Source organism: Gymnoscopelus braueri (genome assembly GCF_963280865.1).
Source record: "Gymnoscopelus braueri genome assembly, chromosome: 21".
In the NCBI taxonomy this organism is placed as follows: Eukaryota; Metazoa; Chordata; class Actinopteri; order Myctophiformes; family Myctophidae; genus Gymnoscopelus; species Gymnoscopelus braueri.
The window spans coordinates 8218173-8362351 of record NC_137623.1 but is presented as its reverse complement, the minus strand read 5'-3'; the positions used below and the strand labels follow the sequence as shown (position 1 = coordinate 8362351).

The following is a 144179-nucleotide window of genomic DNA, read 5'->3' as shown; positions in this document are numbered from 1 at the left end:
ATTATTATTATTATTATTATTATTATTATTAGGTTCGACGGACAGAAAAAATAATAATGTGGGTGGGACACCTTTGGTTGTCGGTTCTGGGGGTCCTCCCCAGAATATTTGAAACATAGATGTAATTTCCTGTATTCTGGTGCATTTTAACAGGGGGGTGTGATAGGTATATTTTGTAATTCTTCAAAAGTAAAATGACAGAAATTGATATGATGACTGAATCAAAAGAGACATAATGTAATAATAACCACTCATGAGGAGGCACGGTGGCGCAGTCGGTAGCGCTGTCGCCTCACAGCTAGAAGGTCCTGGGTTCGATTCCCGCCGGGGACGCTGTGGGCGTGTCTTCTCCTCCGCGTCATCAGCGCCCATACCCTAGGTGGGGTTGGCGAAAGGGCCTACTCTGTGTGGAGTTTGCATGTTCTCCCCGTGTCTCCTAGGGTAGTTAATACCCTCACAAAAACATGTAGTAATCCTGGTCGCTATACTGCCTCCCCCATGACAGCCGGGGCGCCTGATGGAGGGGAAGGGAACTGGTTGGAATAACGTGTTCCTTCCACGCGCTACGTCCAACCAGGGAAACTCCCCCCTGTCAGGTGACAAGAAGGTCAGTTGGCTCGCATGCCTGAAGGAAGCATGAGCTCGGCCCTGGCCTCCCTACTGTGGGGGACTGGTACAGTGCTGGTGTAGGGCTGGTGTAGCGCCCAGGATCACTTAGGAAATTGGCACCGGGTGAAAAAAATGGGTTACAAAAATCGCGGGATAAAAAATAATAATAATAATAATAACCACTCATGATTTAAAAGTGAATATCTCTTTATGATTGAATGTAATTAGAATCAATCACTTAGAGATCATATTGATTGCGTGTATACTGTATGTGGGAACGGAGAGGGAGAGTATTCACATTATTGATATTTTTCATAAATTGACAGTAGCAGTGTAACAGCCTGTACACATGATGGCTCTACTGTTTAGATTGGCTATATATGTTGCACCTTGGCTGAAATGTTTCCCTATTCAATATCCACACTGATCTGAATACCATAAGTCTATAACAGCAGTTCCAAAACTTTTTTGCCCATGCACCCCCTTCTACACCCCAAACTAGATGATGCACCCCCAATGCCGACAACTTAAACTTAAACCCAGGTGGAAAAATAATAATAATAAAATAAATATATATGTATTAATGAATTGTTATGAAGCAATCAAAAAGTGGATACAGACAAAAGGGCTAATCCAAGCTTTCCATCGCACCGTAATTTTGGTGAGTTAATGGACGTTTAAGTCAGGTAGGGATTTAAGGTTTGAAATATAGAGTTGCAATTTGCGGCTAGGCCAAAGTGGTTATGATCTCCCGATGTTTGCTATTAGATGTCCTCTAATTGCCGTTTTGAACAAGGATAGCTTTTCAATTGGTTTAATATCCATAGGAAGAGCATTCCACTTTTGTATTAATCCTCACAATAGCCTTGTATGTTTACATTTTCGCAAGCAAGCTAATTAACCATATATTTTCCCACCCTGTTTGTTTTTAGTATGAATGCAGACACTTGGGCGATCCTTGATGAGGTGGACCAGCTTGTTGCAGAGCAAGCACCTCCACCAGCAACAAGACGGCTCGACCGCGCCCTGCTCGACCACCCACAGTGAGGTCGGTAGAGAGAGACGAGAATGGACATTATAGCCAAGAGGCCAGCAAGCTAATTAACCCTATATTTTCCACCCTGTTTGTTTTTAGTTTGAATGCCGATGATTGGGCCATCCTCGAAGAGCTGGACGAGCTTGTGCCAGAGCAAGAACTTCCACCAGCAACAAAAAAGAAAACCCGGCCCCGACCACCGAAAGTGAGGTGGATAGAGAGAGATGAGGATGGACATGTTATAGCCAAGAGGCCAGCAGTTAGCCGGAGACAATCTGGACAGGGTTAGTATTAAGTTGCCCGCCAATATGTGCATCACTTTGAATCTACTAAATCCAAATCTTTTCAAACTTGCAGCCCATCTTTTTCTTAAAGACCTGTAGAGACAGGGTTATTGGAGACAATCATTACTAGTATAGAATAGAACTACCAAAAAAGAAAGACAAAATATCACACAATATCCCTAGCTTTAACAGTTGCACCCCTATTTCAGACTGTATATAAATATAAGGGTAAAATAGCGGTGGCAACACAAAACAATTAGCGTCACCAGGGCTGTCACTTCAGGCATTTCTACGAATGCTTGACAAAAGGACTGTTCGCTTTGGCCGTGTAAGTACTAATTTCTTCGGTCTGCACTTCAAGCATTGTAAAATGTATTAGTGTTTGGATATGAACATTGCTGTTAAACCGTTGTTTTTTGCTGTTGTTTTTGCTGTTTTTCTAGACTGGGAAAATTTCATCCGACAGCTTTCAAAAAACTTTTTTGAATGGGCTGCTGTTCGGTCTGAAATTGATTCCCTCTGCAAGGAGGAGCCACTTTGCTGTACTGCGTGCACACCATCTATGCTTGCGGTCTCTGTTGATGGGAACCGCAAACATGACCGTTTTAAAAGTACAGCAAGGTATTGTACACAATCCACACTGTTAATATCAAGGAATGGCAAAATAATCAATTGTGTATTTTACACGGTGTAACCCAGTTGTACTGTAGCTTGGCATTCCCAGACTGATTACGTTCCCCGCCATATTGCCATGAATGTTTGAGAGATCCTAAGTGATCAGTATGGCAATGCCTTGAACTTGGAGTGTTCAACATCTTAAATTTAACTTATTTTTTTAGATCCAAGGAGCAAGCCATCTTTGATGGTGTATTCATCGCCAATGATGAAGATGTGGCCAGATTTGTGGGTCATATACACAGCAAAATCAAACATGTAATTGCAGACTTTCTCTTCTATCTGATTATTAAGTAAAACATTGTCATAGAATTTAACCACTTAAATCCCATTCGCTATTGAGTGGAGTCCCTCAGGGCTCTATACTAGTGTTTTCACTCTACATTCAATATCTTCACTGAAAATAGGCGATCGACAAGCTCTGCTATTTTCACTGAAAAGTTGTCCAATATCTTCACATAGCCGATCGACAACGCGTCGCAGCGCGACACGTTGTGAGCTTGACAATCTACTATCTTCTGCAAAACCTTTACCAGAATACAGATCCTGGGGTTTAAGTGGTTAATTATTGCCATGTTTTTCTACCTGCTTTAAAAATATTTTGCACTAATCCTCAAAATATCTGATAGAATTGTTCCCTGTTTGTTCCCTGTTGACAAGATCTTTTGTCTATTATTATTCTATACCATGTAGGTCCCTGGAAGGGGTGTTTGTGGTGGGGAGTGGTCGGCAGCTAGAGAAACGTCCGAACGATCCAGGAGTAAGGTGGATGAGGAGGGGCTAGAACTGGCTGTCTGCAGACACGGTGTCTTGCTGGCTGCCCTGAACATGTTTAGGGGTGAAATATTTGCGTACCCCATGTTCTTACAGCACCAAATGTCATCCAAATATGACATCACATTATTTTGTATGGACGTTGCCTGTAAGTACTGGCCGTAAGTACTTTCTCTCCAGGATAGCCGTAACAACGAAGCACATGTCAAAAGAAGGTGCTGTGTAATTGTACATTTGTATATAGTATAATGTGTGAATAACATAATTATAATAGTAATAATTCACTGAACTCCTCTATGTGTACTTGCAGGCCGCAGTGACATGCTGACACTTTTGTCCATAAGATGGAACCAACATAAATGTGACAACATGGCCAATTCACTCTCCCAAAGATACCACAAGGTAGAAACTGTTATTTCATTTATACGCTATGCACTTTGCATGATGTAAAATAAAGAAATCATGACTTCAGTTTCTGTCATAAACTACACATTGGAAGGACTTCTGGATTGTGTATTGGTTTTCCTTTTAATTTCAGACTTCTAAAGTTTTAAAAAACAAGTTGGCAGACCTGGAAAGCCTGAAAGCACGACTTCAACTGGAAGAACACAATGTTGAAGAGTACATTCAAGATGTCAAAGACTGGGCAGATGGTAAGAACATGATAAACATGATCTGATATAAAAATGTGAATATTTTATTCCTTTTTTAATTTAAATTAACAATTCATTGTTTTTCAGGAGAAACTGAACATCAAGGCACACTGCAGACTTTGTGTCAGAAGATCGAGGCCCTCACGAGCAGCATTAAAACCAGGAATGAACGCATCTACCGAGAAAATGGTAAGTTGACATTTTCGGCCTATTCTGACAACAGTCCCAAACATTTCCATTACTATTACAATGACCATACAGTAGCATAAAGTAGTGCTTGCGTGTTTGTGTTGATTCACAAACTTTACCAACCTGGAAGTGCTGAAAATGCACAGGAAATTAATACACACACTAGGGCAATAACAACTTGAGTTTTGCAAGTTGACTGTCAACAACCAGAGTTTAGTCGCCTTGTCGTCTAGGCACGGGTGGGGTCTCTCTGACTGTGTACAATTTCTGTGTGGCAGAGTTACAGCCTCTCTGTAGCATTTGAGAGAGTTGCACCAGGGTCATAGACATCTTGTAATAGGCTGGGTTCACACCGACATTTGTTTATGTCTGTGTCCGACGTTTTTGAAATGGTTTTCAATGGGAATGGAGTGGTTGTCTGGCTAAATGCTCCATTCCCTTTTGAAAACCATTACAAAAAGACGCCCATGTAGGCATAACCAAGTGTCTGTGTGAACCCAACCATAAAATGTTTTTCTTCTCAGACAGCAACAAAGGACGGCACAGAATCCGTCGGAAATTAAGGCAGGAGAAAATTGCTTTGAAGGTCATGGTAGAGGAGTACAACAGCCTGGTTCCTGAGCAAACGTTGCACTTCGACACGATCCTCGACACAGAGCATCCCTGGCCGTGGCAAATTACACAAAGTGGTAAGCATTTAGCCACTTAAACCCCAGCGTCTGTATACTGGTAAAACCTTCGTGGAAAACACCAGATTGACGAGTGCGACGTGTTGTGAGCTTGTCGATCGGCTATTTTCAGCATTTTTTTTTATGTAGAGCGGAAACCGCTGATGGTTACTAGTATAGAGTTCTCCCATTGGGTCCGGGAGTACTGTTCAGAGCACATTTTCCCATAGAGATGCAAAACCTGAGCTCTAAAGTGGTTAACGTCCTGTATGTATTCTTCCATGTTGTTAAAGTGTACCGTATATGATTTAATACTGATAGATGATGACAAATGATATACTGTATGCATCTACAATCTTTGCGCAGTGGTCTCAACCTTCCATATCTATGTATTTCAGGGTCTGTTGATTACAGCACCAAGAAAGACGTGTTCAATAAGTGCATGGCAGTTCGTAGGCTTCAGGAAGAGAAGTCCATCCTCGTGAGAGAGATGAGGCAGCACTGGGATGTTCTCAAGGCCCGCGCCAGTGTTTTGTCACAGGTTTCTCTCCATCTGAGTGAAAGTAAATGTGCACTTCTACTAATTGAAGTGTTTATGTTATGTTTCAACAGGTTATGACTATGGTGTGAATAATGTGTTGCTTCCCTATATAGTGAGTGACACATTGTTAATTTTTTTAGGACATCTACCGGAGGACGCAAGGAGGGGTCTCACGTGCCTCATCCGCAGAAAGGAGATGGAGCTGAGAGATCTCAAGAGGCGCGTGAGGAAACTCTACATAGATGTCATGTCATCAACCGATGACACTCTTGTGGACCCAGTGGACAATTCGGATGAACTCTTCTTCTTTAGTTCAGAGTCAGAAAGTTCAGACTCTGAAGTTGATGCTCTGTAAAAGGCATCAGCCTTGTTCAGCAGCCTGACGGACCTTTGCTCTTCCTTGAGCCTACCTGTGGATTATACCAGGGACAAGTGACTTGCCTTTTTGTCTCCGCCAGGCCGAAGGCATGGCGAGAGAGTGTTTTACCCCCCGTCCGTCCGTCCGTGTGTCCGTCTGTCACCAGCTAATCTCTGGCACCATTGGCCCGGTCGCTGCGAAACTGGATGCCAGGGAGTGTGTATATATTCAGAACCTCTGCCCCAAATCTTTCACATGGGCCTGTTATAGCGCCACCAGGAGGCCGATTTGTGCAAAACTAATTTCTTTATATTACTCCTACAGATTTTATCCAAACGTCATGCAAATCGGTACACATTATCTCTATAGCCATGTGATGAACACGGATCTGTCCGATTTCCCATATTCCATCCTCATTGGCTAAGGCTGGCTTCCAAAGTTTGCAGGATTGGTCAGTTTTGAACCAAATGCCTCAAATTATGCACTCAGCTTGCGATTTCCGTGACATTTTACACGCACATTCCCACTAGGCTGAGGAAGAAATGCCACCCTTTTAACATTGGCCTATTATAGCGCCACCAGCAGGTCTAATCTAGCAAAACACATTTTTGGAACAAAATGCCTCAAATCATGAATGCAGTGTCCGATTGTCGTGAAAGGCCTAAGAAGAAACGGTCACCCTTTTCACAATGGCCTAATATAGCGCCACCAGGAGGCCTTGCGAGTGTTCATTTGAAATAAAATAAATGTAAATGTCTTTGACTTTTCTCTTGACCTGCTTCTTTTCTATGTTGAATACATTTTACTTGCAAACAGTGTTTTGTCAAAAATGTAACACTTACATTCCAAGGGGTCACTACATTAATCTTCATTCTCTAGATGTAAATGGTGTTTTTTTTGGAAAGGGTAAGATCAAGATGATAAGAACACAAATAGACTTAATGGCTTCTGGTAGGCTACTAATGGACGTCATCCCTTGGTTTCTGAATTAATGGTGAGGTGAATAAAGTACAGTCTCAAATACAATAGATAATCAATCTATCACCTATGAATATGCAGTACAACAATGTCTATGAATGTATAAGTGCAGACTACCATCAGCGAATATGAGAATGCATGTACACTACAGTGTCAGCAGGCCTTCAACTATCAGGGTAAGCATATGTACAGTGTATCAACATGAACTATATGAATGAATATATGTACAGTATAAACAGGGATTATATATTCAGGATTATAGTTGATCATTATATTACAGTAGATTTTCCTAAATCTAAGACTCAAAGAAGTGTAATTACAATTATATTATATTTTCTGTATGACTATTAGCCAGATATAAACTTTACGTACATTAGTTAGTTATATACATTTACATAAGTACAATAACACTGGTTCTCAACCTGTGAGTAAGGCCCCCCCAGGTCAGGGGTACCCAAATGATTCTGGGGAGGTGCCAGATTATGTGCAACATTGTTTTCTCACTAAACAAACCAACATACAGTCAGTGTTGGTCAGTAATATATCAATGTAATAATAACTTTTTCCAGTAACGAGTAGTGTAAGTTATTACAATTGCCAAAACAGTATTATAATTAAATATTACTTACATATTACCAAGTAACGCTGTATTACTGCACTAAAATGAACATGATTAGTTTTTGACCGAGGTAAGAGTTCTCTGTTCTCTGCATGGTTTGTCTATGAGCCGTCCGTCAGTCCAGTTGTGTAGAGGAGCCCAGTGTGAAGCACCATGGTACAGTAGGTTGTCACATGTGCATAAAGAACAGATCTACAAGCTATCAACATGTTGCAATGCAATGTGTTGATAGCTTGTAGATCTGTTATATTTGAGCATGACACATGTCCTAAAGTAATATGTAATATCATATGTAATAACTTCTTACTCTTGATACTAAGTATGCGCTGTAGGTCAGTGTGTGTGTGTGTGTGTGTGTGTGTGTGTGTGTGTGTGTGTGTGTGTGTGTGTGTGTGTGTGTGTGTGTGTGTGTGTGTGTGTGTGTGTGTGTGTGTGTGTGTGTGTGTGTGTGTGCCAATAGAAAGGCCAATATGTAATAATAATAATAATAATCATCACTCATAAACCATAAAGGGATATTAACAATATTATGACTGTAAGATTTGGTCAATTGTTTCACACACACACACACACACACGCACGCACACACACACACACACACACACACACACACACACACACACACACACACACACACACACACACACACACACACACACACACACACACACACACACACACACACACACACACACACACACACGCACACACACTAAAGGGCCAATTGACTTTTCAGCCAATTGCGAAGTGCGTACAGGAGGTCACATGAGGGTTAGACACACGTGCATTGATTGCGCAGAGAGTACTGTTTGCCTCACTTGCCTGGTGCGTGCTGGAGAACCCCACATTTTCCTCTATTTGCCTTCTTTTTTGCCTGAACCCCCAATTTTGCTGTCTTGCAACGTGGAGAGAGGTAAGATGACATTTTGTGCATTTACTTGAACTAAAATCAAGTACAAGACGACCAATTTTGAACATGTATTTTCTTTTACATTTGAAGTGCAGTGCTGTTAATGTGCTGTTGGGCCCAGTCCACAACAACACAACACGTTGAAACTAGTTTGCGTTGGTTCGAACGACTTAAGGGATACATTGCGTCTATATTTGAGACATACACGTATAGTTTGTGCTTGCTTTGGGCTTTATTTAGTATATGTTAGCCAATTGGGGTTACAGTATATCAAACAGTGAGATCTCAGCAAGATTGTCCTCTCTAGATCAGTGGTTCTCAACCTTTACAGGCCACAACCCCCAAAATAATCACCTTTGAACTGGGGACCCCCAACCAAAATAATCACCTTTGAACTGGGGAACCTCAACCAAAATAATCACATTTGAACTGGGGACCCCCAACCCAAATAATGACATTTGAACTGGGGACCCCCAACCAAAATAATGACATTTGAACTGGGGACACCCAACCAAAATAATGACATTTGAACTGGGGACCCCAACCAAAATAATGACATTTGAACTGGGGACCCCCAACCAAAATAATGACATTTGAACTGGGGACACCCAACCAAAATAATGACATTTGAACCGGGGACCCCCAACCAAAATAATGACATTTGAACTGGGGACCCCACCCTGACAAGCACTTGGTATTGTAGGATCTGAAAGCATTCCATTTTGTTTCGGGTTCCACAGATAAATAGTGAAAATGGCAGATCTACAAGCTTGTGAGGCGTTGTCATTTGGGGGTCCTGACCCCCAGGTTGAGAACCACTGCTCTAGATCACACTTTATCACACTCTGGGTCACACTTGGAGCAAGATGGTGGTAATTTTCATCTCCTAACATTGTGAACATTTCATGTTAGTGTCTTAACGGTTTGAAAGCTCTTCCAAACTTGGTGAAAACCTTTGAATATATGCACTTCTTTACTAAGCAAGACCGTCACTCGATGAGCATGAATTAAGCAGAACTGAGCTCATGATGTTTTTATGTGTCAAACTCTTTTCTTTGTCCATCTATTTTTCTCTCTAAGTCATGACGAAGCTCAAAACAAAGGCCTGCCCTGCATGCGGTGCAGAGAATACTGCCAGCAGCAAGACCTGCCAGTCATGTTTTGCGATGAAGAAAAAGAAGACTTCATTAGCAAGTGGCTACGGCGAAACAACTCTGAAGCACAGGAATGCTAGCCGTGTTCTAAAGTCATGTGCTGTACAGGTAGGCCTATTTTATTTATGTATTCATTTTTAAAGAATCATTCATGTTTAATTTAGAGTTGATAGTCTGTATTGATGAACTTGTTGAAAATACCAATATAAGGTTACAAAGTGTTTATCGTTAAAACATTTTTGTGTACAGAAGTTTAGACATTAAAATAACATTCATACAGGGGTCTTCAATGTTTTTCAGGCCAAGGACCCCTTAGCTGGGGGACATATGAAGTAGGGACCCCTACTACAGTCTGCATTATGTTGCAGAATGCAGATTAAACTTGTTCATTGATTTCATAGAAAGCTTCATAGAGTTGTTTGACAGCACTATAATCAGTGTTGTGTAACTATTATGAGTTGGACTCATTTTACTCATAGGTTGTCATTTGTCAGTGTCCAGTTATAAGCAAACACAGGAGTAGGAGAGCATACCAGCATTGATGAGGTGCTGGCCACGGCACAATACATATGAAAAGGAGAGAGGAGGTCGCACCTCGTAACCCTGATGCAAACTTATTTTTTACTTTTATGGAGTGATGACTAACATTTGTGATAGAGTGTCCGTCCTGAAATTGGGAGGTCAGGGTTTGATTCCCGAACAGGTCCTACCATTACTGTAAAAATGGGGCCCAATGCCTCCCTGCTTGGCACTCTGCATCAAGTGTTGGATGGGGGGGGGGGTTAGATCAACAAATGATTCCCAATCGCAGCACGGCTGTGGCTCACCACTCCAAGAGATGGGTCAAATGTGGAGAACAAATTTAGCATACAGCAATGTATGTGACAAATGTTGGGACTTTAACTTTTAACTTATTTGGGATAGCTGTAAAGTGCAATGACAAGTTTCATTTGTATTGTTCATCACACTGTCACTGCCTGTCAATGTGTAAGTGTTAACATTCTGTTTATTTTGTGTATTTGTAGATTGAGAAGCTTCAACTCCTGGGCTACAAACCCATCCTGTTCATTGCTAAGGAGAAGAAGGGGGGCAGTATTTCTGCCGACATCATCACACACATGTGTTGTGGTGGAGCAGATGACCCAATTAAAATCTTCATAGACAAAATGAAGAAGGTCTATGTGCACATTGTTGCAAGTAAGGCAAATACTCTTACATTGGAGTATGCTGTCATTGGGTGATCTGTTTTAGCTAAATCTATCATGCAAGCTAATGGGCAACAATTGTGAGTGTATGCTTTATACATTGTTGACTTGAAATTGTCTCTTTTTGGGCAGAAATTTATTGTCAAATGTGTGTCCCAGTCAGGCAAAAATAGCAGATTTACATGTTATCAATGTCTTAATCTGTGTGGGGATCTTGTAGAGGCTATTTTCGCTGCACGGCATGCTCACTAAGCCTTAATAATGCTGAAAATTTCAGTCACCCCAAATGTTCAGGTCCCTCCCTTTTCTGTGCAAAACATTTATTGGCCTATAAGGAAACCAAAAGCATCGCACCTCCATACTTTCAGGACATGAACCATCCCTACTCCCTGTCCTGGTCACTTACATCAGTTAACACAATAATGCTGATCAAGCATCCCTAAAACACCCTGCACAACATTCCACACACTCTCCCAAATTGTGGAGTAAACTCACACGTTCAAACTTCACCTCACCCCCTAGTCATTCCTTGTATTATGTTCTCATGTATGTTACATTTGTTTTCTTGACCACATTAATGAATGTTGTTTAGACCAATGCTCAGTTAATTGTTGATCTTATGTCTTAGTTTCTTTCGGGCACTATATTTACCTTGTCTTTTGACTGAGTTCATGCTTAATCTGCTTATTCCAGTCTTGCACTAGGCATAAAATATCTGCTAAATACTGTAATCGTACATTGATACTCTTGTGTTTCAGATTTGAACAGGATACTGGCACAAGGATCCACCCCTCTCTCCCCTCCAAATCCAGAGCCTACCGTGCCAGCGGGCATGGGGACCATTGCCCCGCTCCCTGGACCCTCAGCTCCAAGTGGGCATCCCCCCGTCCAAGGAGGCCAATCAAAGAAGCAGAAAGGTACTTCAATTTTTTAGTAGAATGTATTTAGATGTCATATGAACACATTGTTAAAAGTGAAGAGAAGTTGGTTCTTGTAAATTGAATATTTTTAAAAGGTGCTGTCATGAGTGATAATGCTAAATGGAACCTTGTGGTAGTTCAGGCAGGCAGGGCAATAAAGCTGATCCAATGCTGTACAACCTCCTATCACATATGGTCTATTTAAGCAGACCGATATCTGGCTGCTGCCACAATGTCAGCCTCGACAGTACTTCCCTGTAACCATCTCTTGTAGCATTTCACTATGTCAGCATGCCATTCAATGAAGAAATAAATGCAATATCATAATTCCAGTAAACTGACAAATGCATACAAAACATTTCAGGTTTTAACAGGAAGGAAGCATGTCCCTATACAGCCCTCCTCCTCTTCTCCTACTCTACACTCGCCCCTCAACCTCCAAAGATTCCTCCAGAACCCCAATGATGTCCTGGAGGATGCTGAGGCGGATGTGCCCGAGGAGAGTGCGCCCGAGGAGAGTGTGCCCGAGGAGAGTGCGCCCGAGGAGAGTGCGCCCGAGGAGAGTGTGCCCGAGGAGAGTGCGCCCGAGGAGGCTGCTTCCGAGAAGAGTGCGCCCTAGGAGAGTGCGCCCGAGGAGGCTGCGCCCGAGGAGGATCCTCAGCATCCTCACACCTCACCGCAGCAGGAAATGAACAAGAGTAAGTATTATTAATAATTTCCCACTTTTTAAGGCCTTAAAATCAGGGTTATGTTTTCAAATGGCATGGTTATTGTGTTCTGCAAAATGTACATAATATAGGCCTCTGGTAATTTTCAGTTTGTGCAACTTATGTCACAGGCATGTCTCCAGAACACCTGCCATCCCTCAGACCCACTGAAACTGCGGTTGGAGGACGAAAGAGGAAGAAGGGTATGTTGATTTTAGGAGATTTTAAGTGGTTATCGAGCTTGACAAACTGAGGTCTTCTAACACAGTGGTTCTCAACTTTTTCAAGCTGCTCAAAATAATGATATTTGAACTGGGGACACAACCAAAATCATATTTGAGGACTGGCCCACCCCACCCTGACAAGTAATTGTAAGCGTTGAGGCATTACACTTTGTTTGACTAATTTCCACAGATAAAATTGTGAAAATAGTTTGTGAGGTGTTGTGGGCCTCTTTCTTAGGTAATTGACAATTTGGCCAATGATTAACCATTGTTTAATCCATACTGGTTAATTAGTTTTGATGCAGTAATGGTCTTATTTTTAGGTTATTATAAAGGAAATCTAATTCCTTAAATTGTCACTGTCATCTGGGACCCCCCAAAATCATTTCGGGACCCCCAGGTTGAGAACCACCGTTCTAGCAGAGACTGTTCAAGATAGTTCTCCTTGCTTTGATGGAAAAGGGCTTGTAATCTGAACCTCGGGTTGTTATTCTAAATTTGACTGGCAAAATGAATTAAAGTATGTTTTGAAAAATGGTTGGAAAGAAAATAGGTTTTCATGCAATGTGTATCAATTGTTTAAATGTTAGGGCTGAAACATCAAATGTTCAAGCATTTGAAATCATGCATACGATACCTCACAGCATACCATTTTACAGAGCATGCATGTATTATTTTACATTTTGAAAAAACAATAGCCATTTTAACATTAAGGTGCCCAGACTTCTCCGGTGCCCACTCTTCCTGTTTCCAAACAGAATACATCAGGTGATGTGTTCATCCATGCTTCTACACATCCATGCTTCTGAAAATGCTTGCCCACTTCACCATCACGCTGACCTTGAAGAGGGGTGACAGTGTACATAATTCTGATTGTCACTTGTTTATTTTTATTGAATACTTTATTTGCAAGTTTGACTTGTTTGATAACGGTGTAATGGTACAGTGAAAAAAAAAGGTTAAAAGGATAACGCAAAAAAGACCGTTTTCAGTGGGACCATCATCTTTCCTCTGTGAATACAGACACACTGTAAGGCAACTAATGTTTATTTTGTGTCTGTTGGGATGTTGCTGTTGGGGCAGAAACGTCCATATTTTGACGTTTTATGATTATTTAAATTATTTTGGCGTAGATTAATGCACTACTTAATCATACAAGAGTGTGACACAAAAGTAGTGAAGAATAGCAGATCTACAAGCCCAGTGCATTGTGATGCAACATGTTGAGCTTGTAGTTGGACTATCTTCAGTACAGTTGTATTAAAGATATGAGGGGCATATAGGGGCCTGATCTGCTTGGATAGGGCACAAAGGTTTTGAACTCTTTGGCCCTAGTTATTAATTTGATGATCTATGTAATTAACACAACAAACATAGACCACTGGAATTTAAGTTGTAAATTGTCTGTCACAGGTGTGTGTCCAAAACATGAACCGTCCAAAATCAAGAGGACTGGACAGAAGGGAAAAAGGGTGAAGAAAGAAGGTATGTTGTTTTTTTAATAGATTTAAGTGATTTTAATAGATTTAAGTGGTTGTGACAATCTGAGGTTTTCTAGCTCTCCGGTTAAGAACTGGCACACCATATAGAGCTTTAAAAGTAAAAAATAAAACCTTCACATTGATTATAAATTTGACTGGCAGCTGGCACCATTTATCCTGTTATTGGCTGTGAACACATTTGTTTTTTAACACTAAACTTATTCATGCTTTATAGTAATTTCCAGGATTTAAATCTCAGGAGTCAGCTTAACATTCACTACACCATTACTGTATGTGTGGTCTATGTTCATTGCACAGTCACAAACTAGACTTGAATTTGCAACGCTACATAGTAAAGACAACATTACTTAAGTTAACAAATATTTAGACTACATCCTTTACATTACCAGAATAGAAACAGAATATGGAATCGAATACAGCAGCTAGTGTTTGATAGTAATAACACACACATCCCCCCAAAAAAATCTGTGTGTGTGTGTTTATTTATTTTTAAAAAAATGAATGTGGCTCACTGACCTCTAAGACAGGGTTCCTACTCAAGTATGGCATTTGAGTAATTTCCAGGTCTGGATAAGTATGAAATAAATATTATGTTGCCAGACTATTTCTAAAGGATAAAATCCAGAATTCCATAATGATTAATTATATAAGCAGCATGTTTTTCATGGAGTTTGGAGCAGGCAGCCAACTGTTTGTTTACCACTCTGTGTGAGAGTGCAGGCCAGAGTGAGCGTTATGTAGTTGAAAGCAAGGTTCAATTTTGCATATGAACATCCCTATGTTGCCTGGGTTTGGTGCCACTTTCAACCCGATGTCCCAATATTGGGCATGTAAAGTGAATCTTTGTTTTCCGGTGGCTCTCAACAGCATGTGGACAGTGGATGGAACTGTGTAGTGAATGTATCATGCTGTTACTAAGATCAATAAACAATATCACACATCTAAAAGCTAGTTAGAAACTCAAAGTGGGCAAGTTGAGGAACAGCTGTGTCTCTCACATAACAGACATTGCAGGTCTAAACCCTAGTTGTGTTCGGCCACTAGAGAATGACATGATTGCTGAAGCTAGCATACATAGTTCACCTCAAACTATATCGGATTTGAAATGTAAAAATGTAAACCAAATTGAGAACCATATGAAATATATAGGCCAATCAAGTACATCAAATTGCCAGAAACACAGTAAACCAACACATTGTAAGCTGCATCTTGACTTTAAATGTGTATTACAAACAAGTCAAAAGACCATGCCTACATACATAGTCCATTGTGAGTGCATATCGGGTCCACTGTTATAGTTTTGAAGTAGTCACAGTATAGTAATAGTAGTAGTAATCAATTGTAATTGTTCAATTTTATCATTTACTATTGTGTGTATGCTAACTACAGTATTACTCTATATAGTAAACTGTTAATAGTGGCCAGGTTCTTGGCCACAGCAATTAAGGCACACTGTGTATTTGACAAATTATTCAGAATGTATTATTTAAAGTAATTAGACTAACTTTATTTACTTCTAAAATGTGTGGACTACATTAATCAACATCAGTTTTTGGACTTGTAACTCTTTAGGAGCAACGAGGGACCACTGCATCTTGGTTTACTCACAACCAACAGACATAAACACACTGTTGTTAGGGTTAAGTTAAGAACATGTATTTGACAGAAACACAAACACTAAATCATAATGTAGAAGTAGTTGTAGTCTATTCTCAAGAGTTTTTGTCATAATCTATTTATTAAGCTACTATGCAACTAAATGTACCAGTGTTTCTCTGATGGAATTCTATAACTCCAACTCCTCCATAATTCAATGTTATTCATTTTCACCTAATATATATATTTTACTTAGTTGTTATTCTGGTTGTCTGGGAAATGATAGCCTTTGAAACATAATTTATAGTTATTAATAGACCCCTTAACAGACGACGTCACACTGATGAGAACCAGTATGCATGCAACCAGTATGCACGCAATGAAACCCATTATATCAGGTCTCGCTAGGACGTGGCTCACTAGCCAACACACAAGAGGGGGTTGGGGTGTGCTGAAACCAGCGCACCCCAACAGGTTGGAAATTGATTGCGTGAAACAATCACCTGTGCGTCCAGTCTCAATGTTAGTAAACAAATAATTGGTCTCTATATGAAAGGCCCCAAGGTTCATTAAAGGCCATGTGCCCATCATTATTGCATGTATTGTAATCAATGGAAAAGGGTAGAACCAGCTCTGGTGAAGAAACAACTTTGTTTGTTATAATTTGTTTAAATGATTGGTTAAAAATGCAGCTTTTCTATGACTGGTCATAAACCACTAATAAAGACATCAAATGTTGCAGGCTTATCTTTCAGTAGGATCCATGGGTCAAACTGTCTTTAAGTTAAGGATGTTTCTCCATTTTACCCAGTACTGTACAGCAAAGCCATTCAAGATGCAATAAGGCAATTAGGCTTCAATGAGATGAACACAAAGTGCACAGTAGAAATACTGTATAAGGGAACAGCAAAGGACAATTTCTTGTCACAGGGAACATCGACTCTGTGGAATTTGGTGAACTAATGTTTATTTTGATAAAACATGATATTGTTCATTTTCTGTTGTCAATGTACAAAGCCAAATTCCTTCCTCAGTACCATCTATACTCAGTTAGGAAAGACAGTGAAATGATGCAATGTCTTAACAGCAGTGACTTGATTGATTTCTATCCATTACAATCCTACATGAAGGATGGATACCAAATTGTTCCTCTGAAACACAGTGTGTTGTCATCACACTAATGCAGATTGGTGTCCTTGAAGGTGATACAGGGGGTCCACAGCAACATTTTATCATATCATCACAATCAATTTAAGCACTTAAACCCTATTTTAGTTTTGGTTGTTTGAAAATAGCAGATCTACAAGTGCACAACGCATTGCAGTTTAGAGAGGAAAAAGTTGGGAATAATTTAGAATTTTGCAAACACAAATCTTATGGGGGTCCCTGGCACAACATGTTTTCAAGTGGGGGTCCGTGGCATGTGCACTAATGAATGTCTTTGTTTAGCTGTCATTCTGTTTTTAATGAAACATAATTCACACTTTCATGCTCAGAAATGGATGATGCAGAGCAAAGCTTCATACGCAGTGCCGTTACCGAGGTGTTGCCAGATCTCCCAGACACAATTGTGTACCTTTTAGAGGAGGAACTGCAAACACTGGGAGTGGAGACCGACGAGGATTTGACCTTCATCAAGGAAAGTGATCTGCTGTCACTCCAAGCAAGGAGATTGGTTTCTGCCTGGAAACAAAGCAGTAAGTATGCTTTGAGCAAATTTGTTTAAAATGTTTTTACCTATTCAATACAATATGTTAATTGCATTATTTTTTCACAGCACCGAGTGATGAAATCCACAGCCAATCGCCTGCTTCCTCCACGACCTCATTCTCCCCCTCCCCCTGGCATTCCATTTCCTCACCTGGCCCTGCATCTTCCTCGCCATGCCCATCTCCCTCGCCCTGCCGCCCATCAATTCATGTTCCAGATTGGGTTGACGGCTTTGAAATTAAGCAAGTTTTCAGAAGATATCATTTAGTCTTTGGAGAGGGGGAAAAGACTAACTGGAAAGCAACGCAGACAGTTGGTCCGTCACGTTGCTGACGAGATGATGAATGCCTGTGCTTGTCCAACTAAAGGCCACTCCACAGAAGTTGCCAAAAAAATGATAGCCAAGTATCCACAGCCAAATGTGCAGACGAGAACAGAAGAGTTTTCCAAGTTGCCACAAGGCTGGCACTTCAAAGAGGAGAGTTGGAGGGATGCTCGGAGGAGGTGAAGGACATGGTGCTCCTCCTTCTGTCCTATTTCGATGAAAAAGAGGAGAACCTCTTCCACTATGTAGAAGAAACTTGTCTTGCAAATGAGATACAAGTGCAGTGTTTGCCTGTGACATCATGCATAATTGTATGTGGTAAGTTCATGTTCACTTTTACCATAAGAAAATAATACATGAAATACAATTTACAATGTTAGTTGTGGTTCTTTCCTGTCCCAGGTCTGGTGTTCTTGTTTTACCTGTATCTTCTTTGCAGGAGCCAGCTGCTATGCCTCAAAGCAGTTCATGCTGAGTGTAGACCGCACCATTGTGAATGACGAAATTCCCAACTTCATCTCTGCCGTTTGCTTGATGTTTGGAAGCTATTACTGCCTCAACATCCACTACCCAGTGCCTCTGGCCTCCACTCTTGAGTTCCTGCAGTGGTAATTACTTAATTATGTTTCCTACTCAAGAACTAATTACTGTATAAGGTGGTTAATTCAAACGTATCTGTGTCCACAAAGGTGTTTCTTCAGCATCAACCCAGAGAGGGGCACAAAGGTTGAAAAAAATAAAAACAGAAAGCAGCTGTCCGTCAACGTAAAAGTCATCCGCCTGATTCAAGATCCGGCTGATCATGACTGGAGAGAGTAAAGGATTAAGGTAGCCACCTGAATGGTTCATTAACAGAATACGCATGGCTACTGTTAAACATTGACATTCAGAACCCTATTCTTTTACGTTTTCATTTAGCTTTGGTATTAGAAGAAACAAAAATGGGCAACAGTGATTTTATTTTTAGTTGGAGGCTTTTTATTTGGTATTGTTTGAGGCTGTTGGTTTATTGTTAGAGGCTGTTTGTATGAAACAAATGTTACAACAGGACTTTTAGAAGTAACACAGAAAAAAGGAAAGGCAATTTAATTTTAATTTGTTTTTGCTAGATGCTTTTCGAAACAGTATACACTTTACCTTGAAGTGCAAGACCACATTGGTTTAGCTTTGTTATTAGAAGAAAAAGAACAGCGATTACACTTTTTGTTGGAGGCTTTTTATGTGGCATTGTTAGAAACTGTTTGTTTGTTAGAGGCTGTTTGTTTGTTAACTTTATATACAGCACAAACTGTGATGAACAGTATTCACTTTATATGCTTTAAAGTGCAAGACCACTTTGGTAGAGGTTTGGGTGTTTAGCTACCATGCCATGATATCTCTCCAAAGGTGGGCAATAATTTCTCCATTGACTTAAGATTGATGCTTCAAAATATGCTCCTCATTGATTTGCATTGTACAGCAAGGTCACTCTGATGCTGGCTCTTTTAGCCTGTAAATAATCTCTCAAGAACAGATTCTGCACTGCGTTGGAATCTGTCGGGGAGGTTCGTCATAACGTGTGCGCATTGGCTACAAGTGGGCGTGCCTTCAGATCAGGAAGCAGGCCGCGCTTTACCCAATCAAATGTAGTGGGCGGGATTTGAAAGGCTGTATGTTACTTGTTAGATTGTTTGTTGTTGAATACATAATTTTGTTTAATAAAATGTTTAAATAAATAACCTTTTGAGCATAATTTCTCTCTAAACTGCCAATTTTGCAGGAAGTATATCCATTGTTGCATACATTCCTCTTAATCTACAAAGGAATGGGGTACTTGAAATCAAAGCTGTCAGAACAGGCCTGATGTATGTACATAGTGAAGTATTAACAATTGCAAATATACATTAGTAATGTAAGCGTCGGTTAACATGATTTCAATTTCTTTTTTCCTAAAAGACTAATGCTAACCCTGACAACTGTTAACCTCCCTATGTGTTAGATGGCCACACTTCATGTTTAAGTTACAAATTTGACCCCCATAACTTGCCCCTAAACACTCTTTATTTTAGTGATTTGTTAGTAGGCTACACTTTGGGTGTTCTTATACACTGTAAAAATGGCACTTAAAATAAATGTATCCTGCAATTATTGTGCTTTGGTAAACTGTTAGGCTACATCTGAGATGAAGATGAACACAGCCTAAAAGGGAAGTTGAGGTGAAAACTGCTATAATGTGGTATTTCCGCTCCCTTCACAGAGTATGGAAGCAAACATATGTATTAACTACTGTTATTGCTACTTACACCCTGCACTACTTTGTTGTACATCAAATGGGGATCAAATGCGGAAAATAGCCAATCTACAAGCTGAAAACGTTTCCCTATTTTACACCAAATATTCACCAATTCTGAGTGACCTGCCCAGAATAGGGACGCTGTGTGGTTAAAGAATACATGCTTATCTGTATAAAGTGCAAGGTTATGAGTGCACACAAACAGAAAAATATAAAATCTTTAACATTTCAAAATGTTGTTAAAAGCTAGAAGACTTATCTAGGTCCTGTTGAACATTGCAGACTGGTGCTCTTTTATGGTGGTGCGATAGTGGCAAAATGATCTGGTCTATTTATCGTCGCTGTTGGCAGGAACCAGCTATGTCATTCCAGTCAATGATGGACAAAAATGGACAGTCAGGCGGAAAATCTCCACAAAATGGTCAAAAACCTCCTAACTCCACTTGAGCTGTATTTGGGCAAAGTGATAAAATGGTAAATGGTGCATTTATATAGCGCTTTTATCCAAAGTGCTTTACATAGATTGTGCATTACATGATTGTGCATTACATTCACACACCAATGGCGGAGGAAATCATGGAAGGCACCAACCTGCACATCGGGAGCAATTAGGGGTTCAACGTCTTGCTCATGGACACTTTGACATTAACTCTGGGGGAGCCCGGGATCGAACTGGGAACCTTGAGGTTCCCATCCGGCCGCTCTACCAGCCACTCTACCCCTGAGCCACTGATGACACGTTCAAGTATCTGACAATGTATAAAGTCATAATACCAACTTTGATGAGGCAGTATTGTGGTGTTCTAAAAACTTTTTTTTTTTTCATTTCCTGAAGTGTTAATATTTCTGCCCGACAACAGATATTATATATTGGACCACAGACTCTGCCCCCTGTTAAATAATAAATAACTAAGAAACACAAACAATTGCAACCAAGAAAGTCTTACCGTACCAACTAAAGTCGGCTGTTAATGTTAGCAAAACACAAACAACATGCTGCACATGAGACTTGCCTCACATTTACCTATCATATATTTAAACGTATACTTTCTACGTGGTTATTTTGCCATTTTCTTTCTTCTGCTATTCAATAACAAGCTATATCTGATCTGGTCTTCTCAAGCTGTATTCCAGCATCCAGGCAGCATACAGTGATAAACAGCTGGTCTATTGTAAATGTAAAGGAGAGTCTTCATGCTTTCTGTCTTTCTTCACACGTTGGTTGCCTCCTCCACAACCCTGCTGTCCTGATGAGCAGAGGAGATGAAGGAGATGAAGCCTTGTCTACGAATATTAATTATTATATAGCTCTTTTTGATTGGCTCAGCAGCAGATTTGAATGAGGTATAAATGACAGCTTCCTTATCAAATCTTCTGCTAAGCCATCAAACAAAGATGTGAGGAAGTGAACAGGAAATGGGTATGCCACCTTCGGGAATCTCAGGGCACTACTAACTCTGTGTCTTCAGCATGGCAGGGTAATGAAATTGGGGACCTGCTGAAATATGTGACCATCTTGCACACAGTTAAATCACTGTTTTTACATCAAGAGATGGTCAAATATTTTGGCAGGTCACCAATTTCAAAGTTAAGACCACCATGTTGGAGCACTGAGGAGCTAGACTTTTGAGTTTGGCTCAGGACTAGCCAGGACTAGTATATATTAGGTAACGTCAGGGAATGGTTTTCTGTTTGAGTTTGTCTCAGGACTAGCCAGGACTAGTATATAGTAGGTAACGTCAGGGAATGGTTTTATGTTTGGCCATAACATGCCCCACCATATAGTGTGTGTTGAAGGTGGTGAACTTGTTTTATATATTTTATTGTTTGTCAGAGAATTGTTTTAATTGTGACGGTTTGTAAGTGTCCTTTAAAAAAAAAAGTTTCCTAAGTGCTTGTGGCAAAATGGCTTTTGCAGTGAAAATAAAAAAATTAAGCTGCAGCAATTGTTTCAACTTATTAAGCTTTCAGAATTGACGGTATGATCTATACTGCCACTAGGGGGTGTTTGGGCTGTTTGTCTTCACCTAGCCAAATGTACTGAGAAAGTAGCCTAAGTTATGTGCCATTTTCGGGTTTGGGACTGGCACGCCCACGCCGCTGTAATCTTTTCATGGACATGAGGTCTCCAAACTTACAGTAGCGTGTCTTATATGGAGTTATACAAGCTGGGCTTGGTTGAGGTTTTTACACTCCATTGATAAATGAGGGCCAATGTATCTTATTTTTTTCACTGACTGAGCGAAGGATGGAACAACATCACTGGTGGGGGGGAAACATGTTGACTGTGAGCTTGCATAGCTCATTACATCTTCTCTGTCTGCAGACTATGTCTTACGGTGTGCCACCCTGGAAGGATGGACAGGGATCTCCATTGAAGCCCTCAAGAAGGCCATGGCCAATAAATGCCGTAAGAGGGGGAAAGAGGCCTGCTGGTGACTTCAAACAAGAGACGTGTGACTTTCCTGTGGATGCCTACATTTTTTGTTTGTTTGTTATAGTGCTTATGTTTGTTCATCTTCAGTGTGTGTTATTTATATTGAAACTAATGGCACTTTAAAAAAAAAAAAGTTTTATTGAAGGAAATTATTTGCATTTTATTGAAGGAAATGATGTGCACGTTTACTGTATCTCCTTTACAGCTCAAGTGAGAAACGGGTAATTAAATCTCAATTATTGCTTATTTATGGCTCCAAATGGGAATCATGGGAGACACTAAAGAAACTTAAACTAGCCAATAGAGAGATCTCACCTACGGCTCATTTATCACTCAGTACTATCTCAAAGCTCCCCTTATTGCTCATTTATCACTCCTAACATTCATTTTAGGAGCTGTAAACGAGGCATCTGGTTATGGCTCATTTATATCTCAAAGTGAGATGGGTAATTACATCTCAATTGCTTATTTATGGCTCCAAATGAGACTCATGGGAGACACTAACGAGACTTAAACTAGCCAACAGAGGAATCTCACCTACGTCTTATTTATCTCTCACCTATAAGCTCATATAAAGCTCACCTTAAAACTCACTTATCGCTCCTAACATTCATTTTAGGAGCTATCAATGAGAAACGAGAAACCAATGAGAAACAAAATGTTAAGCTCCTTTCTGTCTCGAAGAGCTATAGATCAGCTTAAAATGAGAAGCCACCCCCCCCCCCCCCTTATTTTTTACAGGGCTGGAATAACAACCACACTGCAGGGCTGTTCCAGAGTATTTTCCGCCGTCTAATGGTCCAGTGTGGTGTCAACCCTAGTTCTGCAGGCAACGTCACAGCACAGGATGAGACCCAATCCCTAGCAGCTGTGGAAATGTCAGATCGTTATAGTTAGTTATAGTTATAGATACCATGGTTATCTTCCAACCCGCTTTGGTGGTCTCCTGGACAATGCTCTGGTTTATATCTAAGGGTTTGTTGTTTGTGGATCCTTAGAAAGCTGTCCTGTGATGTTTGCCGTGCTAGCCTGGTGACAGATGCTGTACACACATCTTTTGAGCAAAACTACCAAAGTAACTACCAAATACTAGAGCTCTACACCTAGTACAGAGCCCTGAGGGACACCGGTCAATTAAGTATGTTATGCTATGTTTATTTATTTAACATGATAGAAACAATAAAGCTGGCGCATCCGCTGGGCGGCAGGTGCAGGACCAGAACAGTGGAAATATATAAGAAACTAGAAAAAGTGCTCCTCGGAGCCATGGTCAGATATTGTAGGCCAGCAATGTTCAGAATTTGCCAATCTGGATGGAATATGAAAAATCGGACGCATCCGTCTTGATCACTTGACTATAGAGATAATGTGTACATATTTGTGTGATGTTTGGAATTAATTTGCAGGAGTAATATATATTTTTCAGTTTTTGAAAAAATCGGCCTCCTGGTGGCGCTATAATAGGGCAATGTTAAAAGGGTGGCATTTGTTCCTCAACGTAGTGCGAATGTGGGTGTGAAGTTTCACGGCAATAGGAGGCTGGGTTCATGATTCGCGGCATTTTGTTCAAAACGGGCCACTCCTGCAAACTTTAGATGTGAATCTTAGCCAATCAGGATGGAATATGAAAAATCTGAAAGACCCGTTTTGTTTAATTACTATAGAGATACTTTGTACCGATTTGCGTGATGTTTGGACAAAATCTTCAGGAGTACTGTAAAAAAAAAAAATCTGCATAAAGCGCTATAACAGGCCCATGTGAAAAATGTGGGGCAGAGGTTCTGCTCTGGCATCCAGAAAGTGTGTGTGCACAGTTTTGCTGTCATCAAGCCAACGGAGCCGGAGATTAGCTGATCACAGACAGAAAGCGCGACGGACCCACGGACACACACACACGGACAGACGGACGGACGGACGGACGGACAGAGGGTAAAATATACTCTCAATAATAAAGTCTGCACACTGTAAACTAGAAAAAGTGCTCCTCGGAGCACAGGTCTCCGCCAGGTTAGGTAGGTTATTGTGGCCTCCTGGTGGCGCTATAGTAGGCCAATGTGAAAAGGGTGCCATTTATTCTTAGGCCTTTCACGGCAATCGGATCTTGCATTCATGATTTTGAATTGTTCCAAAAATGTGTTTTGCTAAATTAGACCTGCTGGTGGCGCTATAACAGGCCAATGTGAAAAGGCTGGCATTTCTTCCTCGGCCTAATGGGAATTTGCGTGTGAAATTGCACGGAAAGCGCAAGCTGCGTTCATGATTTGAGGCATTTTGTTCAAAACGGACCAATCCTGCAAATTTTGGAAGCCAACCTTAGCCAATGAGGATGGACAATCGGACAGATCCGTGTTGATCACATGACTATAGAGATACTGTGTACCGATTTGCATGACGTTTGGATAAAATCTGTAGGAGTAAAAGGGTTTTGCACAAATCGGCCTCCTGGTGGCGCTATAACAGGCCCATGTGAAACATTTGGGGTAGAGGTTCTGAATTGGCATCCAGGGAGTGTGCGTGCACAGTTTCACAGCGACCGGGCCAACGGTGCCTGAGATTAGCTGTTCACAGACAGATGGACGGACGGACACACGGACACACAAACGGACGGACAGGGGGTAAAACATACTCTCTCGCCATGCCTTTCGGCCTGGCGGAGACAATTAAAAGAAGCTCCCAGTAAAGGCTTTATTAACGTTTCGACACAAGGTCTTCTTCAGAATGAGGAACAGGACAAACACAACATTCCTTATAAGTGACAACACCCCAATCAGTGCTGGGCTGAGATGATCACACAGGTGCAATCAATGTACTGTATCAAAAATAGCCCATAGTAGGGCCTAACTACCACAGGATTTCAATACTGAGGTTGTCTGTGGGAGTTTGAGAGAACACAGAACAGCAAAAGGAGGGCTGTGATTGTCATTGGTTGTGACTCCAGCGCATGGGAGAAGTTCATTGTCTGATCAGCAGCAGCTGTGACTGAGGTTCACTGTGGGAGTTCAAGCAAGTCAAAGGGCTGTGATTGTCATTGGTTGTGACTCCAGCGCATGGGAGAAGTTCATTGTCTGATCAGCAGCAGCTGTGACTGAGGTTCACTGTGGGAGTTCAAGCAAGTCAAAGGGCTGTGATTGTCATTGGTTGTATGACTCCAGCGCATGGGAGAAGTTAATTGTCTGATCAGCAGCAGCTGTGACTGAGGTTGTCTGTGGGAATTCGAGAGAACACAGAACAGCAAAAGGAGGGCTGTGATTGGCTATTAAGGCAGAATTGTGTTGTTAGTGAAAAACTGCACCTGGCTCAGTGGTTGTCGCGTTCTGCTGCCCTGTCAGCTGTCAAAACCTGACAACTCTATGCTGTTTTTTAACTCTCTTTTAAACTACACTCAGTTAGAATATGGTTGCTGAGCCTCAAACACATCCTATAATTTTAACCTTCAGTCGACTGGAATGACCAATATTGCATGACAGAACCGTACAGAACTTACAGTAGCCTGGTATGCTACAAACTGATGACTACTTCTCTACAAGGAAAGCCAACTCGGCCTCTTTGAACTTACCAGAGTCGATACAACCGCAGCGGGCCCTTCTGGGGCCCTCCATGGTAAGATTCTCTCCTTCTCTCCTACTTTCCGGGCTGGAAACTGAACGTCGCTGTCTCAACGCAACGGGCTCCGAAAGGGGCCCGGGCCAGTAAGTTTCGCTCCCTGCTATCCAGCTGTTCTGTAGCCGTTGGTTCGCTGCTGCTCTGTGCCAGTTTCGTCCGTCCGCTGGTTGTGGTTTTCTTGTTTTTAACAGCAAATGACACCACTAATGGAGGTCGCTGAGTTGGAGGGGGAACTGCGTTTAATCGAGCACCAGATCGAAGGACTCCTGCAGCGGAAGACAGCCCTGTGCTGCCGCTTGGCCAGCATCGAACCGGGGGGTAGCCTGCAGTCATCATCCGCCGCTGCGACTACCACCCAGACTGCCCCAGTTGACGGATCCTCGCCTGCCCCCCTATCCTGGGCAACAGTTGTCAAGAACGGCCGCCGAAAAATCGCCAAAAAAGCTTCGCTTCCCCTCTTTGATGCGAGTTTGGATACCACTTTTCCAATCTCTAATGTCTTCTCCCCTCTAGCCAAACTTCCCCAGGGGTCTGTCCTCTCACCGATTCCATCTCTGATTCACCGGGTGGATTCAACCCGAGGAACGGGTCACAGGAAAAGTTCCACACCCGCGTCTCAGCGGTCAGTCGGTAAAAAGCGCCCCGCGAGTCCCACACTGTCCACGGGTTCTCTGCAGTCACCACCGGCTGAGCCTGGGGACAAGCGTCCACGTATGTCTCCCCAACAGCCTGTGCCTGACATTTTACCGATTATCCCCAACTCTACCACTGATCCTGTTACTACCACTGCTGCTGATGTTGCATTATCAGATCCCCCGATCTCCTCCATTGCCAATACTATTGAGATTAGCGTGTCCAGTGCTAATGCTAGCCAGGCTAGCATATTTGCTCCGTTCTCTAGGAGGCTGGCATGTTATGGCACCAACAAACTTAACAACAACCCAGGCATTCTAATAATTGGCGACTCCTTGGTTAGGCACTTAACTTTCCCTGGTGCTATCACCTACTGTCTTTCTGGAGGAAAGATAGCAGATCTAACAGAGCTTGTTCCAATTCTCGTTGCGCTGCATCCTACAATCAACACTGTAATCTCACACGTGTGTACCAATGACGTTATGAGTAAACAATCCATGCAGATGCGGGCTGACATGGAATCTCTTTGCACCACAATAGAACGCCTAGGAAAACGCTGCATTGTGTCGGACCCTTTTCCAACTCTCTCCAACAAACCCGAACATTTTAGTAGGCTTTATAGTTTCCACCTGTGGCTCAAGCACTTTTGTAATGCTGTGGGATACGACTTTGTCTCTAATTTTGACTATTTCTGGCGCATGTCTAACCTGTATAAGATCGATGGGGTACACTTAAATAACAAGGGAACGAAAGTACTGCGAGACAATTTTATTAATTTCATAGATTTTAATCCCTGATATGAGCCGCGGCATGATCCGAAGCAGATCTCACCTACCACAGTTTTTAACTCTAATTTGGTGGGTCCTGCCGCCACTGTGTGTTATACACCTGACTCCCCTAATGTGAGCCTTTCAGCCAGGCATGTTGATGATGTTTGGCCCATCAAATCAATAATATCCATCAGACCATCTATCTCATATAACTCAGGCAAGAGTATCAACACTAAGAATCTTCTACCCTTAACAACATCCAGCCTCCCTAACCCCTACAGCTGTCCTTTACCTTTCCCTAATCTAATCCTGGAGTCTCAAGCTGACTTCAACAAACAAAAAGGGCTTGGGTTTATTCATATGAATGTCTGCAGTATTTTATCAAAATTAGATTATATAAAAGTATGGGCCCAAAATACAAATGCAGATGTATTTGTTTTCTCTGAAACCTGGTTATCCAGCAAAGTACATGATAAATATATTGCCCTAGACGGATATAATGTGTTTAGGACAGATAGAGTTGGACCTACTACTGGTGGTGGTATTGCCATATTTGTAAAAAAGCACATTTCTGTCTCTGTTGTTCTTTCTCTGTCAAGCCCCAAGTGCTTTGAATACCTAGCTCTAAGAATCAGCATAGGGAATACTGCCAACTGTGAAAAACTACTTCTGATTGGTTTGTACCGGCAACCTTCTGCACAATCCCATGCTATTGAAAAAATATTTAATCTAATATCCTCTCATGGAATATCGGAAATTCTGTTAATGGGCGACGCCAACCAGGATTGGCTTACAGACGCCTCAAGTTCCCTAAAAAATCTTTGTAATAATTTAAACCTTTCTCAGCTAATCACAGTCCCAACTAGGCCCAATAAAAATAATCCAATAAAATCCTCCCTATTGGATATAATTCTAACCAACAAACCGCACAAATACAAATCCAGTGGTGTCCTACCACTTGCTTTCAGTGACCACTGTCCTATAGCCTGTATCAGAGATACAAGACAACAAAAATCTCAGCATCGGGTTATAATAAAAAGAAATTTTAAACGTTTTAATGATGAAGCCTTTATACACGACTTGTACCTCAGTGATATACTCAACACTCTTTCTTTTACTTTCTCTCTTTTAATATTTAGAATGCCTTTCTGTTGCCTATGCTACAAAGTATACACGGTGGGCTCCCTGCCGGGCCACCTGACCAAAGTGCACTTTGTGCAGAATATTCGAGAGCGTAAGCTATTGCTTGACCTCTCCAATAAGCGCACAAACGTGAGACGTTGCCCCTGTCCTTTCCCGGGGTGTGGCGTGACGGGCAAGTTTCTGGACAGGCACTTGCTGGTCCATAAACTCACAGACGAGGAGATGGAGACCTATAAGAACATCGCCATGAGGAAGGAGACGGATCTCCTCCTCCTGGAGCTCAGGGGGACCAACCCTAAGATCCCCTTAATGTCCACCTGGGATGATGTATGTACAATATATCTTGTATTATATTGGTCTTACCCCTCTCTCTCCTTATGCATCTCCTCTTCATCCTGTCTTCCACCCTGAGCCAGCCTAGGCTGGCAAAATGGGTGGGAGAAAGGTGGGTCATGGGCCCCAATCCGAGGAGTAGCCGAATCAGTTTGTTTTGGGAGGTTTGAAGCTTAGTCTTCAGTGACACTGAGGTGTTGGAGTACCAGGAGGTGCAAGCATAGTCAAAAAGTGGTTGAATCAGGGCCCCAGAGAGGGTCCTGAGGGCCTGAGGGTTGACAAAAGAGGAAACTCTCTAAATTTGGTTCTCTGGTTTACTCTTTTGACCACCTTTGTAGCCATGCTTTCACCTGTCAGGTATTTGTCAAGAACACAACCCAAATAGGTAATCTCTTCTTTGCTAGAGATAATTGTGTCATCGACTTTGACCTTGAAATCATTTACATCCATCTGTCTGAGGGAATGTTTGGTCCCAAAGAGAATGGATTCAGTTTTCCCAAGGTGTAGTGACAGTTTGTTATCGGTAAGCCAAGTACGGATTTTTGAGAGTTCGGAGCTGAGCGCCTCCTCAACTTGCAACTTGTCCTCTCCCGAGATCAGGAGTGCCGAGTCATCGGCGAACGGGAACAATTTGCAGTTACAGACAGCACTCATGTCGTTAATGTATAGAAGAAACAGTAACGGCCCTAGAATGCTGCCCTGAGGAACCCCACAGCTCACCGGGAGGGATGAGGACATGGTTCCGTTGATGTCAACCACTTGTTCTCTTCCCTCCAGGTAAGATCTCATCCAGTTTAGTGATGTGCAGTCAAAACCAATCGCCCTCAGCTTATCAAGTAAAATTGAGTGGTTTACAGTGTCGAACGCTTTTTGGAGGTCCAACATGACCATGCCGCAGTATTTGCCCGCGTCTACCTCACGTTTGATGTAGTCGGTCAGATACAGTAGGCATGTGTCAGTGGAATGGGAGGTTCTGAAGCCCGATTGGAATTCAAACAACAGTTTATGCTCGCTGAGGTAGCTGTTGATTTGTTCTTGAATTAATCGCTCTACAACCTTTGAGATGGAACAAAGGATGGAAACAGGCCTATAGTTGCCAGGTTCTAATTTGCTTCCTTTTTTATGCAGAGGGATTACTCTTGCCAACTTGAAATCCTGTGGGACGTGACACTGGCAGTGGTTCTCAACCTGTGGGTCGGGACCCCCCGGGCGGCTTAAATTACTTTATTTTTGTCTTTAATTCGATTGCCGATAAGCATGCTCCCTTTAAAAAACTTAGAGGAATCCCTGGTTCTCTTCTGATATTTCAATGGAACTGAGAGCCAGGGATATAGCATTTTTTTTTTTTTAAGATCTGACTGGCAAAAATGTCACCTTATCCGAAATAAATGCCTTGCCAAGATTCGGAAGGCCAAATCATCATACTACATCTCCACCCTGTCTGAATGTAGCGGAAACCCTGGCAAATTCTGGAGTACTGTTAAATCACTTTCCCAATGTCAACCCTCATCTCTACCCAATCAGATTACTACTGACTCATCCACAGTCTCGAATAAAAGTGAACTGTGCAATGTTTTTAATGAGCACTTTGTTGCCGTAGGCCATCTCTTTGGGAATTCTGGCATATCACCCAGCAATCCTGCCCACGACAGTCCTAACACCCAAACATTCTCGCTCAGGCCCTTCTCTGGCTTAGAGGTAAGGGAGGCTCTATCTGCCATTGACCCCAAAAAATCGACCGGAGCTGATGAACTAGACCCACAACTCTTATTATTAGCTACACCTGTTATCGCTGACATTATAACGCATATTTTTAATCAAAGCTTATTAACTGATAGTATTCCCGCTCTATGGAAAATAGCTTATGTATCTCCTCTACACAAAGGTGGTCCCACAGATGATCTCAATAATTATCGACCCATTTCCAAACTTCCGTGCCTTGCTAAAATTTTGGAACACCTGGTCAATACTCAACTTAAATATTTTGTATCACTAAATAACATTTTGAACTGCCACCAATCAGGTTTTAGACCTGGACACAGCACTACGTCGGCTGCCACTAAGGTGGTAAATGACATTGTCTATGCCCTGGACAAAAAACAGAACTGTGTTGCCGTATTTATTGATTTATCAAAGGCCTTTGATTCTGTAGACCATGTTCTACTCCTAGAACGTCTTAAAACAATTGGTTTTGATGTCCTGTAATTGGTTTAAAAACTACCTCTTTGGTAGATCACAAGCTGTTGTAGCTGATGGTCACAAATCCACATTTTTAAATATTAGCAAGGGGGTTCCTCAAGGCTCCATTTCAGCCCCCATTCTATTTACACTTTTTATTAATGATTTTAACAGTAGAGTTGTAAATAGTGCGCTACATCTCTACGCGGACGACACGGTCATCTACTCGGTCGCCCCCTTAGTTGATTTAGCATTTCAAAACCTTCAATCAGACTTTCATTTAATTCAACAGGCCCTTATCAATCTGAAACTCTCTTTTAAAACTATCCTTTAAAACTCACATTTCAGAACTCATCACTAAAGTAAAACCAAAATTAGCATTTCTCTACAGAAACAAAGCCTGCTTTGACTCCAACAGTAAAAAACAGTTAATTCAAGCCACAATTTTATCAGTTCTAGACTACGGCGATATTATTTACATGCATTTTGCTCCCTCATCACTAAAGCCACTTGATGCAGTCTACCACTCAGCCCTCCGGTTTATAACTGGCATGGGTTTCTTACCCATCACTGTAGACTCTATGAAAAGGTTGGTTGGCCATCTTTGGCTATAAGACGAGAACAACACTGCACTATCTATATCTACAAAGCCTTACTCAAGAAATTACCCAACTATCTTAACAGCCTATTAGAACCCAAAATTGGCCATCACCACACCCGTTCTCAGGATTACTTTATTTTAGAAATTCCCTCTGCTAATTCTGAACTGGGTAAGACAGCCTTTCGTTACTATGCCCCTCACATGTGGAACTCTCTACAATCGGTTCTAAAATTGGAGAACCTGATCTCACTTGATCGCTTTAAATTACTTATGAGAAATACTCTGAGCTCTAACTGTACTTGTACACTCTGAAATGTTTATTATCCTGTAATGTAATATAATGTATTGTAATGTATTGTGTTTAAATTGTATGCTGTACACTGTAATCAGGGCGTCATTGGAAAAGAGAGCTGGCTCTCAATTGTCCTTCCTGAATAAATAAAGGTGAAAGAAAAGAAAGAAAGAATATCAAGAACACAAAGCAGCAAAATACAAAAACAACAACAGTTGTATACAAAAAGCATTTTGATATACAAAAGAAAAAACAAATCAATATTCAAGATAATAAGACAGTGAGCAATTACAACCAAAAATGGTGGTCAATCTTACACTGAAGTGAACAATAAAAACAGGGACCAAATCACAAGGCAATGATGGCCTACACTTATTTTCAGGTAGGCTAAAAACCAAGACCCACATGATGGGATGTGATACAGTCACAAGGCAGGTGGAGACTATCTGAAACACAGGGTTCTCTTTCTATTAAAAAATGTATAGAAAGAAAAGAACAAAGAATGACAAGTTACAGGAACGGTTTGATACCGAGGGCTTCATTTAGGCCTTAACAGTGTCTAATGTAGAGATCCAAAATGCCTCTCCTGAGAAGTTGTGTGTTAATGTCACCTCCTCTGGGGGGCAATTTGACCTTTTCAATGCCAATATACTTTAATGAAGAAATGCAATGTTTGGCTTCTTCAAAATGAAGAGCCACTGGGTTCCTAAAGTCTTTGGTTCTGAAATCACTCCTGCATGTGCTCTGAAATTCTTGTTTTTAAAGCTCTCAAGGTATTTCCCACATAGGCAAACCTACACATACACTTGATCAGATACATTATATTTGTAGAGGTAAAACTAATAACTAGGGTGACCATATGTCCTCTTTTACCCGGACATGTCCTCTTTTGGGGGTCTGTCCGGCCTGTACGGGGGGGGGGGGTTATAAAATCCTTCAAATGTCCTAGGTTTTGAGAGTTTGGGTAGCGTGTGCTGTATCTGTATGGGGGGGACGTATCTTAGCAACAATGAAAGTGCTAACTCTCATTGGTCGTGTCATGAGTAAATGAGCCAATGAGCTGCTGAGCAAACTCTCAGATGGCAGAGAATAGTGTTGCCATGTCCGCTTATTTACCACAACTTCTGGACATGATTTGACTTGTTTTTCTGGCTTTTTCTGAAGGTATGTTTCCTTATTTCTCTCACGAGCCTTGGCAACACTCCTGACAGGCTACAGCAACGAGACACACACACACACACACAGGACAGCACATACATCGTGCTGCCTGTCATTCATTGAAAAAACCTCCGACATTTTTTGTACCAAATTAACCAAATTAAGGTAACAAAAAGATACCCAAAAAGTAACAAACCCGAAAAGAAACAAAAACACGAGTGAAGTGTCCTCTTTTTTTTGGCAATTCAGAATAATAACACCCTTTATTTTAAAACGTTTCCCAGTAACAGGGTGATCAAAAGATTTGCATTTGTATGTGAAACTACATTGGGCACATTTGCCACACTTATAGTTATCTGGGATTTTTGTCAAAAAGTGTGAGGGGGTTGGCTGTTGCAGGTGTGATCTGACCAGTAGATTTCTCAAGTTGGGGGATCTTATGTGGACAATACATGGAGCCACTGTGAAACAATTACCAAGAGAGGGATCAGAGCTTAAAATGTGCCAATGTTTCTTAACCAGTGTATGTGGTATGCGCCTGGACCGCTAGGCCGGCAGGCAGGCGTCCCCCAAAAGAGTTTTAACAAAAATGCAAACAATGAAGCAGGCCTACGCCCCAATAATGCAAACATAAGTGAAACACAAATGTTTTATGTGTGGCCATGTTAGGATGTGGCGCAGGTGGAAGAAGAAATTGAGCTGAACAAGGGCAGGTTTTTTATACTCTATGGGAGACAGTGGCCAGGTGTCTCCCCTTCCCCTGATTACATCCAACTCCACCCTCCAATCAGAACGACCCAGGGGGCCGTCACAGCTGTGACTCCTGAATCCCCTTGGCTGCATCCATGTGTAGGCAATGATTGAAAAAGACCACTAGGTGTCAGTGTTGGTCCACCTGCTATTACACCTTGCAGCTTTGTGCAGAATGCTGCTAGCAACCATACAGCAGTGACACACTATGAGCTTGTATGTCTGCAATTTTTGAATAGCCAATGTATTAAATATGGTTAACTGATTCACTGGCTGAATAAATAAATACATGAATCATCCACTGCCAGCGATTTTCTTACCTTTTCAAGTAGTCACAGAATACTTATCTCCCGTATGATCGATCCCCTGATTGTTGCTAATCACGGGGGAGTTTCTCTTTCACTGTGCTTTATATTGCCTCATTATGTTGAAATTCAATACTGCATATAGTATTGACCAAATATGTGACCTTGTATGCTAATGTGTATAGTAATTCCTTTCTTTGCATAATTTCTAATTACATTATGAAATGTGTCCGTTTGAATGATATTCAGGGATGCATTGGTCTTGGGACGCGGTAACACGCCGTGCAACCCCTTTTTTGAGCAGGAGCACGTGCACGCACATGCATCGATTTAAAACTCAACAGAGTTTACAAAGGCTCCTCGACTGCCGGGTGTCACACCAGGTGAATTAACATAGGAATGAGCCTAGATTCATATCAATTGTCCATTGTGTGACCTGTAGTGTAGGTGTTAAAGGGGAGGACCACTCATTTTCAACATTGAACTATGTATTTAATACACCTTAGAGCTGTTGTGTGGAAATAAGAAAAAAGTCCCCCCGCCCCCTCTGTGTTGCCTAGAAAAGGATAATTGATTGAGGTCATGTGATCAGTGACATACGCAGGGTGTACTTTTGGCTCTGCCCCCTCAGCCAATTATCCAGTTCTAGGCAACATAGAGGGGGGGGGATTTTTTTCCACACAAAAGCTCTAAGGTGTATTAAAGACATAGTTCAATGTTGAAAATGAGTGGTCTTCCCCTTTAAGCGACGTGCGTGTGACAATAGCGTCCCACCACTAACAAAATCACCAATAGAACACTGATGATATTGCATCATTATCTCACTGAAAAAGCGGCAGGTTACAGTGCAATGACAACCTGCTTTCAGCCACATGGACTAAGAAGCACACATATTTTTTGAAGATGTATTACTTTATTTGGTATCAGTTACAAGATATGAATATTCCTCTTCGTAGAACAAAGTGTTTCATCCCTATCCTCTCACAGAGGCTCAGTATCAACACAAATATAATCTGTGGTCACTTAATAAAAACATTGTTTTCATGCTTCTTTATTCAATTGAAGCTACAGTTTGTATGTATTAACAATACTACATTTTCTGTTTATAAAACAGATCAAAACATGAATGGTAAAATGTATACATTTAGAGAGCTTGGGTCAAAGTCCAAATGACTATAACATTTATTTTAACGCTTAGGTCCGCTCACTCAGAGGTTGAAGTTCATACCAGTTTTAATTGTTACAGCTAATTCTGAGTCTTAGTATTTTTTACACATTATTTAGTTTAAGTCCTATTTTTGTCAAATTGTTTAGTCTTAGTCTAGTCTTAGTCGACTAAATATCAAAATATTTTTTGTCTTAGTCTTTTAGTCTTAGTCAACAAAATGAAAACACATAAATAAGGCTATAGTACTTACTTACTGCATTGGTTCTCAAAGTGGGGCCCGGGGACCCCTCAGGGTCCTTGGAGGAGGTCCCAAGGGGGTCCCCAGCAAAAGTAGTTAATACAGCATCACAATAATTTTAACCACTTTATCCATTTATACGTTGGCTATTCAAAGAATAGCTGATTTAAAAAAATGTTTAAGTATTTTTTTAAATTATTTTAACACTTCTCTTCTGGGGGTCCCCAGCACAAAACATTTTCAGCTGAGGGTCGGTGGCCAAATAGCCTACAATTTGGGGTCTTTGACATGAAAACGTTTGAGAACCACTGCATGGCATAGCACATAGCGTCGCAATGCAACACATTGTGAGCTTGTGGATCGGATTTCACTATAAAAAATAATAATAATCGAAACCTTTCACCTGTAATGTCATGCCAATTACATTTGTTGCACCCAGAAAAAAAACAAAAAAAGATAACAGAACATGATCCAATACCGTCTTAAACAATAAGTAAATACTTGTATTGTGATTCTGCAGATACACAGCTACAGTAGTGCAGAGCTTTTCTGTTTTCTCTTCTTTTCACTGTAAGGAAACAGCAGAGAGTCAGAAATGTATTCAATGAGCTGTTACATTAATGGCTTGCGCACACACACACGCACACACACACACACACACGCACGCGCACGCGCACACGCACACACACACACACACACACACACACACACACACACACACACACACACACACACTCACACACACACACACACACACTCACACACACTCACACAGACAGACAGACAGACAGACAGACAGACAGACAGACAGACAGACAGACAAAAAGAAAGAAAGACAAACATGTCTTGTTGTACTCACTCAACACATTGCAGTCTGCGAATAACCCAGTCCTTGGAGGGGTCAGCGCACACGAAACCTCCCCGAGTGTGGAATCTGCATGAGACAGGATAAGATATATTCTGTGACATATTTTCAGATGGGGGTCCGCGGCCAAATACATGTTAATTTGGGGGTCCTTGACGTGAAAAAAAGTTGGAGCACCGCTGTTCTAGATCTAGTCCATTCACCTGTGTGTTAATGAGTGGGGAAACAATTAAAACCTCTTCATATGCAGTATACTGCATGTGTACAAATTAATGAATCACTAGAGAGTAGAGTTCTAGTTCTGTAAACTCAGTGTAAAAATGGAACCAACTGGAAGTTATTAATAAAACTGTTTAACAAATGTAAACAAATCACAGCAAACTATGTTCTGAAGTCCTGGGGGAGAGACAGTCCTCACTTTAGTCTACCGAAACATCACGGCCACAGCCAATCAGTAGTAAGCAGCATTACACATCACCGCTTTGGCCCTGTTTGGCCTAGCTCAAACCTACCCTGAAGTGGGGCCAAAATTGGAACCCTTTCCGGCCCTCTTTGGCCCCACTAGCCCACTTTGGCCCTGGTCCCTGTATATGGAAATGATGGCACAAGCAGGCGGTGTGGTGTGGTGCAGGGACTGGTATGTGTAAAACACAGCCATAGTAGGCTACTATGTGTGAACTGAGGATGATGTAACTCACATGACAGCAGTGATGTCACAGGAGTTGTTGATGGTCTGCAGGGTGTAATCTGTCAGCCGGCCGCACCGCAACGGCTGCCGCCGGTACCTCACACAACAGCTCGCTGCAAAACAGACACACACACACCACAGACACACGTGGGGGGAGAAGAGTGTAAGAAGTGAGCAATTTTGTGTCACCGTGCATTTCGCAGATTGTTAGACGATTCGTATCTGTTTTTACCAAAACAGATTTGAATCAATGAATGGCCTGGTATGCCAATCTGTTTGTTTCCCTATTGTATTATTACAGTATGTCTATTTAACTTCATATTCTATTTCATACATGAAAATAGGCTACGCTTTAATCACATTTGATTTATACATTTAAGAAAGAAAGCAATAAACATTTAAACCGTTCAGATTAAAAACACATACATCTAGGGCCACAGACCATGCAATTGACTATGAAGGGGTGCCTTGTTTTGAAAACATTTGGTAAGCACGTTATTAGATCAGACATAATCTGATACCTCCAAACACAATTGAGCTCGGATATCAAATGAGTGTAGCAGTAATAATTTGTTACAATTGTGCATTTTATTAATTTGCTTTGTGGTCAATGGGAAATGTGTGTGCCCACATTTCCCATTGACCATAAAGCAAATCAATAAAAAAAAACGTATTCCAATCCAATCTGAGAGTTTGTGCTCAACACCACTACCATCCCTTACCTGATTGTGTGCTGGTGATGAGGCTAGAGAGGATGAGGAGGATGCTCAGAGCTGCCAGGAGTCTGGTCTTGGCTCCACAATTGGTCGGCTTGCCCATGTCTCTGTGTGTGAGGGTCTGTGCCGGTGTGTGAGTGTGTCAGGTTTCTCTCTTACAAAGCTTCCAGGGCCCAAAGTGTCTGTGTGTGTGTGTGTGTGTGTGTGCGCGCTGCCTGTGGGTGTGCAGAGACAGCCTCGACCAGTTCCTTAAGTAGGTCGTGGCTGGGGTTTTCCGCGGCAGGACAGGATTGTGTAATGTGGAGTGATGCAGATCTCAATTAATGACATGACAGAAAGAGAGAGAGAGAGAGAGAGAGAGAGAGAGAGAGAGAGAGAGAGAGAGAGAGAGAGAGAGAGAGAGAGAGAGAGAGAGAGAGAGAGAGAAGCAAGTTGAAGGATCACATCAGATGAGGGATGGTTGTGTGTGCAAAACCATCATATTCTTGTATATATTCCATGTATTTTGAAATAAGGGTTAGGTTTGTGTGCGTGTGCGTGTGCGTGTGTGTGTGTAAACATGAGTAGATCCGGTAACAGGTTTGTGGTATTTGGTCTTCATGGGGGGGAGTGGAGTGATGCAATTGTGTGGTGGTTCAGGGCGTAGCACCAAATTCTGGGCCCTGGGGAAAAATATTCACTGTGGGCCCCCCTAAGATTGTTTTTCTTTAAAAAATACAAAAAAAATTCCTTTTTTTTCTCTTCTTTTTTTTTTTTTTTTTGGGGGGGGGGGCTAGTAACTCAGTCCCACTTACACCCCCCCTGTGACGCCCCTGTGTGGTTGAGCAAACGTGCCCTATAGGTCTGTGTGTGTGTGTGTGTGTGTGTGTGTGTGTGTGTGTGTGTGTGTGTGTGTGTGTGTGTGTGTGTGTGTGTGTGTATGTGTCTGTGTGTGTGTGTGTGTGTGTGTGTGTGTGTGTTGAATCTTTTTAGCATTTTACTTCCTCTTGTAAGTTGATCGTGTTCACATACCAGTCCTTGCACCACCCCACACTTGGTACACACATACCAGTGGTATGTGTGTAGGTGTGTGTGCGTGCGTGGTTGCGCGCGCGCGCGTGTGTGTGTGTGTGTGTGTGTGTGTGTGTGTGTGTGTGTGTGTGTGTGTGTGTGTGTGCACGCACGCACGCACACGCGCGCGCGTGCGTGCGTGCGTGCGTGCGTGCGTGCGTGCGTGCGTGCGTGCGTGCGTGCGTGCGTGCGTGCGTGCGTGCGTGCGTGCGTGCGTGCGTGCGTGCGTGCGTGTGTGTGTGCATGCGTGTGTGCATATGTGTGTGTGTGTGTGTGTGTGTGTGTGTGTGCACATATTAGAGAACGTCAGGGTTTAAGGGATATTTTACTTTCAAACGTATAAAATCTGCATTTTAAACTATGTATGTATCCTGCCATGAAAAATGTATTGAATGAAACCTGAAATGGAGTATGATGTATTAGGGTTCTGGTCTTCAGGCTCCTCTGCTACATTCACACCCCTTTGACCCCACTTTCACGCGATCAAGGACGAGTTGACCTGGATTGAAACCTGAGTCTCTCGCAAGGGAAAGAATAGTATATTTATTTTTTGGTTCTTTTTACTTCAAGAGACCTTATAACAAGAAGAGAAGGAAGAGGGTATAAAGTCACTCACTTGGGACGTGGATACTAAACATATATCAACTAGAAAAAGTGCTCCTCGGAGCACAGGTCTCCGCCAGGTCAGGTAGGTTATTGTGGGCCAGCAATGTTCAGAATTTGCCAGTCAGGATGGAATATAAAAAATCGTACGGAACCATCTTGATCACTTGACTATAGAGATAATGTGTACTGATTTGCATGATGTTTGGACAAAATTTGTAGGAGTAATATAAAAAAGAAAAATCGGCCTCCTGGTGGCGCTATAATAGGGAAATGTTAAAAGGGTGGCATTTGTTCTTCAACGTAGTGCGAATGTATGTGCAAAGTTCCACCGCAATCGGACGCTGCGTTCATGATTTGCGGCATTTTGTTCAAAACGGGCCACTCCTGCAAACTTTAGATGTCAATGTTAGCCAATCAGGACGGAATATGAAAAATCAAACAGATCCATCTTGATCACATGACTATAGAGATCATGTGTACCGATTTGCGTGACATTTGGATAAAATCTGACGGCTTAATCTTAAAATATGTATTTTACATAAGTCGGCCTCCTGGTGGCGCTATAAAAGGCTAATGTGAAAAATGCAGGGCAGATGTTTTTCCTTGGCCTCTAGGGAGTATGCGTGCAAAGTTTCACGCAGATCGGTGCAGTTACAGTTAAAAACACAATTTGGCCTTTTATAGCGTCACCATGAGGCTGATTTGAATTTTTTTAAGTGGCATTTCTTCCTCGGCCTAGTGGGAATGTGCGTGTGAAATTTCACGGAAGTCGCAAGCTGCGTTCATGCTTTGAGGCATTTAGTTCAAAATGGACCAATCCTGCAAACTTTGGAAGCCAACCTTAGCCAATCAGGATGGAATATGGAAAATCAGACAGATGCGTGTTGATCACATGACTATAGAGATACTGTGTAATGATTTGCGTGATGTTTGGATAAAATCTGTAGGAGTAATATTAAAAAAATGATTTTGCACAAATCGGCCTCCTGGTGGCGCTATAACAGGCCAATCTGAAAAATTTGGGCCAGAGGTTCTGAATTGGCATCCAGGGAGTATGTGTGCACAGTTTCGCAGCGGCCGGGCCAACGGTGCCGGAGATTAGCCGCTCAGGGGGTAAAACATACTCTCTCGCCATGCCTTTCGGCCTGGCGGAGACAATAAGCTGAAAGCTGAGTCATCAGTTGTTTTTTTATTTATTTTTTTTATCTCAAAGGAACTAGGAGAAAATTATTTTCAAAATGCTCCATCCACGTCAATGTTAAAAAATAAACGGAGAAAAAAAATCTCATTTTTCCTACCATTGTAAACACTGTATTTCTGAATGAGACATGCCACTTTCAAACATCAAACAACAAATGTCAACGAGGTCACAATGATGTCGTTTTTTTGTGAAACCACACCTGAATCACTCAGTGATTAGCAACCATCAGGGGATCAATCACACTGAAGACAAACACTCTGTGACCAATTGAAAAGGTACTTGAAAATAAGCTTGAAATAAGCCTGGCACTGAATGAGAAAAAACTAAAACAAACACTGACTGTTTATCTTTAGCACATTGGTTACAGTGTAACAGGGTTTATGGAAGGTCAACAGAACTTCTTAAGGCGATGTTTACAATTGTCCTTATTTAAAAAAAAACTCCTATGCCTTATCTCTCATGCAAACTACTTGCCATGACGCATTCATTGACCAGTCCATACGTGGCCAATAAACATCGGTGTTTCTCTGCTGAGTTTGACTCAACTCTGTATAATAACTCAGGCCAGCTTTCATTCCATGTATCTGCTCATCCAGGAAACTGATGGTGTGTCTTCCACTCTGCTAAAGAGCATGTTGACAGTATGCAAGTTATTTTATAGTACTCTAGCCTTGTCTAAAAATAGCAACAAAGTGAATGTGCTAAAAATAGATTGGAGTTTAGCAAAGGGGAGGAGCTGTGTTACAGGCACGTGTGGAGTGCGTGTGGAGTGCGTGTGGAGTGCGTTCTTCTTCCTTGTGACGACACAGGTTGATAAGACTATTTCCATGATGATGCAAGACTGCCAGTGGTGGAAGAAGTACTCACATTCTTTACTTAAAGACTCACTAAATAGAGCATCGAAGTCTGACGTAATTTACACATCCTACCTGGGTCGCGGTTTCCCCCCCCCCGTTCTGAATTCCCATAGACGTGTTTAATATCGCGTCAAATAAGAACTGTGTTCCAAAAATAAACAAATGACCCCGGCGGTTTTACTCTTATGGATATGAACCATCAACTGACGGTGAGAAAACGCTAATGTTACTTCCGACGAATTAGTTAAATTTTCGCCAGAAACAGACTGTTTCAAATATGAGTGACTATCATAAACGATACAGAGCCACCTCCCTGACAATATCGCCGAGACAGTTTGTTTATTTTTGGACCACAATTCTTATATGAGACGATTCTAAGATGACCCAATGTTATTCTCCATAGCGAAATTACTTTACGAACCAGGGGATGAACGAGTGACGTCAGGACTTCTGTACTCTATAACTCTTTTTTCTATGAATAACATTTTATTTTATCCAATCTGTACGGTAGAGTATGTTAATACAGTATAACTTATGTAATTGGGGTGGTTGCATTTTGTCTCCCTGCTCTTCTATTGAGACATTTAGCTTGTGTCAAAGGTCACATCTCACCTAGACACAGGATCTGACACACATTTTGACCTGATGGTCAAGATTCAATGTATCCCCTGAGCAAGCAGGCCGGCTCTATTTGCTCAAGCGTACAAATGTCAGCACTTGTGCAGGAAACCGGGTTCAAATCTGCGGTAGAAGACGGAAGTTACAGTACATAGTGTTGCTTTAAGTAAAACTCTCATCCCACAATGTAGACAAAATACTCTGTTACAAGTAAAATGTGAGGTATTCAAAATGTAGTTGAGTAAAAGTGCAAAAGTATTGGCATCAAAATATCCTTAAAGTACCAAAAGTAGTACTCATTATGCAGAATGTCCTATTTCATAAGTTTTCACATGTATAACATAATATGTATAAAACAAATCTTTTGCGGATATACAAGCGACGTGTTGTGAACTTGTAGATTGGCTATTTTCAAATAGCTGAAGCATAATAATGTTGAGGTGGTTAATGTATGTGTTGTAATAATGATAAAATTAAAAAAAGTAACTAGTAACTTAAGTTTTCAAATAATTGTAGTGGAGTAAAAAGTACAATATTTGCCGCTGAGATGCAGAAGTAAAAGTATTGAAAATTGGAAATACTCCAGTAAAGTAAAAATACCTTCAAATTGTATTTAAGTACTTGCGTACATTTACTTAGTTACTTTCCACCACTGAAGACTTGCAGGGTGGAGACAAGGAAATTAGGATAAGGTAACATTAGGTGACATTAGAATGGTACAAAGCATGTTGATTGGCAATAGCAGCTGGTGGTGATGTTAGCTGCTCTTATATCATGATTATTGGTGGTGGCGGCGGCAATACTAATAACTTGAGCCTGGGATTATCAAATCCTGTGTTGACGATCACACAATTGCATGCACTTTTTAAACAAAATAAGACCAGAACCAGACAATGAATTAAAAGGTTTGATTACAGTCTAATTGAGGTGTAATTCAGCTTTAAGAGGTAGTGCACGCACATCCGTGGCCCAGGTGCAAGACAAACAAAGAATCATAAAACAAGGAAAAGAGTCTGCACACTGGTAATGCTGCTCTGCTTTGTACTTTGTGTTCGTCAACGTTTCGGCCTGTTCAGACCTTCACCAGGACATATACAAGGGAATGGGCATACACACAAACGTTTATATACTGTAGGGCACATCTACGCATGTGGGGCAGCAGTGGCTCAGGGGTAGAGTGGCCGGTAGAGCGGCCGGATGTTCGATCCCGGGCTCCCCCAGAGTTAGTGTCGAAGTGTCCTTGAGCAAGACACTGAACCCCAAATTGCTCCCGATGAGCAGGTTGGCGCCTTGCATGGTTTCCTCCGCCATCGTTGTGTGAATGGGTGAATGTAATGCACTATCTATGTAAAGTGCTTTAGATAAAAAGCGCTATATAAATGCACCATTTACCATTTACGCACTGATAGGCTCACCCCAATAGGGTAAGTGAGGTCACAGTCAACTCAACAGTAGGCTGGCTTTGCATAAAGTAAAAAGCAGATATAAACAGTGTGTACCCATCCCTGAATCCAAATAGCAATAAACAAATATACAAATATACATTTAAAGTATCCCAAGACTAATACATTTATTTATACATGTAAACAAAAGGGGGACACAGTGACACGCTACAGTATCATGAAGTGTTTTTTGTTTGAACAGGGTCTAAATAATAGGGGGATTGTCACTAGAATCCCTCCACATAATAGACTCATAATAGTCTTTTTTGGGGGGGGGAAACAACGTCAGCTCTAAAAGCGGACTCTATTACAAGTGTCCTGAAGGTGTATGGAACACTAATAGACAGAACACAAGTAAAAAAACAACGGCATTTGTGTAACGAAACAAGAGACAATATCTGATACAGGCCAGGGCTCAAGATAAACCTGAATGTCCCTGCAATTATCCACAACACCATGTCCTATTCACCTGTTTCCTAGGCTGTGTTTTCCACTTACTGTCGATTTCATTGGATATCATTGGTCATCTGACCAGTTTAATTGGATTTCATTGGATCAAATCGACAGGAAGTGGAAAACACACAGCCTAGGAAACAGGTGAATACTGCTGCACCAGGGGAAGGGAAATCCTGCCACCAGCACCCTATCTAGTAGCAGAGAAGTAGAGAATCTAGCAGCAATGCACAGCTTAACTAAACATATATCAATAAGCTGAAAGCTGAGTCATCAGTTGAGAATCTAGTAGCAATGCACAGCTTAACTAAACATATACCAATAAGCTGAAAGCTGAGTCATCAGTTGAGAATCTAGTAGCAATGCACAGTTTAATAATGTAACTCTTAACAAAAAACGTCTTTTTGGTAACTGTATCCAGGGACGCGGGAAGTGGGGTGCTGAGGGTGCTGCAGCACCCCTGGTGGTGGGATTTTTTTTTGTAAATTAAACAAATATATATCATTTTAAAAGTCTATATACACACTTATATATTAAAACAATGATGTATTTAACTTTGGGGAATCAAATATTTGTTGAAAAAGGTGAAAAAACGTGAAAAATGTGAAAAAAATCGCGGGACACATGTGAAAAAGAAAACGCGCGCGTGCGGAGTCCCCCGCCAAGCCAAGCCCCCCTTGGCATAAATGACTTCCAGCGTCCCTGACTGTATCTAAAGTGGAAATCCAATAATCTTCCTCTTGAGGAGTAAGGAGTCAATGTCTCCCCCCTGGGTGCCAATGTGACACGCTCAGTGCCTATGTATTTCAAAGAGGAGATGCAATGTTGGGCTTGGTGAAAATGTAATGCCACAGGATTTCTAAAATCCCTAGTCCTAAAGTCACTCCTGTGTTCCGAAATCCTAGTTTCCAGGGGTCTCAGTGTCTTGCCAATATAGGCCAGCCCACATACCAATTATATCATATAGATAGGGTGATTAAATGTATTTTATTACAGGGTGATTACATTTTATTAATATACACAATGCCCCCCCCCCCCCACCCACACACACAAACACACACACACACACACACACACACACACACACACACACACACACACACACACACACACACACACACACACACACACACACACATACACACGGCACCAACGTGGATGAAGCAAGTGAAAACAAACAAACGTGACACGTTTGTTTGCCAGCACACACACTCACACACCGACACAAATCAAACACGCGTGAGCAAGCAGCACGCACCAACACATGAAATAAACACACAAGCAAACACACACACACACACACACGCACGCACACGCACACACACACACACACACACACACACACACACACACACACACACACACGTACGCGCGCAGTCAAGTTGACTAGCGATGTTAACTTTCCCCAACAATGACAGCTTGCCTTGAGCCACTTCTAATGTGATTAAAGCAGCGATCATGTTTCTTAACGTTGTCAGATAAATGATGCAAAAGCATGATATCTTTCTGGGTCCAAGCCGTGTCTCCCCCAAAAAGCGAGCATTTCAAACCCACAAAGCGTACGATTTTGTTGTTTTCCCTTTAGGTTTATTTTAGTATCCCTTGGACGATGAAAAGTAAATAATCAACATCATTCATTAGAATGCCTCCACCCGTCATTGTTAATCATTCACCTACAAGCACAAACAATCAGGTGCACTTGTCATTGGTCAAAAGCCAGTGACCTCACGGGAGTGAGGGCTGAGGAATATTAGCCCTAATGGGGAGTAAATTAAGGAGGCGTGCCATGTCAGCTGTCAATCACTCAACTCAATGAAAGCCAATGGAAGTTAATTTGGGCTGTAAAAAAATCTGCCCATTTTGACATATTTTTATGCTTCCATTTGCACAGAGCAAGCGGATACAGTAGCTCACAACGCATTGCAATGTGAAATTAAAACGTTTGAGAACCACTGTGCTACACTAAATGGAACAGAGCCTTCGTTAGTATCATTGGTAACACCTGTGAAGGAAGTAAGGAAGGGGCCCAATTTATTTCCATGGCTGCCGTGCATAGAGCCTATAGGGCAAGTGGAAGCTGGTGTTCCATTATGCAGAGTGGCAGCATTATTTGGTGTCAGCCCTGGTACCAATTCCAAAACTTAGGACCAAGTTCCGTGAGACTTGTGAAGTCAAAGGAAGACAACTCCCCAAGAAGAGTGGTTCCTCACCCTTGCGTCACTGAGGAACCGTAGGCTTTCTTCCAGAGATTTACAGGCAAGATTTGCGCAACGGTACAACAGACAGATGTCAAAGTTGCAGGAACCATGCTCAGGTGCCAGTCACACATCTATGACTGGCACACGGTGTGTGCTGGCAGATCGCTCAAAATGAGAGTGATTACCAACAGAAGCATATTGGGGGACTTTGGCGCTACCCACACGTTTAGCTGTGTTGCTCATTCCACGATTGCACGATGAAAATGATTATATAATACAATACCAATTGGTATTATTGAAGGGGAGAAATAATCGACCAAAAGTCAAGTTTCCGAACTCTTTGTGAGGAGTTGCATAATACAGAACACTCCCACTTTCCTTATACTGTGCAAATATTAAATTAGTGGAAAGCACCCTCTTGAATTGGGTTCTCATAGTAACTGAGTGACATGGAGCCATGCAAGCGCGCTCCATTCACACACACACACACACACACACACACACACACACACACACACACACACACACACACACACACACACACACACACACACACACACACACACACACACACATACACAACAATGAAGGCCGTGAACCCTCCTCTTTCCCGGCAATGACTCTCAGGTGTGTCCAATATAATACAATACGATGCATTCTTCCTCCCAGACAGTCTCTCCTTCACTCAGACATCCAGCATCTCACTGTTTGTCCTCTCTGGTAAAATGACGCTGTTCTCTGCTCTTCTGTTGGCTCTCCTCGGGCTGAACGTTATGGCCGCCACCACCACTCAGGCTCAGGCAGCAGGTAAGAAGAAGTTTGCTTTCAGTAAAGTGAGCCTAAATATCTTAAACTACACACTAAAGTGTGACAGAGAAAACATATTTTTTTATTTTTTCTGTAGACTTTAACGGACAGGGATAAAAGTACAGTATGTTATCACTTTATCCTTTGCCTAGCAAAGGATAAAGTGATAACATACTTTTATCGGGTCCTTGTGGTAGGACCTTGTATCCTAACACAAGGTCAAGTCAAGCTCTATGCATACTGGCGGCACACTTATACCTGTATACTGTGAGGTATACTGTATACCTTGCAAAAAACAGGGTGCACACAAGTTCAAACCCACGTGTATGGGGCATCAGAGTCTGGCTGTCTTGGAATCTAAAAGGTTCCTGGTTCAGTCAGTCCCTGCCTGGCTTCTCCTGGCTGCTTGTGTCCTTGAGCAAGTCACACCTCGCAATGAGCAGGTTGGTGCATTGATGGTTTCCTCCGCCATTGGTCTGTGAAAGGATGAATATAATGAGCTTTGTACAAAAACATATTTTGAAAAATACGACTTAAGACTTCTTCTAAATATATATATATATATATATATATATATATATATATATATATATATATATATATATATATATATAATATATATATATAATATATTATATATATATATATATATATATATATATATACCTACTGCTTATTTCCGCCAGTGTGTGATGAGACAGTTTTAAGAAAGAAATAATAATCATGAATCAGGCTTAGAGCCTATAAACCAAAAGTTCATCTAACTATGCAAAATGCCTTGAAGATGACTGGCAAAGACGCGTTGCCTTTCACCCTGGATAGATATTGTGTTCCTACTTCTGTGTGTGTGTGTGTGTGTGTGTGTGTGTGTGTGTGTGTGTGTGTGTGTGTGTGTGTGTGTGTGTAGCACCACGTGGCTGTTGCACTGCTTTCTCCAAACTGCATGCAGTGAGTTCTCTGCAGAAACGAAGGGGCTCGGTGACATGTGTCGAGCAGACCATCAAGGAAGGATGCAACATTAACGCAGTGTGAGATGCTCGCTCGCTCGCTCTCTCTCTCTCTCTCTCTCTCTCTCTCTCTCTCTCTCTCTCTCTCTCTCTCTCTCTCTCTCTCTCTCGCTCTCTCTCTCCTTCTGAGACTCTCCTCAACATAAATGAACCACTTAAACCATACATGGGCAACTGGCGGGATAAGTATAAATAAATGCATTTGAAATTCAATACAAATCTTACAATAGGATTCCAATTAAAAAATTGCAACAAAAAAAAATCAGGATTTGAATTCTAAAATAGCAAAAATAGCAGATCTACAAGCTCAAAACGCGTCCCGTTTTGAGCTTGTAGATTGGCTATTTTTGCTACTTTTGTGTGACATAGAATGGCGAAAAAAGTTAAAATACGGAGAGACAGTATGTGCAATGTGGCCCTCTGGAGTGAGTGTGTCCCTCTCCATCATCAAAGTTACCCACCGCTGACTTAAACTCTCTAGAACGTGGGTCTTCAAGCTATTTTTGGCCAATGTTCCCCCCAGGATATGGATGTTGTGTTTCAAGTGGTCACTGCAACCCATGACCTTTTCACAGACAGTCACACAGTTAGTTGTGGGACGATTATTATTATTATTATTATTTGAATTATTCGACTGAGAGATTGGCCTAGTTTCTTATATTAATTAACTAATAGTTTGCCAAAAATAGGATATACATCATGATTTATTGGGAGAAACCAATAGTATATGTTAAATCAGACACTAAGCACCCCTACAGCCCAAATGGAATGTTCCTCTATTGCATAACAATTTTTTTTGCATGATTTGACTGAGAGATTGGCATTGAATCAGACTGATTCGACTGCCAATCTCAGTCGTTTCAGGACGTCTGGTCACATTTATATTTATGCTTCAAATAATAATTAAACGTAATGCTCAAGACAAAGATTCCGTAACAAATTGCTCAGGAACCACTTTGAAAAAGTGCCCGATTCACCTGTAGGCTCAGGGTGATTTACACACTTTGTACATGAACAATCGGGCCTCATATTTCATGGAGGAGAAACATACAGACAATAGACTGTAAACTATACCTGTCAACTTTCACCATGCTGTGGTTGCATAGTATTGTTGCAGCTACACTATAAATGTGATGAAGAGGGCATGGAAACAGAGTACTACCCTAAGACCAGATAGTAATGATGAATTAAATCAATGATATATAGTTTAGCTTCAGGGAGCATGCTGTAAACTTATAGCTAAAGACATGAACACATTCCCATGCCATGGTTTGTGTCAGGCTAAAATATTGCTTCAATATCAATTTATGTATTATATAGCTAAATGGCCTTTGAGGGTAGGCTGTTTATATACCTTATGTGATGGTTATGTAAGATGTTGTATTATGATTATTATGATGTTTAACTATCACATTTTGTAGTTTGTGCTGTACCAGAGAACAAAGAATAAAATATTAAAGAGGATTGACTCACCACTTATTTTTGGTCTCTCTCTCTCTCTCTCTCTCTCTCTCTCTCTCTCTCTCTCCCTCTCTCTCTCTCTTGCTCTGGGACTCTTCTCAACATTCATTAACCACTTACACTCTCTAGAACGTGGGTCTTCAACAGGGGGTCCGAGACCCATAGGGGGGTCCTCATAGTTACTACAGGGGAGCTGCCAATTTCTTTTTATAGATACAGTAGCACTTAGTACACTGGGCCTGAGTTGGCTCTGTACTTGGACTGTTTTTTTTTTCTCATCTACACCAAATCTACAAGCTCACAACGCATCACAACACGTCACAACGTAGTGCGTTGTGAGCTTGTAGATCAGCTATTGTTGGCCAATGTTCCCCCCCAGGATATGGACCTCTCACAGACAGTCACACAGTTACAGCCATTCATATCTAGATGCCACAACTCATAGTTTTCTCTGATTGGCCACTGAAACAACTCCGTTGCTGATTAGGGGAGGGGATTAGGGGAGTCCCATACATTCTCCCAGGCAGGTTTGTGAGTTTGATTGATTGATTGAACACTTTACAGTTTGCAAGATGTACAGTTTTGCAATAATGCTACAAGGAAAACACAAAAAGGCCTAAGGGCTTGTTTCCATTGTGGTCCTATGTATTCAATTCATCAAGACATATAAAGACTATAAAATAAATCATGAATACCAGGAGGAGCAGTAAAAGTATATTTACATACAGTGGCGGGCAAGCTAGATGACTGGTCTAGGTCCAGTTGTAAATTGCAGACAGGTTATCTTTTCTGGCAGTTGTGAAGGAGGGTAGGGAGTCACACTTTCTGATGGCTGGTGGTAGGGCGTTCCACATCAGAATAGTAGAATTCAGAGTCCATAAATTTAAATTCACAAGCCCAACTCATCAACCTCATCACAGCAAAAATGCTGAGTATCAATTTAACCCTGAGAGTGTAAAAATTGACCCATTAGGTTATCACCCCTTTACTCTTTTTTTTTGTTTTGACCTTCTGTTCTCTTGTGCCTCTTCTTTACATGTTCGATTGTCTTTGCTGATGTTGCTAATGAGCTCTACAGGTGAGATGCAATAGGCTCTATGCACAGCAGCCATTTTGGAGAAAAACGTACGGGTCCATTTGGTTCCGTTTGTACACTCTCAGAGTTACACACGACCATGAGGGTCCCTGGACCACACTTTGAGACCCACTGGTGTAGCAGAGTGTTTCCAGTGGGCCAACATGCGCAATATCTGCACCCTGACTCTGTTTGACCAGAATGGAACACAACCTTAATCAGCATCACCTGTGAAGGAAGCAAGAAGTGGCCCAATTTGTTTCCAATATGGCTGCTGTGCATAGAGCCTATTGGGAATATCGTCGATGTCGGGTGGAACCTTTGTTCCAATGGATCCAATGTAGTTATTATTTAATTGTTCAATATTTATAAAATCCCATGGACAATAAAAGTGAATAAATAGCGGATCTACAAGCTCACAACACGTTGCACCATGACGCACTGTGAGCTTGTAGATTGGCTATTTTACTCTTATACGATGAAGTAGGGCATTCATTTCTTTCTGCCCGACAGCAACGATATATGAGAGACTAATAAGAAGTGAACGTGGTGCTATAGGTGACCGAATGTCCATATATGGTGCTAAAGGTGTTTGTTTTTTGTTCATTTGTGTCTCAGGATCGTGACATTGAAAAAGCGCAAGCTGTGTGCGGATCCGACACTCAGAAAGATGCGCAGACTGCTCAAAACTCTGTGGTAAAACACACACACACACACACACACACACACACACACACACACACACACACACACACACACACACACACACACACACACACACACACACACACACACACACACACACACTGAGCCTAATTCTAACACTAGTCTTAGCCCTAAACCTAACCCATATTCCAAAATACATTCCTATAAAAGAGTACGCACACGTGCATACACAACCATCCCGCATCTCATGTGACATCTTAATCCAATGTTGTGCTGCATGAATACTAAGGAAAACAGTGCAAGATCTGGGCATAAGATTACGCCGCCGCCGACCACACTTCATTTTAAGACCAACACAGCAAGACACTCAAGAGCGCTAAACAGGCACAAGATCATTTTATATTTACACAACGACGGGGGTGCAATTGTTAAAAATGACACCTGTGCCATTCATGTGTGTTTCCGCGAGCGCTGCATATTGCGCCGGGCAGAAGTTATGGGCCCAGCTCAAGTTTCACTAAGAACAGTAGTTTAGAACAGGGGTTCTCAAAAATAGCAGATATACAAGCTCACAGCATGTCACTTTGTGCCACGCTGCGAGCTTGCATATCTGCTATCGTGAAAGTAAATGTTCTAACACAAATCTTCTCTTCTGGGGGGGCAAATACGTATAATTTTGGGGGTCCTTGGCATGAAAAAGTTTGAGAACTACTGATTTAGAGGGCATTTGTAGAATTGGCCTCAGGTTTGAATGAGTTAATCCATTCTATAGCAGCAGAATAATGTGGCCTCACCGGCTCTGTCACCTCCCCTGCAGCGCACCCAGACCCAGGAAACCCCAGAAGGCAGGAGGAAGCCAGCGTCTGCAGAAGACCCGGACATGAAGGCTCCAAAAATGACTTACAACACACACGCACACGCACACGCGCACACACACACACACACACACACACACACACACACACACACACACACACACACACACACACACACACACACACACACACACACACACACACACACACACACACACACACACACACACACACACACACAGTGGTGGAAAAAGTACTCAAATGTATTACTTAAGTAAAAGTACCAATACTGCAATATAGAAATACTCAGTAAAAGTCCAGAATTCAAGTACAAAAGTATTGGCATCAAAATATACTTAAAAGTACCAAAAGTTAAAGTATTCGTTATGCAGAATGTTCCATTTCACAAGTTTTCAAATGTATAAAATCTTTTGAAAATAGCTGATCTACAAGCTCACAATGCGTCGCATCACGACGCATTTTGAGCTTGTAGAGCGGCTATTTTCAAATGGCCGAAATGTATATAGGGCTGAAGTGGTTAATGTATGTTTTGTAATAATAATCAAAATCTACAAAGTAACTTGTAACTAAAGTTTTCAAATAATTGTAGTGGAGTAAAAGTACAATATTTGAAGAAGTAAGAAGTAAAAGTACTGAAAATTGGAAATACTCCAGTAGAGTAAAAGTACCTCAGAATTGTACTTAAGTGCAGTACTTGAGTAAATGTACTTAGTTACTCTACACCATTGCAAACTAGCAATGTTCAGAGGCATCGTCCATAAAACTCGAAAAATTGTCTCGGATATTTCAAAGGTTAACGCAAAGGTTAACGACTCAATGTGTCAATTCTTCACCTGTTTTGGCGGTATGTACTAGAACAGCAGGAACAATATTACACACGGCTTCGCTTTAGGAATGTTTCAGTCAGTGAGTTTGTAATTTTTAGCCTTAATCCATGGGCCCTTCACTGGCTCTGGCACCCTGCCAGGCACCAGCGAGCCCACATGGCACGCACACCTATAACCAGTCTGCCATGGCGTCACCCCTGGCCTACATACTGTACGCCTAACCCATTAAGACCGGGAAGGGAACGCATCTGTGTCATTTTTAAGATGTCTTTGGCCGTTCAAAAATAGCAGATCTATACAAGCTTGTAGATCTGCAATTATTTGGAAACAAATCGCGAAAATGAGTCCAAATCTTTTTTACATTTTTAACTCAAATCTTTGCTTCTGGGGGTCCCTGGAACCAAATATTTTCAGATGGGGGTCCGCGGCCAAATATATATTTTTGGGAGGTCCTTGCAAAAGTTTGAGCATCACTGATATTATAGCACCGTATGTTTTTTTTAGGATTTAGAAGACATTTGTACAATCCCCAGAAGCAATAAGATTTGAGTTGCAAACGTTTGCTTAAAAAAATTATAATATATATATATATATATATATATATATATATTCAAAGATTTTCACGAATTTTCACGATAAAAAAAAGTAGATCTACAAGCTCATAGCGCGGCCCTCGGTGCCGTGCTATGAGCTTGTAGATCTAGATTTTGAATAGCCAAAGAAAAGAAATCTAGAAATGACACACAGATGCGTTCCCTGTCTTAATGGGTTAAATGACAACAGGTGTACAGGAAGTAACATGACAGTCAGGACTGGTTGAACAGAGGTACACTGCGGCAGGGACATTTTGACAACCGTATAATAAGGATTACCAGAGTATCGGGCACATGATGGCAGAACAGGTCCTGGGTTTTTGGTGAGACCTGGGGCCAGTTGCACCACCTCACACTAAGTTCAAACTTAGCCTAGTTATGGCTTAAATGGCTTTTAAAAAGCCATTTAACCCATTTAGCCGGGAAAGTATCTCTGTCATTTTTAGATGTCTTTGGCTATTCAAAAATAGCAGATCTACAAGCTCATAGCGCGGCACTCGTGCCGCGCTATGAGCTTGTATATCTGCTATTTTTGAATAGCCAAAGAAATCTAAAATGACAGAGATACTTTCCCGGATTGAATGTGTTTAAGCTATAACTAGGCTAAGTTTGAACTTAGTGTGAGGTGGTGCAACTGGCCCTCTGGACACCATGTTTTTGGGGGAGAACTAAGCACTATGTTTAGGGGATAACTTGTCCCATTCCCCATTTATACATTTTAGAACCAATTTCTATAAACTAATTAATTGTTGTACAGTACGTGTTTTAAGCTTCTTATCAGTTCTTATCGACTCATGTAACATTGTCCCAAGTTTTTAAGGACGTCTGGTCACTCTTAGTCATACATTTATATTTATGCTTATAATAATTAACCCATTTAGACCGGGAACCCCATTACGTAACAAGTTTCAAGTCGGGAACCCCATTACGTAACAAGTTTCAAGTCGGCAACCCCATTACGTAACAAGTTTCAAGTCGGGAACCCCTGTTGGGGTTCTTGTTGCTATGTACAGTATATAGCAACATCATGTTTTTGTAATTTTTTAATAAATATAATATAATATAATATAATAAAAAAAGCTGCCTTGAAAAGACACCTATTCTCTCAGGCTTATGGCATATAGTTGTTTGTTGTTTGTTTGTTCATTTGTCTGTTAGTTGTTCATTGTTCTGATGTAAAGCGTCCTTGGTTTATGAAAGGCACTATATAAATTCAAGCTATCATTATTATTATTATTAATATGATATCATAATACAAGTTCAGAACACTTAGGTCAGGATTTAGAAGGCATTAAAATGTCTTAATGGGTTAAACGTAATGCTCAAGACAAACATAAATAAAGATTTGCACAGGACCCACTTTGCAAAAGTGCTCGATTCACCTGTAGGCCCAGGGGAATATTTATTTACACACTTTGTACATATTTGCCTCATATTTCATGGCAGACAATAGACTGTAAACTATACCTGTCAACTTTCACCATCCTGTGGTTGCATAGTATTGTTGCAGCTACACTATCAACTTGATGGAGCGGACATTGGAAACAGAGGAGCCCTAAGACAAGATAGAAATATCTTTTAGCTTTAGGGACATGCTGTAAACTTATAGCTAAAGACATGAAAACCATTCCCATGCCATGTTTTGTGTCAGGTTAAAATATTGCTTCAATATCCATTTCTGTATTATAGCTAAATTACCTTTGGGGGTAGGTTTATATACAGGTTTATATACCTTATATCATGGTTGTGTAAGATATTGTATAATGATTATTATGGTGTTTAACTATCACATTTTGTAGTTTGTGCTGTACCAACAAAGAATAAAACATTTAAGAGGATTGACTTACCATTTATTTTTACAAAATTGAACACTTGCTGTCCTATGTGAAAATTGTCTAGAGATGGGTGGACCGACCGTGGACCGCGGTCACAAATGTAACATCTGGACCTGCGAGGCGCACCGTTGCTCTGATCCGCACCAAACGTGGCCCTTTTCAGGGGTCTGCCAATCAGAATAGCCACACAAGGTGCCACACAAATCTAAAAAGCAAAAATCTAGTAATTATGAACTAAATGTTATATATGTTTGGACAAAATGTGTAGGAGTAGTATCAAATATTTGTTTTGCTAAAATCGGCCTACTGGTGGCGCTATAAAAGGCAGATGTGAAACATGCAGGGCAGAGGGTTTTCCTTGGCCTCTAGGGAGTGTGCGTGCATAGTTTCATGCCTGTCCGGTTATAGGTAAAAACGTGAATCAGCCTGTTATAGCGCCACCATGAGGCTGATTTAAAAAATGTAGGGTGGCATTTCACCCATGGCCTAGTGGCAATGTGGGAGCAAAGTTTCACGGCAATCAGACGCTGCATTCATGATTCGAGGCATTTTATTCAAAACTGGCCTACTGTAAGTTTGGAAGCCAATCTTAGCCAATCAGGAAGGACAAAATCTGTAGGAGTAACAGCCAACAATGTGTTTTGCAAAAATCGGCCTCCTGGTGGCGCTATAACAAGCCGATGTGAAAAATGGGGCTACTGGTTTTGCTCTGGCCTCCAGAAAGTGTGTGTGCACAGTTTCAAGCCAATAGGTCCAACAGTGGCAGAGATTAGCTGTCCACAGATGGATGGACGAACACGCACGCACGCACTCAGGACGCATGGACAATACACAGTCTCAGCTACGGCCTGGTGGAGAAAACAATATATCTCATCATAACAATTGTTTTCCCGATCTGAAGCCCACTGGTCATACTGTAGTTTAGTTTCATGTATCTACAGTTGGGCTATTTTGTTATTTTGTTATAACTGTATTGGTGTATAGTTATGACACTGTAAAAAATATAGACCAAGCTACAGTGGTTGTAAACATGGCACACCTGTGTCCTTGTTAATTCATGTTAGCATGTTATGAAGGCTCAATGGTCTCATTGGACCTTAAAATTAATCATCTTCCAACATTGCACCTGTTTCATCACCCCTGGGCCAGATGTCATCACCGGTAAACACGCAACTCTATCTTTACTTGGCCGGCTCACGTTTCATTTGTAACCACCTGGGTATGGTCTGTTGTTGCCAGACGATTAGAGAATGTCTGCCTACCGATACGTCTGGACACTACTGAATGCAAGGCAGTGACAAGAACACCGGCGAGAACACAAAGCTACGCCCACTGCTTTAGGAACCAATCATATCACCACCCCAATGTGAAGGACCACCCATACAGCCTTTTGATTGGTTCCGCAATGCAGTTCTCTCTAATCGTGTCCGCCCAGTTCTAACAATGAGAGCTGAGAGATTGCATCATTCTCTAGTTGAGTGAAGTGTTTGCCGACTCACTGGCAATTTTCCAGGTGCTGGAGCTTACAAACAACCTGTTCCTTTAGGGCAGTGGTTCTCAACCTGTGGGTCGGGACCCCCAGGGGAGACCTCACATGCTTTTTGGGGGGGTCCCCAGATGACAGTAAAGTGACAATTTCAGACCGTTTTAATACCTAAAAATAAGAAAAGAAAAGACGTGAAAGATCATTACTGCATCAAAAGTAATCAACAAACAATACTATTTTATAAAAACTGGTCAAACATTGGCCAAATTGTCAAATAATATAAGAAAGAGGCAACGATTGTGAAAATAGCTGATCTACAAGCTCACAATGCCTCAATGCCTTATTTTGGTGGGCCCCCAGTTCAAATATGATTATTTAGGGGGGTCCCCGGTTCAAATATGATTACTTTGGGGGCTGCAGCCTGAAAAGGCTGCTCTAGGGGACACAATTAACTGACATTAGCTGTTTTTTTTCCTTATTTTTCTTCTCTTTTTGCTACCACAAACAAAATGTAAGTTAGATAGACATGTGTTAAAAGTTGGTTCAGGACAGGAACCCCGAATAGGGTTTTTAAAACGGGCCGCCCCCAGAAGTCAAACTAGGACTTGCCCGTTGGCACCGACAAGTTCATTAATCGTCGGCTGTAGGACTCTCGGATCAAATGGACTTCATGCTAACTGGCCCTTAGCCCTCAGGGAATATTATTTGGTTAGTTTCTACAGTATGTCCAGTGTCCGGTTGCTACCGTGGACCCCAAATTATAACCTATATCCTCTATTTCACTGTCCTCGTCCCTTACACGAAGAACCATTTGACCTCCAAGGCACATAAATGATAAGGAAGTGGGAAGAGCAAAGGCGGTCTTCAGATATTATATCCACTGGGCCTCGGGTGTGAGACTAACTCCCCGAAAAGTACACCTGCTTTCTAGGGGTGCTAGTGTGGGGGATCCATGCGCTACAGACTCCCTAAACCTGTATCCGATTGCCTTTCTGTTAGACTAGAGGTTCGGGCCGCTATAGCCTATAGCACAGGACGCACACAATGGAGAGAAAGAGAGGAGAATCATCTCAAGTCAACTTATTTAGACGGACCAATATGCATATATTATATATATATAGATGCATATAAATATTCATATATTTTAAATATATTATTATATTATATTATATGCATATATTATTATAATTATATAATGGTCTGCTTTCGTAATGAAGAAAACTATTTATATTAAAGTTCACCATTCTGACCACTTACGCACGCACGCACGCACGCACGCACGCAGGCACACACACACACACACACACACACACACACACACACACACACACACACACACACACACACACACACACACACACACACACACACACAGTATTTTGAGATGAAAGATTTGCTGCGTCAAGCGCTGCCTCTACCGCCTCTGACCAGATGGGAGCCGTAAACGATTACGTAATGCCATAAGGTGGTACAGGGGGATGGCACGGCCCTGATGGGTGGTGTGAAAGATTACACGTATAGTGGCATAAGGTGGCACAGGGGGGGTGGCACCGCACTGTGTATAAAATGTAGCAACTGGACAATGGCTTTAGAAAGGGGAGGGGGGTGTGTTAGACAGAGCAGGACAAGTCATGAGGGCTTCTCCAGACATACACCTGCTTTCATACATGTACTTGACCTTGATATTATTCTCTTCGTTCCCTCCTTTGTCTACCTCGTCTTCCTCTTCCTGTGAGTTACAGGCAGCGTTTAATGTTAACAGTATGTACAAGGCTGGGGACTTTGTTCTGGGCGGGTTGATTCCCGTCCACTACAGCCCCGTCTTCACCGAGCTGACTTTCACCTCAAAGCAACAGGAGCCCATTTGCACTGGGTAAGTTTCACAGGTACAGCAGCAGGCAGGAGAACAGGGAACGGTTTTGATAGATAGTATGCAGTGGTGTAAAGTAACTGAGTGCATTTACTCAAGTACCATTTTACTTTACTGGAGTATTTCCAACTGTCTATACGTTTACTTCTACTCCACTACATCTCAGAGGCAAATGTTGTGCTTTTACTCCACTACAATTATTTGAAAACTTTAGTTACTACTTTGCAGATATAAATTATAACATTATAAAATATACATTAACCACTTTAGCCCTATTTTATACCGTGGCTATTTGAAAATAGCCGATCTACAAGCTCGTTGTGAGCTTGTAGATCTGCTATTTTCAAACATTTTAGTCATTTTTTTATTTGGGACTTTTACTTGTAACAGAGTACTTCTACATTGCAGTATTGATACGTTTACTTAAGTAAAACATTTGAGTACTTTTTCCCACCACTGATAGTATGTAGGTACAACATACAGTATGTTGCATATTTCTACAAAGATAGCCAGGTTTACAGTGACATTATTATATGTGTTAGTTTTTACACTCCATGGTTCAGGGAGGCCCAGACCATGGCTTTCGCGGTGAACGAGATCAACGGAAACCCCAGCCTGCTCCCCAATGTGACTCTGGGGTACAGCATCTACGACATCTGCATCGTGCTGGGAGTGGGGTTCCGCGCCGCGCTGTCATTGGTCAGCGGGAGAGAGGAGCCGTTTCAGTCGAACGAGACCAGCTGCGTCGGCTCTCCTCCGGTGCTTGGAGTAGTGAGCGCGTCCTCAACCAATTCCATTGCCGTCTCGAGTATACTAGGTTTGTACAGAGTGCCCATGGTAAGTTCATCCCTTGAAACCCACTTTCTTTCACCATCACCGATTGTGCTTTAGTTTTTGTTACTTACTATATTCAGTGGCGTAAAGTAACTAAGTACATTTACTTAAGTACTGTACTTAAGTACAATTTTGAGATATTTGTACTTTACTTGAGTATATCCAATTTCCAATACTTTTACTTCTACTCCACTACATCTCAGAGGCAAATATTGTACTTTTACTCCACTACAATTATTTGAAAACTTTAGTTACTAGTTACTTTGTAGATATAAATTATGATGTTATAGAACATACATTAACCACTTTAGCCCTATTTTATACCGAGGCTATTTGAAAATAGCCGATCTACAAGCTCACAACGCGTCGCGATGCGACGCGTTGTGAGCTTGTATATCTGCTATTTTCAAACATTTGAGTACTTTTACTTTTGGTTTAAGTACATTTTGATGCCAATACTTCTGTACTTTTACTCAAGTACATTTTTAATTCTGCACTTTTACTTGTAACAGAGTATATTTATATTGCAGTATTGGTACTTTTACTTAAGTAAAGAATTTGAGTACTTTTTCCACCACTGACTATATTTACAAAATATCAAATGTGATAAACATTGTAGTTCCATTTACCCCTTTAAGACCGGGAACGCATCTGTGTCATTTTAGATCTCTTTGGGCTATTCAAAAAATAGCAGATCTACAAGCTCATAGCGCGGCACCGAGTGCCGCGCTATGAGCTTGTAGATCTGCTATTTTTTTAGAAAATTCTTGAAAATGCGTGCAAATCTTTGAATATATATTTTTTTAAAGCGAACATTAACAGTAAAATATTTCGTTCCAAGGACGCCCCAGAAGCAAATATTTGAGTTACAAAGGTTCACAAAGATTTGCAAAAAAAAAAATCACGATTTGAAGAAAAAAAACGCAGATCTACAAGCTCATAGCGGGGCACTCGGTGCCGCCCTCTGGGCTTGTATATCTTCTATTTTTGAATAGCCAAAGAAATCTAAAAATGACAGAGATGCGGTCCCGGTCTTATAGGGTTAAAGGGCATAGAACATACATACAGGCAGAGCATGTGGGTGGAGCAGACATTAACTTTAATGCAGGGTGGAGGTTTTCAGAAGGTCAGAGTGCAACGCATCCGTGTTAGAGGTTTGATTCTCTGCCCAGGCCTGAGAGCAGAAGTAACTAAGTGCATTTACTCCAGTATTACGTTAATAATGTTAAATGCATTATAACATTCTAATCTTAAACCTTAAACATCAGTCACTGTCATCAATACATAATAAGGTTACAACAATAGGTAGCACTTTATAATAACTATACACTATTAAGCATGAGTTAAGCATTTAGTAAATGCTTAATTCATCATGACTTCATCATTAGCAAAGCATTGTTCATTCATTATTAAGCATTAGTAAACACAGTTATAAACGTTTCAACTATACACTGTAATACAAAATGCATCGCAACATGTGTGCACAATAGATGTCCCTGATCTCGTAGGAGGCCGTATGTAATTCTGAACATATTACTGGCATTCACATTTCTCTGTTATCTGCAAAGTCTGGCTGTTAATTGCGGTTATATGACCAGCCAATTGAAGGTAACAATTTGAAAGTGAGTCCATTCAAATGCTTTTGGAGAGAGAGGGGAGAGGAATTATTGTCTCATAATTGCTTGTATTCTCTCCTTGCAGGGGACATTTGTTGAAAGAAGAAGAAAGACAAAAAAAAAGCGTACATTTCAGATGTTTTGTACCTTTTCTAGGTCAGTCCTGGGGCCACCTGCGCCTGTCTGAGTGATCGGAACCGGTTTCCCTCTTTCTTCAGAACAATCCCAAGCGATGCCTTCCAGGTGAACTGCTACACAAAACAAATGCAGCCATGTTCAGGTTCCACACACTTGACAAATACCTCCCTCTAGTGAGTGTACTCGATACCGCATGTTGTCTCTCATTAACTAAAACTAAGATGAGAGAACATATTACTCCAGTTCTAGCTTCACTACACTGGCTCCCGGTTGTTTTTAGGATTGATTATTATTTAATTGAAAATTATTTTACTAGTTTATAAAGCTCTAAATGGTCTGGCACCTTCCTACCTCTATGACTGCCTCGAGAGATATGTTCCAAACCGGCCCCTCAGGTCTTCAAGTGCTGACCTGCTCGAGGTGCCTACAATGACATATAAAAAACACGGTGAAGCAGCATTCTGCTTCTACGGACTGACAGCGTGGAATAAACTCCCATTACACCTAAGACAGGCAGCCTCTGTGGATATCTTTAAAGCACAGCTCAAGACCTACTTCTTCACTCTTGCTTTTAGCTTATTTTTTGGTTGATTTTTAAATCTCTGTGTTGTTGTACATGTCCTCACTGTATTGCCTGATTCACTGCCCTTTGCTATAATTTTAATGTGTTTTATGCTTCTGCTTTTCTTATTTGCTTTATTGTTAAATTATTTGTAACTGTAATTATATTATTACTCTGTAAAGCTCGTTGAGCTGCATGTCATGTCATGAAAGGTGCTATACAAATAACGTTTATTATTATTATTATTATTATTGTTATTGCTTGTGTGTGTTACTGCTGGAGCCGGAGGTCTTTATTGACGGGCGAGTCTCTTTCTTTGGTGTTTCGTCCAGGCGTACAGCAGGGTTTCGAGGTTAGGTTTAGGCATAATTTCTGTGAGGTTAGGGTTAGGATTATAGGGTTGGGTTTAGGCCATAGTTTTAGTGAAGTTAAATGTTAGGGTTTAGACGCAATAAAGGCGAAACACCAAAGAGGCAGTCCCCTTTATTGACAGTGTCAAAAGAGCAGCGATGGAAGAAGTACTCACACGTTTTACTCAAGTACAAGTATCAGTACTGCAATGTAGATATACTCTGTTACAAATAGAAGTTCCGTACTCAAAATGTACTTGAGTAAAAGTACAAAAGCATTGGCATCAGAATATACTTAAGGTACCAACAGTATACTCATTGTGCATAATGTCCCATTTCACAACTTCAAAATGTATGAAAAATATTTTGAAAATAGACGATTTACAAGTTCACAATGAGAGCTTGTGAGCTTGTAGATCGGCTATTTTCAAATGGCCGAAATACATCTAGGCTACAGCTGAAGTGGTTAGTGTGTTTTGTAATAATAATCAAAATCTTCATAGTAACTATAGTCACTAAAGTTTTCATATAATTGTAGTGGAGTACAATATTTTCCTCTGAGGTGTAGTGAGGTAGAAGTAAAAGTAATGAAGTAAAACTTAAGTACAGTACTTGAGTACATGTACTTAAGTTACTTTACACCACTACAAAAGAGAACGATTAGACATTTCCCGTTGTGGAATCTGTGTAGGAGAGTCAGGGCCCTATTTTCCCCAGTGCCTTACCCATTATCCCTAAACTTCTTTGCCATGTTTTACTATTTTTAAAAAACATTTACAAATAGTTCAAATAACCAATCTACAAGCTCACAACGTGTCGATGTAGATCGGCTAGTTGAACTATTTGAAAATGTTTTTAAAAATAAAAAAAAATGGCAAAGAACTTTAGGGAAAATGGGTAAGGCACTGCATGGCGAAAATAGGGACCTCAGTCATTTAACACTATGTGAATAATCTAGCCTATAAGAACATGACCATCCAATTCCTCATCCAATCAGGTGCAAGCCATGCTCCAGGTCATGAGGCGTTTTGGGTGGACCTGGTTTGGCTTGGTGATTATTGATAATGACTATGGACACAGCGCTGCCCGTTCCTTCCAGTCCGAGGTGGACCGGTCCGGGTTGGCTTGTCTGGCATACGTGGAGGTCCTGCCCATGGACGGTGACCCGGCTGAGCTTCAGAGGCTTGTCACTGTAATGAAGACGTCCACAGCTCGTGTGGTCATTGCTTTTGGTTATGATAACCATATGGTCAAGCTCTTGGAGGAGGTTGGGGTTATGATACATGTTTATATAAGGAATCTGAGATGACCTATTGAAGTTAAGAGAAATTGCTTTGCTGTTGTTGTTTGTTTTCATAAGCATGTATTATTGCAATGCAATTGAATCACTCTCTCTAGGTTCAACAATTCCAATGGTCAACAATTGTTTATTTTCTCTCTAAGAAAATAAGCCTTATTTTGCTTTTTCTTTTTCTTTGGTCTCTGTACTTCTCTGCCCAATAAGCAAACAAATAATCATACCATCCCCAAATCTCACTGCTATAACACATGATTATGAAGTCTGTCTCTTGGTTTTTATGAATATTTAACCAATTTAAAGTATTAACAAGAGCTTGTGACTGAATAATAACTACATTGGATCCATTGGAATATGGTGGCCTTTCACAATGATCAGATGGGTGGACTGCATGCATTCTCAAAGCATGTTTATTTTTTTATCAATCAATAGATGCCATGTCATTTTATAAACATATATATTTTTTAAACATACCAACATACAGTATGGTAATTGAAAGAAGACTTTAAACTAGCGATTTAAAGTATTTATGAGAATGATTACTAAGGTAATAAAGTCAAGTGCATAGTCCGGTCAAATCCACCTTCTAGGCCAGTGGTTCCCACACATTTTAGCTCGAGACCCAAAAGACGTTTGCCCGGGACCCAAACTAGTGAAAATAGCGGATCTACAAGCTCATAACGCGTCGTGTTGTGAGCTTGTAGATCTGTTATTTTCAATACTTCTTAAACGTTTATTTTAATTTATTTATGGAAATTATTAGATTTTTTAATTTTATTTATGAAATACTTTTGGAAAATGTTGGAATTGTTTTTAATTGATGAGAATTTGTGACCTTTTTGTTCAAACCTTTTTAAATCTTTTGAAATATATATATATATATATATATATATATATATATATATATATATATATATATATATATATATATATATATATATATATATATATATATATATATATATATATATATAATATATATATATATATATATATATATATATATATATATATATATATATAATATATATATATATATAAATTGGTCAGCAACCCAAACATGGGTCCCGACCCACTCTTTGGGAAACCTTGCCATCTGGACCGAACACATACACATATTCTGTTCCCCACAACAGGTTGTAAAGCAGAATGTGACGGGTCTGCAATGGCTGGCCAGTGAGGGCTGGTCGACATATACTGTACTGCAGAGGCCTGACTTCATGCCGTCCCTGAGAGGCACCTTGGGTATCGCCATCCGTCGTGGAGAGATACCAGGTCTAAAGGACTTCTTGTTAAAGATACATCCTGACAATGATCCTGACAACAGACATGAAAATAACCTGGTGAGTCTTTTGTTTCGTTTAGTATTTAAAGGGAAAGTTCACCCCCAAAATGACTTTTTTTCTATCGATTAGTCAGCCCATGGAGACTTGAATTAATGGATATTTTTTTGTTTTTCTCGCATTCCTAAGCCAATAATTGATGACCGGCAGCGGTTCCGGTAGGAGACACAAAGAGTCTCATTTGTGTCTCCTGCCGGAACCGCTGCCTACCAAATTATTGGCTTAGCAATGCGACAAAAACAAAACAATATCCATTAATTCAAGTCTCCATGGGGTGACTAATCGTTGGGAAAAAAAAAATTGGGGTGAAATATCCCTTTAAGATTCAATAAAAAAAAATACGTCTGTTTTAAAATAATTCACATTGTATTTTATTCTTGGTTAAGTCTTCAATGTATTTCTTCAGGTGAGGCAGTTTTGGGAGCACACATTTCAGTGTAAATTTGCACCCCTTCCGTCAGAGTGGGTGGATGCTGGTGGAAGGGTGTGTACCGGACAAGAGGATCTAGGAACAGTAGAAACTACGCTGTTGGAAGTGTCAGACCTCAGGTATGAGTATAATGTGTACAAGGCTGTGTATGCTCTGGCCCATGCCCTCCATGACATGCTGCAATGTGTGCCAGGAAGAGGGCCTTTCACTGGGCACAGCTGTGCCAGTTTGCAGAAAATACAACCATGGCAGGTGGGATATGAATCCAGTTTCTGTTAAAGTTTCTAGATGGACTCACATTGTGATTAATAATATTTAAATATGACATGGTGAAAGCAAGAAAAATGGACAGACCATATTATTATTAATATTCTTATAGTCATGTATCGTAATACTAATAGCCTGGCAGCAAATCTTTATCAGTGTTTGGAGCAGTAACTCTGGGGGATGTACTGCTGAAAGAAAAAAAAATATATATTGTAAGTGATATTTGTTTGTGGTTTATGTGATAAAGCTCTGATAGTAAGCATTGCTATAGAGCGGTTGTTCTGTAACGGGTCTTCCCTTTTTTCCAGCTCTTTAATAAACAGAAAAGACATCTCAAGGTGAATTTCGTCAAATCAGTCAAACCTCACAAAGAACATGTATTAGCACATTGTTCCAGTTCCAGTTGTGTCTGCTCATTTATTTGTTTCATCACTTCCAATTTCACTTATCCTCTCATGATTAATGAAATTGGTATTCCAACCTGAGAATTTATTTTCTGTTTACTAAAGAGCTGGCGAGCTGGAGAGACCCCTGTTATGGAACAAACATTCTACAGCAGTGACTACTATTAGAATACAGAGCTAACTTATTTGAATTAAAACATGTCACTAACAGTACCATTAACGCCCCCCCCACACACACACACACACACACACACACACACACACACACACACACACACACACACACACACACACACACACACACACACACACACACACACACACACACACACACACACACACACACTAGAGTCGATGATTATTGTGTTGTAAGTATTGCAAGGGTGCAGCAATCCCTGTCAATGTGTCTAAAAACTACTGTATACAATCAACACTATAGTTTTTTTCCTTCATAATTTCGCTCGTCACCATTCTAGCTTGTGTACTACCTGGAAAAGGTCAACTTCACCACATCCTTTGGCGATGAAGTATCCTTTGATGAGAATGGTGATCCTTTACCACTCTATGACGTCATGAACTGGGTGTGGCTTCCTGATGGAAGTGTACAGGTTCAGAATGTGGGCGTGGTCAAGAAGTCGGCCTCCGGAGATGAAGTACTCAGCCTTGATGAAGACACAATCTTCTGGAGCTTTGAATCCACAAAGGTCACTTTGGCTTTCTAAAATATCTCATGTTGAGCTCAGGAGAATGTCATTTACTTGATTCCAGTGGTTCTCAACCTTTTGTGGATCAGGATTCACTTGTAAATATCACAGGACAGTGCACATTTTCAAAGCATGTTTATTTTAATGCTCAAACAATCAATCCTAATTATCGGTATCCTAATGCATTGGTTCTCAAAGTGGGGTCCGGGGACCCCCAGGGGTCCTTGGGGTGGTTCCAAGGGGTCCTCAGCAAAAGTAGTTAAAGGGGAAGACCACTCATTTTCAACATTGAACTATGTCTTTAATACACCTTAGAGCTGTTGTGTGGAAATAAGAAAAAAGTCCCCCCCCCTTCTGTGTTGCCTAGAAAAGGATAATTGATTGAGGTCATGTGATCAGTGACCAGCCAAAAGTACACCCTGCGTATGTCACTGATCACATGACCTCAATCAATTATCCAGTATCTAGGCAACATAGAGGGGGGGGACTTTTTTCTGCTACAGCTCTAAGGTGTATTAAAGACATAGTTCAATGTTGAAAATGAGTGGTCTTTCCCTTTAACCACTTTATCCATTTATAAGATATACAAGCTCACAGCGTGTCACTTCGTGCCGTGCTGCAAGCTTGTAGATCTGCTATTTTTGAACATTTTTGAAAAATCTTAATTCTTTTGAACATTTTGCATTTGCAACACAAATCTTCTCTTCTAGGGGTCCCTGGCTCAAAATATTTTCAGATGGGGGTCCGCGGACAAATATATATCAATTTGGGGGTCCTTGACATGAAAAAGTTTGAGAACCACTGTCCTAATGAAAACACCCTTTTCCCAGTGTGAATAAGCGCCACGGTGCCTACTCTGTTTGATGAGTGTGTGTGCTGGTAGGTATTCAGACGGTACTATTCTATTTGATGTGGGGCGCTGGTATTCAAACGGAACTACTCTTTTTGATGTGTGGGTGCTAGTATCCAGACGGTACTACTCTATTTGATGTGTTGGTGCTGGTATTCATACGGTACTACTCTAATTGATGTGTGGGTGCTAGTATCCAGACGGTACTACTCTATTTAATGTGTCGGCGCTAGTATTCAGACGGTACTACTCTATTTGATGTGTTGGTGCTAGTATTCAGATGGTACTACTCTATTTGATGTGTGGGTGCTGGTATTCAGACGGCACTACTCTATTTGATGTGTGCGTGTGCTGGTATTTCATACGGTACTACTCTATTTGATGTGCTGGTTTTCGGACGGTACTACTGGTATTCAGACGGTACTACTCTATTTGATTTGTGGGTGCTGGTATTCAGACGATACTAATGTTTTGATCTGTGGGTGTTGGTATTCAGACGTTACTACTCTATTTGAGGTGTGGGCGATGGTATTCAGTCGGTACTACTCTATTTCATGCGAAGATGCTGGTATTCAGATGGTACTGCTCTATCTGATGTGTGGGCGTTGGTATTCAGACGGTACTACTCCCATCTGATGTGTGGGCGCTGGTATTCAGACGTTACAGCTGAGTGTGTTGACTGTGATGGTTTGTCCTAATGTTCCTGATATTTCATTTTGTCCTGTTGTCTGTCCTGCTGTTCCTGATGTTCTGTCCTGATGTTCATACTGTCAAATGTCAAATGTAGGAGGACATTATTTTAAATGAAATGTTTTAAGATCTCCTCGCGGCCTCGGCCCACATGTTGGGAATCACTGCTTTAGACTGTAATTGATCATGGTTACTTTCCTCTGTAGCCTCCTCAGTCAGTGTGCAGTGAGAGCTGTTCTCCTGGAACCTGGAAGGCCAGAAGGAAAGGAGAACCTGTCTGCTGCTTTGACTGCTTTGCTTGTTCTGAGGGAGAGATCAGCAATCAAACAGGTTGGTTCACTATTTCATACCTGGTTTACTGGTCCATTATACCCAGCTCTTTAGTCCATACCCTGTTTTTAGTCCACAACCAGTTTTTTTGTCCATACCCAGTTTTCTTTTGTCCATACCCTGTTTACTAGTTCATACCCTCTTTACTAGTTCATACCCTGTTTACAAGTCTATACCCTGTTTAGTAGTCCATACCCTGTTTACTAAGTCCACACCCGAGGACGTTCACAACCCAAACTACGTGCAGACAGACTTGGGACTGCAACTGCCACTATAGATCTATATAGTCCCTTGGCAAAAACACAGCTTAAATTTGGACTAAGTAAAAAATTTGTCATTTTCACATTGATATACCAACACTGAATGATAACGGCCTTTTAACTGTATTGACCACACACACTGCATAGTGGTGCTAAAGTCTATATACTGTAAGCTACATGTAGCCCAACCTTAGTAAGTGTGTCACTGTGCTTTAGGATGATACTTTACTTGTCTATCCATTTAACCTTGGTGTCTTTGTTAGACTCCACAGAATGCATCAGTTGTCCAGAGGACTTCTGGTCCAATCCCCAGCGTGACCACTGTGTCCCCAAGATCACGGAGTTCCTGTCCTACCACGAGCCCCTTGGTATATCATTGACAACCATCTCATTGTTGGGCACACTCATGTGTGCCATTGTCCTGGGAATCTTCGTCTATCATCGAGACACGCCCATGGTGCGCGCCAACAACTCAGAACTCAGCTTCCAACTTTTGCTGTCACTCAAACTGTGTTTCATGTGTTCACTTCTATTCATTGGCCGTCCAAGACTCTGGACTTGTCAGCTGAGGCATGCGGTATTTGGGATCAGCTTTGTGCTGTGCGTCTCGTGTATCCTGGTAAAGACTATGGTGGTGTTGGCTGTGTTCAGGGCCTCCAAGCCTGGGGGTGCAGACATCATGAAGTGGTTCAGTGCCATGCAGCAGAGAGGAACAGTTCTGGTTCTTACTTCCATCCAGGCAATAATATGTACAGCCTGGCTGGTATCTGCCTCACCAACTCCTCATAAAAACACACAATACCTCAGTGATAAGATTGTCTATGAGTGTGAAGTGGGATCAACAGTTGGTTTTGCTGTGTTACTAGGTTATATTGGTTTACTGGCACTCCTCAGTTTCGTCCTGGCATTCATGGCAAGGAATCTGCCAGACAACTTCAATGAAGCCAAGTTAATCACGTTCAGCATGTTGATCTTCTGTGCCGTGTGGATAGCCTTCATCCCAGCATATATCAGCTCCCCAGGCAAATATGCAGATGTGGTGGAGGTATTTGCTATTTTAGCATCTAGTTTTGGCCTTTTGGTGGCACTGTTTGGACCAAAGTGCTATATAATGCTTTTAAAACCTGAGAGAAACACTAAGAAGTCCATCATGGGTCGTGGTGCATAGGAGCAGAAATAATATTATAATAACATTTTCGTCTGTGTATTTTATAGTGATACGTGTATATGGATATTTATTTTATTGCTGAACACCTTAGTTAGTTATATATTATGTTTTCTATTAAATTAAAAGCAGTAATTCAGTCAGAGATGCAAACATCTATCATAGCAAGTGCTACCCAAATTTCTTACAGACTTTTGGTGATTTTAGTCCTATATACTGTAGATAATAATAGAATAATGTGCACCAGGTCATTCTATGTGGGTAGTACACAGGTATGCAAAAGCCAATTATGTATTTAGGTTTAAAATCAACAAACTTACCCTTTAGTTATTGTCTAACTGCATAATTTTCGCAGTGAAGCGAACGATTGGGTGGGTGTTTTGCCCACGTCGCTGATGCGTATTGTCTTTGATGGAAGGACTGTCACTATAACCATCAAAAATTACAGCTGCTTCACCATATTGGTGTATGGTAAAGTCAGCATAGGACTGTGTAATGACACCATAACTGTCACCCATTTTCCATGGCAGGCGATGAATCAGGGAGCCACCATCAAGGACATACTGTTCAGTTGGTGGGATAGAATCCAGTATAGTTTTCTTTGATTCCTCGCTTGACAGTTCAGTCACTGCCTGAGCTAGTTGGGGTTTGTCAGCCTTGCGGAATATTTCTTTGGCTTCAAACAGGGCTGCAGGGAATGGACTGAACTCATAGGTCATTACATCTTCCAGTGAAAGGTCTCCGGTTTTTGACATAATCAGAAATCGTTGGAGCAACAGAGCAGGATCAATGGTTCGGTCTTTGGTAACTTTGATGCTAGACTCATCTGCAAGGGTTTTTGCCCGGTCTTTGCGTTTGAATGAGATCCCAAAAATGGGCTTTCCAACCAACTCATTCCCAGCGTCTGCTCTTCAGGAAACACTACCCTTCCTCTCTGCCTGACCTACTTGTTGTTAACTAGTTGTACGAACGCTTGTTTTCTATTGTTGTATTGTTTATTGGATCTTGTTTAGTCGATACACTTTGTTTTAGCTCCTGCTCATTTGATTTAGCTATTTTGTCTCATCTGTTTAACGAAATAGGTAGCTGATATATTGCACTTTTACCTTAGCGCTAGGTATACTCTTGGTTGCTTGTTTTTGCAGAAAATGAACTAAAGACTTCTGGTGATTAGTAGTTTTCGCTCCCTACCTATGTTGAATACACTTATTTTAAGTCGCTTTGGATAAAAGCGTCTGCTAAATGACTGTAATGTAATGTAATGTAATGGGAGACCATTTCAGAGGGTTTTAATAGAGTCACACACTAAATATTGGAATTCACAATGATCTAATTGTATCTCTGCAATTTGGACAAGTCCACTGGATTCCTAGGCCCCAAACACATAGGGTTAGACACAAAAAGTACTTGTCTAGGATAAATAATGAAGGAGTTAGGCTGTTTTAAGGATTTTTTGGGCATCTTGGACGCCATCTTGAAAATAACACCTTTCCAGTGATCAAACTTTGGTAGACTTTTAGTATGTTATTCAGGACACCACACACTACAGAAAACAGTTGAGAAACCTTTTGTTCCAATTTTTTTTGGGTAAGGTGCTTTGTTTTCATATATGCACCCGCCTAGACTGTGACCAATACATTTGCAGAATTGACAAGACTGACAGCATACAGACACAGTCTGCTTGAATAAAAAAAAAATCACACCCTGTGTGAAGTGGGCGGTGTCTTGCTAGCTAATCACAATACTGAATGGAGTCAACCAATCATGTACAAAAGATAAATACATTTATTGAAACACTCTTTATGATGGACGAAACCATAACTTGAAAAAAACATTTTTTTTGGTTTTTTTCAAGTTATGGTTGCTTATATAGGGCTATGCACATGTGTCATGTGACACTGGCCAATCACAGTCCTGAATAGACTGTGATTGGCCAATCACAGCGCAGGATAATTCTACAAATTTCCTGGGCCCAGATCACAGCGCAGGAAAATGTACATTTTTCCAAATCTCACTTATAGGGGCGGTTTCACCGCCCAAAAAAACGTTTTATTTATGTTTTTCTTTCTTGTTTCGTTTTTGCTATATTTAATCTGATATTCCGTTGAATTGTTTTTCTTTGTGATTTTGAATAAAGTTCAAAAAAGTGTTTCTGTTTTTATTAACATATTCGAAATAAACATGACTAAACTAAAAATATTGTTCTCAGGCCTTTTGACCATGAATATATCACACAAAATACCTTTAACATGTTGATGCAGAGGCCTTCAAAAAATATGCAGTTAGACAATAACTAAAGGGTAAGTTTGTTGATTTTAAACCGAAATACATAGTTGGCTTTTGCATACCTGTGTACTACCCACAGAGAATGACCTGTTGCACATTATTCTATTATTATCTACAGTATATAGGACTAAAATCACCAAAAGTCTGTAGGAAATTTGGGTAGCACTTGCTATGATAGATGTTTGCATCTCTGACCGAATTACTGCTTTTAATTTAATAGAAAACATAACATATAACTAACTAAGTAACTAACTAACTAAAAAAATATCCATATACACGTATTACTATAAAATACACAGACAAAAATGTTATCATAATATTATTTCTGCTCCTATGCACCACGACCCATGATGGACTTCTTAGTGTTTCTCTCAGGTTTTAAAAGCATTATATAGCACTTTGGTCCAAACAGTGCCACCAAAATGCCAAAACTAGATGCTAAAATAGCAAATACCTCCACCACATCTGCATATTTGCCTGGGGAGCTGATATATGCTGGGATGAAGGCTATCCACACGGCACAGAAGATCAACATGCTGAACGTGATTAACTTGGCTTCATTGAAGTTGTCTGGCAGATTCCTTGCCAGGAATGCCAGGACGAAACTGAGGAGTGCCAGTAAACCAATATAACCTAGTAACACGGCAAAACCAACTGTTGATCCCACTTCACACTCATAGACAATCTTATCACTGAGGTATTGTGTGTTTTTATGAGGAGTTGGTGAGGCAGATACCAGCCAGGCTGTACATATTATTGCCTGGATGGAAGTAAGAACCAGAACTGTTCCTCTCTGCTGCATGGCACTGAACCACTTCATGATGTCTGCACCCCCAGGCTTGGAGGCCCTGAACACAGCCAACACCACCATAGTCTTTACCAGGATACACGAGACGCACAGCACAAAGCTGATCCCAAATACCGCATGCCTCAGCTGACAAGTCCAGAGTCTTGGACGGCCAATGAACAGAAGTGAACACATGAAACACAGTTTGAGTGACAGCAAAAGTTGGAAGCTGAGTTCTGAGTTGTTGGCGCGCACCATGGGCGTGTCTCGATGATAGACGAAGATTCCCAGGACAATGGCACACATGAGTGTGCCCAACAATGAGATGGTTGTCAATGATATACCAAGGGGCTCGTGGTAGGACAGGAACTCCGTGATCTTGGGGACACAGTGGTCACGCTGGGGATTGGACCAGAAGTCCTCTGGACAACTGATGCATTCTGTGGTGTCTAACAAAGACACCAAGGTTAAATGGATAGACAAGTAAAGTATCATCCTAAAGCACAGTGACACACTTACTAAGGTTGGGCTACATGTAGCCTACAGTATATAGAGTTTAGCACCACTATGCAGTGTGTGTGGTCAATAAAGCTCAGAAGTATTAATTACAAAACGGTCTCATTAATTATGTCAGCAAAAACCCACAGTCAAACTCTGTATCCTACAGTGACATAATGACAAATCGGCGGACGGGACCTTTACACAGTTACAAGGCCGTTCTCATTCAGTGTTGGTATATCAATGTGAACATGACAGATTTTCTACTTAGTCCAAATTTAAGCTTTGTTTTTGCCATGGGACTATATAGATCTATAGTGGCAGTTGCAGTCCCAAGTCTATCTACAGGTAGTTTGGGTTGTGAACGTCCCCGGGTGTGGACTTAGTAAACAGGGTATGAACTAATAAACAGGGTATGAAGTAGTAAACAGGGTATGGACTAGTAAACAGGGTATGGACAAAAAAAATCACACCCTGTGTGAAGTGGGCGGTGTCTTGCTAGCTAATCACAATACTGAATGGAGTCAACCAATCATGTACAAAAGATAAATACATTTATTGAAACACTCTTTATGATGGACGAAACCATAACTTGAAAAAAACACATTTATGGTTTTTTTCAAGTTATGGTTTCTTATATAGGGCTATGCACATGTGTCATGTGACACTGGCCAATCACAGTCCTGAATAGATTGTGATTGGCCAATCACGGTGCAGGATAATTGTACAAATTTCCAAACCTCACTTATAGGGCCGGTTTCACAGCGCAGGATATTTGTACATTTTTCCAAAACTCACTTATAGGGGCGGTTTCACCGCCCAAAAACTGGGTATGGACAAAAAAACTGTGTGTGGACTAAAAACAGGGTATGGACTAAAGAGCAATGGACCAGTAAACCAGGTATGAAATAGTGAACCAACCTGTTTGATTGCTGATCTCTCCCTCAGAACAAGCAAAGCAGTCAAAGCAGCAGACAGGTTCTCCTTTCCTTCTGGCCTTCCAGGTTCCAGGAGAACAGCTCTCACTGCACACTGACTGAGGAGGCTACAGAGGAAAGTAACCATGATCAATTACAGTCTAAAGCAGTGATTCCCAACATGTGGGCCGGGCGGCGAGGAGATCTTAATGATAATAACACATTAAAAACATTTCATTTAAAATAATGTGCTCCTACATTTGACATTTGACAGTATGAACATCAGGACAGAACATCAGGAACAGCAGGACAGACAACAGGACATCACAGTCAACACACTCAGCTGTAACGTCTGAATACCAGCGCCCACACATCAGATAGAGTAGTACCGTCTGAATACCAACGCCCACACATCAAATAGAGCAGTACCATCTGAATACCAGCATCCTTGCATGAAATTGAGTAGTACCGACTGAATACCATCGCCCACACCTCAAATAGAGTAGTAACGTCTGAATACCAACACCCACAGCTCAAAACATTAGTACCGTCTGAATACCAGCACCCACAAATCAAATAGAGTAGTACCGTCTGAATACCAGTAGTACCGTCCGAAAACCAGCACATCAAATAGAGTAGTACCGTATGAAATACCAGCACCCACACATCAAATAGAGTAGTACCATCTGAATACTAGCACCAACACATCAAATAGAGTAGTACTGTCTGAAAACTAGCGCCCTTACATTAAATAGAGTAGTACCGTCTGGATACTAGCACCCACACATCAATTAGAGTAGTACCGTATGAATACCAGCACCAACACATCAAATAGAGTAGTACCGTCTGGATAATAGCATTTTTACTTAACCCCAGAAAAGGGTGTTTTCATTAGGACAGTGGTTCTCAAACTTTTTCATTAAGGACCCCCAAATTGATATATATTTGTCCACGGACCCCCATCTGAAAATGTTTTGAGCCAGGGACCCCCATAAGAGAAGATTTGTGTTGCAAATGCAAAATGTTCAAAACAATTTCAAGATTCTTCAAAAATGTTCAAAAATAGCAGATCTACAAGCTTGCAGCGCGGCACGAAGTGACGCGCTGTGAGCTTGTATATCTGCTATTTTTGAATAGCCAACTTATAAATGGATAAAGAGGTTAACTACCACCCCAAGGACCCCTGCGGGTCCCCGGACCCCACTTTGAGAACCAATGCATTACGATACCGATAATTAGGATTGATTGTTTGATCATTAAAATAAACATGCTTTGAAAATGTGCACTTTCCTGTGATATTTACAAGTGAATCCTGATCCACAAAAGGTTGAGAACCACTGGAATCAAGTAAATGACATTCTCATGAGCTCAACATGAGATATTTTAGAAAGCCAAAGTGACCTTTGTGGATTCAAAGCTCCAGAAGATTGTGTCTTCATCAAGGCTGAGTACTACATCTCCGGAGGCCGACTTCTTGACCACGCCCACATTCTGAACCTGTACACTTCCATCAGGAAGCCACACCCAGTTCATGACGTCATAGAGTGGTAAAGGATCACCATTCTCATCAAAGGATACTTCATCACCAAAGGATGTGGTGAAGTTGACCTTTTCCAGGTAGTACACAAGCTAGAATGGTGACGAGCGAAAAAACAGCAACTAAAAACTACTGTATATAATCAACACTATAGACACATTGACAGGGATTGCTGCACCCTTGCAATACTTACAACACAATAATCATCGACTCTAGTGTGTGTGTGTGTGTGTGTGTGTGTGTGTGGGGGGGGGGGGGGGGGGGGGGCAACAATGAAAGGGGGCGTTAATGGTGCTGTTAGTGACATGTTTTAATTCAAATAAGTGTTAGCTCTGTATTCTAATAGTAGTCACTGCTGTAGAATGTTTGTTCCATAACAGGGGTCTCTCCAGCTCGCCAGCTCTTTAGTAAACAGAAAATAAATTCTCAGGTTGGAATACCAATTTCATTAATCATGAGAGGATAAGTGAAATTGGAAGTGATGAAACAAATAAATGAGCAGACGCAACTGGAAAAGGAACACAAGCTAATAAATGTTCTTTGTGAGGCTCTCTCTCCTGACTCGATAAAATTCGCCTGGATATGTCTTTTCTGTTTATTAAAGAGCTGGAAAAAAGGGAAGACCCATTACAGAACATAGCAATGCTTACTATCAGAGCTTTATCACATAAAACACAAACAAATATCACTTACAATATACATATTTTTTTCTTTCAGCAGTACATCCCCCAGAGTTACGGCTCCAAACACTGATAAAGATTTGCTGCCAGGCTATTAGTATTACGATACATGACTACAAGAATATTCATAATAATATGGTCTGTCCATTTTTCTTGCTTTTCACCATGTCATATTTAAACATTATTAATCACAATGTGAGTCCATCTAGAAACTTTAACAGAAACTGGATTCATATCCCACCTGCCATGGTTGTATCTTCTGCAAACTGGCACAGCTGTGCCCTGTGAAAGGCCCTCTTCCTGGCACACATTGCAGCATGTCATGGAGGGCATGGGCCAGAGCATACACAGCCTTGTACACATTATACTCATACCTGAGGTCTGACACTTCCAACAGCGTAGTTTCTACTGTTCCTAGATCCTCTTGTCCAGTACACACCCTTCCACCAGCATCCACCCACTCTGACGGAAGGGGTGCAAATTTACACTGAAATGTGTGCTCCCAAAACTGCCTCACCTGAAGAAACACAATGAAGACATAACCAAGAATAAAATACAATGTGAATTATTTTAAAACAGACGTATTTTTTTTATTGAATCTTAAAGGGATATTTCACCCCATATTTTTTTTCCCCAACGATTAGTCACCCCATGGAGACTTGAATTAATGGATATTGTTTTGTTTTTGTGGCATTGCTAAGCCAATAATTTGGTAGGCAGCGGTTCCGGTAGGAGACACAAATGAGACTCTTTGTGTCTCCTACCGGAACCGCTGCCAGTCATCAAATTATTGGCTTAGGAATGCGAGAAAAAAAAAAATCCATTAATTCAAGTCTCCATGGGCTGACTAATCGATAGAAAAAAAGTCATTTTGGGGGTGAACTATCCCTTTAAATACTAAACGAAACAAAAGGCTCACCAGGTTATTTGCATGTCTGTTGTCAGGATCATTGTCAGGATGTATCTTTAACAAGAAGTCCTTTAGACCTGGTATCTCTCCACGACGGATGGCGATACCCAGGGTGCCTCTCAGGGACGGCATGAAGGCAGGCGTCTGGAGTACGGTATATGTCGACCAGACCTCACTGGCCAGCCATTGCAGACCCGTCACATTCTGCTTTACCACCTGTTGTGGTGAACAGAATATAATATGTGTTCGGTCCAGATGGCAAGGTCGCTCCGCTGGACACTGTTTCCCAAAGAGTGGGTCGGGACCCATGTTTGGGTCGCTGACCAATTTATATATATATATATATATATATATATATATATATATATATATTTCAAAAGATTTAAAAAGGTTTGAACAAAAAAGTCACAACTTCTCATCAATTAAAAACAATTCTAACATTTTCCAAAAGTATGTCAAAAATACAATTAAAAAATCGAATGATTTCTATAAATAAATTAAAATAAACGTTTAAGGGCGGATTCAGACTGGGTCCGATTGATTCAAACCGTTCCCGAGTACGATTGGCCTCTCGCAGCTGGCCAGTATTCACATTGGCCAAGATTCTTCCGCACTCGAGACCATTTAATTTAACAGTAATGGTAAATATGTGCCTCATGGGGGCGCTGTGGACTATGGGGCTTTGGGAGATACAGAATGTCATTCACAGAAGAAAAGTCACTTGTCAGAGTCTAGAGTGAATAATAAAGTTTGACTGTGTTCCTGACGTTGTCTTGAGTTATAATGACAACAGATCAACAATACACAACCAAAGCAGTGTGTGCACTGGTCTTTGAAACCTCGAAATGTAACGTCGTCTCTGTTAATATGATATTGGCGTCACGGACGCATCCTTGGTATTTTAGCAGTGACGTCACGGACTAATCCTTAGTATATTTATCCTTATATACGCGTTCGCTACACATGAGTTTTTTGTTTATGTTTTTTCACGGCTCGCGCTACTCAAACACTAGCGGGATTATTATTACTTGTCAACATTCAAGTAGAACTATGAGAAGGTATAACCTAGCTAAAATAATGTGTCATTAAAAAAATATATAAATGATATATGATTAGCAGTCCACTTCCTCCTGTTGGTACGGATTAGGGCTGAACGATTTTGGGAAAAAATCTAATTGCGATTTTTCTGACTGATATTGCGATTGCGATTTGTTTGCGATTTTTAAATTTTCTTAAAAAAAAAAAATCTTTAACATTTTTTTAAGTCAAGCTTCAGTTTAGTATTCACTGTGTACGTTTAAAAAGTAATTTGAAGTAATGGAACATTACCAAATGGCATACCATTTATTTACTGTTCTAGATTCTAATAAATAAGGATGAGAACTAAAAGATATGAATTGCTTCATTGCTTCCAACATGTATCTTCCAAGTACTTTTTTCCCCATGTATATATTTAAACATTTAGCTGGAATAGAAATAGCTTATTTTTGTAAACAACCCAACATTGAACTTGTTACGTCATTAACTTATGGCTCAAGAAGTTCAATAAATAAAAATAAAATTAAACAAATAATTACCTTTTTGTGTAAACAATTCACAGCAGTGAAATAAGTAGGTATTTCACTTATGGCTAAAGAAGCATATTTACTGACAGGGGTTGACACTAAGGTCTCAGAGGCACTTGCCCGTCGGGCAAGTACAGGTCATTTTCTACTTGCCCACAGGTCTTGCCCACTTGCCCGAAAAGTAAATTGTCCTTTATAAAATGATAGGTTAAATTTGAATTACTGTTCAATTTTAACACTTATTTTTTACTTTCTACTTCCGAATTATGGGGCTGCACGAGAAAAAAGTCATACCTCAATATTTATGCCAAATATCTAAATAGCTATGAATATGACTATGGGTTAAAGGTAGGGTAAGTGATATTTTTTGGTTAAAACAAAAAGGCTTTTGTTATGGGTTAAAGCTCCATATTCTGATAGTTAGACCATTTCAGCCAATCAGGAGAGTACCCATCTATCAGCTTCATTTTTATAGTGTTCCAGTTCCAATTTTACATGCTCATTTCTTTGTGTCATCACTTCCAATTTCAATTGTTTAATCTGTATCCTGAGTTCTCTGTCCTGATATCCTGACCTGAAAAGGCATTTTCTGTTTAATAAAGAGCTGGAGAGACATGGAGACTCATGTTACTGAACAAACACTCTATAGCAATGAGTACTATCAGAATATAAAGCTATTTAACACTTATTTTAACAAAAGAAAATCACTTACCCTACCTTTAACACTTGTCATTTTATATTTGTAGTGAAAACAGCACATATAGGCCAGCAGTGCTCTTATTTTACATTCCACAGACCAGAAGACACTTACTTTTCCATAACTTGACAAAACGCTCTTATTTTGAAGTCCATCGACCAGAAGTCAAGGGTTTACGTTCGTCTGACTTGACACTTGTTGAGCTTTGACCGTTCAATAAACAAACAGAGGTACTGGGCTTGCGCTGCTGTTTTGAACTGATACTGACATAAGGAAGGCTTTACAAGCTTCTTGTATTTTCACACGTCAATAGGGACAAGTAGGGAACTGCAGCACATGTGACAAAAGTCAGCGGGTGTTTTTGTTTTATATCGCGGGTGGGATGCAAGCAGCCGTGCTCGTCATCAACTCCACTTTCTCACAAACGTATCACTTCACTCTAGATTCCAAACGTGATTTTGCAACCCGGTGATTTATAACTAGTTGCGTGCCCGTGTCTTCAGTATTATGTGAGCTTGTAGATTAGCTGTTTTCGCCGCGTCGCAGGTTCTGTGTGTGTGTGTGTGTGTGTGTGTGGGGGGGGGGAGCCTGTGTGTAGGGGGGGGGAGAGAGGGGGAGGGGGAGCGCTCTGGCCACGCTCAAGTGTCTTACAGAAACAAACATAGATAGGAGCTACACTACTTGTGTCGCACCGAAAATAATGTTTTACCGCTACGCGCGGCATCAGGGATTTGCGCAACACGTTCGACAAACTTTAAATACTCGTAGCCGACGGAGACCTAACTCTAATGAGAGGGACAGAGCGAGAGAGAGAGAGAGAGGTGGGGGGGGGCTCGCTGCCCTCTCGCTCCCTGTAGAGAGAGGCAGGCAGCCACTCTGGAGAGAAGGAGACAAGTCCCGCGGGTGCTCTGGGATTAATATGAATATTAAAATGATTTATGATAAAATAAAAAATAATAAAAATCGCGGCCTTTGCGATTAGCTAATCGCGTGGTTTCAAATCGCGATTTCGGTTTGAAAACGATTAATCGTTCAGCCTTAGTACGGATGGATTCACATTGCATCGTTCCGTACCCAAATACGCATGATCCGGATCCGAGACTACCTCCGGAGGAGGTCTCGGGTACGGTACGGTGATCCGTTTCGGGGAACGATACGCAACGTTCACACTATCACAACATCAGCCAAGTGGTCCAGAGTGCGCACCCGGGACCATAGTGTAAATACGCCCTAAGAAGTATTGAAAATAACAGATCTACAAGCTCACAACACAACGCGTTGTGAGCTTGTAGATCCGCTATTTTCACTAGTTTGGGTCCCGGGCAAACGTCTTTTGGGTCTCGGGCTAAAATGTGTGGGAACCACTGGCACCACTGGCACCGAGTGCCGCGCTATGAGCTTATAGATCTGCTTTTTCTTTTTAAAGAATCCTGAAAACGTGAGCAAATCTTTGAATATAATATACATTTTTAACTCAAATCTTTGCTTCTGGGGGGTCCCTGGAACAAAATATTTCCAGATGGGGGTCCGTGGCCAAATACATAATTTTGGGTGGTCCTTGACATGAAAAAGTTTGAGCACCACTGATATTATAGCAACATAATGTTGTTTTCAAAAAACTGTTAGGATTTAGAAGACATTTGTAAAATCCCCAGAAGCAAAGATTTGAGTTAGTTAAATGTTCACTTTAAAAATATAGATTCACAGATTTGCACACATTTGCACGATTTAAAAAAGATATAGCAGATCTACAAGCTCATAGCGCGGCACCGAGTGCCGCACTATGAGCTTGTAGATCTGCTATTTTTGGATATAACCCCAACCTCCTCCAAGAGCTTGACCAATGGGTTATCATAGCAAAAAGCAATGACCACACGAGCTGTGGACGTCTTCATCACAGTGACAAGCCTCTGAAGCTCAGCCGGGTCACCGTCCATGGGCAGGACCTCCACGTATGCCAGACAAGCCAACCCGGACCGCTCCACCTCGGACTGGAAGGAACGGGCAGCGCTGTGTCCATAGTCATTATCAATAATCACCAAGCCAAACCAGGTCCACCCAAAACGCCTCATGACCTGGAGCATGGCTTGCACCTGATTGGATGAGGAATTGGATGGTCACGTTCTTATAGGCTAGATTATTCACATAGTGTTAAATGACTGAGGTCCCTATTTTCGCCATGCAGTGCCTTACCCATTTTCCCTAAAGTTCTTTGCCATTTTTTATTATTTTTAAAAACATTTTCAAATAGTTCAACTAGCCGATCTACATCGACACGTTGTGAGCTTGTAGATTGGTTATTTGAACTATTTGAAAATGTTTTAAAAAATAGTAAAACATGGCAAAGAAGTTTAGGGATAATGGGTAAGGCACTGGCGAAAATAGGGCCCTGAATCTCCTACACAGATTCTACAACGGGAAATGTCTAATCATTCTCTTTTGCAGTGGTGTAAAGTAACTTAAGTACATGTACTCAAGTACTGTACTTAAGTTTTACTTCATTACTTTTATTTCTACCTCACTACACCTCAGAGGAAAATATTGTACTCCACTACAATTATATGAAAACTTTAGTGACTATAGTTACTATGAAGATTTTGATTATTATCACAAAACACACTAACCACTTCAGACAGTAGCCTAGATGTATTTCGGCCATTTGAGAATAGCCGATCTACGAGCTCACAAGCTCTCATTGTGAACTTGTAAATTAAACTTGTCTATTTTCAAAATATTTTTCATACATTTTGAAGTTGTGAAATGGGACATTATGCACAATGAGTATACTGTTGGTACCTTAAGTATATTTTGATGCCAATGCTTTTGTACTTTTACTCAAGTACATTTTGAGTACGGAACTTCTATTTGTAAGAGAGTATATCTTGCAGTACTGATACTTGTACTTAAGTAAAACGTGTGAGTACTTCTTCCATGCTCTTTTGACACTGTCAATAAAGGGGACTGCCTCTTTGGTGTTTCGCCTTTATTGCGTCTAAACCCTAACATTTAACTTCACTAAAACTATGCCTAAACCCAACCCTATAATCCTAACCCTAACCTCACAGAAATGATGCCTAAACCTAACCTCGAAACCCTGCTGTCCGCCTGGGCGAAACACCAAAGAAAGAGACTCGCCCGTCAATAAAGACATCCAGCTGCTCCAGCAGTAACACACACAAGCAAATGAGAGACAACATGCAGTATCGAGTACACTCACTAGAGGGAGGTATTTGTCAAGTGTGTGGAACCTGAACATGGCTGCATTTGTTTTGTGTAGCAGTTCACCTGGAAGGCATCGCTTGGGATTGTTCTAAAGAAAGAGGGGAACCGGTTCCGATCACTCAGACAGGCGCAGGTGGCCCCAGGACTGACCTAGAAAAGGTACAAAACATCTGAAATATACGTTTTTTTTTGTCTTTCTCCTTCTTTCAACAAATGTCCCCTGCAAGGAGAGAATACAAGCAATTATGAGACAATAATTCCTCTCCCCTCTCTCTCCAAAAGCATTTGAATGGACTCACTTTCAAATTGTTACCTTCAATTGGCTGGTCATATAACCACAATTAACAGTCAGACTTTGCAGATAACAGAGAAATGTGAATGCCAGTAATATGTTCAGAATTACATACGGCCTCTTATGAGATCAGGGACATCTATTGTGCACACATGCTGCGATGCATTTTGTATTATAGTGTATAGTTGAAACGTTTATAACTGTGTTTACTAATGCTTAATAATGAATGAACAATACTTTGCTAATGATGAAGTCATGATGAATTAAGCATTTACTAAATGCTTAACTCATGCTTAATAGTGTATAATTATTATAAAGTGCTGCCTATTGTTGTAACCTTATTATATATTGAAGACAGTGACTGATGTTTAAGGTTTAAGATTAGAATGTTATAATGCATCTAACATTATTAACGTAATACTGGAGTAAATGCACTTAGTTACTTCTGCTCTCAGGCCTGGGCAGAGAATCAAACCTCTAACACGGATGCGTTGCACTCTGACCTTCTGAAAACCTCCTCCACCCTGCATTAAAGTTAATGTCTGCTCCACCCTCATGCTCTGCCTGTATGTATGTTCTATGCCCTTTAACCCTTTGAGACCGGGACCGCATCTCTGTCATTTTCAGATTTCTTTGGCTATTCAAAAATAGCAGATAGAACAACTTGGCGCCATAGGGCGGCACCGAGTGCCCCACTATGAGCTTGTAGATCTGTGATTTATTTTTAAATCGTGATTTTTTTTTGCAAATCTTTTTGATTTGCACGCATTTTCAAGAATTTTCTAAAAAAATGCAGATCTACAAGCTCATCGTGCGGCACTGGTGAAAAGACTACAATGTTTATCACATTTGATGTTTGTAAATACAGTAAGTAACAAAAAAATAAAGCACAATCGGTGATGGTGAAAAAAAGTGGGTTTCAAGTGATGAACTTACCATGGGCACTCTGTACAAACCTAGTATACTGGAGACGGCAATGGAATTGGTTGAGGACGCGCTCACCACTCCAAGCACCGGAGGAGAGCCGACGCAGCTGGTCTCGTTCGACTGAAACGGCTCCTCTCTCCCGCTGACCAATGACAGCGCTGCGCGGAACCCCACTCCCAGCACGATGCAGATGTCGTAGATGCTATACCCCAGAGTCACATTGGGGAGCAGGCCGGGGTTTCCGTTGATCTCATTAACCGCGAAAGCCATGGTCTGGGCCTCCCTGAACCATGGAGTGTAAAAACTAACACATATAATAATGTCACTGTAAACCTGGCTATCTTTGTAGAAATATGCAACATACTGTATGTAGTACCTACATACTATCAGTGGTGGAAAAAATAGGCAAATGTTTTACTTAAGTAAACGTATCAATACTGCAATGTAGAAGTACTCTGTTACAAGTAAAAGTCCAGAATTCAAAATTTACTTCAGTAAAAGTACAAAATTATTGGTATAAAAATTTACTTAAAGTACCAAAAGTAAAAGTACTAAAATCTTTGAAAATAGCAGATCTACAAGCTCACAACGAGCTTGTAAATCAGCTATTTTCAAATAGCCACGGTATACAATAGGGCTAAAGTGGTTCTTGTATATTATATAATGTAATAATTTATATCTGCAAAGTAGTAACTAAAGTTGTCAAATAATTGTAGTGGAGTAAAAGCACAACATTTGCCTCTGAGATGTAGTGGAGTAGAAGTAAACGTATAGACAGTTGTAAATACTCCAGTAAAGTAAAATGGTACTTGAGTAAATGCACTTAGTTACTTTACACCACTGCATACTATCTATCAAAACCGTTCCCTGTTCTCCTGCCTGCTGCTGTACCTGTGAAACTTACCCAGTGCAAATGGGCTCCTGTTGCTTTGAGGTGAAAGTCAGCTCGGTGAAGACGGGGCTGTAGTGGACGGGAATCAACCCGCCCAGAACAAAGTCCCCAGCCTTGTACATACTGTTAACATTAAACGCTGCCTGTAACTCACAGGAAGAGGAAGACGAGGTAGACAAAGGAGGGAACGAAGAGAATAATATCAAGGTCAAGTACATGTATGAAAGCAGGTGTATGTCTGGAGAAGCCCTCATGACTTGTCCTGCTCTGTCTAACACACCCCCCTCCCCTTTCTAAAGCCATTGTCCAGTTGCTACATTTTATATACACAGTGCGGTGCCACCCCCCCTGTGCCACCTTATGCCACTATGTGTAATCTTTCACACCACCCATCAGGGCCGTGCCATCCCCCTGTACCACCTTATGGCATTACGTAATCGTTTACGGCTCCCATCTGGTCAGAGGCGGTAGAGGCAGCGCTTGACGCAGCAAATCTTTCATCTCAAAATACTGTGTGTGTGTGTGTGTGTGTGTGTGTGTGTGTGTGTGTGTGTGTGTGTGTGTGTGTGTGTGTGTGTGTGTGTGTGTGTGTGCGCGTGTGCGTGCGTAATTGGTCAGAATGGTGCAATCAATGTTGACATGTATGTACAATTTAGCAGATGCAGACATGCAGTGAACTTATACCGTTCATTAGCATGTCACACGGTCAGGTGGGCTGCTTGGCCGTTTTGGTCATGGCCGCCTTCCTGAATGTGTCAGATCATGTCATATGTATGACTTGATCCCACTTTAATATAAATAGTTTTCTTCATTACGAAAGCAGACCAATATATAATATATATATATTATATATAATAATATATGCATATAATATAATATAATAATATATGAATATTTATATGCATATATATATATATATATATAATATATGCATATTGGTCCGTCTAAATAAGTTGACTTGAGAAGATTGTCCTCTCTTTCTCTCCATTGTGTGCGTTCTGTGCTATAGGCTATAGCGGCCCGAACCTCTAGTCTAATAAAAAGGTAATCGGGAACAGCTTTAGGGAGTCTGTAGCGCATGGATCCCCCACACTAGCACCCCTAGAAAGCAGGTGTAAGCAGGTGTACTTTTACTTTTAGTCTCACACCCTGAGGCCCAGTGGATATAATATCTGAAGACCGCCTTTGCTCTTCCCCCTTCCTTATCATTTATGTGCCTTGGAGGTCAAATGGTTCTTCGTGTCAAGGATGAGGACAGTGAAATAGAGGATATAGGTTATAATTTGGGGTCCACGGTAGCAACCGGACACTGGACATACTGTAGAAACTAACCAAATAATATTCCCTGAGGGCTAAGGGCCAGTTAGCATGAAGTCCATTTGATCCGAGAGTCCTACAGCCGACAGATTAATGAACTTGTCGGTGCCAACGGGCAAGTCCTAGTTTGACGCTTCTGGGGGCGGCCCGTTTTAAATAGTGAAACCGGGAGACCTGGTTCTGTCAGACCCCTAGTTGTTATAACGACATTATGATGTCATGTGATGATGACATCATTACGTGGAATTATTGGCAAAAACTGTGGTTGAAAAAACTGTGGTTGAAATCTGAATGGCTGGGTAGGAAAAGAGGGACAGACCGACCGACCGACAAAGCCTCATGTAGGCCGACCTGGGTCTAGCAAAAACCCTATTCGGGGTTCCTGTCCTGAACCAACTTTTAACACATGTCTATCTAACTGACATTTTGTTTGTGGTAGCAAAAATAAAATAAAAAGAAGGACAAAAAACTGTTAATGTCACCCCCTTGTGTCCCCTAGAGCAGCCTTTTCAAGCTGCAACCCCCCAAAGTAATCATATTTGAACTGGGGACCCCCCTAAATAATCATATTTGAACCGGGGACCCCCCTAAATAATCAGATTTGAACTGGGGCCCCCCCAAAATAAGGCACATTTTCACGTCTTTTCTTTTCTTATTTTTAGGTATTAAAACGGTCTGAAATTGTCACTTTACTGTCATCTAGGGACCCCCCCAAAAAAGCATGGGAGGACTCCCCTGGGGGTCCCGACCCACAGGTTGAGAACCACTGCCCTAAAGGAACAGGTTGTTTGTAAGCTCCAGCACCTGGAAAATTGCCAGTGAATCTGCAAACACTTCACTCAACTAGAGAATGATGCAATCTCTCAGCTTTCATTGTTAGAACTGGGCGGACACGATTAGAGAGAACTGCATTGCGGAACCAATCAAAAGGCTGTATGGGTGGTCCTTCACATTGGGGTGGTGATATGATTGGTTCCTAAAGCAGTGGGCGTAGCTTTGTGTTCTCGCCGGTGTTCTTGTCACTGCCTTGCATCCAGTAGTGTCCAGACGTCTCGGTAGGCAGACATTCTCTGAGCGTCTGGCAACAACAGACTATACCCAGGTGGTTACAAATTAAACGTGAGCCGGGCAAGTAAAGATAGAGTGGTGTGTTTACCGGTGATGACATCTGGCCCAGGGGTGATGAAACAGGTGCAATGTTGGAAGATGATTAATTTTAAGGTCCAATGAGACCATTGAGCCTTCATAACATGCTAACATTAATTAAAGGAGCTACACCATGAATAAAAATAAAAAAAAATGATATTTAATATCATATGGTGTATGTCCCTCAAACCTTTTTCAAAAGGTTTGAGCCTAAATCATCACTCAGATATACTCATCCCAAGTCAATTGTCTCTGGCTTATACAGCACTTTCAGCTGCAATACCAAAACGTCCTCTTGTGCAGGGGGGGGGCTACTGAGCAATTCTGTCTGTTAATAAAAAGAAATATTTAAAAAAAATATTTAAAAAAAAATATATATGGAAAAATTCTGCATAAAAAGAAGCATCTAAGAAAAATACAAAATAGAAAAAAAAACACTTTGAACATTTTTGAACAATTCCACCAAGTGTTTGAGGTGCCTGTTTCACCCACTTCCGGGGGGCGGAGCCAAAATCCGAGCCCGAAGTATTTGTTCGTAGACCCCCACTTAGGGGGGGTAGAAAAAGTTTCGGAGCAATTCGGGCACTTTTCATTTAACATTGGGTTTGCCATCATTAATGTTTATGACATCATAAACATTTCCATTCTGAGATCGCCTGTTCAGACACGCCCATTCTGGAAATCCATGAAATGAGAAGGAATGACTGAATTTAAAAAAAAAACATTTTTTTGGGTATAAGAGACACTGGGGACCCCAAAAAATACAAAAAAACAAGAAAAAAGTGATTTTCATGGTGTAGACCCTTTAAAGGTTTCATGACGTTCAGTTTTACCACACTTTAAAAGTCTTTGTCATGGTCCTTCAAACGTGTATAAAAGGTTTTAACAAAAAATTACACTCCTTTCATCCATGGCAGGTGTTTTTTTCTCACATTTCTAAAGCCTTTTCAACTGCAATGAAAAAAGAAATCTTTGTCTGCGGGTGTCGCTGTTGAGGGATTTTGCCTGTCAATCATCGCCTCTGCTCCGCCCCCCCAAAGGAAAGGATAGGGGAGGGGAGGGGCGAGGAGGAGAGTGGGCGGGATTAATGGCCTGTGACTTCACTGCCCAAGGGCCAAGCTCAGATTACTTTTCAGCCTAATTATTCAGAAAACCCCAGACCACAGAAAATCCACTGAATGTTCAAAGTTCATATTTTTGGGCGGTGAAACCGCCCCTATAAGTGAGATTTGGAAAAATGTACATTTTCCTGCGCTGTGATCCGGGCCCAGGAAATTTGTAGAATTATCCTGCGCTGTGATTGGCCAATCACAATCTATTCAGGACTGTGATTGGCCAGTGTTACATGACACATGTGCATAGTCCTATATAAGCAACCATAACTTGAAAAAAACCATAAATTGGTTTTTTTCAAGTTATGGGTTTGTCCATCATAAAGAGTGTTTCAATAAATGTATTTATTTTTACTTTGTATATGATTGATCGACTCCATTCAGTATTGTGATTAGCTAGCAAGACACATGTTGTGATTGGCTAGTGATACATATGACGAAACTAATCTAAAACCACTGTGATGTAACACTAGTATATTACTGACTATTAATAGTCAAAGATCACTATGGCTGAAATGAGAAAAGGGAAAACCGATATTGCGAAGAAGATAGAAAGTCTTCTTAGAAGTGGCTCTTTAAGATCAAAGCATATATTAGAAAAAGTTAAAGATGAAATTGTAACAAAGCATAGATTTGTCCAAGGTTAGGGCGCGCTCCCACCAAGAGTTGGCTGGCCGCTGTTTGCAGAATCTGCCAATGCATTGTCAATGCAAATGCGTTGATTCACGCAAGAGCAGATTTTTCCGCTAGTCGCGCAGACCTTGCGTTTATCTGCTCTCCGCGACTAAGCATAAAAGTGCTGGAGGCAGGAGCCGATTTTCTCCCTCTGTCCAATCGGGTGAGTGGAAGGCGGACTGTCTCAAGACTCAGGAAGCAACATGGTGCTCAAGGCAGCAGGCAGTGGGTCCTGAAAGTGAGTGACAGGCGCGACACTCCCGTTTTTTAGAATCCGCTGGCTGCAAAAAACTGTGGCCGCGCACAACCTGCGTTTAACAGCGGCCAGCCAACTCTTGGTGGGAGCGCGCCCTTACAGAAGAATTTCATGCAAGAGACGAGACTTGGTGAGAAACGTAAAGAAGAACCCAAAAAAGGAAAAGCAAAAGGATAAAAGATCAAAGCGTATTCTAGAAGAGATGAAAGACAGAATTGTGGCAAAGCACAGATCTGGCCAAACTTACAAAGTAATTGCCGCTGCAGTTAAGATTTCCTGGCACACAGTAGCCAAGATAATCGGTAAATGGAAGATGTTTGAGAAAAGCAAGAATGATTTGAGACGAGAATTGATGGGAAACGTAAAGAAGAACCCAAAAAAGGAAAAGGATAAAATGATAATGGTAAGATCAAAAGGTATTCCGGAAGAGTTCAAAGATAGAATTGTGGCAAAACACAGATCTGGCCAGAATTACAAAATAATTGCCGCTGCAGTTAAGATTTCTGAGAACACAGTAGCCAAGATAATCGGTAAAAGGAAGATGTTTGAGAAAAGTAAGAGTCTTCCTAGAAGTGGTGATTTGGCAAAAGGACTTACACAACAACAGAGGCTAAAAAACTTCAAAACCACTGTCAAATATGGTCCAATATTTCCATGTTGCTCGTGTGAACAAATGATGTTTGACAAAGGAGTTTCCATTATTGATGACAATGTCCTGAACACTATTGAGAAAGTATGCAATGACAAAAATAAGAGATTATTTGAAGAAATATTTGAAAGCAAATTGAAGGATCCAAAGTTCAGTGTTTACATTGATTCTATTTTAAACTGGTATGTTTGTGACACCTGTAAGAGATATCTTACAAAGGGAGAAATGCCACCTATGTCTGCAGCTAATGGTTTAAAAGTAACCTCTGTACCCAAACATTTGCAGCTGACAGAATTAGCAAACAATCTTATTGCCAAAAAGATTTTGTTTCAAAAGATATTTAGACTTCCCACTTCATTAATGCCAGCTACACGAGACAGACTTATTAATATTCCCATAGAAGATAATGATGTAATGAACACTCTGCACAGTCTTCCCAGAACTCCATCTCAGGCAGGAATAACTACCATTGATGTTAAGTTGAAACGTAAAAAGATATACAAAAATTATGTTCACTACACAACTATAAATCCTGAGCAGCTATTCAAAGCAATGCAATTTCTAAAAGACACTGGAAATCCTCACTATCAATTCTACAGGAAAAATTCTACAGGAAAAATTCCAGAAAATATCCTTCACAGTAAAGATTGGGATTCCATGGCTTTTCCAATGAAGCATCCTGATGGAAAATTCAACCTACACTATCCAAGACAAGCCAACCTCACTGATCAATACTATTTCATTCAAAGACTGAGAAACATAGATTCAAGATTCAGAGATGATCCCAGCTACCTTTTTGCAGCACTGGCCTATATTGAAAAGAAACAGCTTCAAAGAAATATTAATGTTTCATTCATGAGAGGAAAAAAGTCCACATCAACAGCAGGAGAAACTATATACCAACTTGAAAATGCTTTTTCTGTGTTTGACAATATCTCTAATACTCCAAGTTACCACAAAAAAGGTAAACATGAAATGATGGCAAGATTGGACAACCTTGGTCCATTCCATTTCTTCTTCACTGTCAGCTGTGCGGACATGCGTTGGGAAGAAAATATCACTTGCATTTTAAGAGAAAAGAATTTGAAGATTGAATATGTCTTGCAAAACATAACCATAGATAATTATTTACGAGAAGAAAATGAAGAAGAAATAACAAAAGTTATTTTCAACGGAGGTAAATGTTCTCTTTCTTTAAAAGAATATCTGAAAACAGAAGAAGCTCAGTCAATCCATGAAATTCTCAGAAAGAATGTTGTAACTGCTACAAGAAATTACAAACACAGAGTGCACACCTTCATTCAAGACATTATACTGAATTCTCACAATCCAATGTCCGTGGAATACTACTCAACCAAATTGGAATTCCAAGGTAGAGGAGCCGGTCACAATCATGGAGTTCTCTGGGTGGATATGAACAAAATGGAACTAAAAATTTATGATGGAAGAAACATTCATGACATTGATAATTTGGTTACCAAGAAGAAAACTGTGGATGTACGAAGAATAATTAAAGAAGTTCTTAATACTGTCATTGTTAAAAAGGATATAGTAGATGAAGATACTAAAAACAATTTGCTTCCATTCCTCGATAAACTGCATTTATTTAATTTGGAGTCAAATAACCTTCTCAAGACTTTTCAGTTCTTTGGTCTCAATACAGCTTTCAAGAAATTCCAAACCCAAACTGACTTAGAAGACTATGAAGAAAGAGCCGTCATTAACTTTGCTAACACTTTTACTTCTGTTAGTCTCAGTCCTGCTATTGTAGGTAAAAAGGTGTGTCAAATAGTAAAAGAAGTTAATTGTCACAAGCACACAAAAGCTTGTAGAAAATACAATACAACTTGTAGATTCTTCTTCCCAAAGTTCCCTGTATGGATTACTTTATTATCTTCACCATACAAACTAGTAAGTGATACATTGAAAGCAGATGCAACAAACGAAAAAAAATATGAGAAGTTACTAGAAACAGTAAAGGAAATACTACTGAACAATGACATAATATCCAACATCCTTCAGAAATTCCCAATCATTAATCCAAATAACAAAGATGAATATGAAGCAAATAGAGAGAAGAGGATTAAGGACGTCCTAAAACAGGCAGGTCTGAATGAAACAAATTTTAATTGCTATTTAGAAGCTTTGAAAATCAATAAAGTAGGCTATTCTCTCATTATGGCCAGGGACATAGATGAAATATTTGTCAATTCCTACAATCCTGAATGGGCTGAAGCCTGGAATGGCAACACAGATCTGCAAGTTACACTAGACTTCCATGCCGTCATAACCTATATTTCTGAATACTACACAAAGGATGATACTGGTACAATGAAGATTCTTCTTGATGCCTTAAAAGAAAAAGATTCCAGTAATTTGAAAGAAAGGATGTTAACACTCATGAATACCTTCATATCACACCGACAGATGGGAGAAGCAGAAGCAGTCTATAAAATCTTCCCAGATTTCCACTTTAGAGACTCAAATATCACTACAGTATTCGTTCCAACAAATCGTAGAGAAGAAAGAAGCAAATTTCTCCTTAGAGTTGATGATAATCAACAGTACAATGATACTACCAAAATTAGGATTTCAGGAAGAGAAGGACAATATGTAGAGAAATATGACATTGTCACTAAATATGAAAGAAGACCAACACATATGGAAGACATTTGCTTAGCCCAATTTGCCAAAATGTACTCTCCTGCTTGGACTGACACAGCAAGAACATGGCATCCTGAAGGAATTCCTCCATCACATGCTAATTGTAAAGACAAACTACATTTCTTCATTACTTTTCATGAAGGAATATCTCATAAACCCCTTCCACAATTTTTTAAACTTAGACAACTACATCCAGGTGAAGCACCATTCATGAAAAAGAGGACCAAACCCCGTGTTATGAGAATGTCAAAATTTAATAAAAGCAAAGACACACAATCATATTGGTTCTCAGAATTACTCCTATATAAACCATATCGTCAAGAAGAAGATATTGACAAACATCTTGCAACAATTGATAGTATTTGTGATGAGAATGAAAAAAAAGGAAAATACAAAAACCTACAGCAAGAAATAATGATGGTTAAAAAGTATGTCATGGAACACCTACAGAGCATGGAAGAAGTAAGACTGGTAATAAACGAGTCTACACGAAAACAAGAAATGGAAAATATGTTAAATCCAACAGGAGAACAAGAAATTCTTGACTGCAATCTGAATGGTCCTTTACCTTACCCTAATTTCTCTCATCTTGATCCTAACAATCATGAACTACTAAAGGAACTACACTCGAAGAAAATCACAGACAAGGAGATGACCATACATATGCTAATATTCTGAACAGAATAAGAGTTGGTCTGCAGACTGAAAAGGATTTAGAAATTCTAACTACCAGAGTCAGACCTGAAGGCCATTGTGACACTATTGGTGCAACATACATTAGTTGCACTAACGCAGCAGTGAACAAACATAACAATATAAGACTAAATGAACTTACAACTGAACTGATTGAAATAGAAGCCATTAATCATCATCCTACAATTCCAAATTTTCAACCTAGAGTGAACACAAAAGGAACAGTTGGGAATTCAGCATTTCTACAAACTTTGAGAATCAAGATAAATGCTCAAGTCATGCTAATTCATAATTTGGACACTCTTGATGGTTTGACCAATGGTTCAAGAGGAACCCTTGTTGCAGTAATCAAAGATCAACAACAAAAGGTCATACAACTGATGATCAAATTCGATGAAGAATATCAAGGGGCAAACAGACGGAAAACCCAACGAGCAGTACAGATCAAATACGCAGACTGTACACCAGTACAAAAAGTAGAATTCTCATATAGCTTGTTAAATAAAGAATCTCATGCATCTAGCACTGCAACAGTTTATCAATTTCCACTGGTAGTTTGCTATGCTGCAACATGCCATAAATTCCAAGGACAAGAAATTCCTAAACCGCAAAAAGCAGCAATGGACTTAACTACAATTTTCCAGCCAGCTATGGGATATGTGATGTTGAGTAGAGTTCCTTCCTTAGAACAACTGTACATCATTAAATGTCTACCAGAAGAAAAGCTACTTGCAGATAGAAATGCCCTACAGGAACTAAGAAGAATGGAGAAAGTATCCATCAACATGAACCCTACACAATGGGAAAACACAAAAGACTGGGCTCTAAAAGTAATAGCTCTCAACTGTCATTCCCTAGTAGACAAACTGTGTGAAATTAAAGTAGACCCTGTTCTAGCTTATGCTGACATTTTATGTTTCAGTGAAACATGGCTCAAACACAACAACAATGATGACCCATTTTTGCAGATTAATGGCTTTACACTCCATCTAAACAGTGAGGGACTTGGCAAAGGATTAGCTACTTACTACAGAACACAGAAATTTCAACATCAAAGAGACTTCAACGATGATACTATGCAAATCACCATGATTTGGTCAGCAGACATAGACATAATCTCTGTCTACAAAAGCAAAGGGAATCAAGCCTTAATCAATAATTTGCTACTTTTAATTAACCCTGTGAAAACAACTCTTATCTGTGGTGATTTCAACATATGTTTTGCCGAAAACTGTAACAATCACATTTCTCAAATTCTTCAGCAAATACAATTCGAACAACTCATAAAAGAAGCAACTCATTTCGACGGAGGACACCTAGACCATGCCTACTTCAGGAATAATAAAAACTTCACTGCTGCGACCTCTATCTACAGTTCATATTACACAGCCAGAGATCATGATACTGTGATGATAACAGTAAAGTTAACTGACACTAACAACTGCTTAGATAATATCTCAAACATTGTCGAACCTCAACAGCCTGAGTAAATAGGCATAACGAATTCATTATGACATCACTATAATGTAGTAATGTCATCATCACATCATCATCAGACACTATATATTCTGCAAAAGAAGAAGTTTGTAATTATATCAAGGATTACCCTTAAAGTTTTAATATCGAAAAGTATTGATTCAATCTATCATTTTTAGAATGCCAAAACGTCAATTGGACTCAAATGGAAAAGCACCAACTCGAAAGAAGTCAAGAACAGCAACTACAAATCCAAAAATGAAGATAGCTGAGAAAACACTATGCAACACCATTAAGAGAATCACAGACAATGCTGAAGAACTTGAACATAGAGAAAAACATACACCTATTATGAGACATACATCACCATCTATCAGACTTGATAGTTCTATTATTCATACATGTAGTAGTACAGATGCGCACATCCCACACAATGCTGAAAAATATGGACATACTGAGCAACATACACCAATTATTACAAGAAATACATCCATTATTCCTATTGCTGAAATCAAGAGTTGGAAAAAATTGTTAATTCAAGGTATCGTAATGTTGAAATCGAACATTATTCCCTTTAGTAATGGAAACGGTAAATTCTTCAGTTTTAATTTAAATGACGATACTGGCCAAATTAGAATTACTGCATATGATAAAGATACAGACAATTTTTTCAGCAAAGTTCAAGAAGGAAACGTTTATCGTATTTCAAACGGAAAGATAAAGCCATCTAACAAGAATTATTCTTCAATGCATGAATACGAAATAGTATTGACACAGGATACCACAATTGAACTTTGTAATTCCATTGCAATTAAACCGAAGATGACGTTTGACTTTGTGAAGATAGATAAGTTGAAAAAGATGAATGAAAAAGAAACTGTTGATTTAATTGGAATTATCACGAACGTTAATGATGTATCAAATATCAGAACTACAAAAAACAAAATACTAGCCAGAAGAACCATGGATTTATTAGACGACAGTTATACGAAAGTTACATTAACACTTTGGGGGGACACAGCAGTGTCATTTAAAGGAACTTCAGATTCAATTTTAGTTATAAAATCAGCATGCATCTCAGATTACAAAGGTAGATCACTATCAGCATCATTCATTTCGAACATTATTTTGAATCCCGACATTGAACAAACACTATTTCTTAAAAATTGGTATAAGAACATGAATAAATCTTTAGAAATAGAATGTTTAACTCTAAATTCATCGGATGAATTTTTCACCTGGAAAACATTGAAAGAAATTAAGAATTCAGCAGAAGGACAGATAGAAGTAATTAATTACTACAAATTAGTGGGTGAGATTATTGACGTCGATATAGAAAACTGCATTTATCAAGCATGTCCAGAATGTCTAACCAAAATTACAGAGAGGGATTATGATTTTTATTGTGGAAAATGCAAACACATTAGAATATTTATTTACAAATTTGCATTGAAATTGAAAATTAAAGATTCGACCGATTCAGTCTGGGTAATTTGTTTCGACAAGATGGCTGAAATTCTGTTAGGTTGCAATGCCGAGAAATTACGAAATACAGATGAATTATCTTTCAAACAAATATTACTGAACTTAATTTTAACAAAACATATCTTTTCGAATAGAATGAAAATAGAACGACACCAGAATGAAACTAGAATAAATACTAGTGTACTGAATATTACTGATATTATTAACTAAGATACAGTTATTAGTATACTTCAACTTTAGTGAGAGAAACCTATCTCTTCTTTGTTTTTTAGAAATGGATAAGATAACATAGTTTTATTTCATCTTTCTTTTTGTGTTTTATTTGGGCAAAATAAATTGTCAAAATATATATTTTTTTTCAATAATGTATAACAGAAAATGTTTTTTTTTAAATAAATAATTTAGTATGTATATATGTAAATATATTGTATTTTTTTTAACCATTGTACATCGGAATATAACTTTCATAAAGACTGTTTCAATAAATATATTTATAGTTATTTAGTTATATAATTATTTATTTTTTGTACATCATTGGTACACCGCCCACTTCACACAGGGTGTGATTTTTTGGGTGTAATTGAGGTCATAAAACCCCCCAAAAAAACATAAAAAATAAAAACAGTGAAAATGAATGTCATAGAACCTTTAAAGAGGTGCATGTTAACCAGAAGCATGGCAAGAGCTGGAAGCTCATCAATGACATTTCTGGCAGAAGCTCTTCTCAGACTTCTGGGGAGAAAGCGCAGAGGAACGAGTTGAAACATGGTACCAGCACTTCAAAACACTCCTAGGAAATCCTCCTTCAATCGAAGAAGAGGATGATCCGATGCTCCTGTCTTCCATGACCTTCCCATACCAGACGGATCATTCACCATGGATGAGTACCAGAGGGCCAAGGCTACTATCAAGTGAGGCAAGAGGAGGAGGATGGAGTGACACCAGAGGTTCTGTTGTATGTGCCCATAGACGAGGTGGTGTTGGATTTTATCAAGCACACACGTTTAGCGAGCTGCCGAAGCTGTGGACCAAAATGACCATCGATCCAGTACCAAAGTCAGGCGACCTCACCAAGACAGACACCTCCAAGGCATTAGCCTGAGCTCACAAGTCGCCAAGACGGCTAACAGGATGATCCTCAACCGTCTTAGACCCATCTTAGACCCTGTTCTGAGAAACTTGCAGAACGGCTTCCGCCCGGAGTGAACAGCAGGCGGGCAGCTACTGGTGCTGAGGAGGATACTGGAGGGAGTAAGGGAGTGGAATCTTTCAGTGGTGATCACCTTCATGACTTCCAAAAGGCTTTTGGCACCATCCACTGGGGGAAACTGAGGAACATTCTCCGGGCCTACGGAGTTCCTGAGAAGATGGTTCAGATGATGGAGACAATCTACTCGAGTTAGTCCAACGACTTCAAATAACCTGCTGGCCTGGACTGCTTCAATGGAACAGGACCTGAAGGTCGGGGGGGCACTTGACTGGAATGCCTTGCATGGGATGAGGAGAGTGTGGAAATCAGACATGGGAGAAGACCTCAAGAGGCGGCTGTTCGTATAGCTACAGTGGAGTCAGTACTGCTGTATGGGGCTGAGACATGGACCATCACAGCACAACACCGCAGGAAACACCGCGAGAGTGCTGCAGACCAGGCAGCTGCATGGAAAACATGGAGTGGATTTGTATGGGAAATGTGGAATGGATCTTCATGGAAAACGAGGAGTGGATCTCCGTGTACTACGACCACTACAGAGATTCATCATTTCACCAACAGTTAAACTGGAACTTTTCAACACACAATCCCTCACACTTAAATCATCACTCATAAATGAACACATTCTGGACAAGGACTTAGACCTCATGTGCCTCACAGAGGCACCCACCTGAGGTTTATTCATCTCTGAATAAAGCCTGTCCTCCCGGCTATAGCTATATTCAAAAAGCACGCAGCACTGGTCGGGTGGGTGGTGGCTTAGCCATTTTTCACAAAAATGAGCTGGAACTAACATCTCTCCCCCTCCCCCCACCATCCTCATTTGAATGCCTTGCAGTCAAGTGTAAACCACCTTTCAATCTCACAATACTACTCATTTACCGCCCACCCAAACTGAAACCAAATTCAGTTTTCATCTCAGAAATACATGATCTCCTCACATCACTCTGCACTACATCCCCCAACATCGTAATTCTCGGTGACGTGAACATCCACGTAGACAACCCCTCATGCCCTTTTGCATCTGAGTTTTTACAACTACTGGACTGCCTTAACCTCTCACAACACATCCATGTCCCCACACACACAAAGGGGCACACATTAGATCTAGTCATCACTGACTCAGCCCCGGTTAGCAACATACAAGTTTATGAAATGGGCGTGTCCGACCACAAGGTCATTTCCATGGAACTGCCATTTCCACCCTCCCACACCAAACCCAAGCGTCAAATCCATTTCAGAAACTTCAAACACATCAACCCGGACACCTTGACCTTGGACCTCCATCATCTCGCCTCTGCAACCCATTCATCAGCAAATGAATCGGTGGACTACTACAACCAATCCCTGAGCAGTCTCCTTGACATTCACGCCCCAATAAAATCAAGAACAGTCACATTCTCACGTTCAGCTCCATGGTTCACCAGCGAGCTGCGGAAAATGAAGGCTGCTGGGCGTGTCCTGGAACGGCGGCTCAAGACCTCAGGGCTCACGGTTCACAAAATGGCTTACAGGGAACATCAAAAGGCCTAGACTAAGTCCCTCAGAGACGCTCAGTCCAACTTCTACTCAAACATCATCAATAACAGTCCCGGCAACTCAAAACAGCTTTTCTCAACCATAAATCACTTCCTAAAACCTCAACCCCCTTCAAACAGAGCCATCACTGCAGAAAAGTGCAACGACTTCATGGTCTTCTTCAGAACCAAAGTCGACACTATCCGTTCCTCCCTCTCCGGCCCCCCCACTCCATCTGCTCCAACTGCCATCCCACAGTCTGGGGCCTCCGATCCTCTCTGCTGCTTTTTTCCCACCACGCAGCAAGAGACACCATCAGCCGGATGAAGCCTTCCACATGCACCCTGGACCCCTTCCCCACAGCCCTGGTCAAATTACACATTCAAGCCATAAGCCCCCTGATCACCAAAGCAATAAACCATTCCCTACAGTCCGGTCACGTTCCATCAGCTTTAAAAACAGCCATTATCACTCCCCTCCTCAAAAAACCCACCCTAGACCCGGACGTTTTTGCAAATTACAGGCCCATTTCAAACCTACCATTTCTCTCCAAGGTGTTGGAAAAAATAGTCGCCACCCAACTGCAACACCACCTCAACAGCAACAACATCTCCGAAAAATTCCAGTCTGGTTTCCGCTCCGCTCACAGTACCGAAACAGCACTGGTCAGGCTCACCAACGACATCCTCACTGCATCTGACAATGGCTCCCCCTCCCTCCTCATCCTCCTGGACCTCACTGCAGCTTTTGACACCGTTGATCACACCATCCTCCTCAACCGCCTCCACTCCACCATCGGACTCTGTGACACCTCCCTGGACTGGTTCCGGTCCTACCTGACCGGAAGGACTGAGCGTGTCTCCATGGGAGGTGCTCATTCCCCCACCCAACCCGTCACTTGTGGTGTCCCCCAAGGATCTGTGCTTGGCCCCACCCTATTCACCCTGTATATGCTCCCCCTTGGCCGTGTCATCAGCAGGCATGGAATTTCTTTCCATTGCTATGCTGATGACACACAGCTCTACATAAAAATGGACCCCCCCTGTCCCCCCCGCTCTGCAGTCCCACTATCATCCCCGTCACATCACCTTCATCCACAATCAAAGGCGTGGATGAAACACAACTTCCTACAACTCAACAGCTCCAAAACCGAGGCCATTCTCATCGGCACCCCACACCAAGTTCAATCATCCCCCATAACAAGCATCACCTTCTCCGGCCAGGACCTTCCCCTCTCATCAGTTGTCACCAACCTGGGCGTCAAAATGGACACCCGCCTCAACTATGAGACCCACATCAAATACCTCTGCAAAACATCCTTCTTCCACCTTAGAAATATAGCAAAACTCCGCCCCACCCTCACTCTTCCTGATGCCGAAAAGTTGGTCCACGCCTTTGTCTCCTCCAGGTTGGACTACTGTAATGCACTTCTCGTCGGGATCCCTAGCAAGAGCCTTCAAAAGCTCCAATACATACAGAACAGCGCTGCTAGGATCCTGACGAGAGTGCGCAAATACGAGCACATCACCCCCATTCTCAAATCACTACACTGGCTTCCCATCTCCTCCCGGATAGAATTCAAAATCACCCTGTTAACCCACCAGTGCATCTACGGTAATGCCCCCCCCTACCTCAAGGAACTGATTGAACCACAGACCGCCACCCGCAGCCTCCGCTCAGGAAACACTAATAAACTCAAGGAACGGCACACCAACCTCCGCACCATGGGAGACCGAGCATTCTATGCAGCCGCCCCCCGGCTGTGGAACTCACTCCCAGACCATCTCAGAGCTCCTCAAACTGTGAACACTTTTAAGAGAGCACTAAAAACCTACCATTTTAACAAAGCATTTGGTTAGCTTTTTAAGCCGGTTTTAATAACCCTGTCTCTCCTTTTTAAACTTGTTTTAAACATGTTTTAATCCTGTTTTAGACTTTTCGATTTTTTTTGATTCTCTTGCAAATGGTTTTCTTTATCTGTTTTATTATGTACTGTAACACTTTGAGGTTTGTTTCAAATGTAAAGTGCAATACAAATAAAATGTAGTATTATTATTATTATTATTATAACAGGAAAGGGCCCTGGATGGAGTCTACACAAGAATGCTACGAATGGCACTAGGAGTCACATGGACGGACCACATCAGAAATGTGGTCCTCTATGGGAACCTACCATGGTTCACAGACAAAGTCAGAGAAAGAAGGATGAGGCAGGGCACTGCGTCAGGCACCCATAACTAGTGGCAAGCAAACTGACACTATGGGGGCCAACCCAGGGCAAAGCCAGGAAAGACAAGAAGTGCACCATCTACGTAGAAGCACTACGGCGTAACAGCTTAGCTAACAACACAGTAGAGCTCAAGACCCTGATGCTAGATAGGGGTGTGGGGGGCAGCGATTCAGGAGTCCCGAGTTGGTGTTGGCTAGACCACACTCGCATCGCAAAGACCCTATCCTATATGATCCTGCCTAACTGGCCCATGCCCCCTCAACATAATCCCCCCCATACCCTCTACCCCCAACTCCACCACCTGCAATACTCTCTCACTCCCACAAACCCCATCCCCCCCAACTGCCAGCCCACACATCTCCACCTCCATAACTCAAACCCCCATCCCACTTCAGGAGTCCCGAGTTGGTGTTGGCGAGACCACACTCTCGCATTGCATCGAAAAGACCCTATCCTATATGATCCGGCCTAACTGGCCTATGCCCCCCTCAACATAATCCCCTCCATACCCTCTACCCCCCAACTCCACCACCTGCAATACTCCCCCACTCCCACAAACCCCTTAACCCCCAACTGCCAGCCCACACCTCTCAATCCCTGTAACTCAAAACCCCATACCCTCATACCCCCAAATCCCACCCAACCCATTACCCCCACTCCCAGAACCCCCGGTCCCCATGCCCCCAACCAGCACACCACAACCCCCAAACTCCACCCACCCAAGCCCTCATGCACCCCCACCCCATAACCCCCCAACCGCCACCCCACACCTCCCACACCCCATAACTCCAAACCCCATCCCACACCCATACCCTCATACCCCCAACCGACACAACACAATATTCTCACAGGGTTGTTGGCTGCCACTGTGTTCACATGTGATTTTGATCTGCATTTAAAGGGATACTTCACTTTCACATAAAATAAACATTAAAAAAATATATTTTAAAAAAATGAAAGAAGTTATGGCAAAATAAAGGCCCCCTCACACATTAGTAGGACACTCTAATGTGTGAGGGGGCCGTGATTTTTCCATTACTTTTTTCATTTATTTTTTATATATTTTTTAAATGTTTATTTTATGTGAAAGTGAAGTATCCCTTTAATAAAAAATCACGACATGGACGTTCACATCTAAGCAGCAATGACAACCTCTAAACACAAGTTCAAAATGTTCAACGCCAAAACCTCCTATCTATACCTAAAAATGACCTCCTATCTACATAGATGCACATAGGAGGTTTTTACCTAGAAACAGTTAGGCTTACAAACAAACATTATTTAGTTAAATAATGCTTTTGTATGCTCATTTTGAGATCAAGACATTCTACAGTACTGTAACAAGTATTACCATTCACATTTTTTATCAACTCACACTCTTGGTGTGATAAAAGTGTCACCACCTGACACTAACCATTAGCAATCAACAAGGCAATGCAATTAACTTGACAGTTACTAACAAATACTTAAATAGTAAGGGTGGAAGACACTTTTTTATTTTGAAAATAATTGGTAACTACAAACTGAAAGACATTTAGACGGTATACATAACATAGAATTCCCAAGTTTCAGCTCTGTCTGCTGCTCAACTAGTTCTGGTGCAGATAAGAGGTTTTGCGCTTCAACATTTTAGCACTAATTGGCACTGAACAAGATAGGAGGTTTTAGTCAAATGACTTTTCTGACAAAATGAGGGGCGGGACTATCTTGCAGACAGATTGAGCATGTGCAGCATAGCCTAAAGTCCTCATCCACAGTGAAATCCGAAAATCATGAAATTTGCACATAGGAGGTTTTGCGTTTTGGCCATCGAAAAGTATCAAAATATCCTTAAAGTACTAAAAGTAAAATAGCAGATCTACTAGCTCACAACGCATCGCATCGCGACTCGTTGTGAGCTTGTAGATCTGCTATTTTCAAATAGCCCATGTATAAAATAGGGTTAAAGTGGTTAATGTATGTTTTATAATATAATAATTTATATCTGCAAAGTAAGTCACTAAAGTTTTTAAATAATTGTAGTGGGGTAAAATTATAATATTTGCCTCTGAGATGTAATGGAGTAGAAGTAAAAGTATTGAAAATGGGAAATACTCCAGTAAAGTAAAAATTCCTCAAAAGTGTACTTAAAGGACAACTGTTTTTTTACAACCAAGGTTTATGTTTTAGCTTCTAATTAAAGTAAATAAAAGATGAGTGTTATTTTTTTTTCTTTCTTTCTATAGTTTTAGCAATTTTCGCGATCTTTTTTACAGTGGGCGGGGGCATTCGGGCAGGTGGCTAAATATGTCTATACGGGTGGTCTTTGATGGCCAGATGTGAGTTAGTGTGGGCTAGAAGAGCTACTGTAAATAATAATAAAGAAATCGCCGGGTTATTGTGTAAAAAAAGACTATATTTAGCCACCTGCCCGAATGCCCCTGCCCACTGTTTAAAAGATCGCAAAAATTGCTAAAACTATAGAAAGCAGTAAATGAAAAAAAATTAACACTCATCTTTTATTTACTTTAATTACAAGCTAAAACATAAACCTTGGTTGTAAAAAAAACTAAGTTGTCCTTTAAGTACTTAAATGTACTTAGTTACATGTACTTTACACCACTGTGCATAGTGTTGGTAGCAATATCATCAACACATTCATGGACACACTCCTTCTCAGTGGGACAGTAAGCAGACTTTGATAAACATGTTAACAGCTCAAATTAACTTGGGGAACAATGGGGTTCCACCCATGCGCGTCAATCCCGGGGGGGACGGGGGGGTTTTGTCCCCCCCTAGCTTCAGATTGGACCCCCCCAAGTCAGATTGGACCCCCCCCCCCAAGTAATTTAGGATAATTAAAAAATACTTTTTTAATTTAAGTTAATAGAATCCGAACCCGCTTTTGAAATCATGACATGCATTAATAAACACTAATTTATCCCCGCCCCGTGTAAATCCCAAAATGGTTTGGTCCACAGCGCCGCATTCCTCCTCATGGTGAAAACACTCGCCCCAAAACACACTCGCCCCTATTTTTTCCGCCGGCCGAGGCCGCCGGATATAACCGGGGCGAGTGTGTTTTGGGACGATGCGTTCTTGTATTGTATCCATTCCCGGCCACACAGCAACACTGTTTAAAAGATCGCGAAAATTGCTAAAACTATAGAAAGCAGTAAATGAAAAAAAAATTACACTCATCTTTTATTTACTTTAATTACAAGCTAAAACATAAACCTTGGTTGTAAAAAAAACTAAGTTGTCCTTTAAGTACAGTACTTAAATGTACTTTACACCACTGTGCATAGTGTTGGTAGCAATATCATCAACACATTCATGGACACACTCCTTCTCAGTGGGACAGTAAGCAGACTTTGATAAACATGTTAACAGCTCAAATTAACTTGGGGAACAATGGGGTTCCACCCATGCGCGTCAATCCCGGGGGGGACGGGGGGGTTTTGTCCCCCCCTAGCTTCAGATTGGACTCCCCCAAGTCAGATTGGACCCCCCCCAAGTAATTTAGGATAATAAAAAAATACTTTTTTAATTTAAGTTAATAGAATCCGAACCCGCTTTTGAAATCATGACGTGCACTAATAAACACTAATTTATCCCCGCCCCGTGTAAATCCCAAAATGGTTTGGTCCACAGCGCCGCATTCCTCCTCACTGCACGGTGAAAACACTCGCCCCACAACACACTCGCCCCTATTTTTTTCGCCGGCCGAGGCCGCCGGATATACCCGGGGCGAGTGTGTTTTGGGACGATGCGTTCTTGTATTGTATCCATTCCCGGCCACACAGCAACATCCAACATGTGGTTTTTCACCGGTTTGTTTACAACTTACAAGTCGAATTTGGGGAAAGAGCTCAACAACATAACGAGACACGAGAGGATACAAGAGCTATCTGTGCTAGCTGCAAAGTGTGCAGATTTAAGCAAGTATTTTAAAACAGTGAAAGCTACCGAGGAAAAAGAAACAGAGAGTGATAGACCCCCGCCGACTCAAACTAACGACCACGGACCACGGGAGTTTATCATCAAATCCAAGGATTCGTAGTGTATAATTATAAACAAACAACCTCCTGGTGCTTCCAAGTTGGGGGGTAGTTTGACCAAAACCAAAGGTATTGAAGAGGAGGATATGGATAATGTTACGGTCATCAGAGATCAAAGGATTTAGCAGCTGCCATTCTGATAATGTTAGGAGAATGGACTGACAGGAGTGACACTACGATCAGGCAAGACCATGTATTATGCAAGTACATAATGAAGTTGACCAAAGTTTCTCAGATGTATTATATTTGTTATTAGTGTCTGTCTATCCTCTGAAACAAACCAACTCCAAGTGCGGCTGCATCAGTGATGAGTAAGTTTACTAAGTTAATATAAAGCAAACTTCATGTTCTGAACAAAACTCACACGTCTCTGTGCCAAACCTTCTATTCGTTATACTTTACAGTAGCTATTGATAATCGTAGATCGTTGATGCTCAATTCCTCTGCTCTGCTCATTATTTGAAACAGCCAGTGGTGGGTAAAATAAAATGTATATTACTCCTGCTTGGCAGTTGGCTGTGCCTCGGCCTGTGTTTTGCCTTGAGGTGATCAGGGCTACTCATCCCCAAGTCATTTAGAATAATAAAAAATGAATGTTAAAATAGTATTTTGATATTAAATCAGTAAAATTAGGCAAAATAACAACCCTAACCTAACCCTAAAACCGAAATAAAGTAACCAAAATCCAAGAAAGAAACCTCCCAAATCCGCCATATAACCAACATTTTTAAAGCGCGCGTGCGCGATTTCGGCGGCCGCGCGCCCCCCCCCCCCCAGCCTCAAGACAGATTGACGCCCCTGGTTCCACCGTGAACTCAAGCCAAGTTCAGGCTGCTACGATGCATTTCAGGAGCCGGACTTGCAGATATGAATCAAGAAGGCACTGGAGCAAACTCAGACTTGCTCCAGTGCCTTTTTTCTCAAGCCTTTTTATTCGCTGGGTGCAGTGCAGGCTGGCCCCGTTTGGAACCTCTCCCTTAGGGGCGGCCATAGCTGAGTGGTTAGTGAGCCCGCCTAGGGAGCCAGAGACCCTGGTTGCCCCAGGTACGATTCCAGGCCAGGCCAGCAAATGTGTCGATGAAATGAAATTTGTCCCTGAGCAAGACTCTTAACCCCTAATTGCTCACAGGCCCTCATTGGAAACAAGACCGCAAGGACTTTCATGAACAGACCTGTTAAAGGAATTATCCTTATCCTTATATCCGCTATAGGTCAGAGATGAGGTCCCACTAAGTAGGGAGCCGACAGAATGTGACAACTGCGAACGGTGGCCAATAGCGTTGATTCTTACCTTTTTCCGCACATCGTATCCAAAAAGTAAAGGTTGTCCCCCTGCTCTCAGATGTTTGACATTTTAGCGGTCAAGAAAATGTAAGCGACGGGTTCAAACCATAGAGTTAAAAAATAATAGAGAGGGCACCGGATATCCCCTCCCATCCACTTGCATTGAATTGCTCACCCAGCGCAAGGGCCGAAATCACCCCTTCTTCCGGGTTGGAAATGTGATGGCCGCCTCGGCCATCACATTTCTATTTGGGGCTTCTGCGCGTGGCGCATTTTGCGTCACAGAGGTGCGCAGCCCCGTGTGCAAGCCCGTGAGTCGAGCCCATTGGTTGAAACCGTTTTCGCTCGTTCATGTACAGTGGCCCCAGCTGCAGTACCTATGAGTGGCCAGCATGTCCAATGCGCTTCAATGCAACCACTGGGTTTTGGGGGCTTGGTTGAAACAAGCTTTTAAATCGCTTATTTAGTCAGACAGTTTCCATCATTTTCTCACTCTTCTTCGTTGTGTTGATACCACCCGGAGCTCAGCACCTTTGGCAGCGGTGCTGCCACCCCAGGTCGGATAATGAATTACATCTTCCTTCAGTGTAACCTGATATTTTGAGTCTGCGCCAGTTGACAGAAACACACTTTATTACCCTGTTGACCTCATCATCACCAAGGTTTTACGGCTCAGTTGGAAACCAGATGCAAATGAACCGAGTCATGAGTCTGCTAGTCAGGATACATGTGCAAATTGTGGAGTGACATTCCAAAATAAATCAGGATTAATGTGCAAATTGTGGATTGACATTCAAAAGAATACAACAGAAGAGTGCTACTTAAAGAGGTGGTGCCATGGTTTTGCACTTTTTCTGTTTTTCATGTGTCTATGAGGTTGATAGAACTTCATTAAGCCCCCTGGTGGTGTTTTTATGGTGTTTCATGTCTGCTCTGACTATTTTGAGTTTCTTCCTGGAGGCTGAAACCTTGAGGGTCAAACGTGCCAATAGAAAAACAGCACTTTAATGACACAGTAAAAATATACCCTCCCCCTCATTATCATAACACAACAGGTGTGAGCATGAGGAGGAGGAGGGACTAGGACAGGTGGGTGGTGCTAAGGTGGTGGAGGAGGTGCTAAGGTGAGAACCAGGTATACTTAACTGGAGGCGTGTCCACATAAAAACATAATTTTAACACTTTCTGTACACTTTTTTTGAAAAAAATCTTCCTCCTAGTTTAACCATATCACCTGATTATTATGTTTTAGGGGGGGGGGGAATCACTGAAAATCATGGCACCCCGTCTTTAACATGACATGTCATAAGACATCAAAATTGGTATTTCCACAATTCTCTCCTGATGCAAAAACATTTATCTGAGAGAGAACATTTTCATCACTTTCTCCTGTAAAATCAAGAGGATCACCTTCTAAATCAACTGCATCACCCAACTCAAAATGAAAATCAACCCCAAAGAGAACATTTTCATCACTTTCTCCTGTAAAATCAAAAGGACCACCCTCTAAAATGTAGAGCCCCTTTAGGAATAGACTGCATATTCCAGTGCATAACTGTAGTCCTGTCTTTCCAGAATGTAGCACACCCATTTCATGTTCATTTCTCCATAGCTTCGTTTGATTGGCTTGGCAACAACAAACAAATGAAGGTCTCGGATGTGTTTATGGTTCAAATCGAAAATGAAGCTATAGAAATCTTACCCGGTACGGGAAACGGGTTTGCCACCATCTAGAAAACCGGGACTAGTTATGCATACTCATCCAAGTGTTTTTTTCACAGGGTATTTTACAATGGGGCTTAACTAATTCGAATCAAGCACTGGAACTATCTTTTTATAATTTATACTAAAGTGTCCAGTATGTCCTGCATGCAGCTAACAAAAACATTTTCCCTGAAAAGGTCTAAAAAAGAATCTACAAGCTCTGTCTATAAATAAGACATATGAAGACCTCCTGCCTTGGGTCAAGAGCGTAGGAAACCACCTCTGGTATTCATGTGCCAACTGTGGGGGTAGTGTTGTGGTATGTATGAAATTACCAACATACAGTATATGACCAGTTTACACTGATTTACGTGGGAACACAATAGATTTGTTTGTACTGCTATCTACCATCAGGATTAACTTTTCATATTTGTAACTGTAAATTAACTGTTCAACTATACCATATACAGTTGAATCATGTGACATGTTGACACATGATCATAGAAATCAACTGCATCACCCAACCCAAACATCACATCAACCCCAACAACGGCTGTACCTGAACCACAAGACCTACCATGGGCTCCCATCTGAGAAGGACCAAGAGCAAAAGCATTCAGCTATTTATGCCATAGCAGAAAGTTATTCAGGACACTCCTTGGGATAGAAGCAGCAAAAAGAGACTTCCTTACGTGCGTGCTAGAAGTACTCAAACAAGAGGTAATCAATACTTATACTTGTTTTTCCATTATATCACATTTTATACTACATTGGGTTATGGGGGGGGGGTATACCATTTATTTGTGAAATACAATTGTTTTAAAATGTTATCATTGATTTACATAATATACATCTTATTCGTGATGCACCAAGAGGCCTAATTAAGTTTGAAGTTTACACATTTTGTATGGTTTGTTAGTTAATGATTTATTTTTATTAACTTTTTCCTTTATATTTTAGTTTGATCTATTTGTAATTACAGAGGAAGGTACTATTTTTTATTATAGAGGAAAGTACTAGTGGAAGACAAAGATGGGCCATTCAGGAAGAAGGCTGATCCTGAAGTGATCTCTCAATTTTCCTGGGAGAGCTGCCTGGATTGGGGGAGGGGAAGGCCCCAGTCACCTTAAACTGCCTCCGATCAATGTTCCCCCAGGCAAAACAAATCACCCGCCAACACATGGTGACTGAAGATGAAAAGAGGATACTTTAATGAAGTATTTACAAATGATTATTTGTATACATCTAATACAACACATAAACTGATAAATTATTAATTTACACATAAACTGATAAATTATTAATTTACGTGTATTTATTTTTTAGGCCTATGACACAGGCAGAAGTGCAAGGAGCGATAGACAAGAGGGCAGAGATGGTATTGGCAATCATCCTGCACACATCTTGCCTGCGAAAACTTTGGGCTAAGTTGTCTAGGAGTCGAATGTTGGAGGCAGGGCTGCTCTCACAGAATGTTTAAGACCCCGAACAGCCTGGGAGTCAGTCAGTCCATCACTTCTGCTGTGGGCCATGTATGCGCAGTGGCCATAATGTTAAAGCAATGCCCTTATTTTGAATGTTAAAATGTACAGTAGGCACTTTGTGTATTGACATGACATTGGTCATAATATGTTCTGGTTTATGTCATACAAACGGAGGTCCTCTTGGACAAAATCTATGAGGGAGACCTCAATCCATCTTACAAGAAGGCCATGCTTTCATAGGCCACTAAAGCCGATGGTCAGATGTGGACTTTAGTAACCCATCCTTGCTATAGTAACCCATCCTTGCTATAATCCACTCTGAGATTGTATTCTAGACTGCTGCAATCCACAGCCTTAAATTCCATGTAGCCTTTTTAGACGAGCAATACATTTTATCCAAAATGTTTAATTGGAATGTTATTACACTGCAATAAATCCTGACCGATTACTAGAGTCATTCCCTGATAATCGTAGCTGCTATTACCGCCACCACTAGCGGCCTCCCGGTCCATTTATTAGTCAAAATTACTGCAGGAGTGGAATAGGATTTCATTCTTCTATAATTAAGCTGAGGCGCCAGCTAATGAGAGGCACCTGTTCACAGACGCAGTGCCCTTTACTGGTTTTGGGGGGAGCTTCCAGAAGGAATGGTTTGCTGCTAGTTGGCCATTTGAACTGAATAAATTTGACTGCATTAGCCAATCTCCATTGCGCATTATGAGTAGTAGAGTGTAAACTGTGGGGATATTGCTGGTCTTGTAAGCGCATTGTGTTTCACTGTGACAACAAAGCCACAGTTAACATAAATAAACAAAGATTGGTGGTTGTTTTAATAACATCACTGACTGTTTCTCCTGCTTCAAGTTTCAGGAGTTCCACCAGCGATGCGCTTCAGCCAAACCATTCCCTCTGCCTGGCCCGATTATCAAGAGCTGGTCGTGAGTTGATCCCTCTATCTAGTCTTTATTCCCTCGCTTGCAGTTATGTTAGAGCGGCACTTTCGCCTGCCACTGTATGTTCCTATGACTCAGCATGGCAGACATTTGGTCAATTATGTTCTTATTATTCTATCCCTTTTATGCCTTATACTAGTAACCACTGTTTCTGCTTTCCTTACTCTCAACTTTAATGTAAACCATCTTAGCTACAGTTACGTCCATAGCTTAGTGGCAGGGGTCCAGTTTCATGCCCGTCAACAGTTACAAGCTGTTTTCAAAACACTCAAAATCAGATCGCAAACGTAAGGTTGCTTTATTTCAGTTGCTAGGGTTCTTGGTAGATTTTGCCCATCTGCCTCCATTCTGCGGTTCCTTTCTGTCCTGAAACGCACCCCTAGTCATACTCCTTTGTTTCTGAGTTTATTTCATATTATTTCCCTCGTGTTTGAGGTGTTCTTTATTCCTGTTTTGTTACCAAGTAAAGTACCGTAAAGTACCGTACCTGCATCCCCTGTGTCTGCATTCCTGCACTTGGGTCTCTTCCCTGTGCCTGCGCTTAGGCGAGACCCTGTGTTAGGTCCCTGTGTTTTTCATGTCACACCGTGACAGTATAACACCGGCAGATATGGACCCAGCGGGGTCCATATCCAGGTCCAGTTGCGAGCCTGTTTTGGAGTTTATCCTGGACGCCTTGGACCGCCTGGAGACCCGTTTGACCCGCCTAGGGACGACCCTGCCTGGGGGCCAGGCATCCATCCTATTTCGGGTGCAGGCTATGTTTGAGAGAATGCTGGCAACTGAGGAAGCGGCGCGGCGGTCCAGACGTACTCCATGGAAGTGAGTGCTGTGGGTGCCGGTGCGGCGGGAGCTTTGGACTCGGGATCTAACATCGTCCCAGGGAGCGGATCCACCTCTCCTACGGGCCGTCGGGATTGGGCGTGTTCCCGTCCTCCCCCCGCGGGAGGGTGATGCGCCAGAGATCATCATCCAGCGATCGCCGTCTCCCCCCCCGAGAGAGAGAGAGAGAAAGAGGCGTCCGAGATTGTCGTCCGGCGAACGCCGTCCTCCACGTGTGAGGGAGTACCGGAGGCGGTCGTTGCCTGTGGCAGAGGAGCGTCATCCGGCCCAGGTGAGAGGGGCCGCCGGCAGCCCTCGGCCGGGGCAGCTCGTCGTCCTTCGCGTCGCCAGTGAGGGAGGTCAGGCGGGAGCCCGCTTGCCGTGGAGTTCGGACGGATGGCAACGGACGAGAGGGAGCGACGGCTTCGCCGAGGCCTTTGCCTGTACTGCGGGATGGCGGGCCACTACCTTCTGGAATGCCCAGTAAGGCCCGTCCGCCCCCGGCAGTAACTTTTAGTTAAGTTTTGGGTTTTGTTTTTTCAGTTTGAGCTTAGCCTGGGTTTTGTGTTCCTTGCCGCAGTTTTGGTTGTTCATCCCTTGTCCTGTGTTTTTTCCTCCTTTTTTCATCCTCTTCTCCCTGTCCTTGCCTCAGATTCTCCTTCCCCCCGGGTCAGCGGCGACGAACGGCTGGCTTGCCGGGTTCCAGGTGCGGTGTCCGGTCCACCCCTGTTGTTTGGCGTTCTCGGCCCGTGGTCATCTTTTGGTCGTCGCTGCCCGGGGCCTGGTCTTTTCCGCCGTGGCCCCCCGGCTCCTCGCCCGCTGTCCGGGTCTCCCCGGCCGCTGCCCCTCCTGTCCTGGGGTCCTTTGACCTTGCCCCCTCCTGTGCTGCTCAGCCCGTAGGCCCCTTCCCCTCCTGGTGGTGGTCTCTGCCCTGTGGGCCGGCGCGGGTTGGTGGCTGCCTGGGGTTTCTGACGGGGGTCCGTTCCGTTCGTGGGACACCTGTGGGAGTCGTCCCGTGGAGGGGAGGTACTGTCACGTTCTGGTCCTGTCTCCAGCCTTGCCCCTCCCCCCTCTGGTCTTCTCTGATTTTGGAACTCCTGCCACCTGCGTGCCCAGCTGCGCGCTGGTTCGGCTTAATGACTGTTCTATGTAAGAGCTTGTGTTTTGCTGTGTTCCTTGCGGTGTTATAGTTTGCGTCACGACGTGGGTGCATTCTGAGTCTGTTTATCTCCTCCCCGTGTCGTGCCTGGTTGTATTATTTCCCTCGTGTTTGAGGTGTTATTTGTATCTGTTTTGTTACCAAGTAAAGTACCGTAAAGTACCGTACCTGCATCCCCTGTGTCTGCATTCCTGCGGGTGTCTCCCTGTGTTTTTCATGTCACACCGTGACACTTTCAAAGTTTGTTTTCCTGTCACATCCAAACTCTCGTTATAAAATGTGGCCTAAACGCTGACCGATTCTAGAGTCATTCCCTGAGAATCGAAGCTGCTAGTACCGCCGCCACTAGCGGCATCTCGGTCCATACCCTGAAGTCCATGGGGAGATGGTCCTCTTCTCCGTCCCCAATTTCTTATCTGCTATATTTTACATTTTATTGTTATTTATTCAGTGTACTCTTCGCTTTGTGGTTTTATCTCAAGGTCCTGCCGACTTCTTTTAAACTGCTGATCTCAGTGGTTCTACTATCGGTGTAGCAGCTATCTGTCTTTCTCAAACCTCTATTTAAAGATGTTGTCACAGGCTGTGCTAATCATCTTATTCTCCCATAGGATGCACAAACATCCACGTCATGCCATCATTCATCATTCCGTCCCACAAACGCATGGGAGACCTCTGTTGGGAGTTCTCCTCCATCAACAGGTAAAATTCCATTATTAACAATTATGCCTTATTTAAAGGCTCCTATAGTACAAGCTCACAAGACGCTGACGGGCTGTGCAATTGTAAAATGTCTTATAATGTGTTTTGTCATTTGTGTGTAAAATGATCGAATATGTAATGTCTAATGCTGTACTGATTTTAACTTGTTTTTATTCTGAAGCTGAGGTGGCTGGCCTGTTTACCGCCTACGGACACAGGCGTTCATTAACTCTACAGCGATCCCAATTTGCTCCACGGTCAACCTCCCTCCAACCCCCATAATCATCTGCTGCTGGACCTGCTTCCTTCCTTGTCTTTCATTTAATTCCCGCAATTCCCGACAGCACTTATGTGTCGGAGATCCGAGCTGCCGCCATACGCAGGAAATGCAATAATGAGAACCAGTCCAGCAAGCTGTCAACGGCCATAAACTGTCTCAGCGGCTCTGATTCGGGCTCGGAGCACTAAAAAGGTATGCCCCCAGGCAGAGAGTGTGGAGATGGATAAGGAAAGGAACCAGATCAGGTTCGAGATGCGTGGCCTCCTGGTGAACAACGAAGACCTGCTCAGTAACAACACCCAGCTGACCAATGAAATGAAAGTAAGTATTTATTGATTTAATTCTCTGTTACCATACCTACTTTGTGTAGATATTAAAATCATTTTACTATTACTACTAAAGAATGCAGTGAGATAATAATAATTCATGAAACAGTATATTTTAAATAAATTGATAATTGGATTATATTTTTAATACATTCAATGTCTGTTTAAACATCTTTCAGTTTTTCCAAAAAAGCATGGTACACTTATACCTGTGTGTGCCTGAGTGACCACTTAGGTGACACGGTCCCGCCAAAGTTTAAGAAGATTGACTTGACTGAATCAGAATAATCTGCTGCTGGACTTGTGGAAAAGAGGTGTTTTCAAGGTAACCTTGTACTTTGTAAGAGTGGTTTTCAAAGTAGGGTCTGCACGAAAAGGTCTTCTGCTTTTCAAAAATCGCATAAAACAAGCTCACTGTGCGTTGTGAGCTTGTAGTGCTATAAGAACTATAACTACTACTGTACAATATGTTGCCATGTTTCCTATGTAAAGGTGGATAATATCAGTTACCATTGCTGGGGCTTCATCGGGAGAGCCCAGTGCTAGCTCAGAGGAACTGGTAGGTACAGAGCAAAGACTCTACAATATGTTTATGTATGTCTTTCATAATAATTTAAATGGTGCATTTTAGTTTTTGTTGGCACTTGTTAGTTGATGTAATTATTCCACAATGTCTTCCTAACTGAATAGGAAGTTCCATAGCACTACCAGCAGGTAGTGATGATTCCGGTAGAGAGGTGCAAGCAGAGCCCACTATAACCATTGATAGCTCAGAGTCAGAGGAAATGACAGGTACATGTGAACCAATGTAAAGTAGGAAAACAAGTTATTGGTATTATGGTATGTGATATATAGATTATGCTATGAATATGAAAAAGCTGAACAAAAACATTGGCAATTTGATGACAAAACAAGTTATGTTTCTTTATCATTATGTAGGTATTGATAAATTAATTATTAATAATGCAATGATTTTGCTGGTTCTTCTTATTCAGAACCAGCGGATGTTGAGGGGTCCAGCACAGGAGAACCAACTGAGGACAAAGACAGGGAGAGAGATACAGAGGAAGTTGACCCAGAGAGTCATTTTGATTATTTTGCTCATCCTCATCCCAAAGATTTGATTTATTTTTCCTAGTACCACCCACAACAAAATCCCAAGAAAGCCATTCCCAACGTTTTCTACACCAAGGATGGGACAAATAGAAAATGGTTAACGTAGGGGAGAGTGGGATAATGTGAGACACAGGGTAAAGTGAGACACCCCCCTTATCACCTGACCACAACACCTGTGTGGTCATATGACCATTAGATTTTGAAGCCCCTCCCATTTCCCACTTACCATGGAGGAGCACCACAACACAAAGAGGTCCTTTGTGTTGTGGTAAGCATGTTTTTTCACAAAAATATGTTTTTTGCATGTAAAAGTAATGTTTTGGGCTGTCAACATAATCAGCTGTTGTGTCAAAAAAAATTGATTCAGGTAGAAAAACTTATGTCATGCATGTTGATGAACTACAAACCTATACATCCATGTGATTAATGCTAATTGTAGATTAGCCAGAATTGCTAAAAGTGGTCCTTTTCACCAAAATGTGGCTGTGGGGTAAAGTGAGACAAATGGATTGGGGTAAAGTCGGACACTGTCTCACTTTACCCTAAGTGTCTAAGTTTAGTACTTAAACATATTTTAATCTAATATTACATTGCATATGTTTTACTTGTTATGCCAAGAACATAGGGGAGAGTGGGGTAATGTGAGCCAAAGGCAGTGAAAATATGATTGTTTTAAAAAAAAGTGGTCTGGTGTCTCACTTTACCCCATTGATTTTTCTGGTTTGTCTCGGTTTACCCCAGACCTGGGGTAAAGTGAGACACCAGAAAACTTTTTTTAAAACAATCATATTTTCACTGCCTTTTGTCTTGAATACATTCTGATAATTTCCATTGTTAGGAAACATCCCAAATGTATGGGAAATGTGTAAATTTTACTGATATATCATTTTAGCTCACCTAGAGGGGAGAAAATGTAAAAAGTGTCTCACATTACCCCACTCTCCAGTGGCATTGATAATTATTTTGTGAGGGAAGGAGGCATGCAGGCATGGAAACATTGTCACCAAAGGAACATGAAAAAAGTGATACCCTTAGAAAAAGTGCAGATGCATACTTTCTCAAGGCAAATAGCACTGATGTCAGAAGCCTACTAACACAGAAACAAATGTCAATCCACCGAGAGCAAGTGAGGGAAAAAAAAGACAAGAAATTAAACGCGTAGTCAATGTCATCAAGGTCATTGGTAAGCGTGGCCTCAGCTACAGAGGTGATAAGCATGAAGCCACATACAGTCTTGACAACATGGCCTTGGACCATGGAAATTCTTTGGAGATGATATTGGGATTAATGCATCTATTATTGAGGAGTAGCTAATGGGTGCATTCATTTGTATAACCTGAACTTGGCACCAGCTTGGCACCAGCTTTGGACATAATTTGTATGAATATGTACGGAATATAATGTGTATGTATAATGTGCTTCTCTTTGACATAGCTACGTGCTTGTGTGAGTGTATGTACTATAAGTGTGTAGCCATGATATGGGTGCTTTGGTGTGTATGTATGTGTATGAAAATCTGTGTGTGGAGCTAGAACCATATTCTGTGACCAATTAGCCACAGAGTATGGTATGGTGAAATCAAAGCTTGTGTTGGTAACTCAACTGATGGAGCTGACATGCAGGGGCAGTACAAGGAATTTTCTGCATTGCTCACTGGAGAATCGCCCAAACAAGTTCACATATGGTGCAGGCAAGATTCCCCCCCCCCCCCCCCTCTATTACCCCCAAAAAAGAAATTTCAACTCAAACGAAAATCGGCGATCGAAAACCTGCAAATGTGGCCGTTTTCAAGATGTTTTGGCCATTATCTCTGGAACAGAAGGTCCAATCTGCTCAGTTCAAAGCTAGTTGGATGCGTGACTTTGAGGACATTAAGCACGCATCGGAAAGTATCGGTAGAGTAAAAGTACAAAAGTATTAGTATCAAAATGTACTTAAAGTACCAAAAGTAAAAAGTACTTGTTATGCAGGATGTCTCATTTTTGTCTCAAGTTTTCAAAATGATTACCGGACTTGCTTGTAACAGAGAATGTTTTTGTATCAAATATTACGTTTGAAAGAATGTGCTTGTATAAGACTCATTTTTTTTTTTTTTTTAGGTGTCAGCATGTTGACACTGGGTAAAACTGTTCATCAAATTGTGTCTGAATAATCCTGTAAGGGATGGGCTGTGGTCGGAAGGCAGCCAGATAAAATTATTCATTCATTCATTCAGTAACAACTTGCTTGTAGATCTGCTTGTAGATATGCTGAAAGGTAATAAGGTACTGTAATATGATTCACATTGGAGCATCACAGCTACCTATTACGCACAGTTTTACGCACAAGTTTATATGCAGAAGGGAAAATCGGCCAGTGATTTGTGAACATAAACTCGTATGTGTGAATCGTGATACAGTCTCATGTGAATTAAGGTAACAGTATTTCACCAGCGAGTCACTTTGGTGCCAGCTGACTTTTGATGGTCATTATTACAGTACACTGCCATGGAAGCCTTGCACTGATTAGAGTGACTCAGACTCGGGAGAATCAGTGGAGGGAGAGAGAAACACAGAAAACAGTGCATGCTAAGCACACACATAACAGAACTCAGTGCATGCTAAGCATACACATAACAGAACTCTGTAGAATGTTATGTAGATTCAGATCACAGCTGGTAACACCGTGCCTCAAACATGGACTGTCCAAATGGACAGAAGATAAATTGTTTGGGCTCTTTAGAAGAGAGATGGTCTCCAAAAGCCTTTCATCACTGTCAGAGGAGGGACAGATCCACCATGGACGCAGGCTGCTGGAAGCCATGCTGAAGCCTGAAATAAAGTTACACAGAACAGATGTCTTTCCTTCCGAACTACCAGTGAAGAAACATATTTGTGACCAGTGTGGGAAAACCTTCAGCCAGAGGCATAGTCTCAAACGTCACCAGAGGATTCATACAGGAGAAAAGCCCTACCACTGTGAGCATTGTGGGGAAAAGTTCAGCCAAAAAGGTCATCTCAAACAGCACCAGAGAATTCACACGGGAGAAAAGCCCTACCACTGTGAGCATTGTGGGGAAAAGGTCATCTCAAACGGCACCAGAGAATTCACACAGGAGAAAAGCCCTACCACTGTGAGCATTGTGGGGAAAAGTTCAGCCGAAAAGATACTCTCAAACGGCACCAGAGAATTCACACAGGAGAAAAGCCCTACCACTGTGAGCATTGTGAGAAATGTTTCAGCACTGACGCAGGCCTCAGATCTCACCAGAGGATTCATTCAGAAAACTACTACTGCTGTGACCAGTGTAAGAAATGGTTCCGACGTCACAGTAACTTAAAGAGACACATTCAAGCTATTCACACTTGAATGAAGTGTTCTAAGAAGGGTTTTAACCCATATGATGCTTTTCCTAGACTTCACACTGGAGAGAAGCCATTCTATTGTGAATTGTGTGGCAACAGTTTTCAATGGAGACAAATGTTAGTCTCTCCATGTGCACTGAGCTAGACCGGTTGGCTGATATATCGGCTATTATTTGACTTTTTTGACAACATCAGTGTCAGCAATTATTCAGCCAATGAGTCGCAATGTGTATCATTTCAACCTGTCATCCCTAATTTAGGCATTTCGTTACAGGCAAAAGTGTTCAAAGGTTTTCAAAATTATGCTTATACTTATTGTTCGTTCATTTATTATTTTGCTCATAAGTTCTCAAATAGAAACTTTTGTTAAATCAATGTATTTTCTTTTTTAATTGATTAGAAAATGTTCCACTTCTTGTCAAAATATGGGCCAAAACATCAGTAATCGGATGGGCCAAAACATCAGTAATGGGTGCAGGATCGGCATCGGGTGCACACATCTGACATCACCGAGAACTTGTCTGTTTCCCCCCGGAAATAGGTGATCTACAAGCTCACCCAAGCTCATTTTAGCATTGCATTTTTTCTCTTATTTTTCTATGACCACCCACTTAAACTTTATTATTAAATATGCCATTTATTTCTTTGTATATTTTAAGTTATTTGTCATTTCTGTTTATAAAGCCTAAAAGCCAAAAAAAAAAAGGAAAAAAAAGAGTGGCTCAGACTCGGCATACCTTGAAATATAGTGACCCTTCTTGGCTTCTTCATTAGCGAGAATGGACAGCCTGTTATCTTATGGTTGAGTAAAACCCTAGGACAGTAGGACTCTATTATTCCTTTCACATACTATTCACTATTCACTGACATGCATGATGATGGTTGATCGTGAAGGAAAAGTACCGTTAACGCCGTACCGTTAACGCCGGTAGGTGAGGTCGCTTCTTTCTTTCTTGCGGGACACGTAGTTACGGCAGCTTTAGCATTCCATAGTTTTTAGCTGTGCTGCTTGTGCAGCTGACAGACATTAGCTGATTGCGAGTGAGCGGCTGGCTTTTCAGCCAATGACACACCTACTGCATCTGGAGCCACAGAGAAGCAGAGATGCAGAGAGAGATGTCGGACGAACTTCGCCATCTCTACAGGCGAAATACGACAGCCTTTGACATTGAAATGGCCAGAATATACTCCAAGTACACTAGACTGAGTGAGGAGGGACAGGCCTGTTTGGAGACCAGAGCGAGTGCGTAGCGTCGCAGGGCTTCAGTGGGACCTGTATCATTGGTTTGAAATTCCAGCATCAGACAGTCAATGGTGTCCGTTTTGGAGTCATATTAGGTTCCGACTCCCTGGTGTGTCTTGACGTTACGACAAAAAAAGATAAGGCCAATGGAGACAGGAGACGTAAGGTTGTGAGTTTGACCACTAATAAGCTCCGTGAGATCTGACCTACAATCCACGCTGCTGGAGCGGGAAACCTCAATTCAGTGAAATCAGACGTTGACACGCCCTGACACCTCCATCTGTCATTGTAGATCTGCTGAAAGGTTATAAGGTACTGTAATAACTGATATGATTCACATTGGAGCATCACAGCTGCCTATTACGTACAGTTTTACGCACAAGTTTATATGCAGACGGGAAAATCGGCCAGTGATTTGTGAACATAAACTCGTATGTGTGAATCGTGATACAGTCTCATGTGAATTAAGGTAACAGTATTTCACCAGCGACTCACTTTGGTGCCAGCTGACTTATGATGGTCATTATTACAGTACACTGCCATGGAAGCCTTGCACTGATTAGAGTGGCTCAGACTCGGCATACCTTGAAATATAGTGACCCTTCTTGGCTTCTTCATTAGCCAGAATGGACAGCCTGTCATCTTCTGGTTGAGTAAAACCCTAGGACAGTAGGACTCTATTATTCCTTTCACATACTACTCACTGACATGCATGATGATGGTTGATCGTGAAGGAAAACAAAGACCTACAACTTGGAACATTGACCACTATGTGGCCTGTGGGACGGGTGGACACGCGGCGACGGCATTTATGAAACAGCAAATGGAACAGTTCCAGGAACAGCACCAAGGTCAAATGACGGAGGACATGGCCGTCGCACTTGTAAAATTGGCCATGGAAGCGGGCTGCAAATCCACTCAAACTGCGGGCGGCACTTTAGTTTCTATTGCCATCATGAGAGACTCGGGGGATCCAGAAGCTCAACAATTAAAGTCATATCGCGTCGAGCTCAGGTACAGGTGCCCCAGGCCTGTTTGGAGACCAGAGCGAGAGCGTAGCGTCGCAGGGCTTCAGTGGGACCTGTATCATTGGTTTGAAATTCCAGCATCAGACAGTCAATGGTAGGCTAAGCAGAAGCGCTAAGTAGCCAGCTCTGATGCTAGCAAAAACGTTTGTAAAATGTTGAAAAGTTTTGAAAATGTAGTGAATTGTTAATAAAAAACAATTTAACTAAAAAAAAAAAAAAAAAGACAGTCAATGGTGTCCGTTTTGGAGTCATATTAGCTTCCGACTCCCTGGTGTGTCTTGACGTTACGACAAAAAAAGATAAGGCCAATGGAGACAGTTGACGTAAGGTTGTGAGTTTGACCACTAATAAGCTCCGTGAGATCCGACCTACAATCCACGCGGCTGGAGCGGGAAACCTCAATTCAGTGAAATCAGACGTTGACGCGCCCTGACACCTCCATCTTAATTGGAGGAGTGAACATCCCCCACTATAATGGCAGCTCTTACATGTTACTTTATGTAAGTTAAACAGATCAGGAAGATGCAGGACTCAGTCGTCAGGAACCAAACTCCATACTTTATTGTAGATCTCAGCACAGCAGAGAGAGACTAGTGTCTCCCTCCAGAGCTTCCCCCATCACTCCCCAACACCAATGTCTTAGACACATTTATACTGGTAGGATGGTACACAGAGGTATAACAACAGATGGTCATTCCTTACATGGGCTTTATTCTATAACTGACTCGTACCTAGTCGGCACGTTTGAAATAGGTTTGCAAGGAGTTTGCAAGGAGTTTGTCAATAGGCGGGTGCAGTTATGGTTTGACCCAAGCAACAACAATGGTTTATTGTAGTATCAAGTGTACTTAATAACATATCAAAAGCTTACCAAAATCGGACCAATAGACAGGTCCGATTTTCAAAATGGCCGCCGCCAGATCCTTAAAATACCATTATTCCTTCATTATTCATCCTAGACAAGTAATGTTGGTGTCTAACCCCATGTTTTGATGATATAGAATTAAAATGAGCACAGTAGCAACAATTCAACAGCAGTATTGTACAGTTGTATTCATAATGTGTCATACAGCTCATTATCGTCCTCATGTTTCTCTCTCGACAGGACTGGCAGCAACCCTCAAATCAGACGGAACAAGATCTGGGGATGCCAGGAGCTTGGCATTGACATCTTCAGTTCTGGTGAGAAGCAGACCTTAACAACATGGACACTAGCGGCCCTATTCTGGAGGCCAACATTCAGCGATTTACAAGCTCACAACGCACCGTAATGCAACACGTGTGCGCTTGTAAATCGGCTATTTTAGGCTAAGAGATTTGATGTAGAGTGAATGAAGGAAGGCTTATAGAGTAGTAAGTATAAAGCCCTGAGGGACCCCGGGTAAACAAAGTATAGATGCTTTTCTATTGAGACATTATATCCTGTTGTCTGGTAGGATCACTACTGGTTGACAAGTGGTGTTGCATGAAATTCAAAACGCAATTTATTCTCTGGACAAATGGGCCTTCTGTATTAGCTCAGCAGTTTATGACACAATGTCATAATGGCATTTCCTCCCCCCTCCCGATGCTAAAACACTGTGTGTGTGTGTGTGTGTGTGTGTGTGTGTGTGTGTGTGTGTGAGAACGTTCTAGAAGACCCGCCCACCTTCCCCTCTCTCTCTCCTCGGAAAGAAAGGCGGAAAGCTCGCCATTTTCTCAAGACCCGACGGTTTCCATCCCAGAGGAGTTCCCAAGTTGTTTTTCCAAGCCAAGAGGCTCAAATATTTGGTGACCAGACCACTATCTGTCCCACCGTCGCAGAAGTAAAAGCTCAGAGCTTCTTTCCGGCTCCAGCTTCTCGGCTGACCCATCGTCCGTCCACCTCCCTGAGCATTAAAAGGTGTTTATTCCAGCTCAGCTGCTCCAGTCTCGGCTGACCGTCATAGCTGACCCATCGTCCGTCCACCTCCCTGAGCATTAAAAGGTGTTTATTCCAGCTCAGCTGCTCCAGTCTCGGCTGACCGTCATAGCTGACCCATCGTCCGTCCACCTCCCTGAGCATTAAAAGCGTGGCTCTCGGCTGACCGTCAGAGCTGACCCGTCCGTCCATCTCCCTGAGCAGTAAAAGGCTCAAATATTTGGTGACCAGACCAACATCTGTCCCACCATCGCAGAAGTAAAAGATTTCCTGCATTCCAGCTTGGCTCTCGGCTGATCGTCAGAGCTGACCCGTCCGTCCATCTCCCTGAGCAGTAAAAGCTGTTGGTGTCTAATGGTTGCTGTTCTGGACCATCTGAGTCTACACACTCCTTGCTGCCTACTGAATGAAAGCTGCTCTGCTCATCACTTCACTCCAAGGACTTTCTTGTTAAGTGATTGCTGTTCCTGACCATCTGAGTGACGCACACTCCTATGACAGCATAGGAGAATGCAGAAATTGTATTTTCCGCACCAAGAGGTGAACACTCAATTAGTGGACCAAATGTTTTATCAGCAAAGTATAATGTTTAATATAATGATGTTTAGGTCTTAATTTAGTTTTAGGAAATACTTCTAAAAGCAATTGTCTGTGGTCAGAGATTTTTGTTTGTAGGTAGCACAGGGTTTCAGTTGCGAATGAGGGGCTGGTTAACAGCTCAATAAGGTCTTTCAATCTACAAAATGTGTCAACATTAAAACACTCTTGGTATCCAGCATGTGAGAGTGCACCCAAGTTCTCTGCGGCCACAGACAAAACAGCAACTTTGATGTAAGACCCAAGACTTTGAACAAATACACCAGTGTTGTCCAATATCTGAATGTCTCTAATCAGAGGATCCAAAACTTTGCTGTAACCATATTGTTTTATGTGTACAGTTTTGCACAATACAGCTACATAAATTTAAGTTAATGTTGACCTCGACCTGTGGCCCATACAGTGTTAAAATGAATTACCATTATTTTGTTAAAGGCATTCTGAATGGTCTAGGTATGTGTGACTCATGTTTTAAAAACATGTTTGATATTAAGACCCTTAAGTTGAATCAAATGATTTTTTTAACTATGCATCAATTCTTAAAACCAAGATGTATCTTTTTATGGTGTTGATGCCTGTGTTCAAGCAGAAGGATGGAGTGTGTGTGTGTGTGTGTGTGAACTGGAAATGAGCGCATTGTAATATGAGGCCAGTATGATTGGCCTCCCAAAATGATTGATTATGCAATGGGATATGCAGGGTTTTTATGTGATTCAAGCGGTGCTTTAAAGTCGAACTTGGCAAAAAGAAGGCGATGACTAGTTTTGACTGTTGTGTGTTCCAGGAGTTTGTTGTTGGTGAGTTAGTGCTGGCGCGATGGACAGACTGTCACGACTACCCTGCCACAATCAAATCAGTCGAGAAAGGTTTGAATCACTGAAACACATTTTCATCAAGACAGTAACTAGACATGGTATTTGTTATAAATGGACATGTCCATGTTTCTGAAGCCCTCTTCTGTTTTTTGACAGCCGGGAGGTACACGGTGCTGTTTGACGATGGGGTGGTCCACTGTGTAAAGACCATACATTTGAAGTCCATGCCCATGGCCGTGGCGAACAGCACCTTGATACAGAAGGAGGTTGCACCCTCCAGCATGCAGGTAACCATTTGTGACCATATGTAGATTGTGGTTATAGATACCTCTCAATATTTTGTCATGCATGTCCTGTCTGTACTGCCTCCAGTCTGGGCGAGTGTTGTGATCTAAACTCTGGTCTCCCTTGTTCCCTCCCTGGCCAGCTCCAGGCCGTGCCCAAGGTGTTGGACGTCCCGTCCCAACCGATGAGAGAGGAGCAGCAGCGAGCGAGGATCTGCCCCGGCGAGGATCGCCCCCCCCCCCCAAGAAGTCTGGGTAGGTCACTAACACCCCACCTCACTGAACCCCCCCGTGTAACAAACCATGCTGGATTCATCACTATCCGCTTGTATTTCTACTGATGTATACATATGTCAATGGCACTCAGGTTAACCCATTGAGACCTGAAGCCGATTCTACATGTCTCCTAAATCTCAACAGTTTTCTGAAAAACGTATTTTTCTATATCAGTGGTGCTCAATCTTTGTCGTGTGTGTGTGTGTGTGTGTGTGTGTGTGTGTGTGTGTGTGTGTGTGTGTGTGTGTGTGTGTGTGTGTGTGTGTGTGTGTGTGTGTGTGTGTGTTTTCCAGGCTTAGGCTTCATAGAGGACAATGTGATCTTGGACAATAACTTGGCAGGAGTTGGGATCAGTAAGGACAGCAATCCCACACTGCTGATGAACGTCTGCACGTTAGCATATGAGCCAACTCAGTCCAACACATTGCAGACAGAGGGGTCGTGCATTGACCGAACCTGGAAGAGATTGCGCTTGTTGCGCTTGTAGTTCATTCATATGTCATGTAAATAGTTCATATTAATTTGTTCATGGAAGTTTTGTATTTTTTTGTATTTTTTTGTAATGTTTTTTCATGTAAATAAACAAAACAAAAAGTTAAGAAATGTGTTTGGTAGATGATTTCTCTGTTGTAACATTGCTTCTTGGCAATAACTTATATAAGTTTGGAAAGCCTGTTTATTTCCCTTTTACAATGGTGGTTATTCTCAAGGTAAGAGCAAACCTTCATGAATGCCTGCCCCTGATCTTCATTTTTGGACCGGCCAGACTTTCTGCGCTTTGCCTCTGGGTCTTTCTGGAACTGTTGTGGTACGTTACGGCTAGTACGGAAATTAACACTGCATACATGATGGTAAATAGAGCATCGCAGTTCCCGCCCACTTCCTGGTTTTTCCTGGTGCCGGAAGAAAAAACTCAATGCACTTTTCCCATTGACATTTGCAAAAATATTTATATCTATTAATTTAAGCCTCGAATCAAGCCATCATGACATGACATGAATCATGACCATAAAACGTTTTTTTCTGTGATTTTTATTTATTTTATATTTAATTATATGATATACTATATTTAATAAATACCCTTGTTTTGCCGTTTAAAATAAAAAAAATCACAGAATCAAACGTTTTATGGTCATGATTCATGTGATGTCATGATGGCTTGATTCGAGGCTTAAATTAATAGATATAAATATTTTTGGAAATGTCAATGGGAAAAATGCATTGAGTTTTTTCTTCCGGCACCCGGAGGGGGCGGGAACTGCGATGCTCTATACTGTCCGCAGCATGTAGATCACAGCCATAATATTCAATTCTGCCTCGGACGGTAAAGGCCCATTCATCTGAGCGATTGTCACAACACTCAAGAATGGACTTCACAAATGCATCGGTCTTCACATAGCTTGCACTTCCATGTGCTACTGTAGCCCCACAGAATTCAATAGACTGTCGGTTTGGCTGTTGAAAGGACTAGTTGCTACTCTGGCACTTCTCTTTGGTGGAGATTTTTTTGTTGGATTTTTATGATTTTTTGATTTATGTATTGCTGTCGACATTTTGAGTGTACTTTTTCACCAGCTGAAATGACTATGTCATCCCCTCTTTGCACACTTGCACTGTTTCCATCAGCTCTCTTCTGACGGACTTCAACCACATCAGAAGCATCTCTTAATTCTTCATGGCAGATTTTGCAAGTCTCTCTACCACTCATGGTCAGGCTACCACTACCACTGGCACTGTTGCCCTTCCTAATGTGTTCTAAAAATCGAATTAATTTTGTTCATGCCATGACCCAAATGCTGGTAGACTAAAACAAGTGAAATCAAAGGTTTTATTCTCCAGTACTCAGTGACAAGCACATGGATAGACTAGTGCAACCAGTAAAGAGTCTCAGAGTAACAAACAGGTAGGCCTATATATACACAGGGAATAACTAGACACAGGTGAAACTCAAAGACAATCAACACAAGGACTGGCTTGGGCAAACAGGACACAGGTGATACAAATGAACCATAATCGGGGTAGGTGAGACAAGGCAGGTAACAACTACAAAGGAGGAAGACAGGAACAAACAAAAAAAAAGAAGACACGAAGGAGATTCTTCACACTGAACTGGTTCAGGTCATTTTGATGTTTTGAAATGTTTTGTTCACAGCAGGATGGTCTGTTTCTAACATAATATAGTGTAACATTGTGTTGTTACTGAAATAACTTTCTGTACTGCTGTATTTTGTTTCTTGGCAGTATGCCATTCTGTATATGGTGACCATACCCATATGTGGTGAGTGACGAAGGTCTCTTGTATTTCATATTCAGGCCGCAAAGCTGCCAAGAAGAGGAGGCGGGAGACACAAATGAATGATGGAGAGGATACTGTGACTACATCAGGACTGACAGGTGTGCTGTTGTCTTATGGCTAAATAAATTGGTCTAATTTATATGAGGGTTAGGGCTGTATACATGAGAAGGGGAGAGAACAGAAGGAGAAGAGAAAGGGGAGATGAGATGGGAGGGTAGGGGTTTAGAGATGAGTCCTGGTCTTGTCACCTTTTTGTTTGCATGCCTGTTGTTGTCATGGAATTAGTGTTTTAATGATCAACCGCTTGTTTTGCAGGATGTGCTGGCGGATGAAGCTGCCTCTTCCTCTTCTGCCTCTCAGTCTTTTAATGACGAGAACCTGGTCTGCAATGAAAACCGCGGACCCTTCTTCAAGGTGGGTAGCACCAACCATGGCTTAAGATTCGTCTGTCTAGTGGTTAAACATTTTAATGTCAACCTGGACCTCACTGGTTCTCAAAGTGGGGTCCAGGGACCCTCAGGGTTCCTTGAGGGGGTTCCAAATGGACCATAGGTCTGTAACTGAGTGTACAAATATACCTTGTACACAGAGTTATGGGCGTCCTTGAAATTAAAAAGTTGAAGAACTACTTTTGTATGAGACAAAATTACCTTCCAAGCTGTATTTAGGTGTTGTTGGTGGTCTGTTAATGTAATCATGAGGTTGAATCTGACAGTTGAATGTATGGCTTCATGTCAGTAATCATATCCTCTTGTCCTTTCAGACTTCTCAGCAGTGGAAGAAGCGGCGGGTCCCCAAGACTGAAGGGTTAGATCAGGGTTCAGAAAGAAGTCGCTGAAGCTCAGAACATTTTAAACTGTTTTAATATTCATATTTGTGTTGTTTTATTGCCCCTGCCCCTGACCTTCATTTTTGGACCGGTGTTCAAGTTCAACTGGCGTCCATCTCAAGTGGTCGCTCGCTCGCTCCCGACAGCAGATGTTGTTTGAGGAAGTGGGTGGAGCTCACTTCGTCAAAGCTTAAAGTCGTTTATATCAATGAATAAAGCATTACATCCATCCCATTGTTTGTGGAATCTTACTTGTATGAAACTGTAAAGACATGCACCCATAAAAAACTGTTAGAATAATGAAGAAAAAAAAATCTATAAAAACATCTCAAAGTGTCAATAGTGGAGGTGTTAAGACCCCAAAATATGCCGTTAACTTCAAGTCATGATGCAAAGGTCCCCTTTGGTATGGAAGTACCTTAGGGCCATAGGAAAACATTTATCCAAAGAGACGAGTTAGATCACCCTTCATTTCTGAAATATACACGTTTTTAAAAATGGCCGCCACCATTTACAGCAATACAGCAGAACCAATATCTTTGCTTCTGTTAAAGCTATAATAATAATATTGGTGTCAAAGTGTACATTTTTGGGGTCAAGTAATCCAATTCAATCGGTTTCCAGGCAAAAAACCCAATCATTTTCTTATTGCCATTGAAAACAGGGGTAAAATATGCACATTTTATTAGAAAAATGTGTTTTAACAGGGTAACTTTCCATTTATTTCCCCTCTAAAACTTTAATTTAGTTTTCCCTTTGGCTTGGAAGTACCTTAGGGCAATAGGAAATAAATTATCCAAAGACACAAACTAGATAAGACGTCATTTCTAAAGTATGTGCGTTTTAAAAAATGGCCGCCGCCATTTACAGCAATACAGCATAGCCCATATCTTTGCTTCTGTTAGAGCTATAATGATAATAATGGTGTCAAAATGTACATTTCTGGGGCCAAGGAATACAATGAAATAGGTTCCAAGACTAAAAAACCCAATCGTTTTCTCATTACCCTCACAATGGGGGTAAAATATGCACATTTCATCAACAAAATAAGTGACAACAAGGTGACATTAAATGTTTCCCCCTATAAAAAACTTTAAGAAGTACAACCTCTTATGCACATGCCATATGCTCTATGTGCGTCTGTCCAATCTAGGAACCCAGCCAAAAAAAGGAAAAAACAGCATCACATTCCTAACTATACACGTTGTATCAGGAGCTCCCGACAGATTTACTGTAGCTGCGGAGCTCTGAATCTGTCTTGAGAGATTAGTGTCTGTCTGACTGCATGTGTATATGTCTGACTGCCATCACCTGAGAGTTACACCTGTTGCTGCCACAAAACATAAATTCTGCACCAGGGACTGCGACAATTTGATTAAATCAGAGGTGACAGAAAATCTGAGACACTTTGAGGTTCAATTTGAGGTTACTTTCTCTTTGAATACAGAACATTTTTTATGTGAGCTGTGCCATTAAAGATCAAAAAGTAGACAGAGCAAGAAGAAAACATGAAGAGTCTGTGAGCCCAGTAAAAACACAGTGCATGAATAGTGGTGGCAAGTTCACTGCACAGGTTATACTCTCATGCTCATCATCATCCTCATGTGAACAAACCACACCGTGTTTCTTCTGTGGTGAAGTTGGCAACAGAAAGGAACTAAGGAGGGCTTCCAACCTGGGATTGGATCGAAAAGTGAAATAATGTGCTCAGGTGCTGGGTGACAAGTGTCTGTTAGCTAAACAAGCTGCTGGTGACATGGTAGCTATGGAGGCAGTGCATCATTGTGCATGCCTGACTAGGCTCTATAGAAAAGCAGAAACCGCCGTTGTGACACGAAAATAAGGCAACACAGGTCATCAGAGCACATGTCCTCAATGAATTGTTTGAGTCAATCAATTATTATTAAATGTAACACCACGCGCCTTGTGAGGATATTGACATCAGATCTGTGCGACTAGATCGTGGCTGGTCCCTGTTATGTTGTTTGATGATGACCTGGCATGAAAAGCAACACATCTACTGAGGTCTCCATCATCTTCAGAGCAGCTAAAATCCTCCGGGAAGAATATCTTCAGATGAAACAATAATTTACAGGTTCCTTCACAGCCTCCTGATTCAATCCCTCCCCTGCTGCGATTGTCCCTAAAGATGCTTCTGGATGAATAAGGTATTGACCAGCCAGCCCCTGAACCAGAGAAGTGCCAGGTTGATACATCAATTGGGCAGCAAATCATTTACAACTCTGTGAAATGCAGATCCAAGAAATGTGGCAGTAGTGTTAGTTGTCACATAAGAGAAAGGGAAACATCAGCTTCACTGTATCTGGCAATGAATCTGCACCTGGATACTGGCAGTAAACACCAGGTGGATACTATGCATAAGCGAGGTATGTGTATGTTATATACTGTAGTGAAGTTTACTATTACTACTGCTAATTTGGGAAAGCAGCCAGTCCAGCAAGGGGCATTCACACACTGTCTGGGGGCTGGGGGTTGTCTTGGGCATGACGTAGACTAGTACCCCGTATGCGATGTTTTCGTTCAGTTGCATGCTACCAGCGGAATGTTGTGATTGTATCATGCTGAAGTTTACTTGAGTAGAAAGGATTATTTCACAACACCTGTGTGGTTATTCACAGTCACGATATAACAGTGTGTATCATATGATTGCTTGAAAACATTGAGTACAGTGATCAATCAGTGGGAACAGATTGGTGTGGTGGTCCCACCTCAGGCAGTTAAGGGTGTCTTCACCAATGGGGGTTTTGACAACATTGACCACAACCCATCATCAACAACAGCAAAATCAGCCCTCCACGTGACATGCATTAGCATTCAGTAACATCCTAGTTCCAGCTAATATGGGGAAGAACCTGTACAATCCTTGCCAGCTTTCTACACATCAATGGATCTGGATGTTTCACTCCAAACTGATGTTCCTGCCCTTAATACAAACAGTCATCCTCAGCCAACCTCTTGTCCTCTCAGCAACATACTTGAAGAAGGCTCCCAGTGGTTGGAGAGAGTCAGACACCTTGTGGGGAAAGACAACCTTGAGGGTGAAGAATGGATCTCATGGGCTGCATATTATGTAAGCATTGCAGAGCGTTGTTCAGCCCCCCCCCCCCCATCCAGATCATACATACTGCCACTGTTCATAGAGTCTCCTACCAGTCCCATATGGCTTGGCTTGGCATGCAATGAATGTCCTCCTTCAAGCAATCAACTACCTAAATCCAGGTCAGACACCAGTCATGGTAGCTGATCAACCCCTATTCACACTTGCCAAAAAACTTCAGTGGAAGTTCCCCCAGACAGAGCTTGGTGAGGACTCATTCCTAGTTACATTGGGGGCAATTCATACAAAGAAGATGCTCTGGAGTGTGTCTGGAGACTGGCTGGATGGATGGCAGTGGATGGACTACAGCTCTTACCAATAGTGGTATTTCAACTAGTGGCAAAGCTCAGTCTTTCATTGGTGTTCACCACATCTGTAGAACCCGGTACATGCAACAGGTGTCTGTAGCTGCTCTGTATGTACTCATGGCTTATGAGCGATATTTGGAAAAGGCAACAACTGTAAATGATGAGTGGAGCCCCCTCTTCCTTGTGTCCTTTGATGAATGGCTTAAATTTCAATTATTTCAAGGGACTTGCCAGAACTGGTTATTTGCAAGTGCAAGACTCAAATTAACACGACAACCTCATTGTCATGGTAGTAAGAAAACGATTGGGGATTGGTTTTGCCTTGAAACCTGATTAATTGGATTCCTTGACCCTAAAAATGTACTCTTTGACACAATTTTTACCATTATAGCTTTAACAGAAGTAAATATGGGTTCTGCTGTATTACTTCAAATGGTGGCGGCCATTTTTAAAAACGCATATATTTCAGAAATGAAGAGTGATCTTATTTGTCTCTTTGGATCATTTCTTTCTTAGTGCCCTAAGGTACTTCCATACCAAAGGGAAAAGTAAATCAAAGTTTTAGAGGAGGGGGGGTAAGTTACCCTGTTAAAACATATTTTTCAAATGAAATGTACATATTTTACCCCCCGCTGTCATGGCAATTAGTGAAGACTTGGGTTTGTTGCATTGAAACCTATTTAATTGAATTCCTCAACCCCAAAAATGTACAATTTGACACCAATATTATTACTATAGCTCTAACAGAAGCAAAGATATGGGGTCTGGTATAATAGTGGTTAATTGTCATCAGCCTTTTTTATAAAACGTCTATATAAAGAAAATGAAGGGTGATCTAACTTGTCTCTTTGGATATTTTTTTTCCTATGGACCTAAGGTACTTCCATGACAAAGGGGAAAGTAAATAAAAGTTTTAGAGGGGGGGGGGGGGTAAGTTACCCTGTTAAAACGTTTTTTTTTTAATGAAATTTGCATATTTTACCCCCCGCTGTCATGGTAATTAATGAAGTATTTGTTTTTTTGCCTTGAAACCTATTTAATTGGATTCCTCAACCCCAAAAATTTACACTTTGACACCAATATCATTATTATAGTTCTAACAGAAGCAAAGATATGGGGTCTGGTGTAATAGCGGTTAATTGTCGGCGGCCATTTTTTAAAAACGTCTATAAAAAAAAATTAAGGGTGATCTAACTCGTCTCTTTGGATAATTATTTTCCTATGGCCCTAAGGTACTTCCATACCAAAGGGGACCTTTGCATCATGACTTGAAGTTAAATGTGTCTTAACACCTCCACTACAAGGGGGATTCGATCCTGCCTCCACAGTTGCGAAAAATTCGTAGTCCTGCGCCTAACCTGTCACGCCACGAGACACTGGAAAAATACACAGGACACAATGTATATGTAGTCTGGTGTGTCCAGATATGCTACAACTTGAACTACCTAGATTGATTCATCTGGTTGCTCATATAAGCATATCATATTGACTAATATAAGCGCTCCGTTCACATGATAGTTTAATAGCTGTAGAAACAAGTCAATGATGTTGGTAGTCACACCATGAACCACAAACTCTTGTGTGAAGTCTGACAAGTGCATAATAGCCTATCATATTAATAATATTTGTTATGTTTTCATTACAAACGCTGCTAACTAGGCTGTGCACTGCAGAGCGTAAAACAGCACCATCTGTAGGTCCTATGTTAAGACAGCAGCACCACCACCAGTTCAAATGGTATTATTATAGTGATATATATTATATCACAATGCATGTATCTAATCAATATCAAGCCCATTAACCTTGACTCTACACACCTCTTCAGTTGTGCATTAATGCTATTTTCTAACCACTATTACATGGCCACAACTTTGTGTGTGAAAATGTCCATGACCATTATGACCATATGAACATAATGGCCACAGCAGATGTTGTTTGCGGAAGTGGGTGGAGCTCACTTCGTCCAAGCTTAACGTTGTTTATATCAATGAATAAAGCATTACATCCATCCCATTGTTTGTGGAATCTTATTTGTATGAAACTGTAAAGACATGCACCCATGAAAAACAGTTTGAATAATGAAGCAAAGAAAATCTATAAAAACACCTGAAAGCATCAAGCGGGATTCGAGCCCGCCTCAACAGTTGTCAAAAATCCATAATCCTGCGCCTAACTTGTCACGCAATGAGACACCGATAGGATCCATAGGAAACAATGTGTATATACTTTGGTGTGTGTCCAGATATGAACCGTCAGATACAATTTGAACTACCTTGACTCATTTCATCTGGTTGCTCATATAAGCAGATAATATTGACTGATATAAGCGCTCCGTTCACATGATAGTTTCATAGCTGTAGAAACAAGTCAATGATGTTGGTAGTCACACCATGAACCACAAACTCTTGTGTGAAGTCTGACAAGTGCATAATAGCCGATCATATCAATAATCTTTGTTATGTTTTCATTACAAACGCTGCTAACTAGGCTGTGCACTGCAGAGCGTAAAACAGCACCACCTGCTGTAGGTCCTATGTTAAGACAGCAGCCAGCATCACCAGTTCAAATGGTATTATTATTATAGTGATATTATTAGTGATATATATTATATCACAATGCATGGATCAAATCAATATCAAGCCCATTAACCTGGACTCTACACACCTCTTCAGTTGTGCATTAATGCCATTTTCTAACCACTCTATTACATGGCCACAACTTTGTGTGCGAAAATGTCCATAACCATATGACCATAATTGCCACATGTGTGGTCAATGTTAATTTGGGTTGGAAGAGGTGTGCATAATGTATTAGTGTATAAATGGAGGTCAATTGAGGACACAAGTGTAGAGTAGGAGTAGGAAAAAACAAACACATATAAGAGATAGAGAACAGAGAGAGAGAGATTGATTGAATAAAGCAAGTTAGTTAGTTAGTTAGCAAGCAAGGAAGTAAGTAAGTAAGTAAGTTAGTTAGTTAGTTAGTCAGAATCAGGTTTATTAGTTTAGTTTAGTTTAGTTTAGTAGCTAAGCAAGCATGTGTACCTTTGACAAGGTGAAGTTGAAGGAGCTAAGGGACTTTTTGGTCCAAAATGTCTATCCTGAGGGAGCGGACAAACAACAGAGGGACATTCTCAGAAGAAGAGCCTCGACGTATCGAGTTACTGGTAAGCAATTGTGTACAATATACAATATCAACCCCAGCCTTATTCAATGTGTTCTCTTCAACTCATGCGCTTTACCCTCTGACCAGATGGAGAGCTGTACTACATGTGCAGGAGGAAGGGCCAGGGCCTGGAACAGCACTGGGCCAAGGTGGTAACCACTGCAGAAAAGGCAGCTGCAGTGTTCCAGGAGTTTCATGCCAGCGATATTGGGGCCCACTGTGGTGTTGAAAAAACCCACCATGCCATTATCGCTCGCTATTACTGGCCTGGGATGCAAGCTGACATTGGAAAATGGGTAGGGAACTAAAGTCAACTCATATTTGCTACAGTCACTGCTTCACTCTAGTGAATAATTTTCTTTCTGAACTTCATGCATACAATGATTCTGTGCACTCTCTTCCTTCAGATAAAGCAGTGCCCCCAGTGTCAGGCGAAACGGTCCAATTTGAAGGAGAAGAGCCAATACAATCCAATAGAGGTGCTATATTTTGTGACACTAAGTGCTCATGTCAACAGCCGAAAAAGATAACCTCATATTCATGAAAACATGTCTTTCAGGTGGGAGCTCCATTTGAATTGGTCGGCATGGACCTGTTAAAACTCACCAAAACAGAGGGAGGTAATCTATATGTGTGTGTGATTATGGATTATTTCACAAAGTGGGCAGAGGCCTACCCTCTTAAGAGTAAAAAAGCAGAGGTCACTGAATGTGTACTGGATTTTATCTATACATTTGGTGTACCTCAAAGGCTGCTTACAGACAATGGGACAGAGTTCAAAAATAAGGTACTGTATAATATTTTTTTTACGAATTTAATGTTTTTTCATTTTTTTTCCTAGTATGACATTACTATGCTTCTCACTTTGTTTTCCCAACAATCATGCAATTAAAGCTCAACAAGGGGCTATGTGCCACACTGGACATGAAAAGGAGTTATTGTGCCCCCTACCACCCCCAGACCAATGGGCTGGTTGAAAAAATGAATAGCACCATCCAAAGGTAAGTTAAATTTGGTGCAAATATGCAGCTAAATCAATCCACAGATGTTAATTAGCAATGTAAAATGTCCTATACATGATATGTCACTCAACAAGCTAAGTGCTGACCACCCCACACAGTGGGACACCAAGCTTAAGGCTTGTATGTTTGGTCTCCGAACAAAAAAGCAACTGACCACACAGTTCAGCCCATATCGGCTGATGTTTGGGAGGGAGGCGAGGTACCCTTCTCAGGTGGCCGAAACATATGAGGTTAGAGGCTCTAATTCTTGCAGGTGGTTAGATGTGGTGGTCATCATTTGCTTAATAAATTGTAATGAACACTTGCATTTCTGTACTTTACACATGACACATAAGACATGAGAGGGTGGAAGGAGTGGCTGAGAAGGAGGTGGTGAGTGAGGGACTGAAGGAGCAGGGGGAGGTGTACGAAAAGGTCATCCGCAACATGCAAAAGTCCCAGGACAAGATCCGTAAGAGGAAACTTTTGCATGGTGTGGATGACCTTTTCAGTGTTGGGGATTTGGTACTTGTCAAAAACATCCGGCAGGAGCAGCACAAGGGAGGGAAGATGGAGAGTGACATGTTGGGTCCTATGAAAATAAGCTCAATTGAAGGGAAGTGTGTTACCCTGGTCCACAAACTGGGCACCAGAGTTGCCAACTTTGACCAGATAACACGATACATTGAGCCAGAGGAAAGGATTCCAGCCAAGCTGCAGAAGCTTGGTTGCTCTTTTCCTCTGGCTTCGTGTTCCCCTTCTACCCCTTCACCTTCCCTTCGTGCCAAATCCCCTTCCCCTGCTCCCTCTGCTCCCTCACCAGTCCCCTCACCACACCACCTCCTTCCGACCATCCACTCCTCTGAGGCCCCAGTCCTGCCGAGCCCTATCCAGACCAACGGTATTTACCTTCCAGTATGTGACATGAAATATTCAGTTGTCAGATTCTGCTCTGTACAAATGACTGAAATTCTGTGTATTTCCAGTCATTGATGACATATGGTCTAAGCCAGTGTCTATCAACCTTTTTTGTGCCAAGGCACACCTGGCATAGCCAAAAAATCCCAGGGCACACCTAGATATACGGTATATATAATTATATATATATATATACGGTATATCTATATACACACACTAGGGGTGTGCCGATTTTCACATTTCACGAAACGATACGATACGATATTGGGCACACAACTTCGATACGATACGCACTTTTTTATCATGAAAATATATGGGGGAGAAAAAAAGCAAATGCAAACAAATATTTCTGTTTTTGCATTATTCAGACATGCAAACTTGTAGCTTTTCAGCTTCCACTAGCCGTTTTGAATCCAAATAGGGCAATAGTGTGACACCTGACCAGAAAAAAAACAGCATGTTGTCACCCTTTTCACATCGGGGCTGTTTGCATGCCTGATTATTATTATTGTTTAAAAAAAAAAAAATTAAAAAAATATATATATATATTTTTTTCTTTTTTTCAAACCTCCTTCAAACGGCGCGGTACACCTCAGCAGTAGCCCCGGCCCAAAATTGGGACGTTTGCCAGGGTTGATATACACTGGTCTAAGCACGGAGAAGTAATTTGGGCCAAAATAGGGCCATATCAAATATTCACGATGGACCTGAAGAAGCTTCGACCTCTACAGTGGTTGGAGAGTGAGGTATAACTCCCTTCATTTTCATTAAAGGACCTCAGCTGTTTCCTCATATGAAATACAGTATAATGAATGATTGGAGTTAACCCAAGTTTTTTATATGTGCAGGTCCTGAACGCCTATATTTACAGACTGACCACTGCCGCTACCAGCCTCATGGTAGATTCCTTTACCATGACTGATATTGTTACTGGCAAAAACAAAAACGTTCTGAAAAAGGTAAGGATCACCATAGTTATGCTTAATGCTTATAGGCTTAACTTAACACATGGAATGATTATATGCAGGTGGAGGTGATGGACTTCGACACCATAGTGGGAGCCGTTGGCTTGGTCACTGGACTCTAGTTGTATGTATTTTGTCCAAATACACACACATTATATTTACCACCACTTAAGCTTTGCGTAGGCTACATGACACAACCTTAATCCTATTTGTTCTTAAAGGTGATGTATCCAAAGGCCAACTCTGTCATTTATTTTGACCCATTTGGAGCATCTCCAACACAAATCAAGATGTGCGAGGATTCCACCAGGTAAGCAAATCCAACACTTCTTATGTGTATTTAAAGCATTGCTAGGAATGGTTTGCTCATGTAGGTATTTTCCAGTGATATGGATTTAGTTGCCAAACAAATCTAGGCCTATGTGAAAAGTAGATCAACACATGATGATTTTGATTTATCCTCATGCTTTAGAGCCTTCATGAGGCAGAAAAGGGGCAATATTTCCCGTTGGAAATGTGTAACACCCCAACATCCTGCCCAAGTGGACACCTCATCCTGTGGGGTACTCGTATGCAAAGTAAGATTACAATTTCCAATTTAGGCATTTAGCAGATGCTCTCACCCAGAGCAACTTGTGTACATGTCATGAACCCTATAGTCAACAAACATATAATATACTGTAGTAGTTAAAGAGAACAATGTAGTTCAAAGAAACTGTAGCTGGTAATCAACATCAACCCTATCTGTCTACACAACCTACTATGTAAACATTCTTAGAACTTGTGCTCAAGAACAACACATCTAAATACCAAAAAGTTACCTTATTGGGATAGATTCACCTGTAAGTTCTTTGTTCAAGGCAGCAGAACTGATATTGAAGGGGAACACACAGACACTGGACTTCCCAACGGACACCCTGGGAGTCAACATGATGAGACGAGAAATTGGCCAATTTCTCCTAAACAGCTCTGGTAGGCTGCAATGCCACTTTGTATCAGCCTAACCAAACAATTAAATGTACTGTATTAAATAGACATATCTTCAATAGATGACATGTCAGAGCTGTGCCGTGCCTGTGGGGAGAAGGAAGGAGGAGGAGAGGAAGGCGACCAAGTCAGTGATTGGGTATGAGGATTTTGATTGTTTTACATGGGGAGCACATAATCTTTCATGGAAACATGCGTTACATTTCAAAAACGTACTTTTATGAAAAGGTCTTTCCATTTTAACTGTGTTGTGATAATGTTTTGTTAAATGAAGTTCATGATTTCTTTCAGATTGAATGCACAACATGTGCATTTTGGTTCCACATGGGCTGTGTAGCCAATCCCCCCATTGCCGAGGATTTCTTCTGTCACCTCATCATCATCTGTCCTGCAAGCAGGACAGATGATGTGGAGGAGTGGAGGAGTGGAGGAGGAGGAGGAGGAGGAGGAGTGAGGAGGAGGCCACCAGCTCAATCTGTCACTCTTTACCCTCTACTACCCTCTAGGGGATACAGACACACTAGTCAAAAGCAACACAGAAAGCATTGAGGTTTAGCCGGTACCATAGTGTGGCGGACTAAGTCATAGTTACAAGGCCTAGCAGAGCTTGCTCAATGCTAGGGCTCGTCCGATAAGGGCCGCGGGTTCGAATCCTGTCCCATGAAGCCAGGTACTGAAGATCGTCTCATCCATGTGTGAGCGGGGTGGGCTTTACTTTTATGAAAAGGTCTTTCCATTTTAACTGTGTTGTGATAATGTTTTGTTAAATGAAGTTCATGATTTCTTTCAGATTGAATGCACAACATGTGCATTTTGGTTCCACATGGGCTGTGTAGCCAATCCCCCCATTGCAGAGGATTTCTTCTGTCCTGATGATGGTGAGGCCACCAGCTAGCCTCACGCCTCACCTCACCATCATCTGTCCTGCAAGCAGGACAGATGATGGTGAGGCCACCAGCTAGCCTCACGCCTCACCTCATCATCATCATCTGTCCTGTGGAGGAGTGGAGGAGTGGAGGAGGAGGAGTGAGGAGGAGGCCACCAGCTAGCCTCACCACCTGATCATGCATACAGATGCTACAGGTTTGATGTTTACCTGGATCATTTGGGACACTCAGTTGTTTTTCTTTGCACTCATTTACCCTTGTAATAATAATACCCTTATTATGTTCTTTTACTTTCTAGAGTGTCTGCCCTGAGATTGGGAGGTCACATCAGGATTCAATCCATCATCAGTCATGCCAAAGACTATAAAAATGGTACCCCCCAGTGCCCTGCTTGGCACCAAACATCAAGGGTTGGATGGGTTAAGGTCTTGCTCATGGAACACAAAAACACAGCTAAAGCCAAGAATTGAAACTAGTATCTACTGCGACCCAAGCAAGCAGCCTCTCTATCCATTCAGCTGTGCTGATCCCACTTGTACATCAAGCTGCCTCACGCTACAACAACAGGAGCCTCCTGCTCCGTTGGTTTCCACGGCTACTACTTAATTCAGCCACTCTGGATAAATTGTCTGCTAAATGGCCATGTAGTAATGGTGCTAGGACAATCTGCATGGTCTACTCAAATGTGCAATATTCAGTTATGTGCAATATGCTTCCATGCACTTGTCCCATATACAGCCTGTGTGGCACTCAGGTTTCTTTTTTGGTTTCTTCCATGTGATTGTTGTGTAGCCTACTGCAAGAGAACAATGTTTGAAGACTGTCTCCTTGTATGTGTACACTGTACATGCTTGTTGAATAGCTGATTTTGATTGTGCTATTTAGCATAGTATCTTGAGGATGTAACAACCCTTAATAAACAAATGACTATCAGAGCTTATTTGTCCTCCTTGTACTTCCATCCATGTGGCCATTATGGTCATAATTATCATTATGATATATTGTTCTTATTAGTTTTTTATTAGTCTGTTAATGGTTAGCTATTTAGAATCTCTCTGAGCCTCCCTGGTAGTAGGTTTTTCTTGGTATTACGGATGTTATTTGTTTGTCTTTGTCATGTCATGTATTTGTTGTTACTGGCAGAGCTGTGTAACATGTATTTGCCTCTTCTCTTGGCCAGTGCACACTCGGAAAAGAGACTCTCAATGTGATTTTACTGGTTAAATAAAGGTTAAATAAATAAAATAAAACTGTCATGGTCATATGACATTTTCGCACACAAAGTTGTGGCCTTGTAATAGAGTGGTTAGAAAATGGCATTAATGCACAACTGAAGAGGTGTGTAGAGTCCAGGTTAATGGGCTTGATATTGATTTGATACATGCATTGTGATATAATATATATCACTAATAATACTATAATAATAATACCATTTGAACTGGTGATGCTGGCTGCTGTCTTAACATAGGACCTACAGCAGGTGGTGCTGTTCTACGCTCTGCAGTGCACAGCCTAGTTAGCAGCGTTTGTAATGAAAACATAACAAAGATTATTAATATGATAGGCTATTATGCACTTGTCAGACTTCACACAAGAGTTTGTGGTTCATGGTGTGACTACCAACATCATTGACTTGTTTCTACAGCTATTAAACTATCATGTGAACGGAGCGCTTATATTAGTCAATATTATATGCTTATATGAGCAACCAGATGATTCAGTCTAGGTGGTTCAAGTTGTATCATATCTGGACACAACAGACTACATATACATTGTGTCCTGTGTGGTCTTCCAGTGTCTCGTGGCGTGACAGGTTAGGCGCAGTACTACATATTTTTCGCAACTGTGGAGGCAGGATCGAATCCCCCTTGACACTTTGAGATATTTTTATAGATTTTTTTTTCTTCAATATTCTAACTGTTTTTTATGGGTGCATGTCTTTACAGTTTCATACAAGTAAGATTCCGCAAACAATGGGATGGTTATAATGCTTTATTCATTGATATAAACGACTTTAAGCTTTGACGAAGTGAGCTCCACCCACTTCCTCAAAGAACATCTGCTGTCGGGAGCGAGCGAGATTCCACTTGAAATGGACGGCCACTTAAACCGAAACAGCGGCTTTAGAGAAAATCCTTGTATGTGCCAATATGGAAGTAAAAAGGAAAAACCTACTACCTGTGTGCTGTGTCCCTTCCATTGTGCTCATATACAAGCTATGTCATGTAAGATTCAACCAGTGTTATTTATCAGCCCACAAAGTTGTGATAAGTCTTGATAATATTGAACACCAAGTTGATAACAGCATATAGGCTTCCCCTGCTACATTACATGTGAGTAAATACAAAGAACTCTGTTCTTGGGCAGTTTTCACTGTTATCTGACTAAAACATGGACAGTATACTCATGACGTATACTGTTTATGCAACATACATGGTAAAAGGAATTCTGTGCCAAATGAGACAACAGACCAGGTATGTCTAATGATGTTTCAAAAGTACAGTCCCACAGCTGTAATTGGTATCTGTCAGGGACCGAGTTGGTCGGAAGGAGAGACACAGGGAAAACTTAGTTGGTTTTAAAATATTGTTCTCTTTTTTTATTTCTTTTAAATTATTTTCTTTGTTGCAAATAAATGGTTTAATAGATAACAAAAACAAAATGTGCTCAACACAAAGGAAATTAAACTAAATAACTAAACAGAAACTGGACTAAACAACACAACTGAACTGAAAACTGAACTAACCAGCCTCACACAGGAGGTGGACATATATAGGGACAGGTCAGACCACTGTTAACACAAAAGGGGGAAAAGACAAAGACTACCATTGAAACACACACTCAAAACCCCTGCCCCACCCCATGGTACAGAGGGACTGTGGTGCAGTCCAATTTCTCCAGATTAGCTGTAGATCTGGAGCAGCTGATCCCCATTGCTTTGGCCAGCCCATCATGTCCGTATGTCAGTCAGTAACCTCCCACAGAACTGGTAACTCAAAGAAAACTCAGTCAAATCAAATGCAAATAAACTCATAGAAAAACAACTAAACAATAAACTGTTATTCCAATTGGTTGTGTGTGGTTACATATATTAGATGGCATTTGTGTATAATGTACAACTGAAGATAAACTAAATAAATAAACCAAAAGGAATCACCATACAATATCGGCTCAATGTGTGGCTGCTGAGTCAGCCATCACAGTATCAAATATGTCAAACTGAAAAAGTAGAATCTACTGGTCAGGTAATGAAATGTACATTTCTCATGAATGCTTATCATAGGCATACCTTCAATGAATATTGCAACCAAATGTGAAGAATCTCAAAGTTTTATTCACCGAACAAATAAGAAAACAATATGGCAGCTGGATTTCAGCTCTTCATAGCTCTTCAAAAGCGTCATGGACTTGCTGGAATCCACGGTACTGTCCCGTTGGTGATGGAAATGTGGATCTTGTGGATTTTATGACGCAGGCCGGTAAGATGATGCGAACTCCAGGACCAAGTTTCTCTCCTTGCAACACCCACTCAAGGAAGTGTCTGTAGGCTACCAAACGATATTGACTGAAATATATAATTGACAAAAGGCATGATTAGATCGGTAGACTACCGTTACATGGACCGGAATATTCCACTACTATTCAGAATGACAGCTAAAATACTAAAAACCTCATTATGGAAGAGAATATTCCAATCCGTCTGATAGGATCATTCTCTAATTCATTCCAATTTTTGTACACAAATAATACTTGGATCTAGCTTCCATGTAGGCCTAAAACAGTTGAGTTGAATGAATATTGTTTATGCTCCTGCTACCACGGATATTCCCATTTGACTCTTCAATGCTTACAGTAAATACACACCTACAGTAGCCTAATATTGACATGTAAAATGAACACTATTACACACTGGGTAGAATATTATCCATCTGGAACATTATAACGACCCAGGAGTCTACAATTACAAGGGATCATAGATATATCAAGTCTAAGGAATGCAAGCACACAACAACTGAAACGTCAAACTAGCCATAGTTCACATGACCAGCGTCATGACAGAGCTTCAACCTGGTTTGGGCACTTTCTCCATTTACAGCCCGTACATCTACATAAACGTTCAGATTTCAAATATAAAATACTTACCCATGGCCACGGATGTTACAATTTGAATCGGGTGGGTGTAGTTGCCCGTATCTTCCGTATTGTTCAATAAAAGGCCTTTCAATCCGATCGGCGGCCATTTTTGCATAAAGTTATAATGTATGTAATGTGTGTATGTATGAGTGCAATACACCTTCCAACCGATAAGGTCACCTAGTTGAAAGCATAAGGAGAAGTCGGAGAAAATGGCCACCGTTCGGATTACAATGTTTTTTATTGAACAATACGGAAGATACGGATACTTAAGACCCACCAGATTCAAATTGTAACATCCGTGGCCACGGAGTAAGAACTTTATATTTGAAATCTGAACGTTTATGAAGATGCAAGGCCTGTAAATGGAGAAAGTGCCAAAACTTGGCAAGATAATTCAGCTTTCATGAAGCAGATTCATCACTAATCCTGGCTAAATTAAGCCAGGATAGCCGTTAAATCCAGGCTTAACCCCTAATTCTGCTTTTGTGAAATAGGCCCCAGGAGTCTACAGCTACAAGTACACCTTGGGTCCAGACCAGAGGACAAGCTTAGCTACCTCACATTCAAAACATTCCCATTTTTTCATTAACAATACATGTATTTTATTTTCTCTGTGTATGTTTTTTTTTACATAATAGAACTGTTTTGGGGTTTT

At 41.4% G+C, this 144179-nt stretch overlaps 4 protein-coding genes across 5 annotated transcripts; 2 read left to right on the top strand and 2 right to left on the bottom strand.

The window, feature by feature from the left end:
* Positions 1–35005: 35005 nt before the first annotated feature.
* Positions 35006–37996, bottom strand: LOC308077075 (C-C motif chemokine 20-like). 2 transcript variants are annotated; one of them, XM_080417632.1, is made up of 4 exons: positions 37794–37996; positions 37082–37184; positions 36356–36452; positions 35006–36067 (listed from the first exon to the last, which is right to left on the bottom strand). In XM_080417632.1, exons 1-3 carry the CDS (start codon positions 37888–37890, stop codon positions 36374–36376), a joined length of 279 nt encoding a protein of 92 aa, XP_080273758.1. In that variant the 5' UTR covers positions 37891–37996; the 3' UTR covers positions 35006–36067; positions 36356–36373. The 2 variants fall into 2 exon arrangements, with proteins under 2 accessions (XP_080273758.1, XP_080273757.1); XM_080417631.1 differs by having other exon boundaries at positions 35006–36086; positions 36378–36452.
* An 8941-nt stretch (positions 37997–46937) lies between these two features.
* LOC308077601 (uncharacterized protein) lies at positions 46938–52169 on the top strand (the record flags this gene model as incomplete). Its single annotated transcript, XM_080418347.1, has 4 exons — positions 46938–47019; positions 47927–48047; positions 51181–51258; positions 52046–52169. The coding sequence occupies 4 exons, from the start codon at positions 46938–46940 to the stop codon at positions 52110–52112; spliced, it is 348 nt and encodes a 115-aa protein (XP_080274473.1). The 3' UTR covers positions 52113–52169.
* Positions 52170–59239: 7070 nt separating this feature from the next.
* On the top strand, positions 59240–69918 carry LOC308077175 (extracellular calcium-sensing receptor-like; the record flags this gene model as incomplete). The annotated part of the gene is made up of 8 exons (XM_080417774.1): positions 59240–59512; positions 61282–61368; positions 63173–63442; positions 64609–64815; positions 65222–65497; positions 66393–66620; positions 68367–68490; positions 69014–69918. The coding sequence occupies exons 1-8, from the start codon at positions 59252–59254 to the stop codon at positions 69916–69918; spliced, it is 2358 nt and encodes a 785-aa protein (XP_080273900.1). The 5' UTR covers positions 59240–59251.
* Positions 69919–72532: 2614 nt separating this feature from the next.
* On the bottom strand, positions 72533–85247 carry LOC308077600 (extracellular calcium-sensing receptor-like; the record flags this gene model as incomplete). The annotated part of the gene is made up of 9 exons (XM_080418346.1): positions 72533–73437; positions 74408–74531; positions 75805–76032; positions 76862–77137; positions 77540–77746; positions 81616–81885; positions 83078–83164; positions 84243–84516; positions 85138–85247. The coding sequence occupies 9 exons, from the start codon at positions 85245–85247 to the stop codon at positions 72533–72535; spliced, it is 2481 nt and encodes an 826-aa protein (XP_080274472.1).
* Positions 85248–144179: the final 58932 nt, after the last annotated feature.

Excerpts from the sequence above, each read along its gene's own strand:
- LOC308077075 (XM_080417631.1), bottom strand. The coding sequence starts at position 37,890 with ATGGGCAAGCCGACCAATTGTGGAGCCAAGACCAGACTCCTGGCAGCT. Across the intron at positions 37,185-37,793 it reads CATCACCAGCACACAATCAG|CGAGCTGTTGTGTGAGGTAC; the intron begins GTAAGGGATGGT and ends TCTGTTTTGCAG. Across the intron at positions 36,087-36,377 it reads CGCAGACTGCAATGTGTTGA|TGAAAAGAAGAGAAAACAGA; the intron begins GTGAGTACAACA and ends GTTTCCTTACAG.